The following is a 144,179-nucleotide window of genomic DNA, read 5'->3' on the forward strand; positions in this document are numbered from 1 at the left end:
GGCTCCAACATCAGATTCTTCCTCCTCAGGTAAAAGGGTCAGGTGCCAGGGTGGTGCAGAATTCCAGCCATCGACCTATAACTTTCCCTTTCTTAAAGCCCCTAAGTTCTCAAATGACGCGCATGGCTCTGGTTGGCAGATCACCATGGTAATAAGCATGGCATAAATAACCAGAGTTCAAGACAGAAAAAAAAAATCTAACAATGCAAATGAATAATTAGGAAGTAAGGATTAAGAGCACTAACTCCATTTTAATTGCTGGAAATAAATAGACTTGTAGATTTGCCCTCGCTTGAATCTGTGGGTACTTGTCCTCTTTGCCTAGAAATAATAAGAACAAAATGAGTCATAGAAAGGAAAATGGATGTATTGATTCAAACCCAGTTTTTAAAATAAGGAAGATGGCCTGAAGAGTTCCAGGGGAAATAAGCCATTCCCATAGAACAGCACCTTCCATAAAAACCTAAATTTAAAAGAATGATCAAAAACAAAAACATTTTTTTTAAAGAAAAAAGTCTCCCAACAGGTTAGAGTTAAAAATAAAACTAGGGACTAAAGTGGAGTTAAACATGCCTAATCAATGGTTAACAATGTTTTGTCAGTTCAGCCATCACAGTATTAATGTAGAGAAAGTCTTTTCTTTCAATATTTTGGCCAGAATCCTGATAAAGAACCAACAGGGGCTTTCACACAGCACCTTAAAAGCCTGTCTTATCCTTGGGGCTTCTGCAGCCAATGAAAGTTTGTCACGATGATGTAATGCTCCTGAGTTGTGTTTCAGCACCGAGTATGTGGTCACCGGCTATCATGCCTGAGAGCTAGGTAAGTTTCTGGATCATATCTTTCTTTCCAGCCTGTTCCCCTGCTTAACCTAATTTCAGCAGAGAGGTCATTTGTTTCTAGTCTATTTTACAATCTCTGAACAGTTTTTTTTTTTTTAAACGTGGGCTGGGTTATTATAGAATTGTAAAGACAGCTGGTAAACAAAATGATGGGATCTTAGAGTCAATTTTCCTCTGTTATTAGTATGAAGGCTTTTACTCCTCAGCAATTTATCATCACTTCAGAGGAAAAGAGCAGCAAACAGGGCTGTGTTTTATTTGCTAAGAAAGCTCTAGTCATTTAGCAAACAACTTTGACTAGAAAGGTATTTTTCAGGGAGATGGAAAAGATTTATTTTTAAAGGTTGACACTGAATTTGACTGATATCATTAAGTGAGTCCTACTGAACTGTAAACAGTGGAATAAAGTTTCAATGTTTATTATAAATAAATAATGTGTAGGTCTTGCCCTCTCAGAGTTTAAACCTGCAGAGAGAGAGAGAGAGAGAGAGAGAGAGAGCGCTCACACGGATTATTATTTTCTGGTTTTGATTAAGTTAAAACAATCTATAAAGGGAAAAAAAAAAGGCTAAAGATTTGGTGACTCTCAGAAGCCTAACTGCTGTATGGTGTTATAATGGACAAAAGTTAAGTAGAACTATGTAAGCCAGTTCCAATATATGGATGTGAAGATGCTTGAATATATAAGCAACTTTTTAAAAATTGACAGTATTTTAAAAATATGACCTAGGTAACCACTATAACCTAGGGAAATGTAGCTCTTTATTTTCCATGATGCCTCTATAGATGTGGAGATTTGAAAGAACTGTTATTGGATATCAGTCACGCTGTGTATATTGCAGGGACATGAAGCCCAGAAAGCAATTCTCCAAATAATTCAAGATTTAGAAAACAACATCCTCAAAACTGTCACTAGGGAAAAGAAGCTGTGGGAGGAGGGGCATTGTAGTAAGGCAAGCCCCACCATGCTGACAGAACTTCAGACTGTTCTTCCCCTCTCAGCTTACCTCTGACCCAATGGGCATAGACCCTGAGACGGGCATCTGAAATACAAGTGGGACCATAATCTGCTGTAATCCTTGTGGCAGGCACCAGATGCTAAGTGTTGTAGCATTTCTAATAAGATCACTTTTTTCATGTTTTAGGGACTTTAAAGCCTAATGGGTAGTAATGCATGTGTTTTTATAAAAACTTCTCAACTTTCTAACTCAAAAGTTACTCTCAGCTGAGTTTATGGAGAATACAGTCGGTTTCCACTGTGTGTTCATTCCCTGTACATCACAGGGAAATTGGCCGTTTCCTTCCCTTGCTTGCTTCCTGGATGGTTAATAGAAATTACCCTCCTCTCTTCATTCCTAGGCTAAGCCATTTTTTCCCTCAAATTAATAATTTTGATCCCAAATAGCTTACATTCTAAAGTAAACCCTATTTTAATTTTAAAACATGAGTCAGTATAAGGAAAACATGACTCCTCGGTTGCCTCTTTTGACCACAATCTTTCATGTCATCACTTTGGTGCACTCGTTGGTAGTAACACGGAGACTTCAGAGGTAAAACACTCCATCGCCATCACCTCCTGGGCTTTGCTTTCTGCATCAAAAGTTCTGAACATGGTGACAGCATGTTTACAACAAGAGCTGCAAAGTACTGCTCTAGAATTGAGTGAGTGGGTACCCGCTCCAAGGCATAGTGGTGCAAGCCTGTAATCCCAGCAGCGAGGGAGGCTGAGGCAGGAGGATCAAAAGTTGGAGGCCAAACTCAGTCATTTCGTGAGCCCCTGTATTAAAATAAAAAATAATAAAAAGGATGGCTTGATGTGTAAGCACCCTTGGGTTCAATCCCAGTACCAAAATAAATAAATAAATAAATAACCTTCCCAACAAAGGATAATAATAGTATGGATAAGAAGAACCATTCGAAGAACATAAGATGACCTGGCTTTCTGATACAGAATTTATTTGCCGTGGGGTCCTTGGTCTACACGGAAAGCCCAAGTGCATATCACACAGCTGCTGAGCAGCTTGCTGTGGCTCATCAGCCCGGGACTCCCAGTGCCCCCAGTGCCCAGCTGGAAGCAGGAAGGGGATCAGAGTGGAGTAAGGCTCAACTCATTAGTCCGTCTAGTTGGCCTTCAGAGAGGAGGAGGAGGAATCTGCTTGTATTTCCACTTAATCTAGGAAATCTCTTTGATCCTCACTCTGAGATGCAATTGTGCAGGAAAAATGGGGAATTTTGTAAACAGTATTTTATAAGGAAAATACTGTTTAAGGAAAAATCTTTGGGCATGATCTCAGCCCAAAGGGACAAATAACACCTGCTGTGATTACTCCTGAGGACAGAGTGGGGCTCAGAAAAGACAATCCAAGGTAGATCTCTTTGTCCTTGTGAGGTCAGAAGGTCACAGACCAATTCCTCAATTCCTAAAATCAGAAGTATATATGCATCTGAGAGATAACCTAGAGGATTTGTAGGTTGGCAAAAATCTGGAAACCTAGAAAATAATTATTTGTCAGGGAAAAATCTCTTGTTGTACTCTACCATATGTCATAAGTAAAAGTCATTCTGTTCTAATAATTTTCCTAAATATTGTTTGTCTTTTAAAGGTATTTTTAAAGATTGTAGTCTTTTTAAATATTATTTATATACTTCACTTTCTATTTCACTCAAAAGTATTTTTTCATTAAGTAACAGGATCTTGCATAAATAGAAGTGGTTTGTGCTCATTTCGTTTTTTACCCATTTATACAATGGAAACGTAAACATGCTGGGGCCACCATTAGAAGGAAAAAAATGATAAGCCCAGCCCTGTGGCACATACCTGTAATCCCAGCAGCTCAGGAGGCTGAGGCAGGAGGATTGCGAATTTGAGGCCAGTCTCAGCAACTTAGTGAGGCCCTAAATAACCCAGCAAGACCCTATCTCTAAATAAAATAGAAAAAAGTTTTGGGGATGTGGCTCAGTGGTTAAACAACTTTGGTTCAATCCCAGTATCAAAAAAAAAAAAAAAAGAAGAAGAAGAAGAAGGAAAAATGATAGTAGGAAAGATAAAAGTAGTTAGCTAGCCATGTCCCCCCGGTTTGAATAGTTTACTCCTCAGATTCATAGAAATATGGCTGCGGGAGCATGTGAGAAGGGAGGATAGGAGTTCATAGCTATGTTGGATTTTAATTCCAAGTGGAGCTTAATGGGACACCTGATATGTGCCAAGCACAAGATGAGATGCTAGGGACGCATGAGAGTGGAAGCCACCATTTCTATATGCACAGCTTTCAGGTATCCTTGAGTTGCTAAAGTTTAAAGTATAGAATGGGCATTGGTCCAGCCCAGAAAAGCAGAACTATGATAAAAGGAAACGTGACCACACCTCTGTTTGCCAAGGATAGCTCCACCCCATGCCCCTTGTCCTGGGATGATTTTCAGTAGCCTTTCTGTTCATTTTCAAAAGTGTCCTAGCATAGCTCTTAGAAACAGGGGGCCACAGGAAGCTTTAAAATATGGAGTTGAAGACGAGGACCATTAACCCAGGCAAGAAAATTATGAGGCTCATGATCATGGTGACAGAGAGGAGGAAACAGCACCCATTCCCCACGTTCTTTTAGAAACAGCAGCCTCACCTCCTGTGGGGGAGTTTCTCCTCTCACTTTGCCCGATATCTCTGTGTCCAGTGAATACCAAGCCCAGAGGTATGTGACCCGTGAATCTATGGGACACTCTTCTAAAACTCAACCCCTGGGAATAGTGATGAGAACAGAGAAGATACAGGAAAGCTTGGAGTCACTCACTCTAGAGGTGACGATGGACAGAGCCAGTCATTGGCACTATGGGGACCCCATAACATCATGATCCCTGTCATTTCTGATGCAAGTTTCTCCAGACCGTCTCTTATTCTATAAGTTTCCTCATAGGCTTCCAATAAATGCTCTTTTGATTTAAACTTGCCAGACTTCAGTTTCTGCTGCTCACAGCCATATAACCCACACTGATCCCGTTGTCCATACATTATATTTCCATAGGGAGGGGAAGAAGAAAGGAAAAGTGAGGTGGGACACATCCAGCACTCTTTCTCGCTCTGTATCTTAACCATTGCTCCTGTAAGCAAACTCCAGACCATAATCTCCCTCTATCAATCACTTTAATATAGTTCTTAAAATGCGGCTTCTAGCGCACTGCTTATTTTCCATTCATCACATAAGAATACACGGAAACAGATTTGCTTGGATGATTGCTTGAAGTGGATTTGCTAAGATGATTGTTGGTATAGAATCTGGAGGTCTTATTTCTGCCACTGATGGTCCAGTAGCCCAGGATTTCTGTTTCTTGGCTTCTTCTGATGGTTCCAATACTACACAGGGACTGCAAAAAAAACAAAAGGCTAAGATTTAATTTAAAACCAGCCAAACCCAAACACACTTCACAGATAGACCTTTCCTTGGAGGTTATGTGTCAGTGAAAGTAATACGTGTGGGTGACCAGGAGTCAGTCTTTAATTTGGCATGGTTCTCCTTTAAACCATTCAAGGTTGGAAAGATGCCTCTGCAGTGGCAGCACGCAGGAGCAGGGCGGTCACCTCACCCTGGCTCACACTCCTGCTCCAGGTAGAGGGAACAAACAGAAATTGGGGAGGGCAGGACTACACCGTGCAATTGGTTGGATTTTGATGCAGCATTCACTCTCGAGTCCTGAAATATGGGATGCAGGAGTCTCCACACATGCTCCCTGCTGCAGTTCTTGAAAGGCAGGAACAAATTTAAACTGGGTTTTGTGAAAACAAATGACATCATTCCTGCATACTCTAAAAAGCTGCAGCCCCAATGGAACATTTTCCCGTTTTTTTTTTTTTTTTTCCTCCTTTGCTCTTTATGTGTCTGACTGCAGGGCTTCAGGTTTTTATGCTGCACGTTTAACTGGCTAAATCTTGCAGGGAATAACCTTTCATCACTTGCCTGTAAAAATAATAAAATCCAAGAAGAAAATAAGAGGCATGTAAAAGTTCATTTAAAATCACATTGAATCTCCATGTGGCTGTTATCTGAAAACGTGACCACACATGGGAAGAATTCTAGTGATCTGAAGGAAACAAGAGCAAAATGCTGCATTGGGGACCGTCATCGTGGAAATTATGACACTGACTGATCTGGGGGTGGCCTTTTTAGTACAGAGTTCAGAGCTGGTGACGAGGAGGACTAGGATTTCCATTTAGGGTGTTTTGTTTTGTTTTGTTTTCTTCCCTGAGTTCACATTGTTAACAGCAAAAGTAATCCGGGGTCTGGTATATTTAAGACAGTCAGCTAAGAGCTACACTGAAATACTGTTCTAGATGTGCTCTTCCTCACTGCTGAATTCTACAAAATAATAATAATAATAATTAATAATAATAAAAGTTAGATAAGTGAGGAAGCCTTTTTTAAAAAACAAAGCAGTTAGCTGGCCTGTGGATAACTACTTGAGAAACTAGTCACTTCAAAATGCAGCAGTGAATCTTCAACACACCCAACCTGCAGAAATTCTCTCATCATGATACCATTTGCTTAATCATTGTCCTAAACCACAGGATGTCAGAGGGCACTCCCTATGTGTCCATGGCCATCTGTAAGGGCAACTGCATGGGCAGACTTATCTGATTTTCTCAATCCCATCCCAGGAACTCAGGCCTAACTGTTAGTTTTCCATAAGCCAGTGCAAAGAGCTAATTCTGAAAACTGGTTTTCTTTATTGATCTTGATTATTAACATCTTTTCAATTCAATTTTCCTCAATGTTATTATCAGATGCCAAAAAGACCATGAATCTCAAACCACTAAAATGCATTTTATATAAAATGAGGTGACTATCAGATGACTTCTAGACCAAGGTATGGGCATGATTCCTTTTACTCCTCAAACTTTCAGTGAGAAGCAGAAGCAAAGTGATAGGGGCCTTTCTCTCTGAAATGAAAACTGTCCAGGGAGAGTCCTAAAGTAATATGAAGAAACAAATCCATAGGTCCAGCCCCATACCCACTCCCTACGAATGTAAGATTTATCTTTGTTCTTGATCCTTACTTCCATAAAGTCACTTTGACCTTCAAACCTTAGCCATCATATTTGAAAATCTACTCTTGTTTCTACCACGATGGATTAAATAATAGTTACTATGTAAAACCAAAAAAAAAAAAATTCACATATCAAGAACACTTTAAGTGGGCTGGGCATGGTGGTGCATACCTGTAATCCCAGCTGCTGGGGAGGCTGAGGCAAGAGGATGACCAGTTCAAGGCCAACCTCAGCAACTTAGCAAGACCCTGTCTCAAAATATAAAGCAAAAAAAGAGTTGTGATAGAGTTCAGTGTTAAAGTGCCTCAGGGTTCAATCCATAAGGCAAATAAATAAAAATTAATTCTAAAAATTTAAAAAAATAAAAGTGTACCTTGATAGGAATACCTCTTTTCAAATAAAATCTTCTTTCACTATTATCCTCCTCCATCATTTCACATGCTGCCCTTCTTAATTCATTGCTTCCCTAAAAACAAGTCATGCTCACTGGTCTTTCCAGTGAACTCTCACCCAGTAATTTCCTTGATCGGTTTCAACCTGTGTTTCCTTTGGCTTCAACACCAAAAGCTCCCTCTACCTCCTCTCTGTTCTTTTTTATCATTATTATTAGCACATAATAACCAGGCGTGTTTATGGGTTACAGGGTGATGTTTGAACTTGTGTCTACATTGTGTAATAATCAAATCCAGGTAGTCCGCATGCCCATCACCTCATTTACATTTCCTTGTGGTTAGAGTTTCAAATTTTTCTCTTCTAGCTGTTTTGAAATATCTAATACACTACTGTTAAACAGAGTCACCCTGCTGTGCAATAAGAACAACCAGAAACCATTCCTCCAATCTAATTGTAACTGTGCACACGGAACAATCTGTCCCTATCCACCCCCACTTCTTCTACCCTCTCCAGCCTCTGGCAACCACTCTTCTATACTCTACTTTTATGAGATCAACAACTTTAGATTCCACACAAGTGAGGTCATGTAGTATTTGTTTGATGTGCCTAGCTTATTGCACTTAGCATAATATCTACCAGGTTCGTTTGTGTTGCTGCAAAAAAAAAAAAAGGTAGGATTTTATTCTTTTTACTATCAAATAGTATTTCACTTATAGGTCTGATATTTTGTGTGCACATTTAACCATGGTGAACACAGGTTGATTCCCTGTCTTGGCTATTGTGAATAGTGCTGCAATAAACATAACAGTACAGACATCTTTCCAACGTACTGATCTCGCTTCCCTTAAATATATATCCAGGAGTGGGATTGATGGATAAGATTGTTCTGTTTTCATCTTTTTGAGGAAGCTGCACACTGTTTTCCAGTATGGCAGGACCTCATACATTCCACATTCCTGTTCATGTGTCTGAAGCCCTTGAAACTGGGTAGTATTTATTGTCAACTACTTTGGCTAATTTCTGTCTGTCACGGTCCTGTCCTTACCCACTACACTGCCTTGTCTGTCCCGGTTGGATATTCGGCTCTGAGACTGCTTCATCTCTAATCTTTGAACAAACACATAGAGAGATCCCTCATGAAACTGAATTCTTGTGAAGCCCTTTGAGCACAGAAGTCCTGATTTCAATCAGTCATGTAAAAGATGTGCTTCCATACCAGCCAGCAATCTCCTTCATTAAGAGCCGAGATATATTTAAAACAGAGCCAAAGGTTTCCCTATTTTCCCTGTGTTTCTGCATTTTAAAAAAAATATATTTATTTTTTAGTTGTAGATGGACGTAATATCTTTATTTCATTTTTATGTGATGCTCAGGTTTGAACCCAGTGCCTCCATATGCTAGGCAAGCACTCTTCCACTGAGCCACAATCCCAGCTCCTCTGCATTTTTTTTATATTTTAAGCATAAAATTATTTTTATAGAGCTCTAAACTTTCAAAGAATTCAGGACATTATACTTCTCGGTCTTCTGTAACTTCACAAACTACCACTTGCCGATAAAATCTTGCCATTTTCTCCTCTCTTCTTTTTCCCTATTTCCAACTCCCACATGCGTCTGAAATCTGCATATAAACACTGCTATCCAATAGATCTTGCTGCAATGAGAGAAATGTTCTGGGTCTGCACAGTTCAATACAGAAACCATTAGCTGTACGTAGTTACTGAGCAGCTGAAACATATATATTAATAGCTGAGGAACTAAATTGTTAGCTTTCAAAAAGGAATTTTTAATGAAAAAAAATATTTCCCTCACTAAACACCAAAGAGTGGATGATACCTGACTGATTTTATAATCTTCACCTGTATGCGTGTGGAAACACATGTCCTTTTGCTTTCGTGGACACGCAATTTATTATACCCAATGCAAAACTATGTTGACAGCTAATACTCAGGGGTCCATGGTGGGAGGCCTGTCAGTAATGTGATGGAACCAGGACTTCATGTTTACCTGGATCCAGAATCTTCTTCCTTGGCTCAGCTAATACAACAGTAGCACATATTTCATTTCATTCCTCTTGCCCATACTGTAGACATATTTATAAGCCATCATTTCCAGATGGTAAGATCCAGAAGAGGAGGAGACAGTAACAGAGATTTTGATCATCTGAATTCTAAAGTACCACAATGTCTTATTGCATAAAATGTAACTTCTCCCATTTTCAGTGTTTATTATCACCTGTGACCAGGTGACATTGCTTGAAAATTAACATTGTTCTTAGTCATACTGTGGAGAAATATAAAATTTCAAGCTTATCCAAATGAATTCACTCAACTTAAAATGTGTTTAAGGTACTAATACAGAATTTTTTTAATCCTTAAATTTTTTTATCTTTATAATCTTTCTGTATCAGAGGTCATACCAAAGTTTTATTTATACTTTCCTCTTGGTATTTTTAGGTAGGATTCATTTTCTACTACTCTACATATCCGGTCTACACAAAGTTGTTAAAATGACACTTCACCAGTGACTAGAATGTTTGCCCCCAGCTAGACAAAATTTGTCAAAAGCCCAGAGGGCAAAATACAGTTGCCCACAGTTCCCTGGTGCCTACAGAGACACTTGGTTTTGCATTTCCTATCCCACAGATTACTAGTTTGAGATAATCCCTTAACAAAACAAATTGAAAATACAGCAACTATCCTACTCAGGAGAATCATAATACACAGTAACATATTAAAGGTTCTGAGAAGTCTAGTGATGAAGAAATCCGTTGGCTTTTTAAACTCAGTGTTTCTCTGTGTACTCAGGCCTTGAAACACTTGATTTTCTCACATGATGTCTCTAAATAGCCCCGGGAGTTAGTGCTACAGGAAATACACTTTGAGAAATCCTGTCTAGGCATTGAGCTATTCCTAGGGATCAATTTCCTGTTCCCAGATATTCTGAAATATTCCATATCTCAACATGTTTAACAGATACAGAAATCCTGTAGGACCGCTAGAATACCAGGTCGGTCTAGGTTTGAGAGGTTTCCAGGAAGTTGATGAGATTAAAAAAAAAAAAAAAAAGAAGGATTTCTGCCATGTGTTCTGAGCCCCCCTTGAGAACTTTTCTAAGAGTTTACAGTTGGTTTACCAAGACGCTTCAAACATATTTGGGATCATGATTGCTCAACAAGCTACAGATTTGCCATGAACTGAAGCTGCAATTAGCTATATGATTACTCCCTACATCAGTAGGCTCTTACAGACAAGAGTTCCCTGCTGAAAATACCTAGGGAGTCTGTTTCAAATCGCTCCCTGGACAGGATAACACACAGCAGTTTGCATCACTTGCCTTGAATTTAGCTTGATTTCTTTGAGAGTGAAGGAATGAGCTCTCTCCTACAATGATTGATCCAAGAAAAGTACCTAGGTAAGGATCTCCCATGAAATTCCTACATGGTGAAAATGAAAAACATCTTTAAAAATCAAAAAGGCATCATTAAAATAGCTTCACCTGAGGGGCAAGATAGCTTCATGGGATCTTCAAAATAAATAATAATAAGTGAAAATGAAAGGATTTACAAGCTGTCCAGATGTTAGAGTTTTACAGTTCTGAGTTATGTTTTATCTACCTAATCACTGTTATCTCCAACCACCTAAATATGTGACTCTTACAGAGATCACCTTTATCTGCCCCATAAATTCTTCTCTAGGAATGATCCCTATGTATGCTTTTAATCTATATTTAAGAAGCAATTGATGTCAGGCTATGGCAGCAAATTGCATGAGACAGTAACATACAGAAGATAAATGCTGGAGTAGGAAAGAGGTAGGTTTAAATCCCTGCTATAACAATTATAAATTTGTAATCATGCTGTGTAACTTCTCTGAATGCCAGTTTCTCCACCTATGAAATAGGCATTATAGCAACTACAACAAATGATAGTTGAGGGAATCAGATGAGGTATTATATGAAAAGTATTTAAAACCAGTCCTGAAAAATATAATTAAAATATGCTGGGACATGAAGATTTGCATGGTAAGCGATTAGGAATGCTTACTAGGTGTAGGAATGCTTTCAGAATTATTTTTCTCTGCATATAATTTCTAGAGTATAATATTTAAGTATCCATTTCTTTACACTATATATTATATTGATTCCATTCCTGTATTAAACAAATGTGGGGTGGGTCACTAAGGATCAAGAAATAAGGAAAAATCCACACCACTGAGAGGTCACAATCGAGTTGGATTCACAATCACAAATACACAGCATGTTGACACATCCCAACTACTCATAAATACAAGGATGTTCTGGGAGAGGTGTGATCACAGTGGTTTGAGAGGATGAGAAATGAGTGGCAAATTCTGCCCAGTAGCCAGGCACAGTGGCATATGCCTATAATCCCAGCGGCTCGGGAGGCTGAGGCAGGAGAATCAAAAGTTCAAGACCAGCCTCAGCAATTTAGCAAGGCCCTAAGCAACTCATTCTGACCCTGTCTCTAAATAAAATGCAAATAAAGGGCTGAAGATGTGGCTCAGTGGTTAAGCACCCCTGGGTTCATTATCCAGTACCAAAAACAAACAAACAAACAAAAAACCCTACAAAATTCTGCCCAGTTCAAAGACTCAGTTTTCTTAGGAAAGACAAGCAAGTCTGGGGAGATACTGTAGGGGGCTGGAAGGTAGAGATCTTTCAGTAAATGAATGAAATGAATTCAGTAAATGAATGATGTTCACCAGGGCTGGAGAGTACATGAGTGTGGTCTATAGGATGTGGAGGGAGGACAAGAGAAAGAGGCTGGAAAAGTCAAAGTCAGTGAGATCAAAAAAAAGGGGGGGGGGGAGGAGAGAGATGGAGTTATTAAACATCCACTCTGGCAGAATATGAAGTGATTTAGTTATGCTTTGTCATCTAAATCGTTAAGACAATACTATGAACAAGTAGCAATATCTCCACTTTGCAGATGAGGAAAGTGTGCCTCTCAGGAGTTAAGCAATGTGTCCCAAGTTACATAAAAAGAAATTGAAGCAAGCTGGATTCCAGCCCAAGTTTGTCAGGCCACAGAGCCTATGCCATCCTCTATTTTAAGCAAGGGAAACCAGCAGGGGGTTTTAATCAAGGAAATGACCTCATCAAAAAAAATGTTTGAAAGGAAAATAAAGTGACAATATAAGATGATGAATTAAATGGAGATCAGGCTGGGGCCTAGGAGATAAGTTAGAGGTTACTGTAGCTTTGCAGGGAAGAATGAAGAGGGTCTCAGATGAGGCAGCTCCTGGGAAAGGAAGGAAACATTGCTTAGACTCAAAAAAGGCTTGGTTACCAGTTAGATGTGAATATAATTCAAATAAAATCTCTGAACCTAGATATGACAAAATGCATAAGGGAGAAAGCAACCTCACTCAGAATCTTTGTGTTAGTTTGGAACAGCAGAATCAAACATGAGGCATTATGTCTTTAAAAACCTCGCTATTTAAAGTATGGTCCACAGAGCAGCACCTGCTTCACAGAAATTTGTTGAAAATGCCTAATCCCACAATCCACTCTATACTCTGAAACAATCTGCACTTTAACAAGAGCCCTGGGATTGGTGGATTCTTGCATTCACTTTAAAATTTAAGAAGCACTCATCTAAGAGAATTAAAATGAGTGTCATGAAAGAGGAAGATATGAGCAGATAGCCCATTTTTATCTTTAAAAATGGGCTTTAGCCCCAATATTCACTATCAATCTGTGAGGTTTCAAAAACATTACAGTTAGCAATGGTTTTATTTCATATTACTTTTACTATGTGAAGAAATTTCTAGAAGCAGCAGCCACAGGTGTTGACTTGACCAATACATGAAAGGCAGATGCTCTTTCAAATTCAGTATTTTATAGAAGATGGCTAAATCCAAACTGTATCCAAATGATTAGGTTGCATTTGAACTGCTCATGTGGAATATCAGCAGGGATAATGCTCACATAAGCCTTATGCCATCTTCTTTTGTCCTTCAGTTACTGGGAAAGTAGAAATCATCATGATTGTTTCAAAGAAGGAAAAAGGACAAAGATCTTAAAATATTCTTTGAACTTTAAGTTGGTTCATTGAATACATACATGGGTGTAGGTGTGTGCAATGTTAAAAATGTTTTAAATTCTTGAAATTACTTAATCTGACTGGACTTACTATTTTTCTTTCTCATTGTAATTGATTTCAAGTCTCTAGACTGTACCCAACAATTCAAGAGAATCAGAGCTATAATGAATCAGTTTGGGAGAGCCTGTAGGAATAAAAGATGATAAACCCAAGAAGAGCACATCAGCTAATAATCTTCCCCCATGATTTTACCCAGGAATCCCTTCTAGCTTTCCCACCTCAGCTATCCTGATGGTATATTTGTGTAAAGAATCACCTTATGATTTGATCCTTTTACATGTGATGGGCAAATTAAAATACTTCCTCTTGGCTCAACAGGAAAAGCTTGTCTATCTTCAACATCAGGAGTGTTCAGATCCCCTCTGACATTGTTCCCACATGTATGTGGTATCAATGTCCTGAAAAACTTAGATCCCACCACTGTCAACAACAATATTTGAGAACATGCCATCCAAGCATTTTTATAGATTCAGGTACCCAGAGGTGAACAAAGTCATCACTCGCATGAACCTGACATTCAAGTGAGTGAAACAGATAACGAACAAATAAAAAAATAAAACCACAAAGTAATGTCAAGTCCTGATGGGTGACAATGAAAAAAAAATGACATGAATAAGAAAGAGAACATGAGGGACACTGTTTTAGACAGGTGTTAAGTCAGAATTCTCCAGGTGGTCGATATTTGAGCCAAGAACAGAATGAGGTGTTGAAGGTAAACAAGAACAAAGAGTTCTAGGCAAAAGGAACTGCAAAGACAGTCCTTCCAGCATAAGCCCATTAGGTATGTCTGGGAAGCATCAAGAAGGTCAGTATGGCTGTAGTAAAAGGAGAAAAGAGTGACAGAAATGGTCTGAAGCCAGATCCTAAAGGTCCTTAAAGGCTCTCCAGGTCCTAATAAGATTAAAATCACCAAACAACCAACAAATCTTTCATTTAAGAGGACAGATACTGCACGAATAACACATAAATACAGTAGATAAATACATTAGTCTAATCCCTACAATACTCCTTTACAAGAGTGTTATTATTATCGTTCAAGAAAACTGAAACTTAGATTAACTACCATGACCAACAGCATAACTCGTAAGTGCTGGAGCTGGAATTTGAACCCAGGTCTGCCTGAGGCCAGAGTGCATTATGCTAACCTCAGTAACTTGCTGTTACTATAGACAGGTCTCTTGAATCAAAATGTACATGCACTTTCACTTTCACTGGTGGAAATACTGTGAAGTTCAAGTACAGTAGCTGTGGCTATCAGTCCTTCCAAATTTTCCAGAGTGGTAGAATTCTATTCTCTAGTGTTTACCACAACTAAATTTTATTTCTGTTCTCATTTTCACCACCTTACCACAGAGGGCCTTACTAGATGTTCAAAGTCTACAATAATTTTGCACAAGCATGTATTTAAGATTAAAAAATTCCTATATCATCTACCTAACCAACCCTTCCTTAGGCTCTGCAGCTCATAAGCATGATAACACAGCTGAAAATGACTTCGATTTAAAAAATAGTTAATGTTAGCTACTGATTTTGAGATGTGGATGTTCAAAATATTTAATACTTTACATTTCTTCCTAATTGACATCATCCCTGATGATTTATGCTCCTGCTTTTCCAAGTACCTCTCAAAATCCAAGTATCCCATCAGGGACATCTATCCCTTACATACCCATCCTTGTTCAACTATCTTCTTGCACAATAATCCTGTCCAGTTTCTCTCTGCCCATTAAAGTTTGACTGTTCCCTGAATGCCCTGCCCTTCTCACTGGAGCATAGCTGTCCTGATTGTGTAATGGATTAACCTTCACTATATACGTTCTGCTTCACCAACTGACTACAGACAGCTTGACTTTGTCTTTTGTGTCTCTCAGGATCTGACTTTGCCCAGAGAGGCTTGCCCAAGGGCCACAGTACCATAGATCTGAAGCGTCTTGAGCACCAATATTTACTTCTGGGCTCCCCCCCACACACACATTTGAATCTCATGCTGACCACATTATTTCTTTGAATCCTTCAGTTAGTTGAACAATTCCCAACTCCCACACAACTGACTTATCTCATGGTGACCTTACTATGAGGCAATGTGGTCTTCAAATCTGTTTGCAGGAGTTTCCCTGGAAAAGTCCCAAGTTTTGAGTGACCTGAGGCCCATATTTTAATGATTTAAAAATAAAACCCACATAGGACAAGAATAAAACAGGCAGGTACTCCTCCCTTCTTTCAACACCCTCTACCCTATAAACTAGTAAATTTGACATCTAGTCCTTTTTAAGAAAACTCTGCTCTATAGGACAATAAGTTGCTATAGAATAAATGGAATAAGTTCGTTTGCAATTAGATCAGTGGGACAAAATTCAACAAAACATACTCTGTAAGCACTCCAATAAAAGTTATGTTCGTGGTTTGTTTGTTTTTTAAACAAAAATCAGATTTTTCTTATGCTGCTTTTGACCTGCAAATGGACCTAATATTAGAGATCACGTAAGTCAAATAGCATTATAAAGGTTATTACGTTTAAAACGTTCTGTGTTCTCCAATAGTTTGTTGAAGTGCAGAAACTGAAAAAAATTCTAGGCGTGTAAAGAAACTGCAGTGTCTAAAACTCTCCAGAAGTCCTCAGAATGACAAGGCTCTTAACCAATAAAACGTAAGAATCAAAGAACACATTGTCACTACTCAGCAAATAATAAGCAGCAGGTATAAGTATGACGTCATTGAAAACCATTCTCATTGGCTGGTCCTCTGTGTGCGGTTACCGTTCTATTTGTGGAAGCAGCTGCCTTATTCAAATTAACCTTTTCACGCAGAGGGGAGGAGGGAAGTGGTGAGTAATGCGCTGCAGTCTTTCCCTGAAGGTGATGTGCTCTCAAATTTGCTTTACATTGCCTTTGAGCAGGCAAAATAAAAATAAATTCAGCTGTGGCAGTGTTTCACTGGGATAATAGCTGCTAGAATTAGATCAGGTCAGTGGAAAGGAATGGAAAAGAATCTGTGGCGGAGTTAAAACAAATTTCTGAATTTTCTTGTCACTTTTATTCCTTCCCCTTCATTATTTCTGCACGCTGCATTCTTGGTCTCCACGGGTGCAGAGACTAAACTTGGGATCCCTCCAATGGGCCATCTGAGGGAGGAATTTCTTTGAATACTAACACCTCTGGCCTGAGTGGTTCTGGGGGTCTAGCAGACAGGTCCGATTAACGGATGGTTTTCTGGCATTGTAGAAATACTCTGGAGTATGAGGCTGATGAGATAATTTAATCACATTTACTGTAGGCTGTGAGGAACTGTCATTCTGTATCCTGTTACTGTTATGTAAGATAAGGCCTCCAGCTACATCAGTGACACACGGGAGAGCCCAATTCGTTTTTAACTCTTAGTACTTTGCTCTAACTTATGAAAGAGAGCTCAACACAGGGAGCTCAACCCTATAATCTAGACCTCTTCTTCATTCCTAGAACTTGGCACAACTTTGTCTAAATAAAATGCTTTAGGTCTTTAGACCTATTTTATTGTACTTCTTCAAACTTCTGTTTGGCTGCCCCTTGTCATCTACAAAGATCTTTCAGGATATAGACCGGGTAAATTTTTGAGTCCCACTTTGTGCTATATTTGCTTTAGTCTCTTTTCCCCCCATCTGTACATTTTTTCCCTTCCCTTTTCACCTCAAAACTCCACTTGCCACAGTCAAATTTTAAAAAATGTGACAAAAGTCTACAGAAAGTTGACTGTAAACCTATGATCTCTGCCTCAATATGGAAATAGGCAAAAATGGCTATATTCTAGGTTCCAAACAAAATTGCTACATGCAATAAAACTATCTGTCTTTGGTTAAAACTTAGTACGCCTTCTTGCACTATTGCAAGAGCACTTCCTTAAAGAGGTCTTGACCTCTGAAAGCTTAGTGCTTCCCTTACCAGTCCATGAAGAGTATTCATAACCAGGTCACAAATGTTAATGACCATGCCACAAGAGCACCATTGCCTTCTCATTCAGTTATGATCCATCGTGTCACTCTGTACTCTTTGGCTTCTCAACATTATAATGAATCCCTTTCAGTGTATCTGGGTGTTGCAACTGCTGTTGAGTTCTAAACAAAACTATAAAGATTCAGAAATGAGTAGCTTGTATGAAGATGGTTTATGGCACTAGATTTCCATCACTAGTATTTCTTAAAGGGAATCAAGATAAAGTTGAAAGCACAGAAGTACTGGGGCGCCTGTCAGCCAGCAAGGAGCAGGTGTTTACTGGGAAGACAGGACAGACAGGCAGGCAGGAAGGAGCACAGGCTCCAAGTCACTGCCCTGGGGCCTGACCCTGCCGCTGCCCTTCCAGATTTCTGTCAAGAATCACTGTTTGGCTCTTGCCTAAGTAGCTGCTGGAATCCTCCAACCTAGGTATCCAGAGCTGGTTTTAGCACAACTCTTTATATGTTGCTGAAACCTACCAGCTTGCGGTTTCTTGACTTCCATTTCTTGACTCTTTGCACCTTTCCCTGCAAAATCCCAGCCCTTCCCTTGAAATAAGACTTTTTCCAGGTTCACCTCGACAGGCCACCCCCATGAGAAAGAAGAGCTCCAAGGTTGGGATTTGACCTGGCACAGTGCATGGGTCCAGCTTCTTTTGCCTGAATGCTGCATTGTTCCTGTGCTGAATGAAGTTTTGGAAAATGACTTTCAGATGTGAGACTCCCCCTCTGGGGCTATTTACCCTCTTGCAACTCTTCTCTCCCGTTTGGAATCCCCTAAAACTCATCATCTTCATTTGGCTCAGGATGAAAATGAAAAAGCTCACAAAACACAATCGCAGATGACATGGACTGATATAAATCCTTCAGCTTAAGACCACTACCCAATCATTTAATTATTGGGTCTTCCACTATACTTACCTTTTTAGTTTTTTTCATTTGCTTCTTATGCGGTAACCCTCAAATCCATCGGGTTATTTTAGTCAGTTGGCCACAAATTACTGTGACCTTCTTTATCTGAACTCTGATCAGAAAGCCGCCTAGTTCTCGGCGGGTATTTTTTTTTTCCCTCCTCCCCTCCCCTTCAAACCAGAAAAGTAGCTGCTGAAAGCAGAACAGTTACCATGGCAACCTCTTGGCAGCTTCCTCAGCGAGTAACAGTGTTGATTTCCCGGGCCTGGTGGGAGGGGGTGGAGCTCTAAGGAGGTAAAGGAAGGTTACTGTGCACTTAGTTAATATGCAAAACCACTTACGCAGTGCTGGATGAGCAATGAATAAGTGCAAACAAAGCCATGCTTGATCAGCTAACATGGACTTCGCACACAAGTTGATCTGTCCAAGGATGCAGATGTTGGCTCAGAAAGAAATTTTGCGATTGGACAATAAAAGACAGAAGAGGTCACACTACAAGAGGTTAAACATTATTTTTGTAATGGTTGGTGAATATGGAAGAAATAAACCGAAGCAGGGGTGTAATTGCCTTGCTCCTCTTTGTTTTGTTCAAAGAAAAACAGCAATCTAAATTACAGGGATGGTGTTTTCCCTGAAATTCTAACATACTGAAGTTCAAGTTTGCATCAATTAAACTCTATGTAAGATAAACCAATATGTTCAGATATAAGCAAGTATAGCATAATTTGGTTTGTGCTTGAACAAAAACATACGGCTCAAGTAGCATCTTTCACCTCTGAGTTTTCAGACAAAGAAGCAGCTTGGTAACTTAGGGCTGAGGTGGGGGCGTATAGTGTAGGATGGAAGGATGGAAGGATCTCTCTCTCTCTCTCTCTCTCTCTCTCTCTCTCTCTCTCTCTCTCTCTCTTTCACTCTCTCCCCCCACCCCACTTTGATAGATCCCTGTTTGTTTCCTGCAGACTGGACAGGTTAGAAATCATTGCCCCCTGAGAGAGTACTAGGGAGACTCTAGCACACCATGGTGCTGGCAGAGGTCACCTGCATGAGCAATGAGCAGACACCGTGAGCCCAGGAGGCAGCAGCCAGCCCCTCACCTCGAAGCCTGTAGCTTTGCATGTTAAAGAAGAGGCTGGCTGATTAGAAAGCCTGCAGTCTGGGCTGAGGTCTGCCCAGCAGGTGTCACTAGGGATTTAAAGCTTACCAGACCTTTGGGACCATGGCTAGGAAACAGCCATGTAATGATTAATGAAGTTTCCTTTAAAAATATTTTTGAGAGCCTATATGTGAAATATGTGAAATAATTTCAAGGAGTTCTCCTTCCAAGGGAAGGATAGCAGGGTTTAAATGATTTCTGGGCCATTCTCTCCATTTCTGAGTCCCCATCCCCAAAACTAGACAGGGATATAAAACTCACCAAAGGCATATTGAATCCAAAAGTGGGGAAAATACATACACCAAGCCAAAGCAAGTGCAGAAAATTATTATCATGGTGAAGACTCCCACTTATGAAATCTCCCATATCCTAATAACATAGATGTTGACTTTGTAAGTAACCTCAAGATTAAAATGCAAATACCCCCAGAAGTTCCTGTATAAGTGAAGTCAGTTCATGTTCTATCAACGCTTAATACTTTTTAGCAAACCCATATGAAGACTATTATCTCATTTAAAAAAATATTCTGTGTTGAAGGCATTGTCCACCTTCTAATTTACATACCTGGGAATACACATACAATAATTTGTCAAAGAATTAAGAGGGGAAATTTGTCTCCCTTGAATTCTCTCTTATTGCTTCTGGTTTTTGTCTTGTCTGGAAAACAAACTTCATCATGAATTTCAGTAGCTTCTCTAGCTTAAGTTTTCTTGTATAATTTCTCTTCCATCTATCTTGCATTATTCCAATAACGGAATCCTATCTTCTCTTAGTCATTTAATAGTTTTAACAGAACTGTACTTTTTGCTGTATATATTACCTCATAGCCATTTTGGTATGATGTACCCACTTAGAAGGAAATGAAGGAAGGAAAGAGGAAATGGAGACAAGGCATGACCTTGTTACCAACACTCAGCATCTTAGGATGAATTTAGTAATCATGTTTGTCTTCAGTTATCCTTTAAAAGATAGAAAAAAAGGAGCAGAGTAGTGATTGGAAGGGGTTGCACTAACCTTGTATGTGCATAAGAAGCCTCCTTATGCCTAAGAAGATAAATAACACACTCTGAGCATTTGGGGCAGGTGGGATCCACAAGGTAGAGGAAGAGAAGCACGGGGAAGAGGTACAAGTGCAAGAAAGAAGGGCTTAACTTCAGGCTTGGCTGAGAATTCATAAGGAAGTGCTCAGAAAGTATGTCCCACGGCCTGAGCAGGTGTAGCCCTACCTTGCAATCTTTCTACCCAATAGAAAAGATTCATCTCATTTTTTTTTTGTATTAGAGAAACTAAGTCTCAGCGACATTTATCATGCAGTCCCCTGGCATTAGGTAACAAAACTAAGACTAGGAACCAGGCCCCCTACTCAAATTGCTGCTACTGAGGGTAACTACAGCTTGGGAAGGAAAAAAGAAAGCCACAGGGCGTGTAGGAGGATCCATGCAAATAATTCTTTGTTTTCCGTTCTTTTCCCTGGAGATGCCCCATCATACAAAATCACCAAGTAGATGCCCACAAAGGAAAACCCCAGTCAGCAGTTATGCATTTGTGGCAGACTTTTATTAAGATCTTAATCGGTCATTATATTTATTTCCATTTTATGAGGGGTAAGAATAAATGCCTGTAGTAGTATTGATGTCTACCAGGCCCATTTCTCTAACCACCACTCTAGCCATTTCTCTAATCTCTTAACGGATGTTGTTTTAACGAGCTATTGTTATGATGCATTATTAATAAAAGACCACCATTACTATTAATATCACTTACGAAAGATTCTATAAAGAGCTTTGAGAGTGCTGATGCAATTAACGAAAGACCAAATTCTCCATGGTATGAATAAAAAAAAAATCAGATCATTTTGGCCGTACACATGTGATCTTATAAAAAGCATTATAAGGAGTCACCAGTAAATCCTTGAACCCCAAGGATGGGTGCATGAAGTTGCTGGTCCTTCTATATTTAAAGAAAATTGATGAGTTGAGAAAAACTTTCCTAAATCTCTAATCTGATGGCCATGACAGTGGAATTTATTAGCTCACATTTAAGGCATCTAATCCAAGAGGCCATATTCATAGTGGGTAAAAAAAAAACTATTTCTACTTTTAAATTGGAGATGGGATATTGGATACCAAGAACGTTGTCATAATTCTATGACCTATTCTAAATATACTGTGAAGGGCTTTGTAGTAAAGAACATGGAGCGAAGTGGAAACCCCTTCTCACACATACTCCCTTGGATGATGTTCCCATGGAAAGGATCTCCCCTCACCCCCAAAGCCGCCATAGTCCATATGACTTAAAGCCCCTCTGTCTCTGAACTGGGGAAGGATGCACCACAAGTAACTGAAGCACAAGCAACAGAGCTCTGGCTTCTCACTCTATTGCCATCTAAATAGAAAAGGAAGACTGGACTAGACTCCTTGCCTTGAAGATGCTCTGCACCCTAACAAAGGGATTGTGTTATCAGAGAGCACCATCTCCTCACCATGCTGGAGAGTCCGATGTGCTACAAAAGTCATCACACTACTTTTGTTCTTTGGGAAAGGGGGCCTATGGCACAACACCTGAAAGTTACATTGTGAATAACATATCCTCATCCAAGACTTTTAGTTTTTGAGTTTGTTTTAGGGACTTGCCAAACCTTGAGTAGCATTTGGCCTCATTGGAGGATTGCAAGGTATACTCAACTAGATGAGCTGAGTGGTGCTAAGAAACTCAAGACTTTTATATACACATGGATGATCCCTTTCCTGAAAGCCTTGGTATCAGTGAAATAGAAGTAATTACTTATATTATCTAGAAATGCATAGGCTTGCTTTTTCTCCTTTAAAGTCCATAATTTAAACTCATGTGGGTCAAAACAGTAGCCTTATCCCCATTTATTTTTTTAAATGCTAGGGGTGGAACCCAGAGCTTTGCACATGCTAGGCCAGTGCTCCCCTCACTGAGTTATGCCCCCAGTCCCACTTTTGATACATGCAAAGAAAGAGGCACCTGGGTCAAGAGTGCTGAGAGTCATGGAGCGAAAAATTGAATGCTCCAAACTACAACCCAGATTCCCTGCTTCCAGCCTCATGCTCCAGCCTCCTCATTAATGTTTGCTCTCTTATTAATTAGGAAAAACTCCAAATACCTGAGAGGGAGTGTCTGCATGGGAATGTGGTATGAACCTTTAGTTGACAGCTTGTCTACATGAATTGGTTTTTGTTTTATTAATGTAAGTCTCATGAGTTAGTCCATTGATCTTATTTGCATTTTTACTTGTTTTGCTCTTTTCCAAATTATGGCTCAGCAGGTAATAGCAATGAGATTTTTCACAGAAGTCTCGGATTATGCCAAGAGTTTCTTCCTAGTAGTTTCAATAATCCAAGGAAATCATCTTATTTACATTAGCATATTCATGAAGCAGCCATTGAAAAGATACAGTGTTTAAACAATATAGTCTGAAATTTGGGGAAGGCATTTTCTGACTGGCTTAGATGATTGGCATAGGAAGGATTTTGATGTGCAGGTCGCATTCCACACTTTCTCTGCTTTCTCTAATCGGGCAGGTTGGAAACGAGTGTGTATATTGTTTGTTTGAAAGTTTGAAGACTTTTGTAAATTTAAATCTTTGGGGCCACTTTTTAACTAATATCCTGGCTAAATCGTTACCATAGGTCTTCAAGAATCAAGACCCACTGGCAAATAATAGCTATCAACATTGAAAATCAGGTTATGAGTGTAGAGAAAATGGAACACTAAGATGTTAGTGATACTGCCAGTCACTTTTGACGAGCTCTACTTCCTCAAATGTTGAAGTATAACATCAGAGAAGCACCAAGGCAAGAGTAGAAAGCAAGAAGTTTTATTCAAAGAATAGTATCACAGACTTCTCCAGGGAGGAAGAAGAGGACCCCCAATTTGGAATCCATGAGATCAAGAAATCCTGTTCCTTTTATACATCTGAATTTTCTTTGTTCTTTTGTGCTCTTCTCTCTTGTCTTGTTCCTTTTCCCCATCCTGCATCCATGACTGGGAGATAGATGCCAGTCGGGTGGCCAGAAGGTGAGGAGCAGGTGGGCTGGAAGGGCCAAAGTGGAGTGCCGGGCAGGAAAGGACACTGCAGCCCAGGGGACCTTAGTAGCAGCTCCCTGTCTGCTCAGGAGTTGCTTTGAGGGGCAATCTAGGCAGGTAAGCCTGGGAACCACAGGACTCTGGAGACATTAACATTCCAATCTCCTAGGGACGGTCTCCAACCTCCCAGACCCAAATCGGCCTCTATTTTCTCAATCCAACTGGATCACCTATCTGCACTAACTGCCTATCTTTAATTCTTGCTTCATTAGAATCATAAAATATTTTGTGAATCATAGAGTCAAAAACACACCCAGGGCAAAACTGAGACCCAGAGAAGCTTAAGTTTTTTACTCTTAAGTCACACAGAACTGAAACCAAAATGGAGGGTCCCAAGCCTCTGAACCCTTGCCATTCATTTTCGGTTCTTTAGTTTGTCTCTATTCTTTGGTTCGCTCTCTCTTCTCCCCCCCCCCCGCCCAAGTTATTACTTCCATACTGCTTTTTTCACACATTCTGTTGTGCAGTCACCCATAGATTTGAATTTCCATCACACTGCCCCTCAGGAGGGGCACCTCCATCACACTGGGGACAGACTGGTGTGCACAGATCCTAACATCATCACCCTGTAGCCCTGGGGAGTGTCAGACCATTAGCATGCTTCACCCCGGTCCCCAGCCCTGCAGGATGACTCTGTGAAAGCGCTGTTGATATTGTGTGGTACTGATATTCAGAAAACTCACAGATCTGACTGCCACGATTCAAAAACCATGTATGTGGGGAAGAAGGGCACTGGACTTAAAAGACTTACAACCAAGGCATCATCTTAATCACATCCTACCTGTGATTAAGTGAGCAGAATCTTAAGGCTGAATTTTCTACTAAGCTGTGAGCTCTGAAGATGAATATTAAATTAGGACTTGGGATGGAGAAGGTGCTTCTTCCCAGAAAAGTGCTTTGATTTTTAACATTTAATCATGAAGCTGCTCCACCCAGGAGCGGTGAGCTTGTTGCCACTATAAACTGAGTCAGATGTGCTGGGATTGTGGTCCAATTGCAGGTCCTACCCCATCTTCCATCAACCTCCTCCAGTAATTGACTGACCTTACTAAGGTTGACTGAGCTGAACTTTGAGATGGTCCCAAGTGTTCAGAGGCTGAGCTGCTCTTCTAAAGGTGTGTGTCAGAAAGGACATTATTTGTGAAGGCAAAAGGGAGCCCTTGCTGACAAGAATTTCCAAGGAAATCTCTGTTGCAGAAGCTAGCAATGTTTAGTAGGAACAATTTTACATCTACCTGAAGAAAATGTCAACAAAGTTCCCATTTATTTCAAACTGCTGTAAGAGATATTGAATTATTGTGCAGGAAAAAATATATTCCTTACCCACCAAGAAGATTGCAACAATCTTCCAAAATTGAGAATGTCTTATAACCAAGCACATAGATCAAAAATTGATTTATGTGAGCCACTGAATTTGTACATATTTCGACACTACTCATTTTATGGCCTTATTCCATTACCTCAACAGAAGAAAATACTGGCCTGCTCCTAAATTTAGATTCTAGCTAATTTCTTAACTATATTTATAGCTTGCATATAGTTAAAATATAGATCCTAGGACTTATTTTATTTTTATTTTATCTAAGACATGAACTGATTTTTCTCTGATTAATAACTATCTCATATTCAAATTTTAAATGTCTTTCATCCCCAGTTGTCCTGCCAAAATACTTTAACACTTTACCAGACTTCATCCTTATCTTCCCAAGGTTTTGAGGGAAAGAGGGTCAGGAGTAACCTTTCACTTTTTCCTTTGGTTGACAGTCACCATAAAGCAACTTCATCATGCTGGCATGAAAAGCAAACAACATTCGAAGCAAGCGAAATCTCAACCAGATTCACCCATGAAGTGTGGCGAGATCCACCATGTGGATTTTCTGAAATGACAGTTTAAAAAAAAAAAAAGGGAGATGAAAGTTTAAAAATCATTTCCCAAAAGGGGAAGTTTAAAGAAAAGAAATATGGGCTTAAAATAAAATATGAAAAAGTATAGATACACAAGACTGGCTGTGGGAGGCAGGAGTCTAAGAGAAACATAATGACCCATTAGTAATGGATTACAAATAGATTTTACCTCAGTGTAAATTAGTCATGAGAGAGAGTGGCTATTGGGTTGCAGCTTCAGAGAAAGTTAACATATTCTTGAATTTATTTTCCCCATTTTGTTCTCAGTTTTTTTATGGTTGCAGTCTTTAGCCAGAAACTGTGAGTGTGGTTTCTCTATGCAGCTCTATTGGTTTGCAAAAGTCTGTGAGGGAAAAGAGTAGATAAGGCTATTCACCAAAGAGTGTTTTCTATGATTCACACAGGGAGGCTGCAAACAAAAGGATGTCCCATTAGAACTGACACCACCCACTAGAGCACTTTCTGAACTTGCTGAAGTCTAAGGAATGTGACCAGGGATCATGTTTGGATTCCGAGGTATTTCCCATCACAGCCTCTTTCATCAGCCTCCCCTCCACAACCAGAGCTATACAGTCTTCACCACTGTGGGACGTAATCTGCATACAGACTATAAATTTGCAGTGTGTATTTTTATATTACTTAGGGATAAATCATGGAATTGGGCAAGCTCAGTTCCCTGACTATAGCTTTTATTAGCAATCTGGGAAACAGGTTAGGTTTATTCTGTTTACAGTGGTGTCGGGGACTTTAATATTGACTAGCAGAGACAAAGCTGATCATCAGACTTTCTACCCGGAAGGAATGGTAGGCTACATCAGGTACAGCCATGGTTTTTGGAAACTTGGATAAATTTCTTAACTTCCCTGAGTACCTATGTCCTCATCTATAAAGGAAGTGTAAGACAGACTGTCAGCATTGGCATAAGGACTGGGAAGTATTTATAGGACACATAGTAGGAATTTAATAAATTATTACAATTATTTTTAGAATGCTCACCAACTACCTAGAATAAATTTTAAAAGATGTGCATGCCCATTTCAACCTTAGGGACATCCCTCAATGACTGTTAGCAAAATCATTACTACTGAACTCCATTCCTTGGTCCATTGTCCAGACCTAGAGCATTCAAGTCTTCAGTGTTCCATGCTTAAGGTAGCTTCCTCCAACATCTCTTGGCTTTTCATCTGCTCCTGTATATTTACGCAAGTCTTTGCTTCTCTTTGCCCATTAGAATAAGTCTGTTTATTCTTAAAAAATCTCAGACCAAACTAGCTGATCAACATTTGAGCATTTCCATTATGTTCTCAGTTCCTTGCTCTGTTGAGCCCAAGATGGGACCAGCCCCTGGTGCAGTTTACTATATTATGTGTTTTTGTTCAGTAAAGTCTCAGCCTGGCATGTCTTCCACCTTTTCGTTCTTTGGTTACAGACTTATATTCCCCTGACTGTTCTTAACATGCTGAATTAAGCTCACTATTCTGTAGTCTTCAAAGATCACTATGACTAAAGAAAATGTTGACAAAATTTTTGCTTATTTCAAACCATTGTGAAAGATTCTGGATTACTGTGCAGAAAATAATTAATTTTCTTATAGAATATTATTCATCTCTATTCCTCCTTGTCTTACTGGCACAGAGACAAATCTAAGTGCCAATGGGAGACACCAAAAGCCGGATACTTTACCAGGGTAAAGGGTTTGTTTTGAGAAGCCCATTAACATGTCTTCCACTCAGCCCAGAGTCTAAGCACAAAGACTTGAAATAAGTATAGTATCAATAGAGCTGTCCAGCATCAGCTAAAGAGTATCATGGGGCTTCCTACTTCCCATAATGATTTAATATCCCAGTGCTGTTATGGAGGACACTCTCCTCCAAGGGATTTAAAGGACAGGAAGATCCAAGAGGAAAAGCAAAATGTCTGGAACTCCTTTAGGCAAAGTAACCTGTCCCATTAAGACATGGGATATAGCACAAATGATATAGGCTGTCTCCAGTTTCCCCACAGCTGGCACTACCACAGCTCCTTGGATAGCAGGCAGGGGGTGGGGTGGAAGAAGCATTTTCTCTTCCTAGCAAAAGCAACTGAAATCATGTTCCTTCTCTAGGAATAAGAGGAGCCAAGAAATGAGTGTTCCTTCCTAACAATAACACTCTAATATGATTATGTAACTGGATATTAAAATGAGATGCTTTCTTTGTTTTGGCCAAGGCATGAAAATAAAATAAAAAGTAAGATTTGGAAAAAAAAAATGAACATGATTGCAGTGCCTGAGATGAGAGCACACCTTTATAAAGTTAGGAGGAGCTGAGAAAAGTGAGAGTGGGGATTGAAAAGGGATTTGGGAGAGAGCTATTGAAGGAGGGCATGGTACTCACCTCTGCCTCTCATCAAAAGGGAGGGTTTTAAAAGGACAACTGGAAGGATTTAGAATCTGTCCTTAGCTGTTTGGTGCCAGTGAACTGGTGCCTTGATTCTTGTTAGCAAACTAAAACTGTGAAAGGTGGGCTGGCAGGGTGCTTTTGAGAAAGAATGATAGAGATGTACTGCTGGATTAGCACCAGGGTACAGACCAATGATTTAGGTGGAGTAGAAAAGGGAGGGGTGGGCAATGAATGCATGAAAGTTTTCACTGGGCAGATATGGCCAAATGTGTGAAAGAGCAATTGTCCAAGGTCACCTTAGTTCCTGACCTAGAAAGCTATCCAAAGTAGGAACAGACCTCACCAAAGAGAAACTGGCACTGTCACCAGATTCCCGGGACTGAGGGAACAGAGACTGGAATGATCAGCCAAAATAGAAAGAGAAATTCTCAGATATCAGTTGGAGCAAAGGAGGGGATGCTGGGAAATCTGGGAAGACACAAGAGAAGGGGTCTCCTGAAAACCAGGAGACCACCTGTCATAAGAAGTGCCAACATTGGGCATCCACCAGTACCAAACAGCACCCCGTGGTGGAACACAATGGGAAAAGGAATAAAAGGAAGAGAGCTTTCCTCCCCTCCCCCTCCCTCCTGCAGCTCTGACCCTGAAGGAAGAGACAGAAAGGGATAGAGATGCAAGGGAGGATGGGAGAAGCCACCTTTCCATTCCTCCTTGTCTAATTGGCACAGAGACAAGTCTGAGTGCTAGTGGGAGCCACCTCAACTCCATAGCAAGAGCACTTGCCGACCCACCATGGAGCAGGACTTTCTAATTACTGAACTGAGAGAGGGTTCTGTGCCCTGAGAATGAATTTTATAAGTCACAGTTCCTGACTCAGTTTTCATCCCCAAGAAGAGAAGAGCCTATACAGCTCATTTTAAGGGACTCTGGGAAACAATCCACAGTTGCTTTATAATTACATGCACTAGTCATGTTTGTTTCCGTCAACTACTTGGTTATTTTTACATGCCTTTCTACCCACTCCAGTTTCCCTGATGGCAGCCACTCTGTCTCTCTTTGTTTGTCTGTTTGTTTTTTTGGTTTTTTTTTGTTTGTTTGTTTTTTTAATTCTCAATACCTAGTCCAGTAACTGGCCCATGGTTAGCACTAAGTACTTATTGAGTAATACAAGGGATAATACTGTGAAGACCGGGAATAGGTGAAGAGAACTACATGATTGTGAGGGAGGAAGGAATACATCCTGTTGGGTAGATCAGGAGGACTTCATGAATGTGGCCATGTCTGATGGGACCGTGTAAGACTAATATCATTCCACCAAATAAGGATTTGGACCAACAGAATTCCAGAAAAATGTGACAGCAGGAGAACAAAGTATAGAGGCAAAGAGATCCAGCAACATCCAACAATAAAAAACATGGCCATGCTGTGGATGGCAATGTATTATCGTTTTATAGTAAATGAGAATAGAGAGCAAGAGGACAACCGTAATGAGATTGGAGATGCCAAGGCCATCAGGCTGCTGGCAGCTCCTGAAACGGAAACAGATGAAGCTTTTTCGAGGAGAGGAGAGACAGGGAAATACATCAGAGGCCCATCAAGGGCACTGCTGTGGGCATCGTCCAGCGCATGCTGCCAGATCAGAGAGGACAGTGTCTACCTGAAGTTACAGAGCAAGTTTATTTTCCATACATACAGGGGTTTTGCTTCTCCAATTACAAACTTGTGCAAACTAAGGAGTATTGGTTCACTCTGATAGCCGGAGTTAACGGTAAAGTTAGGAGAACAAAAGACTAGGCTCAAATATGGAGAAGAAGTCAACTGGAAGAGAATGGAAATGGGATGGCCTGACAGATGGGTTTGGCTGAATCAAATCCACGGGGTTAAATAAGATAAATAGTTACTTACCCTATATATTAGCTGATACCTCAAATTCCCTAACACTCTTATAAACCTTGTTTTGTCCATTCATATGTTTGACTCCTTCATCTTATTGATATGGAGGCTCCATCAAAGAGCAGAAGAACAAGGTGGCTAATTCATGGTGGTGAAGTCTTTTCAGGGAAATGTTCTCAATTCTCCCACTTCTTGGGGGTAAGAGAAAGTTATTGCAATGAAGTAGCATGGCAGAGACCACTGGACCGCCTGTATTTAGAAGTTGCCTTCTGTCACAAAAGATCACTTCTCAGGATATTATTTATTAACACTTCAGTATGATGTAGAGAGAATTAGTTTATGTAAGACTGAGAAAATGGAAAACAAAATGAAGTGTGAAGGCTGTGGAGAGCCAAAAGACTTTAGGCACCGAGTAGAAATGTCATCTGCTTTTTTGTGTTGCAGTGAATCTGCCCTGGGAAGGTTAAATCAGACTGCACAGCTAGGAGAAAAATACCAATCACGGCAAAAGTCAGGAAATAAAAATGTATTGAATGACTATTTTGTGCTATATCGCACGTAACTTACCTCATTCGATCTCCACAAAAGCCCTATAAGAGATCATTATCATTACACTATTGGGGAACTGAGACTTAAACCTGTTAAATAAATGAATCAAAACAATACATGTGACAGAAGCAAGATTTAAATCCAGACCTGTCCAAAATTAAAGACTCTCACCATAATACAAAGATAATTTTTTTGTCCAAAGTACAAGCAACAAAAGAAATAGAAAAACATCCGTCATCTATATGGTTTATTCGGAAAAAAACTACTTTTATAATACTGAAATTAGGTTAAGATGAACATTAAGGTATTTTAGAACCATAGAATAAACCTAAGAAATAACACACAATGTGTAAGACTTGGATGTGTTAATACTTTACTAAAGAGCTTTCAATAAGGCTTATGTTACTGGAAAAGAGTATTACTCAGATTTTATTTCTTGTTCAATATAATTTGGGTAATTTATTCCAAACATCAAAAGGCAATGGGGGGGGGGTCAATGGAGTTTTCTTTCCTAACTTGATCCTATTAAAGTTTACATAGAGAAAATAAATTCCCTGAAAAAGAAGAAAATTTTGAGAAAAGAGTAATAAAGAAATCTGTCCGACTTTGTTTAAATATATTTTAAGGTTCAATAATCAAAATAGTAATTTATTTATTCAAGAAAATAAAGCAGACAAAATGAAAATTCCAAGTATATGTTAACTCTAATTGAACACAAGAATTTAATAATTCAGCCGGGTGTGGTGGCACACCCCTATAATTCTAGCAGCTCAGAAGGCTGAGGCAGGAGGATTGTGAGTTCAAAGCCAGCCTCAGTAACAGTGAGGTGCAAAGCAACTCAGTGAGACTCTGTCTCCAAATAAAATATAAAAAAAGGGCTAGGGATGTTGTTCAGTGGTAAAGCATCCCTTAGTCTAGGTACTAAAAAAAAAGACTAATAATTCATACAGGTTGTTTTTAGAGTGAGATTCTAGCTCTAGGAAAAATAGATTACTCAGAAAATAATTTGAAGGTCCTTAATTAGACTTTAAAAAATAAAGAATTATCCAGTTAAAATCAAAGCTAGGTCACCTGATTTATCTGCTTAAAGCCATCTGATGGTTTCCCAACTCCCTCAGAATAAAGTATCTTACAGGCCCTGTATAATATTTCTCCAAGACTTTATTTCCTACTCCCCCTGCCTTCAATCATTCTGCCTTAAACACACTGGCCTCCTTATTGGTACTTAAACAACACAGAAAAGCACAGTGACAAAGGTTTTGCATTTGTGGCTCTTGATGCCTAAGACATTCTCCCCCTAATACATATTTGGTTCCCTCTGCACTTCCTGTAGGACTTAGCTCAAATATCACCCCCTCAGGGCCTTGACCCACTATAATGAAGTGCCACAAATACTAAGACAGACAATATAGATGAGCATTTACATATTCTTGGGGTATAAACAGGTTTCTCAACAACTACTTGCAAATGACTGAGTGATAAATTTTACAACATAAAAATTTAAAACATCTGCTTCTTCCAAATATGACAATTAAAAGGCAAGCAATAACTGGAAGAACAACATTGATAATGTCCTCTGAACAAAAATTAATTTCTTCCCTGCAAAAAACTATTACATATAATAAAAATATCAATGTAGAAATGGGCAAAGGAATGGAAAAAGAAAATTCTCATGCACATGTGAAAAATGGCCAACATGGGGCTGAAGTTGTGGCTCAGTAGCAGAGTGTTCACTTTGCACACATGAGGCACCGGGTTCGATCTTCAGCACCACATAAAAATAAATAAATAATTAGAACAAAGGTATTGTGTCCATGTTCAACCAAAAAATATTTTTTTTCTTAAAAAAACAGCCAACATATGTGAACAACAAATATTCAACCTCACTGATAAAACTAAAAATAAGACATCACATTGGCAAATACCAAAAGAATGATAATATACAACAGGGCAAGCAGGAGAAGAAAGAGGCTTCCTTTTTTCCTACACAGCCTGTAGATACATAAATAGAAACAATCTTTGTCAAGAGTAAGTTGGTAATATGAATAAAAAAAAATATTTAAAATGGGCTTACCTTTTGACCCTGGAACTTCACTCCTGGAAATTGGTCATAAGGAAAAAATTAGGAACAGGTGGAAAGATTTAACTACAAAGATACATTACAATGGTAATGTGCAACCTTAGAGGAAGTCAGGAATGTGAGATGAGGTACTGCAATATTTTTCTCTGGTAGATGGAGATGGAGAGAGAAGGGATGTATGAGCTGATTATACGTAAATAAGTCCTAGGTCTTTTTTGTTTTTAAAGACCATCTGGAAGTGGCAGCTGTATTGCATCTTCCCTAAGCTAGAAGAGGAAGTGGTGGGCTTAAGCTTCCACATAGGGATTTAGGTTAAATATAAAAAAGTATTTCCTTACAAGAAGATTTGTAAACACTGGTATTGGGTAAAGATGGAGGTGATATAGTCACACTCCCTAAAGGACTTTACTGCAGAATAGATTTTTTATCATATTAAGATGATTTTTGGAGCATGCCTACAAGAATCATCTTCTAAATTACACTGTAATATCTGATCAGTGCATTTGTGTATTGTGTGATACTGGTTCACAATTGTCACTTTATCTCATTGAAATAATACTTAGAATTATTTTTATTTCTCAAATAAAATAGGTGTCTTGGTAAGAATTAGGGAAGGAAATCTGTCTTCAGCCCACCAGCTGCCATTCATGACATAATCCCTGTAATATTTGAAATCCTTTGGGTGATCTTGACTTTTCTCAGAAAGCTGTGTGTCTGAAACCAATTTATTAGCCCTCTGAAAGGCCAAAGATATTCCAAGTCCACTTTGCAGTTTCAGTGGGAGTAAACTCTCTGGTTTGCAACTTGTTCAGGTTTATCATAATTATTACTGCTGTTACAGTATTTTTACTGAGCACTGAATACTTGATGTTATAAAAGTTATTGGGCACAATTCTATTAGAGCTTAAAAGAATTGGACAGAACCCTTGTAGAATTCTGATATAAAAAGAAAACTTCACAGATATGGGAAAGAGATTTGTACACACTCAAGAAAATGCTGGATACCAAAACTGTGTTACAGGAATAGATTAACGTTAAGTCAATTCTAATCATTTTTCAAGACATCACAGATACATTTACCAAGGAAACAAATGAGCCTAAGGAGAAAGACAATGAATTGCTTATATGGAAAGTAGAAGGGATATTACTATATTATTTACAGTTTAAAGAATCATATTTTCATATTTAATAAACTTTGAATATTCTCATTTTTCAAATAAACAAAATCTGACATTGTTTCTCTACTTGCGTCACAACTATAGGCTACAGAATAAGGAATTCTGAAATGACTGCCTAGTGATTATTTCTATCTTTAGATTTTTTCCAAGCAGGAAAGAAAAAACTAAAAAGAGCACTATTTGGAAGAATGCCAGTAGAGTACACCCCCTCAAGGAGGAAAAGAGACTCTCTGAATTTGTGGTTTCCCAAGCTCATTTGACCCAGTTTGCTTAATTTATTTTAAAGCAATATGTAGTTACTCTTTTAAGTCCAAACCTTTGCAGTTAGACTTTCCTTTTCAAAATTCACTTTGACTTCTATTCCTTGGCCACAAACTGATTTATCTTGCTCAGAAATGTAAGCACCTAGCCTCTCAATATATTTTCTATCTACCAATCAGGTCCTTCCTTCAGAAAAATATTCCTTCTCCAATTGCCTGAGATCAACCTGACAATGTTCCTTGGATCACTCACTCGTCCATCCAGACACATAGCCTAATTCTAAATACTTATGATTGTATTTTTCAAAATATCCTTTATCCTTGCCTCCCTGCTGGATGACGAATTTATTCTTGTTTCTTCCAACTCTTTATTCTCACATTCTTCAAGTGTTCCACGGCTTTCTGCCTGTGCCCCTGCCAATATCACCTCTGATTCTAATCTTTCTTCAAGACCTTTATACCTAAATATCTACAGTCTTCTCTTCAAGCTTTCATGTGTAGACATGTTCTCTTCTCAAAGACTTTAATATAATGCCCACCACACACAAAACTTACAACATACATGACTAACTTGGTAGCACTGTGGGTTCTCAATCCATACAGTTATTTATAAGATTTGTTACCCCATCCTCCCAGATACTTTAACTTTGCTCTTCAATAACAATCCAAGAGAGTGACTATGACAGGACTTCCACCAAAGGAACATTATGAGTGTCTTCATTTTATCCTGCATGAGTACTGAACCACTATATAAATAGATATTGAATTTCCATCTGCTAATCAGCTATTACACTGGTAGAAATATAAATAAGTCCCAGATGAGATGATAATTTACTTGACAAGAGTAATTATAATTAGCTCATTAGGAGTTAAAAAAATAACACATCACTTTTCTTTAAAACCATGATTTCTATTTGTGAAGGCAATATATGCAGCAAAAAGGAAATTACATTCCCCGACTCCTTTGCAGCTAGGACTGGAAAAGGAACACAATTCTGACCAATAATATGTAAATGCAAGTCAACGAAGGGGCTTCCAAATAACGATTTTTGCAAGACCTGACTCCACTGGCATCAATTTTTACCCCTTGTACTCCTAGCCAGAGTCTGGTCACTGTGACCTTTATTTGTGATATGAAAATATAACATTTCCTAACTATATTTGACATGTTATTACTATCTATTGATTATAAATTCACTTTGAAAAGAAAAGAAAGTTAGATTATTAGAGACCGCAGATCAATGTCCAAAACTTATCCTCAGCTCTAAAAAGCTTGAGTATAATTTTTATGAGTTCTTATACTATCAGGTGCTTTCTATTAATTATAAACAATGGAAAGTTACTCTAATCTAAGCAAAAATTAAAATTAAAAAAAAAGATTTACTGAAGCATTATCAATTATCAGGTAACTCACTGAATTGACAAGAAACTCAGATCAATGTAATTAGGGTCTTCATTACCCAAATTAGGTCAAATTTTGCAAGTTAAAAGTAAAGTTTCTATAAGACTCCCCTCACTTATGATGCAAACCACAAGCTCCAATCCACCTATATTTCTAGCCAGCTAGCTACAAATTTGGAGATAATCACTACCTTCTCAGGATCAATAATTTGCTAGTACAACTTGAAGAACTCAAGAAAGTATTATATTTAGGTTTAGATTTTTATTATAAAGGACACAAAAATCAGGACCACCTAAATGAAGAAATCTATATGGCAAGGTCTGGGAATGTCCTAAATATAGTTTCCATGTCCTTAGGATGCTTCATGCTCCCAGAACACTAATGTATGATTACCATTCAGGGAAGTCCATTCATGCTTTGGGTATCCAAAATTTGTATTGAGGTTTCATTATGTAGGCATGATTGGTGGAATAATTAGCCACGTGGTAGAACTAAATCTCCAGCTGTTTTTGCCTCAGTGGAAGTTGGGAGGTTAGACTGACATCATGTAGCCCCTAATCTTCTAATTCTGTGGTTGAGCTTTCTGGCATGGCCAGTTCATCCTGAGTCATTATCTAGGGCCACCACAAGTCACCAACTTAGCATCAATTATTAGATGTGACATGAAGGACTCACCATAAAAATACTCCTCAATCGCACAGGAAATTCCAAGGATTTCTAGGTTCCCTCCTAGTAACCAAGACAAAGACCAGATGAATTTTGTGTTATACAATGTTGAAGAACCAGGCTCAGGAATTAGCAAGAACCGGGGTTACAGTCAAGAACTTTCCACCAGAATGGTTATCTTAGGGCACACCAGCCACCTTCATAGACTCCCCTTGAACTCTCCACTAACACTGACACAACCAGCATCATGCACACTGGACACCAATAACACTAAAGCTACCCTTGAAATAACTAGATATTTTCTAGTTCCTATGCATCAGTTTTCCAAGATTCAAAAGTCCTGAGCATGAGCACTTCACATGAACCAAACTAAGGTCATCTGTATACACCCTACTCACAGAGACAGAGGAACATCTATCCCACTCAGGGTTCTGAGGTAGAAGTAAAGTGTAATGGCTTCAAAATAATGAAATTCTTCGTGTAACTTGGGAAATTGAGCACCTGAGTAGCAAAAATATGATATGTTTCCCTATACTAAAACACTTTCACAAATTAAAATCTGAACAAAGTATACCCTTCTTCCAAAAATGTACTTCTGCAAAATATAACATCATCCAATAAAATTAAAACACACGTTTTTACTCCTACAACAAGGAGACATTCCAAGGTTTCATCAACTACAAACTACATGTCCCAAATCTTTAGGCAATGTCTATTCCTTCTTTAATTTTTCCTTCATTCCACATAATACTATTCATCCTCCAAACCAAATATGTGTTACATGTTATGGGAGTATAGATAAGCAAAAAAAAAGCTAAGTATACATTCATAAATCAGCTAAGTATACATGCATGTATATAGAGAGACAGTGCAAGATAATATAGAAGTGACTACAGTCTTCGTTTGTACAAAATCATGAAGATGAATATGTTTCCACCACTGCTCATTCCATGCTTCCTGTTCTATCAGAACAAAAGCTGGTTGTGTAACTTTACATGTGGGATAACCCAAACCCTTATTCATAAGAATTCTGAGTTCTAGATGATGCTTTTATATGAAACTGAAGTTACTGTTTTATTTTTACTGGTTTTTTAAATTATTTGTAACATTAGGATTCATTTGCCATGATAATAAAAGCATTCCTTAAGTTATTTTTAATAAATTATTTTAAATTGCTGAGTATGATAGTACAAAGATCTCCACTCCCGCTCTTATCTCAGTGGTTCTACCTATATTCCTTTCTACATCTATTGTGAACTAAATACTCCATTTCCTTCAGTTTCAAGATCAATCACCCCAGGCAGCACCATAATTCATCTTTATAATATATTCAGTTCATAGTGAGGATTCTTTTTTAAAAGCCAAGTAGCCGTCTCAACTTCCAACTCAAAATAACCTTTGCAGCCAGGCACGGTGGCATACACCTGTAATCACAGAGGCTCAGGAGGCTGAGAGGGAAGAATCGAAAGTTCAGAGGCAGCCTGAGCAACTTAGGGGGGTCCTATGCAACTTAGCAGCCCTGAGTTCAATCTCTGGGTTAAAAAAAAAAACAACTACCACCTTCATTATGATGCCTGATGGTGCTGTATATAGTCATCCCTTTCTTACTAAACCTGCTAAGCCAGGGGCATTTGAAGTTAGAAATTTCTGGGTACTCCAGAAATTTTTGAGAAATATCAAACCTTCTATTATCTCCTCTTCCCCAGACTCATATTCTCTATTCTTTCTCTGAGAGAAATTATTTCATATATCACTTGCCTGAATAGATATTTCAGTCTCACAAAGGGATCTGATGGGACCATAGGTAACCTTCAAGAGACCAGTCAATTATTCTGTGAGCTGCTTTGGGATGATGGACTACATGATAAAACTAATAGTCTCATGAGCAGCAGCACATCACCTCATTTTCTCACTAACAGCTGACTGACTGCATAGTCAGAGAAATGAGCATTTTTATTTTTTATTTTTTGTGAAGTCTAAAGCACCTGATAAGTCCATAATCTATGGTACTTCCAGAAGCATAACAGGCAGGAAAAGTAATTCCAAATCCTGAATGTTTTTCAATGGTACAAACGCTTGATGGAACCCATCCAAATCAACCTGCCAAGAGTCCCACTCAGTCTTTATCTCCTCAGCTTAGGGCTAACAGATTCTGCTAGAAAATTAAGTCCTCATCAATGACAATGGCAAAGTAAGCCTTAATGTAAAGAAGTCTCAGTTCTTGGAATATTAATTTCTGTAGCTTCCATAAGCATTTACCTTACACTTGGTAGCTTAAAACAACATAAATACATTCTCTCACAGTTCTAGAAGTGAGAAGTAAGAATCAAAAAGTCAGCAGGGCCTTGAGCCTTGTGAAGTCTCTAGGCAGAATCTAGCTTCTGGTAACTTTAGGTATTGGTTGGCTTGTAAATGCATGACTCAAATCTCTGCCTCCATCTTCACATGGCTTCTCTGCGTGTGTCTTCTCCTCCTTTCTTTCTTATAAGGATACCCTCCAGTGGATTTAGGGCCCACTCAGATAATCCAAGTGATCTCATCTCAAGTTCCATAATGTAATTATACCCACAAAACCCCTTTCTCAAATAAGGTCACAATCAAAAGTTCCAGGTATTAGGAAGCAGCATATATCTGTAGGGGTCGGGGACACAATACAATTTACTACAATGGTCTTCATCACTTTTACTATTCATTCCTAGATTATTCATGAGATCATTAAGACACCACTGAGAAAACTCATAGCGAGAGAGTGGTTCATTATCATCCTGACCCTCAAGAGACTTTCAATGAGCATTTAAATGGTATCCTAACACTTCCCCATTCTAGCTATATTCCAAGAGATTATCCACTACCCTCAATGAAAATAGTTTTGTTATTTCCAAATTTCTAACCATCTGCTCAAACTATTAACCATTTTCCATTGTTTTATGCTATTACTTAACTGAACTCATGACTTCCTCCAGGAAAATTAGGCAACAAGTTGTATTTCCATTAATGAGCAACACTGAGTTGAGTAGTACAGTCAGGTCTGGCAATGCTAGTCCAGGAAATAAGGGGAAAAAAGCATATTTAAACCAGGCTACCTGTCTATCTCTATGTCTGTCTATATATCTGTCTGTCTGTTCGTCCATCTTTCTATCTCTCCGTCCATCAATCTACCTACCTACTGTCCACTTATTTGAATTCTCAGGTTACCAACCAGTGATCAGAATCCCTCCATAGGCCATTCCTGTGGTAGTAAGACAAAATAGCAGTGAAGATACCCACGGGAAGAATGAACGTTCTTCTTCAATTTAACTCACGCCTTCAGAATTGGTTTGGGTCTATTTCTGTATGTACATTCCATTTGATCAAGTATGCTATCAATGTATGCCTTGCTTTGTCTTTGGTGGATGATCTCCAGACGAGTGCATAGTGGGAATCTCAAGTCACAGTTCAGGCATTTGGTCTCTACCAAGGTCCAGTAACAATTCAAGAGCTATTGAGAAATAGCAGAAAAGTTCATAGCTTTAATTACAAAAATATTAAGAGTCTCAACTGTGAATTTACCGTTGGGGCCCAATAAAACCTCCCAATCTACCACAAACTGTTCAAGCTTCATTGGATCTGCTGGGTCATAGGGGCTGCCAGGTAGAGATGATTACACTGCAGCCTGGTCTGATTGCCAGAGGCTGTGTTGATTTGAGTTAGTAAGGAGACAACATCTGGAACAGCAGCTGCACTTGGAGGCACCACCTAATTAAGCTTATGATAATCCACTCTCATTCTCCAAGACCCATCTGTCTTCCCCATCAGCCTAATTGGAGAGTTAAATGGAGCTATGATGGAAATGACCACTCCCTATCTTATCAGTCATTCCTAGTAGCACTAATCTTTGGAATTCTATTGAAATGTTGTATTGTTCTCCATGTAATCTTTTAGTGAGGAAGGTGAGATCCAGGACTTCCATGCTGGTCCTTTCCTATAATAAATTCATGAGTCAAGAAACAAATATGAGTATTTGACCAGTTGTTGATGATACCTTTTCCCAGAACTTGCAGAAAATTGAGGGGAAAAGAAAGAAAAGTTTCTATAGATCCCACTGTGCCTTCTATAAGATGGTATTCACCTGAATACCGTAAACTTCTGTTCAGGCCATTGTGAATCACGGAGCCTTTCTTCCTTGCCAGAATTGTATAATTTAAGAGCCATTATCCAAAAACAGGTGAAAGGTCTACATACATTCTTTTGTTCAGAATATATTTACATCAAAAACTGACCACAGGCTTGGAAATAGTGCAATGACTATGTCTTCCTTTTTGGCAAGCTCTTCCACAGACATGAAAAAATTACACAAATTTATTAGGAATTTTGTGAGTCGCCCATATCTGTAATATCCATAGACTCTGTGATCAATAATTCAATGTAAAATACACATGTCTCTGTTAGGGAAAGCACAAGCACAAATCTCTGGAGGGTAGGTGCTTTGGGCTTAGCTTCTGCACTTGCTGATACCACAGGATCTTTCCCATCTCCATTTTAATCAGGCAGACTACTTCATTAGCAATATCCCTGACTTACAAACACACACACACACACACACACCCTCACACACAACCACATAACCATATTTTTTTAAAAAAGATGCCATGTTCTTTTGATTCCTTTTATGTAGGTAGATAGATAGATAGATAGATAATAGATAGATAAATAGATTAATATTATGGCAAGTCATTTATGGCATCTTAACTTTCTTTAGCCTGATTAAGTTTCTGTATAGCTTCTAGTTAGCCAAAGTACCAAAGAATTAAAACTACTTTTCTTTCCCATTTAATTGCATTGCACATATTTTTTTTTAAATCAAACTAACTTAAATCTATATTGGTTGAACAGGGTCAGAATTTTTCCCCTGGGTATTTTATCAGATAAATGGATAGATATATTTGTTTTATTGTATAAACCTGTAATAAAGATTGACATCATAACTGAGTGGGCTGAAATCCAATTATGGTCATCAATTTGAAGATAAAGTAAAAAGGGTTAGGACCCAAGGAGTACTGACTCAAGCAGAGCTAGGACCTCTTAAGATGAATAATAATAATAATAATAATAATAATAATTTCCCTTGATCTGCATCAACTGGCAATGAAGCCTAAGGATTTAGGCATTTGTGACTATTTCAAGTTCTCCATTCCTCCTACATATCCAAATTCAATATTCAGGGTCTCACTCTGTCCCATTTCATCCTTTATCTTTCCCACAAGACACATGGAAGTGAGGTGTGTTAAATAATGCGATAACTTGGCATCACACGACTGACCTTTTCATTTGTTTTTTTAATATCTCAATTCTAAGAGATTCTACTAGCATTGTCATAGAGAAGCCCTAGGTAAGCTTAAGACTTGGGAATGTCATATTTAAGCTTTAGCTCTGCCCTTTTTCAAAGCCACCTAGTGCGACTGAGAGCACCAATCTTATCTCTACTTGAATTCCTCCAGCTGTTACCCACTGGTAACAAGCTGATTCCCAATCTGATCTCCAGTGTACACAGATCCCATAGTGACTGGGAAGCCAGCAGTTTCTCCACTGCTTGCTAAATTGTGTCACCTTCCTTCACTGACATAACTGTATTTTACCACTTTCAGGCCTAAGATACCAGGGTCAATCCCAGGCTCTACCAGTTCCTTTCCCCTGAGGTCTAGTATATTTTCACCTATTCCTGGAATCAAGTTCCAAACTAGTTACTATTCTTGGTGGCCTGGGGGGGAAAAAGACTTTCACCATAAAGGGAAAGAAAAAAAATTTGGATAAAGAATGTTTATTGGACACTCTTGAATCAACAAAAGGAGAAAAGAACAAGATTTTAAAATAGTCAAGAACCCATAGAGTATCACATTAAATGAATATAGGGTTGATGGAGTAGAGGGAACATCTGTTCATCCTCAACTCACATTAACTCTTTTAGAAAGAGTTTAACTGTCTTCTGTGTTATAAGAAGTCTGGAGGAAACTAGAAAAAGGTGAACATTAGGGCCATAGCATTAGATGAGTGTAACACAGTCTACAGGCAACCTGGCAGATATTCAAGAAAGCAATGATTCCAAACCCAATTTTAATAGGCTCCTTTACTGAAATGTGTACTCATAAAGGTAAGAGTCTTTACCTCATAGATCTTTTAATCTCTTGCAAAAAGTAGCAAATTAAATGTGAGAAATATCTTGAATATTATTGTATTTAATTTCTCTGTAGTCCGGGTGGATTTGAGCCAGTGATTTAAACTATCTGGGTCTGGTTTTTTTTCATGGCTAGTAAAAGTAGGAAGTTGTGGGTAGAATCTTACTTTATTTTTTAAGTAGCTTTATGAGCTACCATTGAAAAGTATTTTAGTTAGAAGCATAAAGAACTTATTTTAATACCTATTCTTTTTTGTAAATGAAAATGTCCTCATCTTGAATAATCTTCACCAATTTAATCATTCCCTTCTCTTTATGTCTTGGGGCTATTGGAGGGGATTTAGCTCTGAAACTGGCATTTGGTATTTTATGCTGAAATTTTACTTTCTGCTATATTTTCAACCTTTTTAAAATTATGATGAATTAAAATTTTTCAATAACATTTGGGAGCCTGTGGTGTATTATCTGAATCACGCTAGTACTGTATGGAAATACTTTTTTAGTATTTAAAGTTTGCAACTGCTCTTCTGGTCTCATAAATTCCATGAAGCCAAGGATGTGTCTCAGGTCACAGGTTCCTCCAACCAACTTTCACATAACATTGATCCATTGATCCGTCTTCCTGAGATACAACTGCAGTATACCTGTATACCACCAGTATACTTGTTGCTTTTACAATGTCAAAGGATCAACAATAGTCCCATATTTCCTATCACCTTTTTCAATTCCACTTGACCATTTCTTTAAAATTATCTCGTCAATATAAACTATGCATTTTATCATCGACCATGATATTGTTTCTTTGTTTCTCCTCAAGTCGATCAATGACACACTTTCTGTCAGCCACTATTATTCAAAATTGTAAAACAGATCACAAAATCTGTGGGAAAAGAGAGGTTCCAAAATGGTGGCAGCATGCACTCAACTCGGGCGCACTGCTTGATGTGTTAATGCTCATGGGCTGAGCATGTTCAATATCATGTGACTGTGTAGCCCTCATTGGCTCAGAACCTCTGAGAACACCTGGCAAGCCTTGTTTACCGGTGTGCTATAACACATGTGTTTTTATTTGTATGTGCACATCTTTCAGGAAGATATTTCAGAGACAGATAGCTTTATAACAAATCAATGCTACACAATGAAATAAGAATGGAGTTTGTCTACATTTTTTTGTCCTTATTAATATTTACATCATATTTTTTAAAAAAATATCTGTAGGAAATGTTAAAAGATACTACATCTGCTTATGTATGTACATAAATACATATGTGTCCATTCTTCGTACTTTTTGAAGGTAGAATTTACATATAGAGCTTAATACTTGATATTCTGCTACTCTATCACAATTCATTTTTATCTTATAATAATAAGAGAAATATTATTCAAGAAAAGCTAGTAGCTTTTTACTCAATTTTGTTTAAATACTATGGTGCATATGAAACTTTCCATGATACACTATTTAATGCTTCAAAGTTCTTCCTATTTTGAGATGGATAAGTTTTATTACCATGCCTCTGCTTAGAAAAAAATCCACACATACATTATAGGCCATAAACAAATAAGGTATGTTTTAGAAACTAGTCCATAAACAAATAAGTTTTATCAATGTGATGATATAATGTTCTTTTCTTCTATTTATTCTCTAATTTTGTATTAGGAAGATACAACACATTTCCTCTGAAATAATCATTTGTCTTTTATAATGATTATTGGCATCATTCTGTTATATACAAGGTTTTTAAAAATGTATTTTAAAATATGCTATTTTAATGCATATTGATCTTAACAGATTTGTCTTTTTCAAAATTTAGTTTGCATTTCTCCTATCTATTTTTTTCCAAAATTAATGACTACAAATATTGTGCTTGCTTTTGCCCTTTAAACCAATTTAGTTTGGGCGGGTTTGTGTACATTATTAAGACCAATTGACACACATATTCTAACATTTTAATTTTTCTGAGCACTCCCTACACGTTTACAATGAATGTCTATTTCTGGTACCTTCATTACTTATCCTAATCACAGGACATATTTCTTCATTGTTTTTGTATTTGAAACCAAATTTTGGTACTTAGTCCCTGATCAGCAATTAATTTGCTCCATTTGATTTGTGGCTGTATTTCACATGAGATCTTGCAACTTGTCCTTAGAGGTCCAAGTTATCTCTACCAAAACAAGTAATATGGGGCCTTGGAGTTAACAAGTTAATTTAGTTTGCAAACATTCTGAAGCTCCTAGTGTGTGAGGTGTGTTGCATACAATCCTCTAAAGGGAAGGCACAAGAAGCCGTCCCCACCTTTAATAGATTTATAAATTCATTAGGAAAATGTTCAGAAGAAGTAAAATCAATTCTCTTTTAAAGTGTTAATTAACACAAAATGGCATGGCTTATTCATACAACCTTTCAGCAAATTTTAATCAATGCCTACCAGGTGCTAATCACTAGACCAGGTTCTAGAAGTAGAACAAAATCCTGGTCCTGGGATTCAGTACCCTTGCAGTGTATCCTGGAAGGCTGTTAGTGAACAGGAATCACAAGTGTGGTGAGCACAACTGAGAAAGGGCATCATCTGCTCTTGGAGCTGGCAACATGTAAATCCAACCTAATCATGGGAATCAGAGAAGGCTTCTGTGAGTGAAGGATGTTTACACTCGGAAGATTAAGAACGTGGGTAGGCAAAGGGAAACAGGGGGAACACAAGGAGTGGGTGGATATTGGCTAAGGAATACCTAAATTAGAGTAAGTCCAGCTTTTGGAAAGACATAAACCTGAAAATATATGTAATTCAATCTGAAAACAATAGTTTAATATATCAACTACATTCTCCATGAAAAAATTCTGTGTACTGGGAAGGACAAGGATTCATGTAAACGACCAAAGAACATATTCCAAAATTCATGACTACAAATCTTGTGCTTGCTTTTGCCCTTTAAACCAATTTAGTTTGGGTGGGTTTGTGTATATTATTATATATACACAACATCTAATGGAGTGGGTGCCAGAGGTAGATGTAAAAGGAACGAGAGTAAGAGGAATTTGAGCTTAGGAGGGGGATCCTTGCACAAACATATTATTGCCTGGATTGGGGTATTGTGGCAGATGCTGCTGGTGTCCTGCCCAAATCCCTTTGGCACCCCCATGCCCATTTCCATGCACACCACCTGCTACCTACCACAAGCATCTGTGACACTCTGGCCTTGGGCTTTCTCTGGCCACAGAAACATGCCAGGCCTATCCAGGGACAGTCAGAAGTTTGGGTGAGTTAACACCCATAACAAGTGAAGGATGGAAATTAGTGTATTCGTGCCCCAGTTCTCATGCCCCATCAGAGGAGAACAACTCTGGGACATCTTCTACTTAGTCTTCTAGAAGTTCTCAGCTGGAGAGAACACCAGGAACTTTAGGTCACCTTTCTTCCCTTCTCTCGGTTAATTCTCCACTCCCTTTATCAGGCTTCCTGGGATCACCTCCTTATAAACATCTTGTACCAAATCCTTGTCTCAGGGTCTGCTTCCAGGAAAGCCCAATCTGAGCAGTTACTAGGGAAACTGAGGAAGAATGAGGAGGACTTGGAGATGGTATCTCCATGATATGCAGCCAGCTCGATTTTCCCCTGGTAACAAAGATGGCGCTTCTGAATTACCTCTGTTTACCCATTAAACTGTGGATCACGTCCAAACTGACTGTAACAAACAGACACAATAGTGTACTTACAAAAATGTGATTTTTAGTGCATTTTGTAAGTGTGCCCCAGTTGCTGGACTCAACTGGTTTGGGTTATCATCTCACAGTAAACAAGCACCCAAGGAATCAGAGAATTTCTGCATTAATAAAGACTTCATTGGGTTACTCATTTTACAGGTAAGAGAACTAAGACCAGGGGAAAAGAAATGACTCCAGCAAAGACACAGATGGTAAGTGGAGAGTTGGGAACAAGATCTGGTTCCCTGTCCCACTGTTAAGTGCCCTCTACCCATAGTTGCCTACCAACAGGGGGAAAATCTTCAAAAATAATAGTAAACTGTTGTATGTGTCTATAGATATACAGATATGGTAATGGACTAAAAGGGAACCACCTTGAAGGAAATTATCATTAAAGAGAACAAGATAGCAGATCTTAAACTAAAAAAAAAAAAATCATGGTTCATAAAATTCTAAAAAGTGTACCCTTGTGATGCAGGGTTTTTTTTTTCCTAGATTGAAAAATGTTAGACATTAATATATAAGAAAAATAGTTCAGTACCCTCAGGTGGTGATCAAGTATGTATCTAAGTGATCTTTGTTATTTAATACCAACAAAACCATTCAATTAATACGAGAATTGCTATTCATTATTTATATAACAATTCTCACCAGAGCTGAGAAATGAAATGAAAACAGGGAGAGCTAAATACTCTTAGAAAAAAAGCAATGAAGGCAGCCAGTGTTTTGCACCAGAGTTGGTGAATGTGAGTACAGTTGGGTCATGGAAACTAATTTGGGCCCACAAATCCAATGTGTAAGAAGCATATCATTTTTATTAATCTATAACTAAAATTAATTTCCCTAACAAGCTCATGGTCCCTCAGTTAGAAAAAAAAAAAAACAACTTAGTTTTCATCAAATCTTGACCTTATTTCAGGGTTGCATACAAGTTTGGGGGGAGTGGGGTCTGCAATATGCCAGAGCATCAGTGGAGGGTGAACTTTGGATCTGGGTTACCCGTTCATTCATTTTCCTGTTCCATCTGGCTCACCGTGACCATCATGTTCTTGGAAGTCGGTGAATTTCTGGCCCACACTTGCACTCCTCTAGGCTGTGTGGGAAAGTAGTCTGCTCCTCTTCATGCCACCCTGGAGAAGATGGGGACTCTGGGGAACTGGCATAGGTCCATTTGCCTGAACATCAAGTATGGTCTTCCATCTGCTCCTATGCCATGGAAAAACTCTGGGAATTTCCTGCTTTCCTAATCCTGACTCGGTAAAAGCGGCACCAGTCTCTGTCTCAGATTTCCAGACACTTCCAGGCCCTGAGACTCAGGCCACAGAATACAGGCAGCAGGGTTTTCAGGGAACAACCTCCAGCAGTTCTTACCTCTCCAAGTCCAGACTATATAACTGGGAAAGCTAACCCTGGGTAATTACAAATTCTCTCAAATCTCGCCTTGTTTTGGACCTCAGTTTTTTTAAATCCCCAAAGCCAATTTTTTCTTCTTTTCTCTATTTTTTTTGATGCCTCAAAGATTAGCTGCTTAAATAGAGACGATGTCATGGATTAATAACTGCAAAAACCAAAAAGTAGAAGATTAATCGGCAATTACTATATGAAAATATGCCTCGAGGGACAGTGATACAAAGTTTAGCTATTTTTCTACCATTTCATGTGCAATACAAGATCAAAATGTTATTAACATTGGTAATTATGCAATAACAGGGAGTTTCTACAAACTCTAGACATTTTGAAAAATATATGATAATAGTTATGAAAATCTTGGAGAGAAGTACTATTTACAATCTTCACTAGTTTTTTAAAAAGCTAATAAACTCACTCCACCCCCACCAATCTGCAGTGCTGGCTGTACCCTGCTAATTGACAAGGAGGCAAAAGCTGCAGTGTTCCACCCATGGTGAGTTATCAATTGACATGTATGTCTCTGTTGGTCACTTTGTTGTAATTATTTTACTGCTCCAATTGCCTTTTTTTTTTTCTTTTAGTACCGGGATTGAACTCAGGGACACTCGATCACTGAGCCACATCCCCAGCCCTATTTTATGTTTTATTTAGAGACAGGGTCTCACTGAGTTGCTTACTGCCTCTCTGTTGCTGAGGCTAGCTTTGAACTTTTGATCCTCCTGCCTCAGCCTCCCAACCTTCTGTGATTACAGGTATGCATCAGACCCTCCCAAGTCTACATGATACTCAACCAGACCCACAAAGCACAACAGACCGGGAGCTAGAATTGGGATTCACGTAGTTTTATTCAAGTTTTGTGTTTGGTTTTTCTCATTTTTATGGCTCTGGGCCATGCTGATTTCTGTGTCAGCTATTATGAGAGATGTGCATCTCAAACTTGAAGCTGTTCATCCTTGACTTTTTCTTTTTTTTTTTCAAGAAAACTAAGCATCATCTCTGTAGATGATGGCATTCAATTGGAACCTAAGAACAATTTATTTGAATTTTATGGAAATACATTTGTCTCTTCAATAAGCATCAGCAGTGAGTGGATAGTGTTGGTTTTCCTTATGTAACAACCTCATTTAGCAAGAAAACATTTCTTTGAAAATAATTTCTAGGCTAGAGACACAATTTTAATTAAGTAGAAACCATTCAACATAATAGAAGCTACAAATAACTGTTTTGTAGATATTCTTCTCAGGTCAAAAATAATTTGGGAAAGCAAATTCCTGAAATTATATCCATTTTAAGCTTCACTACATCATGCAATTGAAAGCTAAATGAAATTCTGATTAGTAGCCTGCTGCTAAATGATACAACATAAAAGGCTAAATGTCATTTAATTGATAAGCAACTAAACCCTCAACTAGCCTTATACCTTAAGCAAATGAGTATACTTCAAAAACAATGACATGAAATCTCATCATTAGTCCCCAGATTATTCTCTGATACATACAATGTGCTGAGTGAAGTTTGTCTCTGTGCCCAAACATCCCCCCTTATTAACTTGGAGAGAGGTTCATTCTCCCTTATTATCTAGTATTCACTGAGCACCTACTTGGAACAATTTACCATGCTCAACATTATGGGTCCTTAAAAAGGATCATAAAAAATTGTCCCTTCCTTAAAGTAGTTTACTAAACAGTTATTAAAGAAAATATATTTCTTAAAATGCTCAATGTCTCAAAAACTAAATTCTAGGCATTAAAAAGAGTATCCTGGTAGGATTAAAAGCAGTTAACTCTTGCAGACACCAATCTCCTCTGACATTCTCCCCTTTGGCAACCTCTGGCCAAGGGTCCCAGAGACTGCAGTACTGAGTGCAAAACGGGTCCCCCTTGAGCCACTTCCACTTTATCTTCTCTTATTTATTCATACCACAATTAAGGTAAAGTTTGAATATTTAAATGTGGTTTATGAGCAGCTAAGGCATAATAAAAGAGACATAATGCTCAAACACACACCCGCACACACAAACCATGGCATGAGAGATTGTGACTTAGCACATGCAACTATTTATCTTCAGTTTGGGGAGTTGCCTCTCTTCCTAGCTCCTAGTCTCATTCCACATAAAAGTGGCCACCTTTAAACTTGTCCACCTCTGGAGCACACTCAAGAACTTCTAGATCCACCAGAGAATGGACAGAATGATTATCATCATGGACTCTGAAGTCATACAGAAACAACTTCAAATCCCAGCTTTGCTACCAGCTGCACCAATTTCGACTTCTAAATATCTATAATCTTATTGAAAATTGCATTAATAATGCTTTATTCATTGGTTTGTTTTTCAGAAGTAAACAAAATAACAAGGACTTGGCACACACTGCAGGCCATAGGTGTGCAATAAATGATAATAAATACAGTCATGCCTCTCTTAACGATGGAGTACATGCTGAGAAATGGGTCATTAGATGATTTAATCATTGTGGGAACATCATAGAAATTACCCACACCTAGATGGAACAGCCTGCTACACACCTGGGCTATACAGTACTAATGTTCCTAGACTACAAACCTGTACAGAATGAGGCTATACTGCATACATAAATAACTTTAACACAATGGCTTTTGTGTATCTACACATATCTAAACATAGAAATGACACAGTAAAAATACTAGATGGTAGGAAATTTTCAGCTCCATTTTCATTTTCTGGGATCACTATAATATATGCATCCAGTCATTGAACAAAACATCATTAAGTTGCATGATGCATTGTCATCATTATGACAATGATTACCTAAAAGCAAGAAAGATAGGACAACCCAAATTGAACAGGTTTCCCTCTCAACTTGCCTAGAGCCTGCCACTCCAGGTCTCAATTTTTATTTCAGGACCATCTTCATCCTAAGTAACAAACACCAGGAAAGTACACTCTTAGGAAAGATTATGCTACATTTAATAATAGTCCTTCCAACTGGCAAAACCAGCATAATTTGCCCAATAAAATACACTAAGCATGCAATTCTACATGATGTGTATATACTGAGTCAAGATAACAGTTACAAATGCATGAGGTGTTAAAAAAATGCTTGAGAGGTTAAGCAAAACCTTAAGAGACAGTTCAAATCTTCACATGATAAGTAGCAAAGATAAATTCTGTAGACCAGGTTTGAGGGAGAAAGACACAGAGACATCCAGAGTAGAGGCAGTGGGGAGATAGAGCAGCGTCGAGAAATGTTATGCTTCTAAAGATGTTCTGTTGTCCAATAAGTTTTAGAAACTATGGTTTAGAAAAGATAAGCTTCTTACTGCAGCACTTCTCATCATTAGTAAACTAATGTGCATCATGGGAGCTCAAGTAGGGGAACATCATTTGCAAACCGGGCTGGGGGTTTCTGGTGGACATATGAACTTGTGTCCTATGGAACAGTATTTTGAAAAATACTGATGAATTCAAAACAGCATAATTATTCTAGAAGACAGACAGTAGTATGGGCTCTAACAGGATAGCAAGTTATACTAGAAAAGAGACTTACTCTCTTTAAAGAATGGATAAGATAGAGTATTCATGATAGGAATAAAAAAGAAAAATAAACTGATGTATAGCTACTTACAGATATTTTTACATGCTCATCTATTTCTACCCTTCCATTTTTATTCACTCATAATTTGAATACTCATAAGAAATTTGAGGTGGCTCCCAGATACATGCTTATCTCTCATGACCATTTAGCTACCCCATGGAAGCAATCCTTTACATTGCATGATTGGGACTATGGTTTACAAACCCTTCCTATGCAGGGTTCCTGAAATCTAATGTGCTTTGAAAATCTGAGGAACACAGCAGAGGGTGCAGTCTGGGGAGTCATCCTGATTCTCAGCCCACAGCCAGATTCCTGCAATTTAAGCACGAATCTTTGGTAACCCAGTGCAGGTAATATTAAGACTATACTTTATAAAATGATGCTTTCTATTAATGTTAATTAGCAATGATTCTAATCACAAGTTTTGATTCCTTATCATACTCTCAAAACAGATATTTTGATCCAGGGGCAAAGGAGATCCCAACAGTTTCAAAGACATAAATTATGAATAGGGATAATCTAGGCTACAGATTTCCAATTCTATGTTGGAATAACCTGTCCTAGCTAGAAGGTGACTCAAACTTCCAATTTGTTTATTTCAAAGTTATAAATAATGGCAGAAGAGGAAGACAGAGGAAGAAGGGGAAAGAGAGAAAAAAGGAAAGGGAGATAGACCAGAGCTGTTAGTTATAGTTAAATGTTTCTGACATGACTAATGATTTAAAAAGAACATACCCTACATAATCATGGATAACAGTAATAAACAATTGACTGCAATGCCACTGAGCCCAGTAGAGACAGCAATGGTCACACCTCAAGGAATCGCAGCAGTTAGTGCACTTATTCTAGCAGTGGACCCTCCCCACTCCTCATTTCCAAATGCAACCTAGGCACTGTGATACCAGATGGTGGTAGAAGCAGTTGGTGGCAGTGATGCGACCAGTCTTTGTTTGTGATTGGCATGCGGATAATGCTGAGTCTAGCAACAGTGGGGAAATTGGTCTATCTGAACTGGAGCCTGGGGCCAGGGCTGTACCACATTCTGTAGCAGGGATGAGCGCACCTAAGTCCTGATGTCCAAGAAGCAGGAGAAATGAGCTGACTCCTCAGGCAGCTGCATCAAAGGGTGCTTGGGAGGGTGGAGTTCAGCAACAGAATCATCTCCAAGGGTAAAAAATGAGTTTTGAGCTAGTCATTTATAAACCTTTGGGAGATATCATTAATAATGTAATTATTCAATATGGTTTGTTAATAACTAATGAATAAAGAGACACACGCACACACACAACATGGCACAAGATGGAGATGGCGTGATTTGCATGGTCCTTGGGGTAATGGGTGCCTGACTGTGTGAATCAGAACCACAGCTGTCAATTCCAGCCTGTCTCAGCCCAATCACAATCTCCCCTAATTATTACCTGCCATCTGTGTTCTCAGCCACACCCATCTAAGTACCAATAGCTGACTCAGCCTTGCAGAATTAGAAGCTTTGCCCTGAGCACTTGCAAGTGGGGTCTGGAAATTGTCCAGAGCTGTCCTAAGTCATTGAGCCTGGAGGTCAACGGAGTCCTCTGTGCCAGAAAGAATATTACATTTCAGGTTCCCTAACTAACCCTCACGTCACAGCCAGCTTTTCTCACTGACCCTTCAGTTCAAGTTTGCAGGGCTTGGGTTTTCTTGCAAGTATTTTGCCCAAGACAGGGAATCAGGAAGCTATTTTTGACCATCATCCAGCGAGCTGGGGAGATAGGTTTTTCTCATCTGGTGAGGACAGTAGGAAGATAGGGAATAATAGGAGAATTATAACGCCCAAGGAGAAAGAGATGACCAGGATCAAGCAGTGCATTCAGAACTTACCCAAGTGACTTTGGTAGAAGGCAAGGGCCCAGACATAGTGAGGATCTTAAAAGAAGAAACCTATACTACAAATAAATGAAAATTAGAAAGTCGCAGATAAAGATTGCCAGGAAGGCCTCAGTTCAGTGTGACCCATGATGTGGATGTATAACTGATCTGTCCACATATCACAGACACGAGACTCAGACCTAAGGTGATGAAACTTTCGTTAAATTTGTAGCCTATGGCAGGATCAGATCCAAGAGCAGGCATGGATATACCCAGGGGATAGAGATGCTGGGTACCCTTGAGAAGAACTGGGGTGGATTGATTTTTATTTGTGGTATTAAAACAGAAACACTTTTCATTATTTATTCTTTGAATGTTGACATGTTTTCTCTAGCACTTTTGGCACATCTATCTTTTTACTGCTTTTTTAGTGCAGTGACTAATGTACATAATGAATAGAAGAAAAAATACAAAATTATGAGATGCCAGGTTGAAATGCAGACTTTTATTTATTTTGTTTTTTATTTTCTGAAAATTGATGTAATAAAACCATCAGTCATTAGCAAGTTAAATATAATGAGTATCTGACAGACATAGCACACAATTGCCAGAATTCCTGTTACTAGAAAAGGAATTAAACCCTTTCACCAAGAAGTCCAGCTCTGGCCTGCATGGCCCCACTTGCTTCCCTGATAACTTCCTTCAGCACTGGATGCAGCAGTTCCTGTGGTCTGAACCTTTTACAGCACCTCAGTACCCCTTTCCTCCTGAGTTTTCCAAGCATAACTTTCTCTTTTCACGTGGTGCTATCTGCAGGTGACCTTGTGCGTGAGTTCTGGATCTCTCAGGAACAATTTGACAGTTGGATCATCTGCATTTCTCATTATCTAAATCACACAGAAAATAGGTCTGCTCCTTTCCCAAGCACATGGCTCTGTGCTGGCAGAACTCCTTGTCCTTGTCTTCTTTGTTCCCTGACGAGCTTTGTTCTCTGAATTCCTCAACATCCTCTCTCAAAGCATGGCTCCTTCTGTGAATCCATCCATTGATGGACTGGCTTTGTCTTCAATTTGGGTCCAATTATCTTTTGCTTTGGCTTGTTCCCACGACCTCTCACTTCTCTCTCAAACTGAGCACCTCAGACATGTGTCATAAATATGTCTCAAGTCTGTCTCATTACTGAGTCTACAGTCGAGGGTTTCCAGCAAGGCCACTGTGGTGACACAGTTTGGAGACTCTTTAATGACCTGAGTACCAAAGACAGAGCCATCAACTTTTGCCCCTCCTCAATGACGTGCTAGGCTCAGTGAACTTCCAGGAAATGTCTACTGACTCTATTTGCTTATCAGGGGATAACTGAAGAAACCCCTCCTTAGGAGACTCACGTGCCAAAAACATTTTCCAAGGATCCCACAGAGTATGTCTCAATTAAGTGCTCCTGAAAAGAACAACACAGATTTTTTTTTTCAAAAATATTCCTTACACATTTAAAAAACCAAACACTGCTCATCAGAATTTCAGGTTCCACGTATGTTCCCCTCCAAACAGAATTATGATTGATGAAAACCAAGTCTCAAAAGTAGAACTGTGTGCTGCTTGTCCCTACTCTTGCCCACTGTATTGAAGCTCCCCCACTCCCCTACCTCCCAACTCCAGATTAACCCAGCCCAGGCCCCCAGCTGTTTGGAGAAATTCTGAGAAGCCTCTAGATCAAACTCACCTAGTCCCACAGCACAAGGGCCCAGCTCTCTGCTTTCTTTCAGAAAATGTTCATTGCATTGAGTTTGTGTGTGTGTGAGTGTGTGTGTGTGTGTGTGTGTCTGTGTGAGTGTGTCTGTGTGTCTGTGTGTGTGTGATGCTCTTCCTTTCAAAGCATTTACTGCATAGTAGAAATGTAAGCACTGACATTTACTAAAGTATCACACGTTGCTATTCACTGTGGTAGGTTCTTTACATCCATTTCAGCACTTGATCTTTGCAGCTTTTTCATAAAGTAGACATTACTATTCACACTTCAGAAATGAAAAAAGATTTTTTTAAAAAAGAAAAACCCCGAGACAGAGAGAGGCTAAGCAACTGGCATCATAACATAGCAAGTGTCAGAGGCTGGCTTTGAACCCATTTTTGCCTGGCTCTGGCCCCCCGTGAATTTTCTCAGTTTCAAGCAACCTACTTTCCCACAACCATTTTCCATCTTTGCAGATCACGCCTGTAGCACCACTACTCCGTCTACCCTTCAGCCTCCCCCAAGATTGACAGTCCACTGCCCCTTTCTGCTTTTCACCCCACCTCCCGCCCCTCTGGTGACCTCCCTTCCTTCCTTAACCTGAGTGAAAGAAGAAATCCTGGTTTGGTGCCATTGTGGAGAGCTCCCTTTGCATGCTCATTTGGTAAATCTCAACCCTGATTAAATCCAGTGTTCCATCTCTTCTGTGTCTATTCTCTCCCAGCCCAACAGCTCATGGCTGGAGGAAAACACAATCAAAGGGACTAGTCTCTTGTGATCCAAGAGACCTCACGTCAGCTCTTAGTCATGGGCTGTTATAATAGTTGCAACATGTGGTTAAATGACCATAACAAAAAAAACTGAATGAAATAAATTCAATAACTTCCCAAGTGCTTCCAAAAATGAAGCAGAACTGATAGATAAATTATTCAGCACTGCTGGAATTGTATTAATTGATGAAAGCTATTTGTCTTACTTTCTGTAAGCTCTCCTTGTTCTTCCTGGTAACGTGGGCACCCCACTTTCAGAACCAGCGTCTCCACTGTTGCTGAACTAACAAAGAATGAAGTCAAATGACTCTTACAGCATAGCCTTTATTTGGGGCAACAGCGATCCATGGCGAGATCAGTAAATGAAGACAGGCTGGCTGCCTCTGAGGGTCCTCAAGGCAATAACATTTTCACCCTTCAGCATCTCAGGATCAAAGTCTGAATGTTTTCAGGGCACAAAGCATAAATGCAAACTTTCCATGTAAACCCTCAATAATCAAACTGGTGAACAGCTGTGTACCAGGATCTAACTACAAATAGACCCATTGCAAAATCCCCAATATCTGAACTGACATAACCTGTACTCCTCCCCTATATGGGAAGCCAAATCATAAACAGAAGCTTGTCAGGGAGGTTATGCTCATAGGAAAAGTAGTCATTAAATTGAGTCCAGAACAGCATTAGTCTGAGGTAGCCTCAGGCATCCAGTGCACTGATGGCCTCACCCATGCAGCTGAGATTCTGATGTCTGCTGGCCCCCAGTGTGTTTGAAGGGGACTTGTCATTTTTGGCCACTGGGATCCTCCCCACCATTTATTTGCCTTAATAATGAAAATATCTTTAACAACATCAGTTCATTCAACTTGGACATTGTTAAGTGCCACAGACCTGAAAACCATTCTGCCTGTTAAGGTAACTTGACATAACTCTGCTTTCTTCTTTATTGGCTTCATAAATAAATTCTGGGAATTCAATTGCTTTCCACTTATTTATGGATTCTTGGGAATCCCTTCCTTCAACCCCCACAGGAGGACATCAGTGGAGGATTTAAGAATAAGTGGAGGGAAAGTGCTACTTAAGGTCTATTTTTAGGAGATGAGAAAAACCAGGTAGGATGCTTCCAGTACTTCATCTTCTCTCTTCACCTCTGCACAGGATGGTACAACTTGATAAGTATTAGAAAAATGATTACAGAGGAAAATTCAATTAATGGCAGCAAAGATCTCCCCACACTGCCCATGTGTTTCTGATAATTTTTTTAGTTACTTTTACAGTAAAATACTACTACTTGTTCCATGTCATCACTGTGCACCGTAAAATCTGTAACAATAAGAAAATTTTTTTACTCTTTTTTTTTTCCCAAAGCAATCTAAACCCATCTGCAGCACCAAGGTCATTTGTGATATTCATTTGACTGCAATGTAAAAAGCAAGGCATCAAAGATATTGTTTTCTCTGCTTTGTCTTTTTTGCACCCTCACTTTGTGTTCTCTGAAATATAGTCCCCCACCCCCAAAAAATTCAGCTCACTACCTCCAAACTCGTTATTAGGACAATAAGATAATTTTCACAGGATGCAATAACTATGAATGGAATTCAAACTATTGATGTCTATATTAAGATCATGGTTTATAACTCAAAGAGTCTCTTTTTAATTTAATTGCAGAATACCAGTTAATTCCTCTGGGCATTTAGATTTTTTTAACATCAGCCATTAACTTCTCCAACTCTCCCTCATCTTTTTTGACACTGTGAACTTCTGTCATTACCATTGTGACATGTGCTTTCCCACACGTGCCACACACGGAGGTAGACCTCAGCACAGCATTCTGACTTCCATGTCCAGGTGCATCCCTGTGCTGAGACTCCCTTTCTTTGGCGGCTCCCTGCACACAGACCTGGATTTCTGAAGGAAAACACCACCAAGGTGATCTTCGCCATCTGTCCAGTATTTCTGGGGAGGCCACATAGGCACACATTGGAGGGTAGGGCGTTGGTATGTCCCTCCCGTTGGTCTGTGCAATTTTTTCCATCCACCAAAGCCAGTAAGCTGCACAAATCTCTGGCAGGCGGCCACTTTCAGTTTTCTCAGACACAGAGAGAGTGGTTCCCTTGTATTTTAAAAAGGCAAATGCTGCTTTACTCAACCTAATCATTACTTAGTGGACGACAGCACAGAACCCAGCCCAGTGCTTTTAATGCCAGAAAAATAAGCCCAGGCAACCTTCTAAATGCTTTAGTTTTTCTTTTCCAGAGGATAGAAAGGTAGTGTAGAAAAAGGGTTGTGTTCATGAGAATTTGCTTGTCTTCTGACTCTCTGAGCACAACAATGCACTATTTCTATTTTATCCTGGAATTTCCAAGTGGACTTCCATCAAACTTTAGTACCACGTGGTCCTCTATGAATGCCCGGGAAAAGTACATAGTTGTCACTTGCTTAAAGCAGCATGCGTCCACTTATAACAGAAACAGATCCAAACTCGTCCACTATCACTTCTGATATTTTTGACTAGAGTTCTAGGGTAGTTAAAGAAGATAGAACTGGGTGTCATGTCAAAGTGGGAGGATGAGGGCTCTGTCACCAAACAGCACTTGGGAAAAACATCTCTAGGAGTAAACAAAGTAGTTCTAAACAGAGGCGAATGAATGCCACAAGTAATCCTTCTACCTGGAAGAGATGTCTAGGAAATAGTACTGATCAATTTACCATGTGATCAATTTATTTTTTTCATTGGTACTTTCATATGCAGTTGCTATGATTTTTTTTTAATTTCAATATTAAGCTTCCTTTGAATTTTATCTGTTCAAAACAAAGTTGTTGTCCTATTATTTCCAAGAAGTAACTGGTTAATTTCTTTCTTAAAAAAAAAAAATTCTATTGTGTGGACTGGGTTTATAACTCAGTGGTAGAGTGCTTGTCCAGTATGTGTGAGGCCCTGGTTTCAAACTCTAGTAATACACACACAGCATATCAGGTAACCACTGTTTACAAAACACCTTGTTATTTATGCCATGGCAGATGCAAGATTAAGAAAACATGACAAATTTCATTGGTAAAACTTGACCTATCAAATACAGTAAGAACACCTACTCACATTATTGATTGTTTCCTTTGCTGAGAAAAAGCTTTTTCATTTGAATGAGATAATGAAACAAGGTTCTTAGAGCAATCATTTATTGTTTTTAAGTCTTGACTTCTTAATTCACCAAGTAAGAAAATGTGTATATTTCTCCCCTTGACTCTATATTACTTCCCTGGGTAATTTCTGTATTTCATGGCTTTAATTTCCACTTATAGACTTATGATTTCCAAAGAGAGAGAGAGAGAGAGAGAGAGAGAGAGAGATATTTCCAAATTTATAGTCAGTTTCCTCCTGGATGTCTCCACCTGTATATCCCAAACTAATCTCACACTTTCATGTTCAAAATTGAAAATGTATTATTTTTGTATCTCTCTAAACAAATCATAATATCTACTCAAATACCAAAACCAAAAACTGGGAGTTCTCCTGAGCACTTTCTGTAATCATCCCACTGAAACCTTGCCCTATTCATTCTTCCTTTTACGTTCTCAAGCCTCAAACTCATCTTCCAGAGCGACCTTTCCAAAACTCAACTGTAATATTCCATTTCTTTTGTATGCTAAAAATATTTAGCCACAAGCTCTTTGCTGCCACTGCCTTCTTCAAATATCCCAGTGGTTCCCCATCACCCAGGTGCATCCTCCATCTGAAATACATAATTCCCAGAGAACTGGCAATGTGCCAGGGCAATTGAAACCCCAGGATAACATGATCTTCAAAATTCAATTTTCTTGATTGCAAAATCTTGAAATATTGCTTTTGTGTTAAAACTAGTAGAAAATGAACAGTGGAATGCCAAAATATGAAAAGAGACTTCAAATCAGTTTTTTTATTTGAGATAGCCCACTTCAGTCTATGCTCCCAAAATTCAAAATAGAGTGTAAGATATTCTTTCCTCTTTAGAGTACTTTAGACGGAATTTTTGAGTACTGTGAACGCAGAAGAAAACAGCATTTGCAATTTTCTATCACTTGGTCCTCATCTATTACCTTAGCTGCCTCACCTTCTCTCCCTGCTCCTATCCCCCCAGGGCTCCAACCACGGAAGGTTACTTTTAATCCCAACATGGTGTATTGCTTCACACACAAAGGTGTGAGTTAGAAAAGGGTCTGAAATATGGAGGAACAATGAGGAACTTATGATGATATAAGCTTAGTTGACCTGACTGGAAGAAAAAAGAGATGGGTTGAAAAAGAGGTTTGAAAAAAATTACTGGACCACATTCTGAAGAACATTCTTTGCAACAATAAAACTTAGTCCTACTAGCAATGGGGAACTCCTGAATGTTTTAGGTAGGCAGATGACGGGATCATCTCTCCTTTAGAAATAAAAGCTCTAGACTACCTTGAGATACCAACAGTGGTAAAGTGGTGAATAGGTCAAAGATTGGATGAAGAATCCAGGTGAAAGATGAAATTCTTAACCATCACCAAAGAGTCAATCATGGGAATATAAGTGACACTTTCCACTCTAGAGGTCTGAGGTTAAAAAAAATCAACCACAACAGGAACTGTGATAATGAATCATTTGGTAAACATCCTGTAGTAGATGTTTCAGGTACTCATATTAGTGAACGCTCTCTAACCTCAACATACATAGATTGAAAACAATGAAACAGATTATAGTGCACCTGGTGAACATAATGTGTACTCAGGCCTCTCTGGAGTTACACGTAGAGTCTGGTCCCACTGCTAGGACACCCTTATCACCACATCCCTGGTCCAACCATGGAGCCTTTCACTGCATTTCCAAACACATGTGGAAGGATGCCTCCTTAAAAAACATTCCGCAGGGGCTGGGGTTGTGGCTCAGTGGTAGAGTGCTTGCCTAGCATGTGTGAGGCACTGGGTTTGATTCTCAGCACCACATATACATAAAATAAAGGTCCATTGATAACTAATAAAAGTATTTTTAAAAAAATTACTCTCTGCAGCTACCACTCACCACATTCGCATCAAGAGGCTCCATCCACATGTTCTGTGTACATGTGGTCCTGACAGCCTTACCTCAGTAATGTAATTGTTTTTGCATGTTCATTTCCCACCATTACACTGTGAGCTCCTTAAGAGTGGGGCTATGCCTCCTTTCTCTTTGTATCCCGGCATCCTGCCCAAGGTCCTAGCATATATGAAACAATCAAGAGCTTATAGGACGAATACACTGAAGTATTAAAATTCACAGAGAAACCAGCCTCACTAATTTGTTACATCTTACATATACAGGTATGTCAGAGAAAATGCAGAGAAATGTAAACTTGTTTAAAAATAAATGTCTATCTTAAAAGATCAAATATGCTTTCTATAAAATATGACTGTTTGGCTGATATATGTTTCTTATAAGTAGTAACGTCATTAACACACATTTTTTGAGGGAAGATTAAATAATAATCATGCAAATGTACAATTTTGTTTTTAATTTAATTCTCCAGTTACATATTGTGAAGTGGGCAGATGAGTTTTTAATATTCTTGCTTTTGAGATTTTGTAGTGAGAATCAAAGGGAATGTTTGAATATCCAGTTTCCACAGCCGACATACGATTAAGATGCCTTCATAGAGCTGGGTGCTATGGCACATGCCAGCAACTCAAGAGGCTGAGACAAGAAGATCACAAGTTTGAGGCCAGCCTCAGCAATATATTAAGACTGTATCTCAAAAATGAAAAGCAAAAAAAAGGTTGAAGGTGTAGATCAGTGGTGGAGCCCTTTCCTAGCATGGGTGAGGTCTTGGGTTTAATCTTCAGTACTACATACACACACACACACACACACACACACACACACACACACACACAGAAAGTTGTCTTCACATGCCATTAAGAAGTTTTAATTTAAAGCAAAATCCAGAATAATAATACTTAGCAATATGAAGAAAACTTTGCATGACCTTTTAAATCTACTTTCATGATGCCTTACCTGCTTTAGAGGAGAGAAACACTTCTGGGTTTCCTTACCAGAGCCTCCCACAAACAGCAGTAGTGTGTGTTTTTTAACCTGAACTTACTGCCACAATGATTCATAGCAAGTATCAAGACTAGAGGACTAAGAACCTAATTGTTGCTTTAATCAGTAGGGTTAAAAACATCTTCTGTGGCCTTCAAAGTATGTATCTTCATGAGTTGTCAAATACTTTCAGCAAAGCAACTGTTCCATCAAAAACCAGGGTAGGAAGCCACTGAGTTCCATTTTGTTTTTTTAAATCCAGACTGTACTATGTCACATTTTAAGGCAAAAAAATTAAATATATATATACATAAATATACATATAGTATATATATATGTGTGTATATACAAACATAGTCAATGTAAACCCTTCACAAACTTTAAAAGAGAAAGCTTTTTCGACTGATATCCAAAATATGAGGTATTGATAATATATGTAATGGTTTTGAACAGGGTAAAGATATTTGGAAAATTATCTCTGATATTTTTCAATTGCAAATAAGAAGAATAAAACTTACAACGGTGGATTAATAAATCTACTAAATGTTCTCTGAATGTATATATAGCCAAACAAATAACTTCTCTTGCATAATGACTTTTACTTTCTTCCAATAACTTTTATTCTTACTTTATTTGTTAGATTCTGAAGTGTGACTGGCCCTTAACTATAGCTTCATACATTAAGGATTGGATATTATTATAGTATGTTCCACAGTGTTTTATGTGATTTTCCAGTATAATATCACTTATATTTAATAGCTGTTCTTACCCATGCTTTACAGATGATGAGAATAAGTCCAGGAAAATATCAAGCAAATTACAGCATTCAAATTGGAGTCCCAATCTGTTTGATTCTAAAGCCAACTCCTACCCATTGCGTCATGCTGCTTCTCAGAGTCACCTGCACATGTTGTACTGCTTCTTGGGATATATTTTCATCTATGGGCTATATTTAACAGAAAAACATTTTTACACATATACCTGTTATGGTTTGGATGTGAAGTGTCCCCCAAAAGCTGATGTGTAAGAGAATGCAAGAAAGTTTAGAGGTGCAATGATTGGGTTGTTAGAGCCTTAACTCCATCAGTGAATTAATTCCTTGATGGATTAACTGGGTGGTAACTGTAGGCAGGTAGGGTGTGGCCAGAGGAGATGGATCACTGGGAACATGCCTTTGGAGTATATATTTTGTATCTGGTGAGCAGAGCTCTCTGCTTCTCGAGCATCTTGTAAGCTACTTCCCTCCTCCATACTCTTCCACCATGATGTTGTGGAAGCTCCAGGAATGGCACCTGCTGTCTATGGACTGAGACCTCTGAAACAGTGAGCCTCAAATAAACTTTTCCTCCTTTAAAATTGTTCTTGTCAGATCTTTTAATCACAGCAGAAAAAAAAAAAAAGGCTGACTAAAACAATATCACTTCGGTGACATTTTTAAAAATGGGCTTTATATTTTGAGCAGTTTTAGGTTTATCAAAATTCTGAATAAGAAGTTCAGAGAGTTTGGTATACCTACTTCCCATCCTGTTCCCATAATTCGTATGCTGCATTAATGTGTCACACTATTACAATTTAATATCTAATATTGATACTTTCATCAGAGTTTTCTAATTTTCCTCATTAAAACTTGTACATATTTTGTTTCATTCTGCTATTGCTAATGTAAATGGTGTTGTGTTTTTCATTTCAAATTTCAATTGTTCATTTCTGGTATACAAAAAGGCAATTGATTTTTGTATATTAACCTTGTGTCCTACAACTTTGCAATACTGCTTACTATGATGACACTTCTTAATATTATAATACATCCTTTTTATGATCTGAAAGTGCCCATAAAGTGACAAGCTGCCTATGATTAAAGAGTTCTGAATCCTAAAAGCATATTTAAGATTTGATTTTTAAATTATTTTATTCATCTGTTTGCATCTAAAATATTTAACCTTCTGAGGGATTTCTATGTACATTTCAAAAGTTATGTTTAGTTGAACATTATCATGCTTTTCCAAACTACATACACAGTTAGAAACAAAGGAATTGCATGTAATTATTCAGATGATGAAATCTGGACAAATAGGCTTCTGGAAGAATTGGTAACAACATCTTTCTTAATTGCTTACAGCATATCCTCCCCAAGGCACTTTCGTGTTCTTCTCGCCCTGGTATTGTGATAGAGGCCCCTGGTATTGTGATAGAGGCTCTTCAGGAACAGTTGCCCCTGCAGGAATTCTTTTCAGGGCAGAAGTGGAAGGGGCAGGTCAGAGCTACTGGGCCACAGGAGGGGAATGATCAGAAGGGATCTGAACATTCTGGGGTGTCTTGTGCAAAAAGGTCTAACAGCTATTCATGTAAAACCTCTGGATATCAAAGGAACAGCTTCCTCAAAGTGTGAGCCTGTCATTTGTTCATTTATTTGTTTCACTTAATGGGCAATCCTTGTCTGAAAACCAGATTCATGGTAGTCCAGACAAGAACTGTGGAATTAAAGCTGCCTGATGCTTAGCAGAGGAGCTCCATTGTCTTTGTGACCAAAATACCTGAGAAGATCAACTGAGAGGAGGAAAACTGATTTTGAAGTCTTGATTTCAGAGGTTCAGTCCATGGTTGGCCAACTCCTCTGCTGTGGACCTTAAGTGAGGCGGCATGTCATGGTGGATGGACAGGGTGGAGGAAAGCTGTCAACTCACAGCTGCTAGGAAGCAAAGAGAGTGAGAAAGAACAGTCTGGGAGGAAATGCAATCCCAGAGGTCACATCCCTAGTGACCTTATTCCTCCATCACTCCCCATCTACCTAGAGTTTCCACCCAATTATCCATTCAAATTATTAAGCTCCTTAAGTGGATTAATCCACTGAGGGTTCATAATTTAATCATTTCACCTCTGAACATTCCTACATTGTTTAAAACATGAGTATAGTAGATAATTACAAAGGGGACATTAAAGATCCAAACCATAACAACCACCTCAGTGAGACTGTATACACTATCATTCAGATCTTCTCCTGGAAAGAGAAAATGAGACTCTGTCCCAATTGTTGTCAACCAACATGCAATGGCACAAATAAGAAGTTCTTATATCATACAGTGGATGCCTAATACTTTAAAAGTTTTAATCAATGTATCAAAATATTTTGTTGATAGAGTTCAATTTACAGAGGTTAGAAACCCTAAATCAGGATACTCTTCTAGGAATGAAAAGCTCTCAACAATCTTTACCGATCATCTTTTAGATTAGGTAATTTTTTTAAGAGTTGTAGGAACTTGAATGAAAGCATGACAGGAACAAGACAGTTTCTTATCATAGTCTAGTTCCAGAAATAGGACAAATGTATATGAAGGAATGAACTCTCAAAGTCAACTTTAAGTAGCAAAAACTGAGACTGACAAATTGATGCATAACAGAATCAGTTACAAAGAACCATGTGAATCTAGTTGACCACAACTGTGGTATGAAATACATACCATGATATGTATTTTAATACTATGTTGATCTATGCACTTTGGAAAGGTGAAGTTTTATTGTAGGATTAGAAAATGAAGCACATAATAAAATTAACTCTGACTCCCTCTTTCTTCCCACAATGCCTCACAAACTCTCTGAAAGCAAATATCTGAAGTAAAATGATTATTTACAAGAGAAGGTAAATTCACTTATGTTGCTCTCAGATCATATTACATTTTGAATTCGTCTAGCAAACACAGCTTCTAGAATTTTAACTTCAACACATTATATTAATTCAGACAAAAATTAAATATCATTGAGTATCTGATTATAATAAGTTAGAGGCTTTCTCTCAAATTTTTTCCAGAGTATACATATGTAATGTAATAATGGAAAACAATCAGATTTCCTAGACAGTAGATCATTTCCATTTCCAGACTGAAAACTTTGGTTGAGGGTATTTGCAAGCATATAAAAATAATTCTGGTGTTTCAAGTTCTATATTGAATATTATGTTCTCTGAAGGTTGCATGAAGGAAAGAAATTGGTAGAGGATTTAAGCAGGCTGACAAGTTTGCATACCTACTTCAAGGTTTCTTGCCATGTCAAAGTCTGGCTTTGTAGTAGATAATTCCAAAAGCAACAAATTCTGTAAAGTCCTACTTTGTGATAGACAGGACTAAGAGACCTCCAAACTTTTAGGTATAATATGACATAACAGCAGGATCAAGATATTTGGAAGAAGAAGTCTGAGTTCAAGACCAGGCTGCCATCCTCATTTCAACCTTGGGCACATTCTTAACCTCTCTGGATCTCAGTTTACACATCTGCTTTCCCTCTATAGATAGTGGTTTTTGCATATCAAATAAGATGATGTGAAGAACAAAATATGACATTGTTAAAATATTCAAGAAGTTAAGAGGATGTGACAAATAATTAGTTCTACTTGCTCAGCAAAATATTTATTGAGTACCTTCTACATTCCAATAATAAGTCCTGGAGATACATAGAAAAAATGGCACCATCCCTCACCTAAAGTACTAATGAAATGACAGCATTCAACTTTGGTTTTAAGGATTTCTCTGGCTGCTACGTTGAGTACATGCAGGATATAGGTAAAGGTCTAAGTGGAGTTATTTGGTTATAGATTATTATATCGCTTCAGGCAAGAAATGACAGTGGCAGCCAGGCATTGTGGCACACACCTGTAATCCCAGTAGCTTGAGAGGCTGAGGCAGGAGAATCGTGAGTTCAAAGACAGCTTCAGCAACTCAGTGAGACCCTTTCTCTAAAAAAAAAGGAGGGGGGCTCAGTGGTTAAGTATCCCTGGGGGTTCAATCCTCCGTACCAAAAAAAAAAAAAATGAATGACAGTGGCTTGGACCAGGGCCACAGAGGGAAGTGGTGAGAATTCAACTAAGAGCACTGACGACAAAGCCCTGGATGTGAGTGGCAAAAAGAAACAGTGTCCTTGCCACACAATGTCTAATCAAAGCAAAGAGATCAAAAGGGGGGGGTCATAAGAGACGAAAATACCACAGGGCTTATTGAAGAGATACACAGAAGAATATATCAGGAAGAGAAGTCAACAGAAAATGGAAAACTAAAAGCAGAAAAAGCACCAGGTTTAGAGTAAGGCCTAGCCACCTGACCGTCCTGAATGCATGAAATGTCCCTGAGGCTGGACCACCAGGGTGATGGCTCAGAGTGGAACTCCCTCCAGCCGTGAGGGCTGGGGAGGCAACCTGCCTCCACAGTCACTCACTTCCCATTAAAGCCAAGTGTTACCTATTTGTGTGAGGGACTAGGATAAAGGAAGCCAAACTGACGAGGTCTGGAATGGAGTAGAGTCCAGCCCTTGAATGCTTGAATAGAGGGGACAGTATACAGTCATACCTATTATTTATCTAGTGTCCTTGTGACTGATATATTAAGCCTCTATAAAAAAAATTAAAGGAAGATGCTATCATCCTTTTCTGAAGATGAGATCTGTGCAGCTCAGATAAGTTGAGTGAAATAACCATCTACACCTCTTCACACAGCAAGTGACAAAACTTGGATTTGAATCTCTCCTGCTTTCCATTGGTCTTTGAAGGGCAGTGAAAACATGTTCCACTTTAGACCATGGAGAGTTGAGGTTATTTGAGAAAACGACATTGGGTATGCTAGGGAGATGCGATTAAAATAATATGTGCAAGAAACAGAACTGAATTCTGTTCAGCTGCAGTTCTCAGCCTCCGAAACCAAACTTTGTAGCTTATTCAGCTCTAGCTGTAGGTTGTCAGTGGCCTCCAGGCTGCCTTTAGAGAGGTATCAACAGTTACCTTTTAAGCTTTGGAATCTAAGAGAAGCAGTTATTTTAGATGACTTTCCAAGTGCTAATACGAATGAATAATTTTATTTAATTAAGACTGTCATCTTAAGCTCTTACCTCATCCAAATTCTCGCCCTTTCAAGTCTGACAGGAATAACAATTTTTGTTACCATGTATCATCTTCACCCTGACTTCCTTACTTTTACAAGCAGCTGTGCACACCATGAGCCCAGGGAAAGCACAGAATTATTGCCAAGTACAGGTAGAAACTGTGAAACCCAAATATTCAAAATCGCAAATAATAAATCCAGGAGTCAAATGAATTTCTCTCTCTCTCTCTCTCTCTCTCTCTCTCTCTCTCTCTCTCTCTCTCTCTCTCTCTTTCTTGATTAGAAGTTCACTCTTCAAGAATGTATTCTTGTGAAAATTTAGGGATATGTTTCTTATTACATTTTTAACTGGACTTAAAGCTTTTCTTTCTAATTCCCTTATAAATTCACAAAAGGATGATAAAACTTTGATGATAACACCAGAAAGTCAGGGGTATGGCAACCTGATTATTTTTGCAAGATACCTAGGGCCACCCCAACTAGCAGCTCTAAAAGGGCTGTTTCCTATTTGTTTGTTTGTTTTTGTTGTTGTTGTGTTGTTTTGTTTTTAATGGGTTGCATTATTGCCTGTTTTAGCATGTCAGTTTCTAGAACCTAAATATCCACTATACTTTCATTGTTTCCATGTACTGAGGGTTGTTAATATTTGGTGATGGAGATTCAAATGATATTTAGAATTGGTTACTGGGTATGGAGCAGCAGTGTTTGGTTTTCTTCATTTTTCTTTTTTGTCAATTTAAAGACCATGAAAATTGGTTAAATACTAGAATTTAATCTTCACATTAGGAAAAAAAAAAGCCACAACTAGGGGGCATACAATAAACTTGTATCTTATGATGGGAAGCAGCTTTGATATCAAATACTCTCTGATATTTTCCATTTAAATTAAGTCAAATCAGATTGTCATTATGTACACTAGTACGTGTAAAAAGAGACACAGATTTGAAATCAGACAATTGAAATTCTAAGTAAATTTTGCTAATGATTTCTTGTATGACTTTAACATTTCACACTTTAATATTTCCTTATCCATAAAGTGATACAGCTAATCTAGGTGATGTCATAATCACATTCACATCCTAAAATCCTATTAATATGCAAATTTTATGGGCAAATAGTACATTAATATTATTTCAAGGATTAAAGAAATGTCACTTAATATTTTAGAATATAAGGTGTCCATCTCTTACTGGTTTATTTTTTCAGAAGACAAAAATTCTCATTTGTGACTATTTTCCAAGTTAAATCTAGAATTGTTTCTACTACAGAATATGGTTTTAGAATTTGCAACATACAGTGCACAGAATATGACCAAATGCTTTATAGCAAAATGTAGAAGAGAAAGATATTCCTGAGACATAGATTGTTCTGAATCTCATCCAAGCAGACAGGTAAAATAAACTTAGGGAAAAGAAAACTGACATTTAAAATTGGTAGAGATACATGTATTTTTGCAGAAATAACATCTTATACTTCCACAGCAATCTGTTTCTTTTTCTTTCTTCCCAACACATGAAAAAGGCATTTCAAGTTACTGATTAACTTCAACATAATGATCTTTGGTTCTGTCTAAGGTCCATGAAAATTGACCAAATATCCCTGTATCAAAGATAAAACTAAAATGTTGAACACATTCAAGTCTCCTTTTTCCTGATAGATCAGTCCAAATTTCATTTAGTTGAATTATATTTTTATTTGTTCTTTTTCCTGAAGAAACTGGGAATTTCTGAAGGAATTAGTCTCTTAAATATTTAACTACGTGTTCATTATTAAATTCAACTACACATTTGCATGAGTTCTTTTCTTTTTCCTAGTGTTTTCCACTTTAGAATGAGAATCATGGAGTTCAGGGGGATCAGCTCCATAACCATTGGGTTTCTTTGTCTTGTTAGTCAATGAAGGAAGTAAAATGGAAAAAAAAAAAAAAAAAAACGTTGAGCAGGAAAATCATTTAAACTAAAAATAGAAAAAAACATTGGTCAGGAATCAAAATGAATATACCAAAAGAAAACAATTTAGCATGTGTGACTTTATAATGCTAAAGAAACCAAACACCATAAAGAGGGCTGGGGTTATGGTTCAGTGGTACAACAATTGCCCAGCACATGTGAGGCACTAGGTTCAATCCACAGCACCACATTAGATAAATAAATAGATAGATGATAGATAAAATAAAGGTATTGTGTCCATCTACAACTAAAAAAAAAAAGTGAAGAGGTACAACCTGCCTACCATTACTGTGTAACCTTTCTGTAAAATGCACCAGACTTCCCTGTAGAGTGATTAAAAAAAAAAATGAGCAACAGCCCATTTCTCAGAGTTGCTGTAATATCAACCACACACACTAATTTAAGGCACAATGTGTTTAATACAGTGATGGAGGGGTAACACTCTGTAGGAGGATTGGTTGCTGATATATGAGTAAACTGTGTTGATTTTTTTTTTCACTGAAACCAATACCTTTTACCATGATCTATTTGCTAATAATTCCCTTCACTCCATCTCTATTTGTTCTTCCCAGCAGAGATTCATATTTTGCACTAGACACATCTGCAGGGACATCCCATCCCAAGATCAAACTTACCTTCCTCTCTCTGACTGCTTGTGTCCCCTATTCATTGTCTTTCAGGAGTCACCCAGTCTCACAAGACAAAAATTCCAGACATCAATTGCTTTTTCACCCAGAAACACTCTTTTTAAGTCATTAGCAAGTCCTACTCTTTCTTGCTCCAAAATTCTCTCGAGAATTTTCCCTCCTCCCCATCCCAAGCCACTGCCTTCCCTTACTTCCCCATCAGAGGTCTCCTGGTCTGTTAAATTGCTTCTCTAACAGTTCTTACTGCATTCCTCAAGGTCATCCTCCACATAGCTCTGAAAATTATCTTCCTTTTAAAAACAAAATATAATCCCACATGCTTATAATTCTGGATATCTACATAGTGCCTGAAAGACAAAGCCCAAACTCCTGAAGACAACATGAAAGGACATTTTAAATGTAACCATAAAATGCCTGGCCAACAGCTATTCCGTGTACGCACTGAACTTACCACAGAATATCCTTCCATGCTCATTGTACATACTATTTACTCTTCCTTGAATGTTCTTAGCCTGGACATCTCTTCATTCTTCGAGATAAACATAAAAAAAATCATTTTTTTATTCCCTAACTCTTCCTGGCGAAATTAATGTTTCCTTACATCCACAGAATACTTTGTTTCTACATTTATTTTTGCATTTATATCCATTTTATTGCAACTTTACCTGTTTCTGTGCCAGGGCTTTTTCAATAGATAACAAAATTCTCAAGGGCAGGAAGACTGGATTTCATTGACCTTTCTATTTCCCATGTCTCTAACTAGCCTGGCGTGTTCGATAAACAAATGACCGATTATCACTTTTGGATACTGTGCAAATAAGTAATTGCCCTTTAAGACTAGTCACAATATTAGCCTATACTGCAAACAATACCTCACAGAGAAGTGGTAGAAAACAAATCTCACAGAGGCCTAGAAATTCACCTGAAAATTCACCTGTGCTTGTTAGCAACATAACTTTGATAGCAAAGAATCAGCTAACATCCTAAAGACAGAGTGAAAGCCAAAACTCTGGTTGTGGAGGAGAGGTTAGGGACACTCATTCTAGTCTTGGGTATCTTTTTGTAGAGATGGTAATTGAAGCTTTGGAATAAGATGAGGATATCAAGGGATCAGGTGTAGGGAGAGAAGACTGCATACATAATCCATGCTGACTCTCAAATTCTTCCTGAGGGTGCCACAGTCAAAATATCTCTGTTTCCAAGTATGGTTATAGCTTCTGCTTAATTTCGTTACATTACGTCACTGATCCTCTCTGGTTTGTATGCAGTCAGAGGGAAAGCCATTTAGTTGATTGAAAGTCCCAGTTTTCCTGAGTATTCTGTGCAAATAACCGGCAAAGGTGGAAGCAACATCAAAACGCTCTATCTTTCCTGTTTCATGCACAGTTCATCTTTTCTCATTCATTTGCACAAGTAATAATGTGAATTCTAATTATCTCCCAATTTTTGAAATTGTTTTCCTGATGAAGTTAAACTGACATCTTGGCATACTTGGTAAAATTACAATAATATTCACCTTAACCTCAACTTGTTCCTCACAATATTTATTCATTATGCCAGTTAATAAGAACTAGTTATAAGATAGTTAGAAAGAAAAAGTGCTAGCTACTCAAAACAAGAAAGCACTCCTACTGTGGCAGAGATTTTTCATACATTGCATTCTCAATTACTTAATGAAGACTGAAAACATTCAAGTCCAAGTAGTTATATGCTTCAAAGTGCAATGAATCTTAGGTGTAATAAAACTAAAAATGAATTCAAATGACAGGGAAATGGAAGGATGAACATTTTCTCTTCTTGTTTCAAATCTCCATGATTTTGCATCAATTAATCACATTGTGTGGTATCACAGGTTGGTTGATAGACAACATTGGGTTGGATTTTTCTGCACAGAAAACTGAAAGACTCTGATTTTATATATCTCACTATGCTGGGTGTGAGAAATAGTGTCATCAGAGATTCAAGGATCTAGGAAATATGTTTGTATTATTCCTTCTGATAATTCCAGGAGGTAGTCCAGGGTCCACAATCAATTCTTATTGGAACGAATGCATGAAAGAATAAATAGTAAAAGCTCTTTATGTTTCCATCAATGATCATTAGAAGAGTTGGTGGCATTGAACCATCCAGTCACTTCTTCATAGACATTCTGAATTATTGGGAATTGTATGGAACAGAATGAGAGTGTTTGTGGGAATGTGACACCACATTCACTAGGGATTCCCTATTTTAGGTCAAAGGACAAAGTTTCCAGGGGGGCAGATTTTGCTTTCTAGGGGATGCCCAACAGCAGCAGCAAACATTTCAGTTCTCCATTACAAAGGGTCCTATTCCAGCAAATGATTGAGTTGACCTAAAAGACATAACACTATAGATTTATTTCACTTTCCCTACTTCACAGATGACAAAATAGGGAAAAACAAAAGCAATTGAAATACATGCATAAAACAGAATTGGTGACTGACAGTCAACCCCATATAGCCTTGGAGGCCCTCCACAAATCATATATATATACAGCTCCACTCATTACAGAGAGCCAGCATCACAGAGGCAAAATTCCAAAGTCTAGAAAAGAATTCACTGACTCTAATCCATATTGAAATATGTATTCAAGTTGATACAGCTCAACTTGAATTTCCCAACACAAAAATGGTAGGAAATAACTGAGCTCTTTGGACCATTAGAAAGTTCATCTTCTGTATCCATTTCATTCAGTTCATAGGCGTCAGATAACCTTCCTATGTCCCAGAGTCAATGGAAGATATTTAGTCCTTAATAGAAGAGAGTGTCCCTCTCCATCTTTGGCCCCATCATTTAGAAACTATCTCAATGTGTTGGGGAAGATCTGAGAAGTCCAGAGTAAATGAACACAAATGCCTACTAACTAATTGGGGTACTATATTAGGGTACATATCACAGGAATCTAAAGAACTAGAATCTGAAGAACTAGGCTTCTCAGTAGATTATGAAAGGAGTTCTATTGATGAACTCTTAGATACTCTTTGTAGCATGTATGGTTCCATCATCTTCCTAGAAAGCCATGCTCTCTGATGGAAGGATGCAATTGTGCATTGTTTAAACCAAAACAGAAGGGAGCTGAACTACATGCAATACTATCGTTCACTCATAAAGTTACCTTTCTTTCCTCCTTACCATCCAGAACATCCTAGCCAATTTAATTAAACCCTTTTAAAGTTTGCAGAGCACCACAGAAAAAAAGATCCAGATGTTCACAGAAGTGAAAAGGGTGGAGCCGGAGACTCCGCCATGGCTCTCAGCAGGGTGGCGCTATTATGTGCTTGTTTCCTTCTTTTCTTGGCTTGTTTGAATCAAAGTAATTTTTTTCTTTGTTAAATCCACTAAAGTTAGCAACATATTTTTTCTCAGTCCTACTGAAGAAGAATATTATTCTAAAAGAAAGTATGCACTTTTATTGAATTTAATTATTGATTTATTTAACTAATGTGTGTTTCTAATCTATGCCAGGTACTGTGCTGGGTTCTGGGATTGTGTTAAGGAACAAGACCAACATGATCACTGTTCTCATGAAATTACATATTTTTCCTCTTTTTTATAAAAAAAAATTGTACTTCTTTTTAAAGAGTGCAAAATTTACACACTTTTTCATCTATCAAATTTTTTCAACTGGGTACAGTGGTACAAGCCTGTAATCCCAGTGGCTCTGGAGGCTGAGACAAGAGGATTGCAAGTTCAAAGCCAGCCTCAGCAACAGTGAGGCACTAAGCAACTCAGTGAGATCCTGTCTCTAAATCAAATACAGAACAGTGCTGCAGATGTCGCTCAGTGGCCAAGTGCCCTTGAGTTCAATCTCGGGTACCAAAAAAAAAAAAAAAAAAATTCTCTCTGAGTGTCTATCAAATCTCTCCAAGTTTATCAGAAAATTTAACAAGCTTAAAATTCCACTATGACTATTTCAGAATTGTCAGTTAGCTGTAAAGCTCTTTTGAAAGAATAAGTGTGAATGACTTATCTATTTTTTGAAGGAATAGACCTTTAAAAGGGAATAGACATGCCTTGCAAAGTATAAAAGGCAACATAAACTTCCAGTAATTAAAAAAGCATAGTAGTTGTGTTGGCCTTGATGACCAAATCAATACATAGAAACAAAGATTCTAGAATAGTTTCGTGTGCTTTGTAAAAGACAAAGGAATGCAGATGTTTACTCTGCCTCTACTCATGCAACTTAATATGAAAGTTTAAACCATATATAATTAAAAAACAAAACAAAAAAAACCTGAAGGCATAGTATTAACTTTTTGTGGCTGTAGCAAAATACCTGAGATAATCAACTTTAAAAGATTTATTTTGGCCAGGTGAGGTGGTATGCACCTGTAATTCCAGCTGAGGCAGGAGGGTTGTAAGTTCAAGGCCAGCCTCGGCAATTTAGTGAAACCCTGTCTCAAAATAAAAATTTTTTAAAAATTAAAGGGCTGGGGATGGGGTTCAGTGGTTAAGTGTCCCTGGGTTTAATCCCTGGTTTTAAAAAAATATTATTTTGGCTCACAGTGTTGGAAGTTTCAGTCAATGGTCAGTTGGCCTCATTGCTTTTGGATCTGTGGCGAAGCAGCACATCATGGCAGGCAATGCCTGGTGGAGCGAGCTGCTCACTTCATGGCAACAAGCAAATGAAAGAGGGAGAGAAGGAGCTAAGATCCCGATATCCCCATCAAGGGTGTGCCCCCAAGCACCTAACTCCTTCCTGCCTAACTCCTTCCCAGCAGGCTCTGCCTCTTTAACCGTCCACCACCTCCCAATGGTGCCATCTTGGAGACCAAGCCTTTTCAGACAGGCCCTTGGGAGACATTTCAGATCCACACTACAAACAGAAAATGAGCTCTAATCCTGAAGAGAATGATAAATATTAATTCACTGCCCTTTGGATCTTAGTTAAAGTATGAATTTCTCGGCAAAATGATTAGAGTGTTCCAAATGGCTAATCAACTTTTTAAATTGAAATTACAAGAATTGGTATCATGTTTGGGGAAAAGAAAATATGAAGGTCGAATTACCAACAAATAGTGGGAAGACAGCTGAAATGGGCACATGTGTTCTCTGTCTTCTCTTCCCCAACTAATTCAGTAATGGACACATAGCTTTCAGGTGAGGTGGAGCAAAGGCAAGAAGAGAACCAGCAAGTGGAATTAATTGAGCAGAGATAAGTTGCCAAATAAATGACCTGTGAGATGGGGGAGAAACACCACAAAGCTTCCTGCGTTATGTACCCACCCCAATATGTGAGCTCCTAAAGGGGAAGAGGGATGGGACCCTCAGACACAGCAGGCATTCATAGAAATTATCATGAAACAAGAAACTCCAGTTGAAGCTGGCCTGAGTTACTAATATCAACAGATAAAACTGCCTTTTTCCAAATTTAATGTTAACACCACTTAAATCAAGAAACTGGACCTGACAACCTATTACAAAAAGAAGGTAAATGTTACAAAACAAGACAATGCAAAGAGAAAAAGAAGCAGGAATATGGAAAGAAGCATACTTTTAATAATAAATGATATTGTCTAAACCTAACTAGGCTTAAAAAATCATTTAGTGTTATGAAAAGACCAAGTATAAGCTACAGAATTTCCTCATGATCCAAAAGAAGGAAAACTAAAGAGAAAAAACATATTGAAAAAATAACAAAATTAAAAAAAAGAAAGAAAACATTAGAATCTATAACCATATTCTTTTTAAAAAGCCTAAGGCTGCAGTTAGGGGGTATCTCAGAGGTGGAGTGTTTTCCTAGCATGTGAAAAGCCCTAGGTTCAATCCCCCACACCACAAGGAAACTAAGTTATATTGAATTACAAAACACGAAATCCATTATGTAAGTTTTTAGTAATGATAGGCTAGACAATTCAGTTAAAAAACTGAGATAAAATATGAGCAATCCAATGAAGATAAAGTGGTATATACACAATGGAATACTATTCAGTCTTATAAAAGAAGGAAATCCTGGAGTCTAACACTCCGCGCCTTAGATGTATAATACAGTCTGTGTGTTCTTATTCTTAGATCAGTCTAAAGGACATTGTGTTAAGCTTTTAAAATAAAGCCAGGCACAGAAAGAGAACTACCACATGATCTCACTTATGTTTGTAGTGTAAAAAAGTGTTATAAAAGTAAAGGACTAAATATAGGCTACAAAATTTCTACATGATCCAAAAGTAGGAAAACTGAAAAGAAACACAGGAGAGTGACAATTGCCAGAGGTTGGTGGTAGGGAGATGTGGGAAGAGTTGGTCAAAGGACAATTAGATGGGAGCCATAAGTTCAAGAGCTCTGTTGTACACCATGGTGACTGTAATTTATAGCATTATGTTGCATATTTGAAAATAGCTCAAAGAGTAGTTTTTATATTTTCATGCCACAAAAAGAGATAAGTGTATGAGATAGTGCTTATGTGGAATAGCTTGATATCACCATTCCACAATGTATACAAATAGAGAACATCATGTGTACACTGCAAATACAACAATTTTGTCAATGAAATAAATAAATGAAAGCATTGTTTTAAAAATAATTAATTGGGGCTGGGGATGTGGCTCAAGTGGTAGCATGCTCGCCTGGCATGTGTGAGGCACTGGGTTCGATCCTCAACACCACATAAAAATAAATTAAAGATATTGTGTCCACCTAAAAAACTAAAAAAATAAATATTTTTTAAAATAATTAATTAAAACAATAATCTTAAGGAATCTTCTTAATAGCATTGGGAAGATAACAGGATAATGACTTATTTTCAAGACAAAAATCTATAACGTGAGAATCCAGTAAAGTAAGGAAAACACTCAAAGGCATTGATCTACACATTAACCCAAAATTATAACTTAAAACATGAGCTTACCAGTACCTGAGACATAAAAAAATAAAATAAAACTGATATGCTAGAAGTTTCATCAAAAGAAATTATCAGAACAATGCACAAAGAGATCACAAGTTGGAAAACACAGATGAAAAAGACATAGAATATATCACAGCAAGAAGTTTCCAAGAAGAGAAAGTTGAGGCAGATGCCATTTTTTTAAAGAGATGACTAAGACAGTTCCAAGACCGATGAAACACATTGCATTTAAGGATCAAGTTTAAAAAGTAAAGAAAAAATAATGAAGGAAAAAAATTCACATTTGGACTTGTTCAAGTGCAACTATAGAAAATCTAAAGTAAAGAATTCTTAAATGTTGTAGCTCAGTGGTAGATTGCAGGCCTAGTAGGCATGAGGACTTGTGTTCAATCCTCAGTGCAAAAAAAAAAAAAAAAAAAAAAAGGCTTAAAAGCCACCAATAAAAATAGATCACTTCAAAGAACAACAGTTATACTGAGAACTGACTTTGCAACAACATGTCTATCTTACCCAGAAGATTGCAGAATGTTTCCTCCAATAAACCAATGTGAATTTTACAAACAGCAGAAATATCATTCAGGAACAGGGTAAAGGGGGTGGAGTGAGGATTATCAGTGGCACTAGGTTACAGTTAGATAAAAGTAAGGAGTTGTACTGTGCCAGTGCACAGCTGATTAAATATAGATAACAACAGTAAGCTGTACATTTCAAAAGGGAGGAAGATAGGATTTTGAAGGTTTTCACCATAAAGAAATTATAAACTTTTAAAGAAATATGTTTAGGCTGATTTGAGCATTATACAATGTACACATATATCAAGACGTCACATGGAACCCTATATTTAAGTACAATTTTTATATTTGTATGTATTGATCTGAAGTCAACTTAATTTTAAATAGTACAATAAGCCAGGTGCTGTGGTGCACACCTGTAATCCCAACAACTCGGGAGGCTGAGGCAAGAGGATCGAAAGTTCAAAGTCAGCCGCAGCAACTTAGTGAGGCCCTAAGCAGCTCAGTGAGACCCTGTCTCTAAATATAATATGAAAAACGGTTGGGGATGTAACTCAGTAATTAAGCACCTGTGGATTCAATCCCTGGTACCAAAAAGAAAAGCTAAAAAGTAAAATAATAAATATTTTTACAATTGGAGGAAAGAATAAGAGGTTTAATAAAGATATTTTCAGAGACAAAATACTAATGGAGATCCACATTAAACAAATTCTTTTGTTCAGATTTTTTGAACACAAAATATACTCACCCATAAGTTCTTATAAGTCCAATCCTATAAACTTATCTCAAAGAAATAATAGGATATACATGAAAAAGATGTTTATACAAGGTGTTAATTGTTACTGATGGGCTTATATTACCAAAAATGTGGAAACGTGAGATTTACATCAATAGGATGTTATTGAAATAAAAAGTGGTACATTCATAATTTTCATAAAGAGTATTATCCGAGTCACAGCACCAAAAAATAAAAATAAAATAAAAAATAAAGATATGAAGAAAATAGAGTCTAAATTTACAATAAGTAGGGGGGGGAGCAAAAAGCATGCTAGGGAGCAGCATGATGCATCTGATCCAAAATAGGTTAAAATTACAAATTTCTATTGATTCTAAGTTTACATATTCAAAAAAGTGGAGTATAGTGTACATGTGGTCATTATTCCTGGGGTGCTGGAATAGGGGATATTTTTATATTCTGTTTCATTTGTATTCTTGGCTAACATAACTCTTCAAAGGGGGAAGAGTTGTTCAGGGGTACCCCATATTTATGGAGTGCTTTACTATAAAATTACCTCTATGCAGTCACCAGCATGGCATTCAGACTTCTCATCTCCTTCAGTGGTGTCCTGCAGCCTTGTTTCCTGTGCAGGCCAATTAGCTCTGTACAGAGAAGGTGGCTCTTCTGAGCATTACCTGCTTTGCCCAGAAGCTGGCTTTCAAGTTCACCTGAGTCCCCTGACAAGAGGCTGCACAGCCGTTGCAAAGCATAGGAAATGGAAAAAATAACTCAGACCATTTGAAGCTCTAGAGTGGGTGCAGGCGTGTCACTTTCACCTACCAAGAATGACTCATATCGTATTCTCTTTGAGAAGCTGACTTTTGTTTTTCTCAGACCAACACATTTCCCCAGGTTTAATTAAAGTCAAATCAAAATAAAACCACATGAAGAAAGAAGGAAACTCTCATTTCTCTTGTGCTCCCTTTTCACTTGCCTGATTGTTTTCTCCCACTTTCTGAACTTCAGAGTATTTCCCCCTTTTTTTCCCCCATTTTCCTTCTTATTACAAATAACCCTAAGTCATCGAGGCTGCCTAAATCAGTACCTGTTACCTCACAGAGGTATTCTAATTTTTTTCAGTTCTGGTGATGAGTACATCGATTTTGAGATTTTAATGTTACTTCCCCCCCCCCCTCAGGCCTGCAATTTGACCTCTCAACTTTGCAGTAAGCAAAGCCTGGTAACATTTTTTGGAGTTTGTCTAATACATACCCCTCCATATAAGCCCAAAGCTTCATTCCAATCTGAATATATCACTGTTGATTTATAACCAGAATCACAGGAAGAATTTGAGCAGCCTGTTGGATTGTTTATATGGAATATATGGAAGAGTTAGGTTATACATTCCACACATCATTGTAAATGATGTACTATGTAAAATTCTAAACAAGCCATCTCAGAATCCTGGAAAGAATATCGAGCATGTGGCTCCATTGTAAGGAGAAACAAGATCTTATAGCATTCTCCATATTTCTTTTACAGCATGTCCTAGGTCTTTGTGTTAGTAATTAATAATCATTCACTGCTCTTTATTTTGTAGAAGGTGTTTCACACTTTTAAAATAGTTGTTCTACCAATCCTTACAAAAAAATTATACATTTTAACATTTAACATTATGATAATCCAGAAGAAAATAAATCACTTCACAGAAATCTGTGATTTGGGGTTTTCTCCTGGATATTTTAGAAATCCTTGGATATTTCCTCATAGGGAATATGGAAAGAAACATAGGTGATAAATAAAATCATTCTCGAGTTTTTTTTTTTTCATGTAGGCTGACTGTTCACTCAATAATTAATACGAAGCCATAAATTTCCATAGAAAACTACTACAGAGACAAAAGTGCTGTGGGAAAACTCATTGTCAATCAATCGTATTTCTTTTTGAAACCCTCCTTCCTGTCAAGGTTGGTTAGGACCGCTTCCTACAGAGGATTTTAATTAGGGGGAACATCCATTTTAGCATCTGAACAACTCTGGTTGATTTAAGTCTACTGTCCCTGTGTGATTATTGATAGCATTCGGTTTCACTTTGAGAAGCTTGAAACTTCTTACATGATCACGCTCATTTTAAAAGATTGGAAACTCTTGTTTCAATCTTTCTCTTCATGATATCTCTTGATGTGCATTTTCTCTTAGAAATCAAAGATAAATGAAGAATGTGGAATCCCCATCCCATCTACCCTCAGCATTCATTTGCCCAGGGCATCTGCTCAGACTCAGGGCTACCGTGTTGCCCCATCCTGGGGACACTCTCCTGTCATAATCTGCACAGACATTGCCCACCAGTCCTTTTCTACCACTTAACCCTGTTAGGGAAAATGTGTCTTGACATGGATTCAACTGAGTGAACTCTTCACTCTTGATTTCTTGCTTCTTTTCTTTTATGCTGTGTCACACCCAAACCAACTCAATCTCACATGGACGGACTTTATCGTCTCTGTTTAGCCAATCTTATTTTCCAAATGAAAAAGGCATTTCAAATTTCATGGTACTGGTAGAATCTGGTGACACATGAAAAAGCTTTGTGTCTGCTTTTGGGCTATTTTTTTTCCTCTAATTTTCAACACAAATTTACACTGGGCAGGAATATAGGCATGAATTATGTTGTTGCACTCTGGTCATTATTAATTATTAATCTTCTGATAATTATTAATATTTATTTATGCACAACACTGTATTAAATGTTGACTAAATTACTCTGCAAAAGAATATTTGAGTAGTAGGTAGATGGATGCTAGATGGCAGGTTTAATTATGATATGCTTTTATTAGTACAGTATGTGCGTGTGTGTGCATGTGTGTAAAATAGTGTTAAAATGCCCATAACTATAATACACAATATTCTTGCCCATAATACATAATATTCTTGATTATTCTAACTTTATATATTTTAAAATGCAGGAACATCTAAGCATCACATCTCACACATAAAGGAAAAGATTAGTATGTTTGACTAAATATCTGATTTTAACTTTCACTTAGACATGGCAAATAGAAGAAAAGCATTTTTTAGCATCTAACTCTGTGAAATAAGATTAGAAGGAATTTTCTAAGTATAAATACATACAAACAAGAGAATGACAAGGACTTGAAAGGAAATTTGAAACTTGGGGAAGATACAACCAATTTAAAAGAGTTTGCAGAGTTTAGGAGACTGAATACCAAGAGCCAACAGAGATTGCCTGGCAGTCCCGAAAGGCTCATGGGCAGGAGGTGTGAGTCACTACAAAAGGGTTGGGAAGGCCCTGAGTGTTGATTTCTGAGAGCCCTTGTGAAGATGGCTTGGATTCCTGTGCTCTCTGACATCCTAGAGCGCTCTGGGCTACTCTCCTCTCCTGTTCTAGCACAAGATGCTCCAGAGTCACGGGCACCAGAAATAATGGAATGAAAGAGAACAGGTGAAGAAGTGAGAACAGAGCCATAGTTACAAATCTATATTCAGCACAGCAAGACTACTCTTCTCTCAACTCTTTGGTCCCTAAAGTCCAATAACACAAGCGTTTAGGCATGTGCCTCTCAGGAAGAGGACTGGAGAAGACTGTTTATTTTCTGGAAAATCTCTGTCCAGAGAAATGACAGGTCGATGCTGACATCGGAGGGAAAGACAGAGCTCCATAACAAAATAGCCAGCTCTCAGACAGCACCCATCAGGAGCAAGTTCTAGACACACACCTAGAACCTCCAGTCTGTATGCTCAGGGCCTTTCTTGTAAATTATAAAGTGTTTTAAATCATCAGAAATTCGAGAAGGGCACCCAGCTTCAGAAAACTCAGAGACCTAAGGAAACAAACTCCTTGATTCAGCTTTCAGTTCAGGGAGTTGGGGTATGTGAAAAAGAAAGAAAGAAAGAAAGAAAGAAAGAAAGAAAGAGAGAGAGAGAGAGAGAGAGAGAGAGAGAGAGAGAGAAGAAAGAAAGAAAGAAAGAAAGAAAGAAAGAAAGAAAGAAAGAAAGAAAGAAAGAAAGAAAGAAAGAAAGAAAGAAACTCAAAGGGAGTAATGTTATCATAGAGGGTAATTACAATTACTATCCTGAGAGATTTAAAGAACCATGTTGCACCCATGGAATAATTATAGGATAAGGAATAATCAGAGATCAATTTCATTTTTATTGAGAAATATAAACAATATTGCTAAAATTAAAAAATTCATAAAAGTATAACAAGAGAAAGTGGAGGAACTCTACCAGAAAACATAATAGAAAAATAAAAATATGAAACTTCATAGCATAAAAATAAGGTATTTATTTAAGGTAATTAATTAAGAGATAAAATACCCCCACAAAGCAGAGTTCACAAAGAATACAGTGGGGAAAAATGGACAGGAGTACATTACAAAATTTATTTCAAGAAATTTTCCCTAAGTTGAAGAATACGAGTTTGCGAAAGATATCTCAGTAAAATAACAGGGAAAAAAGTGTCTGTTTTAATGCATGCCTCTATGAAATTTCAGAGCACTAAAAACAAGTTGAATATTATTAATGCTTTCAGAGAGAAATAGATTTTTTAAAAAAAGATTTGAAATCAGGATCTTACCAGACAACTCTACAGCCAGGTTTGAAGCTAGAAGACAATGAAGCAATGTCTTCAAATTCCTTAGGGAACTTTTTATTCAAATTAAAATTCTGTTCCCAACCAAACTATCAATCAATCTGTATTGAACTATCAATCACGGATGGCAGCATATTAAAACATTTTCAAACATTCAAGTCCTAGAAAAAAATTATCTCCCGTGCACTTTTCAGGAAGCAACTGGACAATGAAGATGTAACCTAAAATAAAAGAAGACATTGAATTTTCAAAATAAGAGACCCAGAATAGGGGAGAGATTTCCTGGGTAGCTGTGTAATAGCTTTAAAGAAAAGCTAGTTTAGGTGGGAGCACAAAGATGGAAGGCTTCAGAGTGGGTGTTTCCAAGGTTACTAGGGGAAGGAGAAGACTGTCATTGACAAAGTGCCATATGTTTTTTTTTTTTTTAAGAGAGAGAGAGAGAGAAAGAGAGAGAGAGAATTTTTAATATTTATTTTTTAGTTCTCGGCGGACACAACATCTTTGTTGGTATGTGGTGCTGAGGATCGAACCCGGGCCGCATGCATGCCAGGCGAGCTTGAGCCACATCCCCAGCCCCGCCATATGTTTTTGACCATATAGAAACTAGGACTATTAAATCCTCTCTTCATACGAAGAAAGCAACTAAAATTTTCAAGTTAAAAAACAACAGTATAGAATATGAGTAAATAAATGTCAAAAGAAATAGCCAAAAGAGATTGTGAAAGAGAACACAGAATCAGAAATTTGGGGTTCAGGGAAATATTATTCAATATCAGCCTTGTAAATATATGTTTTACTATTTAAACTGTGTACATATATTACCTAGAAAAAATAAAAATAATATTTTGAATAGAATAGAAATGATTTTATACTTGGAAGAAGGGAGGGAGAAAGGGAAAATTTTTTCATCCATGTATTTTATTATATATATATATATATATATATATATATATATATATATATATATGAATGAGTTAAAGGAGATAATCTACAAAGTCAGTTCTATTTGATGTTGAGAAACTATGCATTCCTCCACTGTTCTCGAATTTTCTACAATGTTCTACACATTAAAGATATATTTTACATATTTTTATTAGTATGACTCTTGTTTTGGTTACAAAAACTTTATTTTTCTTACATATGTTCTCAAAACCCAAACCCTTCTCTCTTCCATCTTTGTTACCAAAGGATTTGTTCCTTCCATCACTCTTACCAAAAAATTTAATTAAAAAACTATTTTCACTTCACTTCTATGTTCTGTTGTGCACTTCAGAGAAAGATTGACCTTGAGTAAAATAATGAAATGGAAGAATTTGTCTTCAATGGCTTCTTTTTTTGCCCCATGTACATCCATTTCAGTTTTTCAGGACTCTCTCTCTGCTATTCTCTCTCCCACCCTAACTAAGCAAGACCAAGTCTATAAAAGCTGTATAAATTAGTTTTCCACATTTGTTGTTATTTATACTCTTCAACATAGTCAAGTTTTAAGTCTTTCATCCTAGAGTTGATGTTGCCCTCTGTTCTGACCTGGGCCTACTTGATTTAGTAAGTATCAAATTGCTCTTAGATTGTTCATCCATAGCATCTGAGCATACCCCACTTTTACTACTGAAGAAGTTTTCTTAATGGAACTCCAATTAATATAGCTAAACTAAATTGATCAAGTCCTTCCCTTAGTAAAGTATGATGGCCAATGCTTCAATCACATTCAACGCTCAGCTTTGAGCCATTCTTCAGTATCACTGAGCTTCTGTTCTTGCCAATTAAGTGATATGTTTACCAAAAAGTTGGTAACACTTTTTCCCAAGCCATTTTCCTTGTGATTTTAATTACATAATTAAATTATATATTAAATAAATTATGTGAAAAGAGTTGTTTCTGTAAAACATATACAGATATTTCCAAGACTGGATAAAGGTGACTGCTAAAATGAATACTATTGAATGAAATGTTGGTAAGATAACTAAAATATTCCTCACAAAACTAATATGATCTAGTAGGTTCTTCACTCATGGCTTGGCAAGTTTCTTTCATTTTTTCACTCCACTTTTTAAAAAAACTGTAAACCACATGCCATACAGTATGTATGTGGTTTTTGTAAGAAAAACAATGCATAATTACAAGCAGATCTTGACCCAAAGAAAAGGACGTGACTTATATCAAAGGATCAGTGAAAAAGTATACGATTTTATGCTTTAAATTAAAATATTAAAAGGTCTTTTTTAATTCCCTCCTGTAAACAAAATTTTATTTGGCTAATAAACCAACTTTTGGACCAAACTTCATTAGATTAAAGAGTTTCAACTGAACATAAAAATCATTTATTTATATATCTGCCTCCCCTACTGAATGTTAGCTCCTGGGAAACGAACACCAGACATTAGTCTTGTTATTCTTTGTTCTCCAGCACAAATTAAATACCTGGCCTTTGAATGTGTACCTCTGAAAAACCTCCAATAGCTCCTTTTGAATAAATAATACGTGAAATGCTGGATTTTCACATTCAAAATTTCCTGTGAAATTTTTAGTAAACTTCATATATCCAAATGGAAGCCCTAAGAAAACTGTTCTGCGTGACTTCCTTTAATACACACACACACACACACACACACACACACACACACACATTTATCTGGCTTTCCGCAGGTGGTTCTTCCCACTTGAAATGCACTGATTTCAAATCCTATCCAACCACAGCACCAACTGAAACAATGATTCAACATGAAGCACTGCTCTTCTGAAATGCTTTCCCTGACTCCACAAATTGACCTGGTAGCTGGTTAGTTCATATTTTTGATATTGAAGCACAAGTCATGATATTTTAGCTCCCTGTGGAAAATTTTGGGGTCTTGCTTAATACCCAGAGGTTGGACTGTCAAGGACCTAGAAGAACTGATTTGACTCAGAGCTAAATGCAGAAGTTCAGAGATTCAGCTAAGACACAAGCACCTGGCAGCATTATAGGTTGTCATATTTTTTTAAGTCATGATTTAGATAAGAGTCAGCTCAATATTTCCAAAAAGTCAAAACAGGAAAGGCAGTAATAGATTGAGCAACATGATATGCATCTGTGGAAGACAACCTCATTCCTGAGTTACACTGGGAGCTCAGACTCCAACAAGAACTCAGACATTGCAGGCTACAGCACCCTCAGCTTGGTGTGACCTCTTTCCTCCTAGCCTTCACTGGGCAGGATTACCAGGACAACTTTAGAGTATAAAGAGCAATGCAGAAGTCAGATTAAAACAGTCTAAGAAATTCTGTGGGTTGGCAGACAGCCAAGACTTAGAGGTAACTGAGGTACTAAGTGGGATCTCAAAGGAACTCTGGATCTCAAGTCTGGAGAAATAATTTATTAGGGAGAACAAGAAAACAAATGGGTCACAAGGTTCTGTGTTTGGCACAGTGACTTGATTTTAAACCATAAAGAATGGAGAGCTGAATGGCAGGCACTGTAGCTATAGATACTTCGTACTCTAGAAAGGCTCAGTAACTTTGGAGCACAACTTGGGTTCAGGATATCAATCCAGCCAGATTGTATGACCTTGGGAGAGTCCTAGAGGGAAATAGTATAGCCATGCAGTTCAAAACAGTTTAACTTAGAAAGTGGGCTGATAATATTTCATACTGTAGTTAACCAGGAGATTAATGGGCCAGTCACCTAAAATAGACTTTTTAAAATATAGAAAGGTACAAATAGCTATATAATTATTGAGTACTTATGTACAAGAACTTGTAGTCACCTTATAAACATTATTTAATCTAATCTATCCAATATCCTATCAAGTATCTACTCATATATTAGTCATTTTGCAAATGAAGAAACTACAATTCTTTTGGGTTAAGTGACTGACCCAGGATCACACAGCTAATATAAGGCACACCTGCGATTTTTAACCCAGGTCTTAAATTTTTGATTTGTACATGTATCCAGTACAGTGTGAATAAGTGTGTGTGTGTGTGTGTGAGTGTGTGTGTGTGTGTGCGCGCGCACATGTGCACGCACGTGTGTGTGATACTAAAATATTCTATTTTCCTTCATTTGTTTATAAAAAAATTTTATTTTCTTTTATGGAAGTTCACTGAACATTACTACATTAACCAGTATACAGGTTAATTCAATAGGAGACAAACAACTAAAAATCAATCTCAGTGCTCAGAAGTTTTGGGAAAACATTAAAGTTTTCCAATTAAAATGACAATCTCTTTATTAGAAAAAACAAAAAGAAATCGTGTGGTTGGACCTCAAAGTTAACCTAGGAAATTCAGTTGTTCCAGAAAGGAAATAAAGTGGATCTCACTGGAGTTCATAACGGATAACTGTGAAGAATAGGCCCCAGTATTTATTGAATACAAATGGGATTTGTGTCATTATACTTGACAGTGGAACATATTTTTAATATGTTTGTCTATGTGATAAGATTGTAAGTTCTGCAAGTGTCGAGATTCCTCTTTCTATTCCTATATTGCTACAAAACCGGGTGCACTGTTATATCACTCAACATGTGTTTAATTGAATTGAGATAGGATCTTTTATCTGTATTCAGTGCTCTTTTGTGAAGTCCTTGGAAATTTTCTCATCTCTCCTCCACAACACTTAAGCCACTGCAAAGATAACCAAACCATAGTTTGCTGGAAATTTTCATTCCCAGCAGCAAAAGCAAGTTCTGCATCTCTTTCTCAAGGAGGGATTTCATATGCTGGTATGTTCATTTGTTTAGTTGGTTGATTTGGTTTAGCTCTTGTCTGTTTGTTTGTTTGTTTTGTGGTATTGGGGACCAAATCCAGGGCCATGCACATGCTAGGTAAGTGCCCTGCCACTGAACAATAGCCCCAGCTATTCATATGCTTTTTAATATCTTCCTTTTCTTGGAGTCAAAGAGTACTTTCCCATTACTTTGAAAATTATTAGTCAAGATGAGGATGATTAATTATAATAGGAAAATAGAAGCTTGAAAAATTATCTCTTAGAGACTCAGCCTTTGCCTTTCCACAAAATGATATAATAAAATAACATTAATATTATATTTTATATTCTATTATTATAATATTAGTGTATCACGCCAAAAATATTAACTTAGCAAAATCCTCAGACAAATCAAATGTCAGTTTTTTAAAAATAGGCTTTCAAGTTTGTAGCACTGTATTTTTCGTTCTTTAATTACACGTAATTAGCAATAGATCGGCCACCAAAAGTTCAAATCCTTAAAGTACCAAATCATAGCATTCTGAATTGCCTGTGGTTACAAGATCACATTACAATGTTTAAGAGTCAGTTCTCTTATCGAGATTTCAAAGAGTTTAGACAGATTTCAGAGAGAAGAGATCATCTCTTTAATGTATTTTGTTCTAATAACTGAACTTCGAAAGTTCACATTATTACTGTAAAAATGTGATGTCAATGTTTTATATCTTTTGACCTAATGAATGAGGATCTTGAATCCATGAACATTTATAATGTCAAAAATAGAAAAACTTCAATGAACTTAAACTTGTGACTACTTTTTTTTTTTTCTTTTTCTTCATTCTGTAAATTCTTCATCCAGCATTTTTGGAGCACTGAGATGAAGCTTAAAAAAAAAAAGTCTAATTCATGACAAGAATGCAGAAGGGAAATATTATCAGAGATGAAGGGGATGGGGGAGGGGGAGGGAATACAAGGGAGAGGAATTGGGATGATTTAAATGATCAAAATATATCAAATGCATATACAACTATGACACAATAAAACCCAGTATTCTGTATAAGTGATATGCTGTGATAAAAGTGTCATAAGCCAAAGTGTTGGCTCATATCTGCAATCCTAGATATTCAGGAGGCTGAGGCAGGAGTGTCGTGGGTTCTGGGCCAGCCTAGGGAGACCCTGTTCCCAATATTTTTTTTTAAAGGACTGGGGATATAACTCAGTGGTAGGACAATCGCCTACCATTCACAAGGACTTGGGTTTGACTACAGTATGGTAACAACAACAACCACAATTTCTAATCAAAATTATAAAATAATTTTTAATATGACACAATTCACTTTCACTTCAGAAAGATAAAATTCACAACAGTTGCCTTATTGTGCAGGAACAGAGTGGCACAGTAGGAATTATATTTCCTATTTTCACCATAGTTTGGGGATAGTAAAATGATTGGCCCTGATTTAAGAGATCAAGATAAGATATAAAGGAAAACAGCCAAATAAACTTAGGCCCTAGTGGTTTTAAATATGAACAGACTGTCACTTGATTTGAGGATGGATGGAATCTTTCTCCTGCTTTCAGTGTGTGACCTTCGATTTCTGTCTCGCAGAATGAGGACTATTTTACTTTCGTGTCCCATACTATGTGTTGTGTATGACTTCGATAAGGTTAGTAAAGGAGAACAAAAGTGTTAATTAGTATATTATTGGCAAGGAGCAGATGCCAAATGTTTAGAAAATCTTGCAAACTGGCATGAGATTCGTAACGGTTCTGGCTTTTGTTCTAATGCACGGGATTAAATGAATTGTCATTGCATTAGGTTGTATTTTGTTTTCTTGTCCATAATCCTATGCAGAGTGAGCATTCTGCCTACAAGAAAAACAGTGTAGTTTACACTGCCAATTCTTATCAGGGCTCATTCATTCTCATTCCAGAATCAACATTTTTCATTTTCCTTGTTAGGAAATTAGCAATGCAGCTCATATCCCTTCGATCAGTGGATGAAGGGAAGGATAATTTGTATAGATTACCCAATTTCCTGTGGGTGAATGAGAACACAAAGGGAAAGAAAGCATAGAGAAGGAGAAAAATACCAGGGTAGCCAGAGACAAAATCAGCTACTCAAAGCAGTTGCCTGGAATGCAGGGAATGGAAGCTCGAGGTGATTGTTTGAAACTGAATGAGTCAATTGTTTAATACTCTTTTGAAACATTTGAAAAGTCCATAACCTCTAGGTAAAGTCAATGTTTTTATAACAAAGATAACCAGAGTTCTACACAGCTATTAACTCCTTCTGAAAACACTTGAATGTCATTATTACAGTTTGTGTTATAAAGTATGTTCTGTAAACCAGCTATCGTAACTTTTTTTAATGTATTCTAAAACAAGAAGGTGCCTATAATGAATGGGTAATGAAAACAGAGGAGACATTCTTTCTTGACAATTATACCGCTAGATTCTATCTAGGTTGGGTGCGGTGGTATAAACATGAAGTCTGGGCTAATAAAATGGATCATAACCAAGAATAAAAACCTAAGCACCAAAGGAGGAAAGTGGTGTTTCTCTCTATTCATAAACAGGCATCCACGGGCATCTCAATATTGGACATTACCTACAAGACGACTGGCAGCCCATTTTACTACATTTGGAAGCTGGTAATTACCAGTGACAGTTTATACTTGGCAGTCCTCTCTCAGTATTATAATCATAAAATCTCTACAATCTAGAGGAAAGATTTCTCTTTTTACAGCCCACCCGGCCCCTCAGTTTTGTTGCAGTCTTCAAACTCAGTGAGGCATGTTCTCAACTTCTATGCTCAGTGATGAGTTCCAGTCCCCAGATGTCTTTATTTCTGTGAACTTTTCCACTTTATTATAAATGTTGCTATAGATGAGCCAGGCATGATGGTGCACACCTGCAATTCCAGTGGCTCAGGAGGCAGAGGCAGGAGGATTCCAAATTCAAGGCCAACCTCAGCAACTTCAAGAGGACCTCAACAACTTAGTGAGACCCTGTCTCAAAATAAAAAATAAAAAGGACAGAGGGGGTGTGGGGCTCAGTGTTGAAGCATCCCTAGGTTCAATCCCCAGTACCAAAAAAAAAAAAAAAAAGTTACAGAATGAGCTGTTCTCATAAGGGTCAAGAAAGTTACATAGCAGGAAAAGGAATTTCAGCCTCAAATTATGTGGTCACCCATGCTTTATGTATCCATATGAGTCTAAGAATGTGAAAGGCGGTCATCATTATTTTTAGATAAATTTTTTCTCTTCACTGTATACCCTGGGGTAGGAAAAAGTGACACCCTGCAGTGCCCACAGATTGGGCTGGACATCTCATAAACCTCAGTCTTCTTCTTGGCTTCTCCTAGTAGCCCCTAAATCTCTGGAGTAAAAATTCCAGTTATGTTGGGAGAGCGAGTTACTTCTCATGTTACCCCAGATTTAGTCAAAGGAGTTTCTGGTGCGTTAAAAGTGTTCCAGTTGTTTTCATTATGAATTTACTACGTTGGTTTATTTCAACAAAATGTAGTTAGTGATTTCTCTCTGAGTGAATTTGCTGTCAGTCTGTGTCCTTAGGGAATTTGCCCTCTACCTGTAAGTGTAGATGCCCTAGTGAAACTGATCTTAGGATACTTATAAGATAAAATACAAATGAAGACCAAAGAATTATGGTACAAGTATGTCAAGATCAGATTAAGAGAAGTTCACTTTCCAAGTATAGACATAAAAAGGTATCTGGGAAGATAACTGTACCCTCATTTTCTGTCATCAGTCCATGCCTAGTGACTTACTTTCCACTGGGTTTGCAGAAAACCCTCGTAGGAAGGGTTGGAAGCCTCTCCAAGTTTGCAATATTGGCAATAATTTCGAAAGTAGTTAGTGGCAAGATGCTGCACCACCCTCCATAGCCAAAAAATTCCAAATATGTAGCAATGGTGGTGAAATCACCCACTCAACCTCAGATTCCTGAAGTCCTTCCAGATGCCACACAGAGACCTGGGTCTCCGAATCATCCAAGTAACAGCCAGATGAACAGCAAAATATAATCCTTCAACGAGTTTTTAAATTTGAAAATTGCTTAAGATTTAGGGAAAAATGACAGTCATTCAATGTATCCCTCAAAACTGTAGTCAATGCTACAATAATAGGGTCATATTTCTAAAAATCTAAATGATTTTAGCAGGAAAGATTCTTGTGGTTGACACACTTCCACATGTAAGGGTAACTGAATGGAGAGGAATAAATTTATTTAAATATTTATTTTTTTTTTTAGTTTTAGGTGGACACATATCTTTATTTGATTTTTATGTGGTGCTGAGGATCAAACCCTCATGCCTGCTAGGTGAGCGCTCTACCCAGCATGAGAGGAGTAATTTTAAAAGAGAAACTAGAAGAATTCTTACAGGTATTTTTTGCATTCATCAAACATTTCAATACTTTTCTTGTGCCAGGCGCTCTGTGTACATTACCTCTATTACCTCAGTTTTTGTAGCAATTCTAAACAGCATCTCCATTTTACTGTTGAAGTTTAACTTTCCCAAAGTCATACACAGAGTAAAATAATACAAATAGGGTTCAGAAATAGAGTCACATCATTTCAAAGCCCATTCTACTGTGGCAATGATGCCGACATTGGAGAAGGAGAAGGAAGTTACTGTAATTTCTGCATTTACATCTATGACATTTCCATGCTCTTCTGGAGACTCCACCTTAAGCTTTTTAAAAAGAATGATATCTGTGTAGTATCATATCTTCTTTCTGCATCTAATTAGTCCAACTTTGTATCTTCTGAGGCTCCACTGAGGCACTGTTCAAAGTAGAATCTTGGAGGACTGAATATTCATAAAGCTGTTTTTCACAGTTGAAAACTGCCTCTTATGTTGGTTCATGGGAAAGGGTGTGGAGCAGTGCATAGCTCTGTCTTCATAAGCTGAGTGCTGGGTCTGATTTCTCCTTGGCAGCCGTGTTTCCCTGCCATAATTAACCTCCAGTGTCCTGTGGCTAGGAGAAGGGCATTTTAAACTTTCTTTGCCAAGAAGAGTCACCTGCTGTTATATTCTACCAAGTTGAATACAGATTTTTACTTTGCACAGAATCATAACATTTCATGTTTTCCAGCATTACACATCCCAGTAGAGCTACAACTCATAGGCATTGCCTTTAACTGCCTTATCCTAATAGCCAGTTGTTTTAAATCCTACCAGAATCCTGGTGAAACACAATGGTCTTATTAACAGAGTAGAGGTATTGATGCTTGACTTGCTATTGATGCTATTAATTTATAAATTGAAAGAGAAGAAATATCTCTAAAAGGAGGTGACACACCCTCCAAAGCCCAACTTGCCACCATCTTCTTGCATCTGGTTTTATTCTGGCAGAAAGTGGGGTTGGGGGCAACAGAGATCCTGAAGCAGCAGAGTGAGCTCTGCAATCTATGTGCAAAGACTCCCAAGTCAAATATCTGCTGCCAGATCTCTATCCTCAGCTCCAGATTTATATTAGGATTTGCAAAGAGATACTATCTCCCAGATGCCCCACACATTCTTCAACCTGAATATGCTCAGACATAAATTCCAAACCAACCGCTTCTTTTATATTTCTTGTCTCTCTTAAGAGAACACCATCTAACCCATGCATCTAAGCCAGAAATCTCAGAACCTCATAATCAATCAATCATTAAGTTCTAGTCTATCTCTTTCACCCCTAAATAACAATTCCCTTCCTACCTTTTTTTTTACTTCTACTTTTCTTGGAACCCTCATTAATGAACATACTAGTACTGCTGTCTGCCAAACCCATCCAGCCTTTCCCATCATTTCCCTTTTAGGAAAAAAAAAAGTATTATTCTGCCACTAAATGGGCCACAGCAAACATATGACTCAAAACTTTAGCTTGTGATTAATGAGGTTGCCTAACTATGAAAATTCTACTCAACAGAGGCAGCAGCTTCTAGCAGATTAGCTCCTTCCATAATTTGGAAGTGCAATGGGACGGGGGTGACCTATCCATAGAAAGAGGATAGGAGAGAAGACAGACGGAGTGAAGCCAAGAATTTTGTGCGAGAAAAACATAGAGAAGTTGGCCCTCGGAGGTGCTGAAGCATAGACAGATTGATGATTACAAATCTGGCATACAAATGCACTTAAATGAACACTCATTTTTATTAAGGAGATTAGTTTATGTGCCTTGAAGCCAGAAAGCTGTGGCTAACACAGATGGGGGGTCAAGAGTAGCCTTGAAGACCCAGGGCCTTAGAGAGGGGGTGTGAGTTTGTCTGTGGGTTATGGAAGATTGGATAACTCCTTTCAGGATGGAGAGGGAGACACTCATGTGCAGCAAAGATAAAATGGATCCTGTCCTGACCAAAGCAAGGCTTTGACCGATTTTATTTTGGAGTAATTCCAGTTAAATACGAAATGCGAGTCAAAGTCCCTCTCCCTCTGTACCATTCTACCCCTCCTCCTGCACCCCCTCTGAAAGGATAAGCTCCAAGGTGTTGAGGGGTTACTTTTGCATGATGAAAATACAAGAGACTCTTGAGATCTTTCAAATTAATTGTATTTTTTTCTGTCCCTCCCCCGATAATGTCCACGCTCTGGTTTCAGGATAAATAAGAAAGTGAAAATGAAAAGACCAAAAGAAAAGAAAGATAATGAAATTCACAGACCCCAGAGCTGGATGATTGCCTTTCACATGATTAGATGGGCTGCAGCAGAGAAGCACACGCTCTGGTCCCAGGTAGCCTGGCCGAAAGCAGATAAGGAAACACAGGCCCGCCATATGACTTGGCTTCAGGAAACCCTTTCTGTTTGTAACCAGTATTCTGAGACCACTTAAAATCAGATCCAAAACTAATAGTTCCCACTGCTGAATTGCAATGTCAAGCTGAATTGTCTGACTTGCCAGGTTTCTATGGTTAAATTAATGCCCTGCTTGGCAAAGACTGTCATACTTGCAATTGGAACCATCTGAGAGGAGCCAGAGGAGCCTGGCTTTCCTGATTCCTGGGTCCCTCTGAATTGCATCTCTGCATTCATCTGCTTCCCCCAAGGGTGGAATGAGGTGCAAGCTAGTAATGAGGATTCAGATGCAGCATTAGATTCAGTGATGTGCAAACCCAGTATAGTGCAGGGGAGGGGAGGATATATAAAAAAAAATTATGAGTTGTCTCAGGAGTATGAAGAGGAGCATCATAAGAATACACAGACATGATCTTCCCCCATTTGCTTAACCAAATACCAAACACACTTTAAGAAGATCTGACCAAATTTATTCCAAACTCAGGATAAGGAAGGAAGGAGAAGAAGCAAGATTTCACCTCTGTAAGCACATTCTGAGCCCTATGGTACCTTAGACACAAAAGATGTGACTAATAGAGAACTGGATTAGGCTTACAGGCAACCAACCCGTAAAAGCAATGTGAATTTGGTATAGGGTGTAGAAGACCGAGAAACCACGAGGACAGCTTCTCCCAATCAGAACATATAATCTATATGCAATGATCCTAAGTCAATCATCTCTAGCCAGATCTCTATTCTAGGCAGCCTTCCAAGGGTTTACTGGGATCAATCCTGACCCAGTCTGCAACAATGAAGGGTCAGCCCTTCCACCATTATGAAAAAAGGTTTACAAATGATACAGAAGATAGACCTGGTGAAACACTTCCCTCTCCTGGTATTTGACTCAACTGCTTTAATTGATTCTTATTTGGACTGAAAGATAAAACTCTCTCAAATTCATTCAAAATAATCTAATAAAAGAAGCCTTCTTGGGAATGAAAACCACCCTCCTGATTAGAATTTGCAGATGGTGAAAGGTATCTGCTGCTAAAAAAAAAAAAAAAAAAAAAAAAACAGATCATGCAGTTATATCTGCATTAAATAAAAGAGTAGCACCCGAGTAAGTATACCATTTCTAGTGTTAGTGAAGCCTAAAATTCATTTACCTGTCTTTGACCCCAGATTCTAAGGAAACCGAAGTAACAGGCATTCTAGTAAAGATCATTTCAATAAGGATAAAACTAGTGTGGAAAATACTTTCTAGGATTCAGAATAAAGGAAATAAAGTGAATGAGCTACTCCATCAGGAACAGCTGTGTGTAAATGCAGAGAGAAGCAGAAATGCTTCCCTGAGAGGAAAGGCATGTCACGGACATGAGAGCAGCTCATCTGATGATTTCCACGTCCAGTCTGCATGGGACATGAGGCCCTTCTTCCTAGAATCTGAATGAGTGGGTTTGGGCACCAGAAGATCCTCACTATCAACTCTCCCCAGGTCTTGGCAAGCTGGTCTTCCATCTTTTCCCATTCAGCTCTACCAGACATCTAACTCTAGAAGAGTATTTTAAAAACAGAATCCAGTCATGTGATTCTGTTTTCAAGCCCTCCAATGGTACTCAATGTGATCCTGCAGATTTCTTCAGTTCCAACTCTTACCACACCCCAGCAGGTGTTCTGGCCAGCCACAACCACCTGAAGTCCCTCAAGCTTATCCCCTCTTTTGCCGTGGTAAGCACATACATAACATTGTCTTCCCTCTGGCTCTCTTCCTCTGGTCTTTCTGAATCTACCAACCACCCCTGATGAACTCGAGGACGCCAGACTCAGGTGGGAAGATCACTCCTGGGCCTGGAAAAGTTAAGAAGTTTCCCTCCTTCTGGCCTATGGATTCCTGCTCTCTTGCTTGTGGCACAGATCATAGCACTGTGTCTCTGGTAACACTTGTTTTCCCCACTTGAATGGGATTGCCTTAAGAATGGGAAGAATCCTTTTGAAATTTGAAAAATAATCTTTTATTATCTTTCAATCCCCTGCACAGTTATTAGATTTCCATGAATGTCAATTGAAAAAAAAAATAGGCTAATGATCATTTGCTAGCAGATGTCACCAAAAGTCACAGGTAAGACCTTAGAGAGGGCCTGGGACCGCTAAAGTGAAATCTCTGGTTAGTTAAGGGACACGTCTCCCCCACCCTGTTATACCCTATCCTTTTGGGAAGCCCCCAAAATCTTTTTAAATGGATAATTTTGACTTTCCTTCTCTGAGGCCTATTCCCATGACTTAGAATACTTCCCATCTGATCACTCAGGACATAATTATCCATCAACAAACATGGCCAAGACCCTTATATAAATTCAACTGTTTTACCTAACCTTTTGGGCAACAGAGCTATACTTGTGCATCATAGAGGACGGAGCTATGTAGGTCCTGTGACATCGGAATTCTGCTTGTGTGCCTATATTTTGGAAATGTTCTTAATATGCTTAAGATTTCCCTTCAATGTCTTAGCAAGCCTTTATTAAGAGTGTTGTTCTACATGCCAGGCATATTTATTATTGTTACAATTTACTGAGAGTGTGGCAGGGTTAATAATCTATATACTACCAGTCAGTTCTGAAACAAAGTTTCTTTATTTTATACATTTAATCTAATTTTGCTCTCAAGCTACTTCACTGCTGGTTAAGGGGAGACAAGAGGACTGCTAAATGCCATTTGCAATGTCTTTGGGTCGGTTGTTATAAAGTAAATCCTCAGGACTTCCATTCTTCTTTCCTGCATTCTCAAGTGTAAGTCTATGGGGGACTTTCGAGATCATGAGTTACAGAGATAGAGGCATCTCAAGGCTATACCCAGAGATCTCCAGGATGGATGACCTGTGCACTGACAGCTATTTAGATGCACTGACCTCTATAATAAGTTCCTGTCTGCCAGTCGCTGGCTGTCCTACAGGCCCACGCTGCTCGAGTCCAGGTCTCATGTGCTCCTGTACCTTTGTCTTGGTTCCATCCACCTGGGCTCTCCCTGGCACTGTGGGCCTGATGTCAGCCAAGCCCTTTCTCCAGCTCTGGTTCAGACAGACTACCCGGCAGCAGTAGGGTTGCTCCGCTCTCGTCCCCACAGCTGCCTGGTGGATTCTCCATCCAGGTACTTTCCATTTCCTGCTGATCAAACACATATGATCCTGAGACTCTGGTGTATGTACCGATTTGGAGAATGGGGGAGCAGGACAGCTAGCCCTCTATTTAACACTTCATTCAACCACTTGTAACATATCCTCTAGAAAGACACTTCTCACGCCATGGTGGACTTTCTCCCCAAAATCCATTACACCAGTATTTTGTAAAATGCAATAAAAAATAATTAGAAGAAAAATTTAAGTGACAAAAGGGGAACAATACAAGCTTCAGTTTTTAAACATTATTATTTGAGAACTGGGGATGTGGTCCTAGTGATAGAGCTCTTACACCACATGTGAGAGGCACTATATATAAAAATTATTTATATACAAATAGGCATACCCAGACACATTATATGTATGGACATATATAACAAATAACACAAATATAACATATAAAAGTACAATATACAAATACAATGTAGTAATAATATATCCATATTGTTTGATTGAACAATTTAAATTGCTTTAAAATTTTCTAGAAGTTTAACCTGTATTTCAGAACCTCTCTTTGGGAGGGTGACAGGTTTCTGAAAAAACGATCACAGGCCAGTGCCATCCTTCTCAGGTCTGCACTTTGAGAAGCACTGGGCTAGAAGGTGTCTCCTTGGACTGAGCACTTCCTTGACGCATCAGCCCAGGCAGCGCCCCAGGCAGGGTAGAGCAAGTCCCACTGTTCTGGTATTCTGCACAGTTTCCCTTTTAAAATTTTTCTAATGGCCTTTGAACGCCACACCCACCTGTACTGGTTGTGACCACGCCCGCCAGAGGGTTTTAGCCTCAGAGGTGAAGCCAGGACCCCTTCCTTTGCCTGCGTTGACCTCTCAGTGTCTGCCTGTTAGCAGGAGCCTCTCAGTTCTATCTTCTTGCTTTTCCTGTATTTGAGACTTACAGACAAAATTCCTTGCCTCTGCTTTTGAAATTTGAACAGGAGGGGTTTCTTTTCCCTTCCCCCCCCCCACCATTTCCCCAGCATTTTGGCAAATTCACTCTCTAAAAGGCTCAACTCTTTTGCTAGGAATTTTTTTTTTTTTCCAAGTTGGCTTTGAAACTCAGGCCGGATCAATGCCCTCTTTGTTCCAGATGGTATCCGCCCTCTTCCCAGAGGGACAACTGCCATTGACAAAATGGGTGGGGAGCCTCAGAGGCAAAAAGAATTTACAGGATCTAAAAATATTGCATAAAACACCTATTAGGTAATTAAACAGCAATAATCATGAAGGAGTTTTAAACTCTTTGTCACTATTACATTATACTTGCTTGAGGATTGCATAAAATGAAAATTTGGATAGAAAGCTTTTTTTATTCCTTTACTATATACTCATCAAACCATGAGACAGGAAGTGTCCCTATTTATGTTTTTATAGAGAGCCAAAAATAATTTCACTAGTACAAAACACAGTTAAATTTTTAAGAGTTCTTATGTATATGAGTGTATATGTACAAGTGTATATGAGTGTATATGTGTGCACATGCATGCAAATATCAGAAAGAGGAGTTAGTTTTTAAGTGAATGATTGACCCTTATGTATTGTTGGAATTTTAACATCACTTACCAATTAAACCCTGCTTTACTTTCATGACAGTTGAATGGCCCGGAAAGAAAAAATGGATAGTTCCTTCTCAAAATTTTTATATTTCAATAACTACTTTCATAAAAGATGCCTGCAAAGTTACAATAAATAATTCAAAATGACATCAAAAGACACTAGAAAATCTAGACAGTGTTTATAGGTACTCTCTTTTTGTTAATTACATTGTAACCATATGAATAATTCTAGTCAATATTTCCATTTCAATTTTATATGCTTGAAAATTGCTATTAAAACTATGAATTCTAATCCAGGTAAGGTAGTGCATGCCTATAATACCAGCAGCTTGGGAGGCTGAGGCTGAGGAGGATCACAAGTTCAAAGCCAGCCTCAGGAACTTAGCAAGACTCTGTTTCAAAATAATTAGGGCTGGGATGTGGCTCAATGGATAATCGCCCCTGGGTTCAATCACAGGTACCAAAAACATGAAATTCTGGTTTTCTGAGACTTTACCCCTTCCTTTAAGGCTTATAGCCCAACACAGGTCATTTTACTATTTGATGTTTTTGTTCAGGCACTGAAATATTGAAGAAACCAAATAGATGCTCATCAAATAATTGTTGGGAGTTAAATCTCAACTTTCCCACACTTCTGTTCAGCACATGATCCCTCCCTGTGTGTGCATTTTAAATCACACAGAATTAATTAAAACAATGTAGAAAACATTTAATGTTTAAAAAATTCTAAATAAATATTACTATATATACTACAATAGCTTTTAAAATCCATTCTTGGGGGTACCATCCAGCGTCCAGATAGGAAAAAGATGGCACATTCCCACTGTATAATTTGGGAAATTTAATTGAAGACAAAATTACATTTCATTTTAGTTGTCACCACTCTTGGGTTGAAATATGCCAATGGAGCAGAACCCCAAGATGGAGAAAGCTGAAGTACACAATCCTTAATAAAACCCACCACTTTCAGGAGGCTCTGCCAGAAGATGCAGAAACCAAGCTGAAGAACACAAACACGTTTCTGTGACAAACACAAGTAGCGATTTAAATGACATCACATGTATTCTTCTTTCCCACTATCTGCCATCACCTACCCTTTAACGAGATCTGGGACTTTGGGCCCAGGGAGGTGGCCAACCCAAAGTGATCCTCTGACAAGAACAGAGCCTGGGGAATAAATACCCTGTCTTCAGTTTCTTTCCTCTGCTTGATCTCGGGCTGGTGTTCCCCATCAGCAGATTCAACTGGAAGTCAGAGTCTAAGGAAGCCTGCTGATGTGGATCAGAGTCCTCTCTCCAGAGGAGGGTGGAGAGTGGAAAACACAAGCCAGAGGGGAAAGCACAAGACCTCTAACGAAATCAATATGTTCTCTTGCAGCGTATGCTCCAAGAGAATGCATGGTTGGATGTGCTTTCTTTAAAATATTCTGCACTTGATGCATGCTCAAAAAGCATGAAAGCGCTAATGAGAGGGTGTATGCGCACATGCCAAGAACATCACCTGCCAGTGCTTTTGCGTAACTCCTTGTGGTAACAATAGTAAATATATTTTTTGACATTTCATTCTGTGCCAGATATCATACATTCTTGAATTATAATGGATATGTCATGTTTGTGGCTATCAGTCATAAAATACCTCCCTGAATTTATGGAGTTTCCCTCTTTGTGAGTCTTAAATTCCAAAGGAGAAACCAGGACTGAGCTGGGTATTATTGTGCAGAGCTCGAATCCCAGAGGCTCAGGATGTTGAGGCAGGAGGATCACAAGTTCAAAAGCCAGCCTTGGAAATTTAGCAAGGCCCTGTCTCTAAATAAAATATTTTTTTAAATGACTTGGGGGTTGAGGCTGTAGATCAGTGATAGTGTGCTTGCCTACCATGTGGGAGGCACTGGGTTCCATCCTCAGCACCACATAAAAATAAAACAGATATAACAAAGGTATCGTATAAGAAAAAGAAAGACCACACAGTAATTAAAAAAAAAGTTGGGAATTGGCTCAGTGATTAAGTACCCCTAGACTCAATCCCCAGTACCCCCAAAAAATAAGAAGAAGAAGGAGAAGGAGGAGGAGGACAATGATGGAGATGGCAATAAGAGGACTGAGTTTCCCAACCTCAGGCATGTCAACCAATCAGGCTTCTCCAAGTAAGAATGAGTTTGAAAAACAGCACAAAACAAAGAGTACTATGTTAGGGCTCCTTTTTCCCAGCAGGCATGGTGAAGATGGCACAGAACCCGTTCTCCCAGGCAGGGTTCATAGCAGGAAGTGTTCCTTGCCTGGTCCTTCAGAGTGAACGCTGGTGTCATGCCAAGCAAGGATGTGGACTCAATATATTTCTTGGCTGTGAGGCCACTTGTGTCTGATTTTCTGGCTCTCCCAAAGATTCTGTAAGCCATCCTAAACTGCTTCCTTTTCTACTGAAACTAGCTAAAATAAAACCTGCTGCTTGTAGGTTTCTTTTTTAAATCTGAGGAGATGCCCATTTTAAACAACCTTTAAAATCATCTTATGAATTATTCTTGTGGAATAAAATTGGAGTTTTTGCCAGTGGCCAAAGGACCAACCACAAGGAGATGGTTCTGTTTGGTGCCAAAGCTCACATACCATCCACTCTCCAAGATGGCCCCTTTGCCCTATCTGATAGCGAATTCATGGGAAAAGTCGACAGCAAACTCTCCCAAAGAAGTGAATGCTGAAGGAGCTGCTTTAGAGAAAGTTGAGGAAAGAAGATAACAATCATCTGAGAGACTCATGTAGATACAACTGCATCTATACAAAAGGAATTAAGGAATCTGGTTGGTTTTCAACATAAAGAGAAAAGTGCTACGATTTAATGTATGAAATAGAGGAGTGACACTCATGTCAGGCTGAGCACGGCAGAGTTTCTCTTCTCCTTACACGTTAAACTCTGATGTCATCTACATCCTGCTGGGTCCTTGGAGTATAATATGCATTTGGTGTCTGTTATGTTTGAATATGTTCCTTCCAACTTCAGGTGTTGCTAATGTGATAGAAGTGTTAGGAGGCAAGGCTTATAAGAGAACAGGAAGGCTCCACCCCTTGCGAACAGGATTAGGTGCTCTTAGAACAGAACTTGACAGTAGTACATGCCTTAGTAGTACATGCCTTAGTAGTACATGCCTGTAATTCCAGCAACTAGGGAGGCTGAAACAGGAGGATCAAAAGTTTGAGGCCAGCCTCAGCAATTTAGCGAGACCCTAAGCAATATAGCAAGACTCTGTCTAAAAAATAAAAAGGGCTGGGGATATGGCTCAGTGGTTAAGTGACCCTGGATTACATCCCTGGAACCAAAAAAATGAAAAAAGAAAAGGATTTGACAAGGAAGTCTGGTTTGCTCTGCCTTAGGCCTTGTGAGGATACACTGTTCCTCCCCTCTAGAGGATGCAGCCCTCTCTATACGCTGAACCTGTCGTTACCTTGACCTTAGATTTCCCAGTCTCCAGATTTGTGAGGAAATAAATTTCTGTTCATTGTACATTACCTGGTCTTGGCCATTTTGCTACAGCAGCACAAACAGACCAAGACAGTATCCATTAACTCTTCCACAGGTGGTTCAGAAGTTTTTCATAAAATTTCAACTCATTGTAGGTACAATGAAGCACTGTATCATACCTACTTTTCTCATAGCTTGTCTTTTTTTCCCTTATCCTCACCCTCTCATCCTTCCTTTCCTTAGTTCCCCTTGTCATCCAAATTATGTTTCCTTCAGGAAAAAAGATAAATGAATTATTTCACTAATAACAAACCTATACAGTCAGTCCCCAATTTACAATGGTTGATTTATAGGTTTCATTTTAAGATGGTGCAAAAGTATACCTATACAGCCATTCTGTTTTTCACTGTATAGGGTATTCAATAAATTACATGAGGTATTCAATACTTTATTATAAAGTAGCAATTCTAAAGACCTTTCAGTTAAGCCAGGCTATTATGATGCTGGGTGTATTAAATGATTTTAGAATTATAACATTTTCAGTTTATGGTGGGCATATAAGGATGTAACCCCATCATGAGCTGAGAAACAGCTGTGTATCCAAATCCATCAAAATGTTGGTTCAGCAAGCCAGGCATGGTGGCGTATGCCTATAATCCAAGCAGCTCACGAGCTGAGACAGGAGGATCTGGAGTTCAAAACCAGCCTCAGAAAGGCAAGATGCTAAGTAACTCAGTGAGACTCTGTCTCTAATAAAAATACAAAATTGGGCTGGGGATGTGGCTCAGTGGTTGAGTACCCCTGAGTTCAATCCCTGGTTACCTCCCCCCGCCAAAAAAAAAGTTCAGCAAAACAAAAGATCACCATCTACTTAATGAAATGTCTTATCTCTACAAGGAAACAAACCAGAGAACACAAATATACATTTCTGTGACACATAGAAATAGCGGGTAAATTATGTAATAAGGATGAACTGGCCATCATCAGTTCTTTGCTCTCTCTCTGAGAGAAGGGACCAGAAGAAGAAAGAGAACAGATTTCTTGAGGGTGTTTGGGGCCCAGGAGGAAGTAGCTGAGGGACAGAGTAGCAGCCAGACCTATAACATCTCTTCTTCCACATCTCTGCTATCTCTTCAAGAAGATAACTTCTTAAAGCTCTTTTGACCTGATTCTAATGGAGACAACTCTCTATCCTGTTTACAGGTCTGTGGTGGTAATTTGAGAGGTGACAGCTAGTAGTGGGAACAAACAATAAACTCTAGGCCAATGTAAGTGTTTTCCTTGGAAATCTATGTATTTTAAGAATTGTAAAAATTATTTGAAAAAAGAGTCGGTACATTTTGCTTGATGGATGAAAATGTCTGACACAAAACTAATTTTTACTATTACCTCTTCTTTAACATAAACTATCCAAGCAGACCTTTGACTTTCCACTGAACTGGCAACTTACACCCATTTTATAAAATATGTGTGTCAAACTATTGAAATATAAAGTAATGAAAATGATTTCTCCTGCCACATAGAAAAACCCATTTCATTACCTTGTAATCACATCTCACACTATGTGAAACCAAAAGATAATAAACATTCATAAATCATATTACAGAGCCATGACACCTTTCAAATTCATAATATCTTTTTAACAGATCGAATGGGTGTTTTTAGATATCTGGAAAGTAATTTTTTTAAAAGTAAAATGAGAGGTTATAGTAATATTTGAAAGGGGAAATCAGGAAACCAGAACTCATTTAAACTGTTATTTCTGTTCTGGAAATTCAACAAATGGTGGCTTTTTAAATTAAATAACTATGCCATATAGTTTGCTAAAGGAATGAACCTGGAACAGCCCAGTTATAGACAGTATTTTTGGAATATGAACTACTAGGCTACTTGGCTTGCTTTCCTTGTGGGTCCACTATTGGTAACCTGTTGTTCTCCTTTTAAGAAAGAAAGGATTAAAATTTCATCTTATTCAAAGGCCTTTCTCCTGATTTGTTCTGCTCTTTGGGGAAGGATACATTCCTCAAGGGCTCATCAGTTTGCTGCCTTCTGTTTACCAGGCTTACTTATGATAAGTTTAAATGCATCTGTGGAGCTGCCAGAATAGATCATCAACCTAAAAGACACTGATGCTCAGTCAACATAGGCAATTTAAATTGAAAGGACCAAATCCTGAACTGTCACAATTTCTTTTAAAAATGAGAGCCGTACATCTTGAGAGAGAAATTTAAATCATTCCTGTTTTTTTTCAGGCAGAGCTGGTGAAGGTAGAATTATTGAATGGGGGAAAAAGTAAACTTTGACAGCTTGTGTCTACCAAACAGCTCCCCCTGAATTGGCCTTTCTGGTGCCCTGAGAATGGGGGCTTCCCAAGATGTTGAGGAGTGGCCCACTTTTGTAAGTCGGGGCTCTGTACCTCTGGAAGTGTCTGCCAAATAAGTTAGAGCTGTGCAGTGACCCACTGAGAATTTCTTCCGGGAAATTCCAGGAAAAGTCTAAAACTACTTATTTTCTTACCACAAGAACCCTGAGTCCTAGGTATGGAAGCACGTGGTTCTCATTAACCTCATTGGACACGAAGATACAAGAGGGGAAATGAGCTGCTACCAGGATTACATTAGAATGTATCAATGCTGGTTTGTTCAATATAAATGGAAAAAAAATGAATTTCACTCAACAAAATACAAATATTTTTCGAAGCTTCAAGAGTTCACCTTCTTAAGGCACTAAGAGTGATCAAGAAGGAAAAATTCTATCTTGTGATAAAGCAAGAGTACAGAAACCTCAGCTATGGCTTAGCCAGATAGGAAATGATAAATCAGCCACCTGCCTGCCACAGATGCCAAGCTCTTTGAATTTTCTTGCTAACTCAAAACCAGAATATACTGCTTGTCACATGCTTCACATAAAATCCTCTGAAAAGAGAATTCATTAGAGAAAGAGAGAGTTCACAATATAATGAAGCAGACATTTATTGCTAAAATGATTGCTGACCTGGCTTTTTAGTTATTTTGGTTCACATTAAGATGCTCCAAGCTTCTGGCTTCAAAAGCATTTTGAGTGTAAAGTAATGTGCAGTAGTGCCCTGTGCTTCCAAAGGTCACGAGTAGCCTCAGACCTCATCTCACATCTGGGATTCCAAACTTGGTGGGGAAAAAGTTCTTTGAACAGTGAGAATCTTTCTTCTGGAGAAAGGAGAGTTTGCATAGGCACTGGAATATTGAATCTGGGTTCTCCAATTTATAAACTATCAGAAGCCTAAGTTATTTTATCAGGAAAATGCAGATAATGATAATAATAATAATAATAATAATAACTGCCTTATAAGGTCTTTATCAAGATTTAATAGCTAACACATATAAACATCTACCTGAAACATAAAAGACACTGCATAAATGGTAGTTATTATAATTATTATTTTGAAGACTCTAGGAGCTGCTTTCATCTCTCCCTTCAGATGATAAAATATTAATTAAAGAAACAGATTAGAAACCAAAAGGAGAGTTGCATCCATAAAAAGTCTCAACTGAAAGAAATGAAATAGTCGGAAGAACATTCCAGGCAGCTTTCACTCACCACCACCACTAAAAGGTGTTACCACACTACAGCACAAAATGCACATCGGTCACAATGACAGTGGATTATCCAAGAAAGACTGACTTCAGTATAAGTTGTACAAGAAAGCAAGGCAAATATTCAATATATTCTTAATATTACTTCTGTAAGTTTTTCAATTAAAAAAAAAAAGAAAAGAAACTATTAGAACTGGAGGTGAGTTCAAATCACCAGCACCAAATAACCAAGTTTTAAAAGATTATTTCAAATGTTTTTTAAAAAAAGGTATTCCTTCTTTAAGAGATAAATTCCAAATTTAAACCATACTAATAGATCATTTAACACTACATTTAAAAATATCAAAAGTTTGGTGCACTGTTGTCATGCGTGGACTGAAAAAAAGCATTTTTATGTATTATTAGTGGAAGCACGTATTGGGTAGCATTCCCCGTGAATGTAATTTGGCAGTATCTATGAAATAACTAATCTACATAGGTTTTAACTCAGTAAGTCCATTTCAGGAATTCATACTAAAAATATTCTCTCAAGCATATAAATTAATGATGTATATGACAAGAATATTCTTTGTGGCAATCTTTGCAACAGTAAAATATTAGAAATAATAGTGTCAGCTAATATTGAAGTAATTAAATAACTTATGGCATATCTTTTCAATGGAATCTTTTGCCCACATTAATAAAACCATGTGAAAACTCTTTAAGAAACTAGTCAAAAATAATTTCCTGTGTAACTTAAGACAAAAGAAAAGAGTATGAAAAGTATGTATAACATAATGAGTGTATATATGCATGTATAAATATATACATGCATGCTATTCATAAATGAATTTAAAATTCTCTGGAAGAATATACCAGAAATCAGCAGCATTGGTTAGAATACTGAGGTGAGAGAGGTATCTTTCACTCTTTTGCATCTCTTGAATATTGGACCATGAAAATATAGTAGTTACTCCAAAAACCAAAGAACCTCTTTCCTTTTAAAATTGGTGGTCTGAACAAGGCTTACAAGTGTAAAAGAACTGACCATGAGGGATGTTGAATGGGAACAGCTCCACATACAAAGTCAGATATACAAAGTAAAGTCATTGTCATCATTACAAAGAGGGAAGCATCCTTATGCTGTCATCACTGTAAAGACAAGGGCCAGACCTAGATGTTGTTTAGGAAGGAAGTCTACTGACCTAGGATGCATTTTCCTTAAAATGTTGTTGAGCTCCCAAAACCAGATGAACAATTGGCATTTTCAATTTTTCTTTACATACTACCATTGTCTATAAATCCTCTATGCACTGCAAATAAATTATTGAAGAGGCTTAGCAAATATTTTTTTTTCCTAAAGTATGTTTGGTGAAACAATTATTCAAAAAAAAGGTCCACTAGGAAGAAAGTTCTGCTTTCCAAGATTTGCATAACCCTGAGTATCATTTTTCATACTTGCATGTTCGTGAAGCATAGGAACACTTCCAAAATTTTTAAGTAGAAAAATCTCTTTTTGTTTTTTAAGCTGAATACCTATTAGCAGCCCATGGAAAATCATACTCGAAATGTTGGTTTAGAGGAACTAGCTCTATTAACCATTCCAGGCTTTTACCATCAAGTCTTGCCAGGTATAATAACTGAGTAACTATTTATGGATTTTTTTCAAAAGACACAATAAAATACAATTTAAAAATTGTAGTTTTAATTTTAAAAAGATAAGAGACTTAGAATCATAGAACTGTGGGTTATCAAACTTGAATATTGACTTTACAGCTTGCCACGGCTTGAGTACGGCTCCAGTGTTCCTGTAGGATCCATGTGTTAAAGGGTTGGTCCCCAAGGTAGTAACATTGGGAAGTGAAAGAATCATTAAGAGGTGGGCCTACTTGGGGGCCCTGGGGTTAATGAGGGCATACCCTTGAAAGGGATTAACCTAGTTCTTATACAACCTCTTGGTAGTTCTCATAAAGCTTGTTACAAAAGAAAAGCAAGCCCGGCCCCTCCTTGTCTCTCTGTTTCCTCCCTGTACACTCTGCCATCTGCCATGAGGCCCTCTCCAGAGCCTGCACAGTATGTTTAGACTTTCAGCCTCCAAAGTGGCAAGCTAACTTTACTTATAAAGTTTGGCTGTGTGAGGTATTTCATTATAGTGATGAAAGGCTATAACATTAATATGTTGTATTTTCATAAAATTATTAATACATCAAAGTAATGTATGTCTCATGTAAGCTTTCTATTATACAGCTTGGTTAATTGACATAATTTGGGTATGTTTTGTTCATTGGTACGCACTCCACTAGAAGAGTATCTGGCATATAAATATTGATAAGTATTATGTAAATGAATAGAACACACCACTTAATATACTTCACACAAAAATGTGTAAGAACCAGATAGACAAAACAATTATACAAAACCATTTTTATTTCTTTTCCTTTTTGTTATTTCAAAAGTACTCACAGAACGTATGCTATCTCAAAGGAAGAGCAGGTAACACCAACTTTGCTACATTGACATTAAAAAAAAAAAAAAAGGAGTAACGGTCATCCAGTAAGTTCCGACCATTAGAAATTCACGCATGTTGCAATTAATGAGTAATGTTGAATAACTTATTTCCTTCTGACTACACCAGTCTCGGTATCTTGGGACTGAACTGGCTTGGGTTTGTCAGTATCTAAAACCATGAAATGTGTCAGAGTTGGTATCATGTCAAAGTCAGATGGTGCCCAAGCAGCTTAGCATATCACTGCCAGCCAAAATGAGGCTTGCTGAATCAGCCTGGCTTCCTTCAGGGCACAGGAAAATATTATACAACCTCTCTGGCTCCCAGTCATACCTGGAGCAAATCAAACTTGAACATATTGATTAAGTCATGCTTCTATTGACTCATTTATTAAATATTTACTTACAGCCTACTATGTTCTCCATGGAATGCTGGGTATTTAAATTACTCTATGCATGGGCTCCCTCTGCACATTTAGTTGAGTGGCAATTATGTACTGAGAATAGTGCCAAACCTTTACATTATGACTTCTTCAGTCTCACAGCAACCTTCTGAGATAGCTACTCTTGTTCTCACATTACAAATGAAAGCATGAAGGCACAGAGAGGTCAAACAGCTTTCCCAGGGCCACACTGTTCTAAAAGAGGGCAGAATTTAGAATGCAGGTTGGCCAAAGACTAAGCCTACAACCTTAGCCCCTGAGCAATAATGAACTCTGTCCTCCTTGGAAATAAGTGTATGAATCAACATTTTACATACAAAGAGCTAAAACTTCTTGAGTGCCTTCTATATGCAGACTCTAGTTATATTTTTTGTATATCTCATTTAATACAGCATGCAGTGAAACAACAGACAGCAGGAAGTGAGCACACGAGACTCCTTAGCTAAACTTATGAATCCAGCCACTTAGTGAATACGTCCTTCAGCAAATTATTTCACCTCTCAGTGCCTTGGTTTTCTTATCTGTAAAAGGAGAAAATGTATACCGCACAGAGTCAGTAATATTCAATAAGTCAACAATATGAAACACCACCCTTAGATTGTGACTGGCGCACAATAAATACTACATGTGAACTGTTTTAAGTCTAGGTAAAATGTAGTTTAAGCCGGGTGGGGTGGTGCACACCTATAATCTCAGCGACAAGGGAGGCTGAGGCAGGAGGATGGAGAGTTCAAAGCCACCTTAGCAACATCAAGGTGCTAAGCAACTCAGTGAGACCCTGTCTCTAAATAAAATACAAAATAGAGCTGAGGGTGGGGTTTAGTGGTTGAGGGCCCTTGAGTTCAGTCCTTGGTACAAAAAAAAAAAAAAGTAGTTTAAATAAAGTGTACTTTGAAAAAGTCACAGAGGGAAATGGATGGGTTGGAAGAAAGCTAAAGTCCCAGACTATGCCTTGGGGATGGAGGTAGCTGATGCCCACAGCTCTCAGCATCATGGAGCCTGTGCGTCTCTGAGCTTCAAGATTCTATGGACCCCATCAGGGACCCTCTGCTATCACCTGTTAGAGAACTTCATGCCACTTTGTCCCAAGCTCTCTCAGATCCCAGGATTACTGCTTGTCTTCAGGGACATAAGACTCTGGTCCAGAATTTGGTTAGGTCTTTCGGTCCTCATACAAGCACCAAGGAAGGGTCGTGTGGCTAAGGATGAGGACTTTGAGCCTACCATGTTTTAAGTGAAATGGTTTACAATTGTCTCAGACTAAAATGAGAGTACAACCCCAAGAAAAGCTGGTAATAACCTCAAAGTATCGGTGTTTCCTGTCTATCTCTTAAAGGAAAACTTTTAGAAAAAGTGATTGTTTGGGTTATGGCTGTGAGTTATTTGTTGTGCTCTTTTTCTGGAAGAGTCTGGTGATTATGATTACACATTTAAAGTTACATTATCAGCTAGTGTGTATAAAAACCTCAGGGCTCTAAAATGCCTCATTAATCATCAGTCAGAACAACAACCCTCGCTCATCACTGTGCTCATTAAAGAACTCCAGATGATCTGCAGCAAACTTCAGAGGTCTTACCGGTCAAAGTCATTAGTCTGGCCAGGGTTAGTACCATTCTGAGCTAAACGTTCCAAGACTATTACTTGACTCTCCCTGCCTCTTCCCACCATTCTTTGCAACAATCTAAACTTCTTAGCCTGCAGGTTACATCCAAGTTATTGTTGATCAAATTGGAAATAATTATTAGCAATTGACTAATATGTTACCAATGAACTAGTAACACTTGGTCCTTGGTCTCCTCTGCTATTATGGAAGCTCCCTTGATTTTATTCTAAAGTCTATGGATATAAATGCTAATATCATTTAAGAGCATTTGGGAAGGAGAGAGAAGGATCTAATGAAGAAATTTTCTTGTTATATTATTAACCGAACAAAAATAAATTTTTGTTTTGTTACAGTTTGTTTCTCAGCATAGTTTGAAGAAAATGTTGGCACATATGTAAACTCTATTGGGAAGTTGACTCCATTCGGCTGATGTAGACTAAAATAAGTAAAAGTAAAAATTAAAAGTAAGCTCATAACAGATAGGACCATCTCAGTCTACATCACCAGTACAGTTTGAGCAGGCATTTAACACATACTTTTTATGGTGGAGAATTGTTTGCATCAATTTGCTATGTAGGGATAGGGGTGTAGCTCAGGGGTAGACTGAGCTTGCTTAACATGTGCAAGGCCCTGGGTTCAATCCCCAGCACTACCAAAATTAAAAAAAAAAAAAAAAAGTAAATTAGTAACAGCTTTGTATTTCAGTAGTAAAAAAATTTCCAAACTGAAGTACATTTGCCAAAGTAACAAATTATATACTTTCAAATAAATACTACAGCTTTTCTATATGAAAGTTGGTTGCAAAGTTAAACAGGCATATTCTTATTCTGGTTAGGCCGATTGGACAATAGAATCTTATTGGTTATCATGTTACTGAGTGTTGAACACAAATTGTGAATGTGATCCATAGCCTCCTTTGGATTTCTCTGAACTCCCATACATAATTACAAAGTCTCCAGTAATGAAGGTTTCTCTGAGCATACTTTTGAACATTTTATAATGGAGAAAATATTTGCCAGAGAAAATCCTCATCAAAACATGATTTGCAAGAATGTTGGTTACACAGTTCTTTCTCAATGCATATTTCTGAGTTCTGTAAATACCAGTGTTGAATATCACAGCATCCTTGGTAAGTCAAGTGGGAATACATAAAAAATATGTGTGTGTGTGTGCGTGTGTGTGTGTGTATATATATATATATATATATACACATATATATATATTATAATATATGTATTATACTTTGGTAAAATTGAAGCTTCTGGTTTATCATGTTGAGTTAGTCACATTTATTTCTGGGCTCTCTAGGCTGAGGGACTATTGTTTTTTTCTTTTGGAAAAATATTTATTATAGATGTTCATGATAGAAACTTGGAAGGCTCAACATAAAGAATAAAAAAAAAAAATCTGCCAGCAATATCACTAATACAATTTTAGTGTTCAAAAGCTTATGGTTATATTTAGTGCCTTTTAAACATTATTCAACATAGGAGTTACCTGAAGATCATGTAAATGTAGACTCTGATTCAGGAAGACTGAGCTGAGGACTGAGGTCTATATTTTTATCAAGCTCCCAGGTAATGTTAAGGCTGATTGTCCAGGAACACACCTTGTGCTTCATGGACTATATTTATAGCTGAGGCTATAACTTCATTAGAATGCAATATAAATGCTCTTAAAGTCTTTGGTAATTTTCCCAAACACACTATTGGTGGAATTTTTTTCCTTTATTTTTCTTAGTTAACCTGAAGTGGAGAACTAGTACAGAGTTTGGTATTCATGATGGTGTTCCATAACCAGAAAAAAAAATTCTTTGTGATTTAAGAAATAACACTGAAGTTCTTTCTGAAGCATGGTCAAGCATAATATGGCTGATGAAAATGGTAAAATTTAGAAAAGAGAAACATTTCACAAAGATATGACGGGTCCATTGAAGACCAAGAGACCTGGAAAATGGGCCTCACATAGAAAGAGCCCATGACAAATCAAGAATTCTGAAAATCGGGAATAGATACAAGACTTACTAGGGCTTTTAAGCTACTGGGCTCCTTTAGTGAAATGTTATCTGCTAGGGCAAGTTACTCAAGACCTTTGATATTCCAGCTACCATACCAGGTGAACTCAGTCTTTATCAAAGGGTCATGGTTCCGTAACAGGATTTGATAATGCCTGCTTCTCTTCTACTTTCTGTACAGATTCTTTAATGCAATTCGTTTTATCACAGTGAGGAGAGTAGTGTTAGTATAGGTTGTCACCCAGAAATAGAAATAATCATTTTCTAGCGGTACACTTTGACATAAAAATTTTCTGATAAGATTATACTTGAATCAAATATGTTTTGTCTGTGAAATCATGAGAAAAATGTACATCTTAAAGCCCATTTTACCACTTGGACTGCTATATGTGTTTGTGATATGTTTGTGCTAATAAAAGAATTATTGTTTTGGTTAGAATTATACAGATATTTAATGCCAGAGTAAGAAATGGAAATACAGGAATTCACTGTCACATTTAACAAGATCTGTCAAGTAGCTACTGTATATCTAATAAGGTTTTGGGGAAACAAAGATGGAAAAATATGATCTCTGTCCCTACAATTTGGCAGCAGAAGAACTTCAAAAATAAGCAAAAGCTACAATGTCACAACCATGATGATACTATAGGGACACAAAAGAGAGTGGTCACTCCTACTAGAAAGGAACCAGGAGAAATACCAACACAGTGAGAATTAAAATGAAAATGACCAATACAACTCTGTCTTGTGTCAGGCATCATGATAAGAACTGCAGAAAATAAGGTCTGATATAAAAGTTTATTCAGCAAAACTCTATCAAGCATTGCATCTCATAGAATGTAATGAGGTAGAATCTCCACTTTGAAACAGTATCTAATCCAATCTTAGAAACAAGACACATGCATGAGTGTGGGCAGGTGTACTTGCACACGTTTTTTAGCATAGAAGTATCCAAATACTAAAGGAATACAGTGCAGAAGTGCTACAGGAGGGGGAGAGCATTATGAACACGCTGATGCAGGAGGAGCACAGGGTGATGGTAGAAATTGGCACGCGCAGGACCTAGGTGAGTGGAAAGGTCTAGCTTAGTTGGTAAGAACAGCAAGGCAAATGAATGGGCACAGGAATATGTCACTTAGAGTGGAATAGATGCAAGAAACAGAAAATTTAAGACAAACTGGCTTAGGCACTAAAGAAATTTGTTAGAGAACTAAACAGTGCAGAATTAGCACAGGCTTTCATGCCCTCGATCGAGAGGTGTTTGGTCCATTCTTTTTAAAACTCTCAGCTCTGCCTTCTTCCTTCTCTTACTGATATCCCAGGCTGTTTTATCTCAAAGTAACAGAAATGGCTGCAGCATTATCAGATGGTAAAAATTCAGAGTTAACACAACATTCCAAGCCTAAAACCTTCCATTCATTCTACCCACATTGGTTTACTCCATTCACTGTTCCTGGACCTGCCCCTGTTCTGAGGGATGGATGATGCGGGTTAAATTCTCTCTGGCACAGCTGACATCCCAAGCACTGGGAGAATGTCTAGACAGAAACAGGGACCCTGTAGGGGATGGGGCAAGGATAGCAGGAAGGCTGAAAATACTTGGCGACCACAGCCATTCACAGTGACTCTCATCCTTCTTGGTGCTGTGATAGCCAAGTGCTGCCTTCACCGTGGCTTCTGAATGCTCTAGCCCATTGCTGCATGGTGTCTGGTTCCTCTGATAGCGTGTGAACCTTTTGACAGCAAGGGGACCATGTCTCATTCACTTTTTACCCCCTGTACCAAATAAAGAGTAGACACAGAGGAGTCACTTAGTACACCAGTACTCTTGAATAAATCAATGTACAAACAAACTTAATTTTATGGAAGTCACCAAAGAGAAAAAGCTAAGAGCCCACTGCGTACTTGAGTCTTGAATTGAAACTGGTTTGGTCAAGGGCAACATTTTTCTAAGTGAATTCCAAGAAATACCTGTCTCACATAAGGTTTCTGGAAATAGAGTTAATGGTCAAAATGGTTTGAGAAATACTATATCAGTACCCCACACACACACTCACACCCACACACTTGTCCTTATGTGTATTAAGGTTCGTCATGTGTATAAGGTATCACATACCTATTATGTGGGGAGAGATGCTTCAAGTATTTAACCAAAGAGTTCCCAAATTTACCTGGCATGTTCTCACTCCTCATGCTCCTCCACGCAAAGTCCATTATGCTGTGTGGACGTGATGCTTTGGGTTTTAGACAATATGTGCTGCTTATTCTCATGTGAGAAAGCCAAGGTGATTTCTCTCCCTGTGGATTCATCATAGCAAAATGGCATTGCTGTTCCTTCCCCTGCAGACTGCAAAGCAGCTAGGGAAGATTCTTGGCTTCCCTCAGGAGCCAGTCAAGACATGTGAGAGACTCCTTGTCCCAAGCATTCCTCCCTCCACTCTTGCAAAGCTAACGGAAAGAGGCGTAAATTCAGACACCTCCCTGGCATTTGCTGCAGCCTGGGGCAGACCGACACATACGTAGGTTGGGACCATTTGAACTGGATTAAACCTAGCACTACAGTGTTGCAACCAGCTCTTGTTCTGATTCTCTGATAAATATGGGCAGAGACAACCGAATACCCTTGGACAAAGGCAAAGCTAGCTTATCCTATGTAGCTTGAGAAAAGATGCCCTGTCAAGGACACGGAAAGTAATCACTAATCAAACAAAAGAAAGTTATTTCCAATGTGTTCATTTGTTCCTTGCTAAGGCAATCAATCAGGTTCTAATTTTTATTGTGGAAAGCTTTAAAACTCAGATAGGAGCAAGAAGAATAGTTTTAAAACAGCTTTTGTGTTCATCAACCACCAGTTAGGACATTTGTCAATTAGTTGACATCTGTAACCCTCAGCATTTTTTGGTTTATTTTTATACTGTTATAGTAAACTCTAGACCTTCTGCCATTTTCACATTCTATATATCATGCTACATATGTTCTTAAAAGACTTACTAGTAATTTCTTAATATCACCTAATATTTAGTTCATCCTCAGAATTCCAAGTTTATGTCAAAGATATATTTATATAGGGTGGACAGTCAAATCAAACCAATATCCAAACAATGTCTTCATGTATTTGATTGTTTTCTTTCATATTTCATTCTCAATTTTCAGTTCTCTTTTCCTTTTTTTTTAATTTTTTGCCATGATTTTTACCTTTTTTTAATGGTAAATGGAATTTAAAGATATCTTACAGGCCTTATAGTTTTAATGTAATCAAAGAACATGAAACAATCAAATAGGTAGATCATCTTTTAAATCTTGGGCAGAATGCATGCAAAATTAGATGAATGTAATATTTCAGCCTATGTACTGTCGATAGCAATCTTTTGTCCTGGGCTATTTTTTTGTAGGAAAACAAAAACAAGCAATACACTTAGGAACAAAGTTTCTGAGTAATAGTTATATTTTATAATTCCATACATATATACATATATAGAGACAAATACACACACACACACACACACACACACACACACACATAATTTGTCATTCATATGAATGAGGCAAGACTCCAACTTCAACCTACATATTCCCTGACAATGCCTGTTCTTGACAAGATAAGACAAAACCTTAAGGGTGCTAAGCAGATATGTTCTTCTCAAAAGATTTGCTTATATCATCATTATCTAGATTTCTGAATTGCTTTGATTTTTTTAATTTTTTTCATTTTTAAATTTTTATTATTAATTAAATTTGGTCTTTAACTGATACATAAAAACATAAAAATGCACATATTATTGGGATACCATGTGATGCTTCAATGAATTTCTTTTAAATTATTTGAGTTTAGAAGGCAGCACCTATGTGTTTCATCTTAAATATGCCATGACTGCAAAGAAATTTACTGATCAAAATCTGATGATTTTCTGCAGAATCCAGCCTTCTTAAGAGTTCTGCTAGCCATTCCTATTTAAGAAAAGCAGCATGCTAAATGTGTCACTTCATTGGCAAAGGCAGTAATTTCTGAGCCATCATTTAAAAGAGATGAAAAAAGAAAGATAAATTGTGAAGAGAATTAGTAACACAATCTTTCAATTGCAGGTATTTCAATTGATTAACTGTCAGACCGAGCATTTCCCTAAATTCAGCAAACCAACTCAATCTGTCTTCTGACATATTCTTTGCAATTTGTTAAAGCTTTTTGTACAATTGAGAACACCAACCACAAACTATTAGTTCAGGTTTGATTTGTAGGTTGAACTTATCTTCCATGGAGAAATCTAAGAATTGCACAATTCCATAACCCTGCTAATCAACTCCCATAACCAAGAAATGTTCCAGAAAGTCTCGGAAAAGCATGCAAATGATATGTGAAGATATCTTAACCATTGTCTTCCAGATTTGCTGCAACTACAATACCCTTTCAGAATAGGACCCCTGTAAGCCATTTCTTTCCAACATGAGCAGGAAACTTTCTCCTTTTAAGTACAAGGTAATTATGTAATCATTCAACATTACCAGATGCTGATTTGAGGGACTATTTGGAATGAACAGGTTATACACCTGCAATCTCATTTCTTAGTACATATTAAGGTAATTTTGAATAAAAAAAACTACATTGCCATTCACTCATGGCAACAAGAGGAATAAAACTGTCAGGTTTTTAGCTACATGGAGTATGCTAATTTCTAGTGTTGATCATGATAAAGCAACCTCAGTGTCATAAACCACTGAAAAACTAGAATTTAACCAGCTGGCAAAAGAAATGTGGCATCAATATGTCTTAAATGGAGGTCAGGGAAAAGTTAAATCACTGACGGATGTGTAAAAATCTTTCCCCTGATATAAAGTCTAACTTGTTTGTACATCTCCAGGCAAGATAGTGTGGCTACATTCATTCACATCATTTTATTACTACATTTTGCTTCACGCTGGACAGAGGACAGGTAAGATGTTATCTTGGTGCTCCAAAATGGCAGTAATATGGCAGTAATAGGTGAGTCAGAGCACCTTCTTTGACATAAGAAGGAAGAATAGCATGTCAGAGAAGCAGCCATCTCTTGCAGACAGACACAATCTTTTTGAACACACGTGTGAGTCACCACGTGGTTTTATCCATTTCTTTTTTATTAATTAATTTTATTTTTTAAATACATGACTGTGGGAGGTTTTATCCATTTCTGTTAAAAGGTGTGCTAGCATCACAGCAACTGTCCAGTGGCATCTTGCTACACACATAAAACTTCCATCTAATCTGCCAAAGGCTTTAGATTCCAAGATCCACCATCTCTGGTCACAAGAGAGAGAGTGGCAAGATTAATCTAAAGCCTTAGGGACAGATCTGATGGTCCCGGTTGGCAGCCTACGTGTAGGCCATGCTCCCAAAGAATCAAAAGTCAAAGGTCTAGAGACATTTTCTGTACATAAAGAAGACATAGTAAATATTTAATGACCAGAAATTGACTCTATGTAATAGCCATACTCTCATTTTTTAAAAATAAGTCAGAGGTTATACATTTAAAAGGTGAAAATACACAGGATAACTAAAGAATAACAGATTGTTAAATGTTAATAAGACTAGAAATAGGTCAAAAATGGATGCCAGTGTTTCTGGTGGGTTACTAGTGAAATGAGGTTGCAAAAATTCTCTGGAACTAAAAAGAGTCAAATAGAATCACTCTCCCTGAGAAAAGGGTTGTCCTGGGCTCAGTCCCAGCCTACAAATTGAGGTAAATATAGAAACAGGAAAATTGTGTTGTCAAGAACTAAAAAGATGGGCTGCAATTGTAGTTCAGTGGTAGAACACTTGCCTAGCATGTGTGAGGCACTGGGTTCCATCCTCAGCATCACATAAAAATAATTTAATAAAATAAAGGTATTGTGTCCATCTGTAACTACAAATATTTTTTTTAAAAAAGAATTAAGATGAACTAGTGCCTATCCATAATGAAATAAACACTTTTATTGGGAGAATATCTTTCTTCTATAACATTCTCATTCAATTCTCACAAATGTAATATCAATATGAATGCTCTGTTATCCTGAGCCCCACAAAGAAGCACAAAAGAAAGCTCTGGTGCTTCTAATATAGAGCTTGTCAAAACCACTCAGCTCCACTTTCACCTCCTTTCTCTATAGTGCCCATGGCAGACCCTCCTAAGTGCTGTCATTCCTATTTGTTCAGTCCTTTTTCCTTTTAAGAGAACCCTGGTTTTTTTGTTTGTTTGTTTGTTTTCTGGGTTTTTTGTTTGTTTTGTTTTTCCAGTTTGCAATGTGTATAATGAAAAAAAGGAAAAGAAAAAAACTATTTTTCCCAGCCAGGTTTGCAGCAAGGGACAATGTGACAGTGTAGTAGCCCACTGGGCAGAACTTTTAGAAACACCTCACAAGGGGCAGAATCAGGCAGTGTACCTCCTTTGACCTCCCATTTAAGGTTCCTGAAATATGAACCCAATATGGTCCCTGGCTGGTGACCATGAAACAGAATCGTGTTAATAAAAATGGCAGAGCTGATAATTTCAGAATGAACTGATTTCTTGGTGACAGTGTAGAGCGTTATGCCAGTTCTGAACCACATGACACCAGGTTTTTTTTTTTAACATGAGAAAAAAAAAAAAAACTCCTACCACATTTAAGACTAGGCTTCAGAAACTTCTGTTGCTCACAAACACAAGCCCCAAGTGTATTATTTTATTCATTAATATGTGTTACATATATTACCCCATTAACATTTGATAATGTAAAATTCTCTGGCATAGAATTTACTATTACAAGACCAAAATACAATGGAAGTGTAACTGATGTGATTCTGCAATCTGTATACGGGGTAAAAATGGGAGTTCATAACCCACTTGAATCAAAGTGTGAAATATGATATATCAAGAACTATGTAATGTTTTGAACAACCAACAATTAAAAAAAAGAAAAAAAAAGACCAAATAAATTGCCTAGCATCAGATGTTTTAGTATCTTGAATTTTTCTCTCCATTTAAGTCACAAATCCAGCTCCTCTATCCCCACCAAGCCTTTCTGGCTTCTCTTCCCCACTTGCACCACCATGGCCTTAGATCAGCCTTCCCTCCCCTGATCTGTTGCAAATTCCTCCTGATTATCTTTCTACTTTCAATCTCATTTATTAATTTATGCATTCATCAACTCTCCATGAAATGTCAAGCACAACAAGTAGATTCTTGGGAAAGAGTAAGCATATATATATATATATATATATATATATATATATATATGCTTATGTCATTAAATAACTTAGAATTTTCCTACTTGATACCATCAAAGATCTTGATCTTTTGATTTCCCAAAATGTAAATATGATCATCTCATTCCCTATTTAAAATCCTAATGTGACTCGCCACAACCTATAAGTAAAACTAGATGCTTTAAATTTCATGCAATGTCTCTGTGAACTTGCAATATGCCAACTCTCCAGCCTCCTTGTGCTGCCTTTCCTCAACTTCTTCTTCCATGATCCCTATTTTCAAGTTCAGTGAACTGTTCTCTAAGTAATATATATAAACTGTCTCATGCAGGGCTAGGCAAAAATAGGCACTTAATAAATGTTTCTGGCCTCCCTCAGCCCTTCCCGAAACACACCACATACTTTCACATCCACCGAGTTTGTGTATAATTTTGCTTGAAATTTCATGTTCACCTTCCTTCCCAAAATATCTTCTCCTTAAAGTCCAAGACTCAGCTTCTGTGCTGTGATATCTCTGATTATGTAGATGATCCATTTTTACATTTTTTACCTTCCTACTGCCTCCTAGAATAAAAAAAGTTATGAAAATGTTGAAAAGAATTATTCATAACTACCCTTATTTCATACCAGGTAAATTAAGTTTCTGGTAGCTGATCATTGATAATAATGCATTATTAGAGAGAGACTGAGGAAGATCCTTTAAAATTAGCTGTAATGGGGAACTGATTACAGCAGATTCCCAGTAACCCAAAAGCAGCTAAAGTGCTCTGCTCTACAATGATCAGCAATGATGGTAATATCTGAGGCAGAAAATACAACCAGCCTCATTAATTGAATATTTAATAAGTACTTAATGTGTGAACCTAAGTGGAGCTACTAACAGAATACACAGATTGATAGAAAGCTGTGGTTTTCCCCAGGAATTGGGAGAAAGAAAAAAAATAAAAGTGTAATGAGGCATGAGAGTTGAGACTCTAGATAAGAAATTATCAAGTCCCTGAGTTAAGATTAAACAAGGAAAGAAATGAAAACCTAAAGAGACAAACGAACTAAATTGGGGGAGAAAATCAAGAGATTAAGCAGGTGAACATCTCAATGCAGTCCAAGAAATGCAGTGTAATGAATGTAGCCCATGAAAATTCTAGAAGAACAGAATGTCATGTTAGGAAATGGGAGATCTGAATTGAAGGTGTCAGTGTCAACAGAGTCCCTGGGAAGAGAACGCCCACTGAGCAGTCAAGGGCATAGTGAAGCAAAGGTTTTGGGATACTGGAGGGAAGGATGACAAGGCACCATAAGCCTAAATTGTTGGGCTTTTGTCCCCATGGACAAACATCTTCCAAAGCAATGGCTAGACTTGGGGTAAAGAGGGAGAATTTAAGTCAAATGAGAAACTTAATGCATTTGTGAAAGATTATCTGTGGAGAGTCATACAACATAGTAGAGCTAACCACCTATAGACATGGGGTATTGACACAATGATTAGACAATGTCTAATTAAACAAAACCTTGTTTAACCATCACAGGACAAGGCATATTTATACACTGATGGAGGAATAATGATTTGGAAGCAGTACTGGGCACCCTTCCTTCTCCTTCTCATTCTCATACATGTATCAATGCCTAATGCTAAAAAAGGAAGAATAGTTCTAGTTGAAAATGCTGAAGGAAATTACATGCTTTGAAGAAAACAAGGTTTACATTAATTTCAAGAAGGACTAGTGCTAGTCTATGAAGATAATTAAGATGATGGAATTTTTCTTCAACATAAAATGAGATTTCTGAAAAACTATTGCAAGAAAATTGAAGAGTAGGACACTGGCCAGGAAAGAGAAAACATACATAATTGGTACATAGGTATGGAAGGAACAGATTGCCAGAGCACAGAAAATGGGTTTGTGAGTCACAGTGGAATTAGCTGGCATCCAAGAGTTTTAAGGAAACTCTAGGCACATATGCTTGGAGAGCTGGCTCATGCTGAGCCGCAAGTGTGTCCTTAGATAGTTTTAGCCTTCTGTGGCCTTTGTTCTGGTTCATATGTAAATGTTGTTGAGAAGTTATTCTAACCCAGGTGGATTGAAATTAGAATGACATAGTCCCCAGATATCTACTTCCTGTGGAAAACTTTCAATAAGAGGGATGACCTAAGCTTTTGAAGAAAGATGCTGTGGTTAGGATTGGGTCCCATCTTGGGGATGCTCCTGGCAGCCTCTATCAGAAATAAGATTCAGGAAAAGGACACTCTGCAAGACCTAAAAAAAAAAAACCTAACCAATTACTGAATCTGATACTTGGAAAGCACAGAAAAGTATTTGTTATACGAACTGTAGGATCGACTTTGTTAGAAAAGAGTAGCTTTGAGAGTATATTTTCAAGTTGCTGGAGAGAACAGTAGGAAATATTTGTCATTCTTTCTGACTACCCTCTATCTCAGTAACTTCCATTTTACAATTAGTTAGAAAAAAAAAATGCCAGATCCTCATTCTTCCAACTTACCATGCAGATCAGGAATATCTATGGGACCTAAGCTCAGGATCCCAATGAGAGTGGGATCTGGAATGTGGAATGGCAAAGAACTCCTTGTGGCAGGGACTGTGGAAACAAGATGAACCCGGGACAGTATTTGACAGTGGCAGCTCGCCGGGCTCCATGTTGGTGGTGTCGGCAGGGTGAGCTGGAGGGTGCTGTACTTAGTGTCAGGGAAAGTTCCCACTCAGCACATTCTGCACGTGATTTGTGCCGTTTTTCCTGAGCACACATCCTCTGATCCTGTTTTTTCATCTCCACATGATTTTCCCCCCAATATCCTTTTAGTAAGCTCAATTTGTCTCCTTAAATCAAGTAGATTTGGTTTCTTATTCCAGCAACTAAAAACCCTTCTGATGTTGCTGTTTGAACCAAAAATGGAGGATGAAAGTAACAGACTAAATGAGGGCATGGGTAAATGCAGAGCTTCAGCAGATGACAGTAGGCTGAGAGATGGTGACTCTTTTTTTTTTTTTTTTTTCTGAACTTGTAAAGCAAGGGGTTGGGTCATTGTTACTCTTCAACAGAGACAACAGGCCCCAGGAGACACTTGCCTAAGGGGAAACATTAGGAACACCAATGAATGCCTTTCCAGGAGGTTTCATGGAAAGAGACAAGTAGCAACTGAAGGTGTACCATCTTAAAGAGGAAAGGAGGAGGTTGAACAGCAACAGATAAACTTAAGCCAAAGACAAGCTTAATTTTCTAGGCCTGTCTTAAACAATTTTTACAAAGTTGTTTCTGGCTGACAAAGAGAAAAAATCCACATGGCAAAGATTGGATTATGAGTATTGCCTTCCCACCCAAGATTACTGGTTTAAATTGCCTCAGGCCAGAGGTCATTAATCTGAGGTCTAGGAGGACCAGCATCATGTAGAAGTCCCTGGCATTGAGTCAGGAATCCTCAGACTCACAGTCTATTTCTAGAAAAGATTGTTGGCTGTTATTATCCCATGGAATTGACTGGAAGCACCTGAAGCCTACTGAGTTCTTACTGGAATTGTATTACCAAAGAAAGTCCAAGGTTAATAAACAATGGCTTGTGACTACTCAGACACTAAGGCAATTCCCTGAGCTCTTAAACTTTCACCAACAGGTTAAAGCTGTGCAGCCACAGAAAACTCAACTGCTCCAATGTTTATCTCCCAATGTTAACATAAAGGAGAATTATATTGAGTAACTGCCATTACAAATAGACCCAATACTTAAAGGTCTCAAACACAAAAGGAATTTATTTCTCTTTACATAAAAGAACTGAGCCAATTTAGAGCTAGATGACACAGCCTTCATCCACGTAGTAATTCAGGGATCCAGGCTGAAGGAGATTCTGACATATTAACACACATCTTTTCAGTTTATCAGGTTATTTCCACTTCAGTGGATTGAAAGGAGAATAATAACAACACATAAGCACAGGTGCTAGAGGCTTTATGGGCCTAGTCAGCAGATAATGCATGGAACTTCCACTAATAGTCTATGGGATACAACTCAAATCTATATCAATATAACTAAGGGCAAGAAAGCCTGAGAGAGAAAACCTGACTACATCCCTAGGAGAAAGGAGAAACAAATATCGAAAAGCATCTATCCATTTCTGCCACAACAAAGTTCTTTATTCCTGAGGGTAGAACGGGAGCAGTATGATTGGGTGACTGGGCTTCTTTCTATAGGCAAGACAAATAGTCCTTGCTACTCTCATCCAACAGAATGACTAGTGTCAGTTGTTTCCTATTGATTCCTGTTCAGAATCGGAGTTAATTTGGGGAGGATATTATAGGAAGAATTTATTCCATTTTATATTGGATATGCTAGGAAGAAAATTTTGTTTTCAAGACCTATGTTCATAGGCCATGAAGGAAGAAGTCAAAAATAAAGGCCCCAAAATCTCAGACATAGGATTGATATTGAGTAATGAGAATGTGGGTTGTCCTCCTTTAAGCAGGTTTGGGTATATTATATGCAGATGTGCGTACTTTCTACCAAGGATGAAGCGGACAAATTGTATGTATTTAGATGTTGGTTGGACCAATGGTGTTTCTGAGGAGGCATTTTTAATTGATGACCTAATATCAATTCCCTGCTTCCTCTTTTGGACAGGAGTAGACTTTTGTTCAAGTGACCATTTCTTTTCTTGATTTTGTTTAGTCAGCCATGGCCACCTCATTCCCTTTGTCTGTGGTTCAGAGAAAGGTATGTGTTACAATTCTGGCCATTCACATACTAGAGGAAATCCACTGGATGGTTTCAGGAAAAAGTTTCATAACTCATAAAAGAGGCTAAAGGGAGAAAGGGATCTCTGTTCCATTTGATCTCGTTATGAATCTGGAACTGTACCAATATTATCTGGAACTGACCAAATGGAACTGGAGCGAGGTGAAGTCAACAAGAGAGTAACAGAGTCAAGTGATGGAGAGAACCTTAGTTACAATGACAATATCCTTAAGCCACTAAATTAACTGGCCTTGAAGACATCCCATAGGAGCCATTAGACTTCTTGTTATATAGGATAAAGCATGTTTATTAATGTTTAAGATATACTGAGTCAAGTTTTTTTGTTACTTTTAGCTGAAAGACTTTGTCCTTGTCCATGTGGTGTTTCCCTAACACCAGGTAATCTTCAAAGAAAAATTAATTTTTTACAGCCTAGAGGCTAGGAAGTCCAAGATCTAGAGAGTCATATAGAGTGAGGGGCTTCTTGCTTGTCATCCCATGGTAGAAGGCAGAAGGCCAAGTGAGTTTTAAAGAGCACCAGAGACCAAAACTCATTTTTATAACAAACCTATTCTCACGATAATGTATCCACTCCTGCAATAATAATATCACTCCATTCATGAGGGCAGAGCCTTCGTGACCTAATGACCTCTTACAAACTCATTAGGAGACTAAGCTGCATTGGGATTACATTTTCAAAACATAAGCTTTGGGGGACTCATTCAAACCACAGCAATGGTTAACTAATAAAGATACTTTGTGTTTACCCAGCCCATATTACACATGGAGAAGCCAAGGATTGGCAATCCTAAGGTTTAGTATCTTGTTTTAGAAAATGTATTTTTTAATATCTGACAAGTGTATACCATTGTATACACATTGCATACAAGTGTATGCTATTGTAAATGACAATAGCATTGAGAACACATGTCAGTAGAGAAAATGTGTGTATTTCATGAAGGTGTTAAATTTGAATTGATCCACCTACATCATCTCAATCAGTACTCCTTATAACTGAGAACACAGATTTGAGAGTCTATTGAGCCAATTGGGTGAGGTCAATGCTATAGTGCTTGGTTATGAAATGAACTGCAATTATGTCAAAGCAAGCTGCATTATCTGGGCCTCATTAGGATGGTAGGCTAACTATCAGAAGTTATGCTTACTCTGAGAGTAAATAACTTCATTACAAGCCCCGTAATATGGAAGGAATTGAGAATTCTCCTTCAGGCGCTATTATATTCTAACACTATTGCTTTAGACCGATAAATAGCAGCAGAAATAAAGCCTTGCAGATGCGGGTAGCTTACATAGTATTTTAAGATCCAGTATTTGTATTTTGTATTTTGTTTTTGTTTTTAAGCAGCTGAACATTCATTCCTATGAATGTTTCTGAAGTTACTGCAGATCATTTTCTTCTCATTCTATTCTATTATACTCTACTTCCACCTTTCAATTATTGTGAATATGTAATGATGAAAATAACTACTATAAATAATGCATTGACTTTTTATATCATCCTTCCAACAAAGAGAAAAATTCATGCTGAGCTGCAGGGAGAGCAGGGTGGCAGCTGCTACAGTGTCTCAACAGGCAAAGATGTATAGACTGTTTAGAAAGCAGCAGTTTTTCCTCCTATTCAGGATGAGATGGGAGGGAATGTGCTTAGCTGCCATCTCCGTGCTCCAGAGTCCCTCCTCTCATTGCTCCTCACAACCCAAACTATTTTTTTTTTCACACGGCCCATGTCCTGAATGATTGTAAGGAACACTTGATGATACCAAAGAACAGTTTTCCTTTACTTTTCCTTTGGAGTTTGAAGATCCTCAAGAAAACAGTTGCAGCAAGAGCATGGATTTGCACATCTTTGGACTGAAATATGTGATTTCCCTCCTTGAGGTAAAGCATTAATTCAGTAAAATCTTAGCTCACCTTCTTCTCAAGGGATGGAACATTCTGGAAGCAACTTACGATATGGAATCTCTGGCTCGAAGCCTCCGCTCTATCACTTTGAATTTTATAGTTTGCTCATATAACTTCACTTATCTCTAAAATTATCGCAAGGATCACCAAGCTATTACTTATTTTTTTAAAAAATTTCCCCCTCATACTGCCCTCTCTGAAACATTTGAAGCAGATTATGAAAAATGATATATGCAGCTGGGCACTGTGTACATGCCTGTAGTCCCAGGGCATGAGGAGCTGAGGTAAAAGGATCTCAAGTTCAAGGCCAGCCTCAGCAACTTAGAAAGTCCCTGTCTCAAAAGGGCTGCAAGGGTAGCTCAATAACAGAATGTTCCTGCCCCTGCCAGCACTGTAGCACACACTCATAATCCCAGCAGCTCCAGAGGCAGAAGCAGGAGGATCAGAGTTCAAAGCCAGCCTCAGCAACAGTGAGGCACTAAGCAACTCAGTGAGACCCTGTCTCTAAATAAAATATAAAATAGGGCTGGGGAGGTGGCCAGTGGTTGAGTGCCCCTGAGTAAAATCTCTCATACCCCCTCACCAAAAAAAGAACATTTCTGGGTTCAAATTACATAAGTAATAACCACCTGAAACTCATGAAACAGAAAAAGAAGTCAGAAAAAAGAAAAGAAAGAAAGTGTACTAATACTAAATATTGTTGTACTGGCCAAAAATATTCACCATATTTCGAATCTGAGATTCCTAGAAGTCAAATTATAGAGGGGAAAATGAGAGTACATATATGCAGTTTATATCAATGAAAATGAATACCAGTTCTTCTGAAAATGGTTAACATTTTCTTGGATATTGTATTCTCAAAGGAATTCAAAACTTACAACGATAATGATGCCCAACTCCAGGGTTAAGTATGTTAAAAATATAAAAGCCTTTATAAATGATAAACTATCATATGATGGTTCACAATGTAGTGGTTACCAGTAGTAAACTGTTATTCAATAGTGTTTAATATATAAATCTTAATTAAACGTTTTTCTGAAGACTGACATTGAAGACTGAATCAAAATTTTAAAATTTTAATTCTTTCAGTGGAAAGCATTTCTTATAACACACTCTATGTTTTTCTGCTTTTTTGAGTAGTAAAAAGGGCATAATTTCACTTTTAGAAGGGATTTGAGAATTCTCCATCATAAATATCAATGGTTGTGGTTTGTAGGGTCTTTAACTATAAACATAGATGAGAAAAAAATTATATGGCATATAAGGATGAATGGAAAGGGCTGTGTTAATGAATCTGACACTTGTTTTCCACGGGAAAAAATCACCAATATTTGTTTGCTTTTAAACAATTTGACTCTCATAAAGGTAGAGTGAAAAATGTGCAGCTGTTGACCCCCTGGGCAGTGTAACACAGCTGCTTTTCTGTAAAACTAATTAGCGAACCTGAACTTGAAGCAAGCACACTTCTCCCAAAGGGTTTCCTGACCCTCCAGACAATCCTCAGGTTCACAGCATCTCTTCCTCCTCACCATTCAAAGCATTATCTTTTGTTTCTGCATCATAACTCAATGGTCCAAGGGTATTTTTTGTCAGTTTATGGTTCCTCTTTCACTTCATTTACACAGTCTGAAGATGAGATGTGTAGAAGGAATATTCTTCAAGAAGCTGCCCAAGGGCAAAAGGTAGTAATAGTTTATTACAAAGCCTATCAACATTAATGATGTCTGATAATCGCATATCACTTTAAAACCTACCATATACTTCCTTAAACATGGTTTCATTTAATCCTCACAATTATTATGTGTGTTCATTATTTTTTCTTCTACTTTGCAAACACAAGAAGACATACCTAGATTTGAATTCTATTTCTACCCTTTCTTAGCTATAGGAACTAGGTAAATTATTTAATATTTTTAGAAGTCAGTGTCCTCACCTATAAGACAGGAATAAAATACCTACAAGAATGAGAGCATATCTGTGATGGTGATTTTTATTATATTGTCTGAACAGAACCCTTGATGCTACAAATAACTTTACAAATTGCATATCAAGATGTCACACAGGTTGCGCCTTGTGGTTCAGTGGTAGTGTACTTGCCTGGCATGTGTGAGGCACTGGGTTCAATTCTCAGCACCACATAAAAATAAAAATAAAAATAAAGGTCTACCAACAATTTAAAAAGTTTTTAAAAAGATGTCACAGTATTTTTAAAAAGATATTACAGTATAATTGAAAGTCACAGTCATGTTCTATTAAATCTTTTCTTGGGTAACATCATTTCCTTAGTGATACTTTGGTGCATAATTTGAATTGGTAGATACTATTGGTTTTAAAAAAAAAAAAAAAAAAGTTCCCAAACACTAACCTTTTCCCAAGAATAAACTAGTAAGTCTTCTAGAATTTACTCTATGAAGCTACCAAAAGGTGAATAAATTAAGGAAAAGCATTGCTGTCTCCAGTCACAGTTGGTTTGTGCTAGATATTCAGGCAGTAATTAAGCAAAAGGCAGCTTTTTATTCTGGGACGATGAATTTCAACCTGTAGTCTTTCCATATTATAAGAATCTCCTCCACTGGTGTACCAAATGTTTTCTTCTTTGATTCATCCCAGAGGTTTCGGATCATCCTCTAGGTATCTTCCGGATTAGATTTGCCAAAATAGCCTGCTCATTCAGGTTGGTAAACTGTAGCTGATATATCCAAAAACGAGTCCCCGGTGTTCTTCAGCAGCCTCCTAATTTGCTGATTCGTTGTCGCCAGTTATTTCAATTTCTAATAACACACTCTTCTAACATTGGCAGCCAGAGCCTTGAGAAAGCTCAGGCCCTGCAGACGCTGCGCTCCCGGGTGCACCCAGCCCTTTCCGCCAGCACTAGGTCAGATGTGGGTCGCGCTTTGATCTTTTCACCGAGAGAGGCACATGGTCTCTGTGTCGGGTATCACCAGTGGGCTATTTCACAATTGTTGCACCCAGGTTGGCAGGAGGACCGGGCAGAAGTTAAAACTCAGAGTCTGTTAGGTGCACACAAGTCGACGCTGGAGCCAAGCACTCCAGTGCCAAAGGAAAGTTGTAACCCGGGGCGGGAGGGAAGACACGGAGCCCGAGTCCAGCCAGGGGTCGGAGGAGGACGGGGACAGGCTGCTGAACCAGCTGTGCCTTTCCTAAAGCCGCTCCTGCTGGATTACCTAGGAGAAAAGGAGCCTAGATTGTCTCGCAATCCAGAGAACACTCGGGATGCAAAGAATTTAAAGTTATTATTTCAAAGTCTTGATATGTCATCAGATAAATACACCAAAACCTCACTTGCTTAAATTCGGTTTATTTAATTGTAAAGCTACCTCAATTTATATAGGAAATAAAACGTGTGTTTCACTTTGGTTTAACCATTCCAAACAATTTTGGAATTTCAATGGATTTCTTATAAAAATTATTTGGGGACGATTTAAGGATGTTTAGCCAATTTGCCTAAACAGTCTCCCACTTTCATTTCATATTTTTATTTATTTTTTATTTGTTTATTTGATACCGAGGATTGAACGGGGAGGGGGGGGCGCTTAACCACTGAGCCACATTCCCAACACTTTTGTTTGTTTGTTTGTTTTTTATTTTGAGACAGGATCTCACTAGGTTGCTTAGGACCTCACTAAATTGCTGAGGCTGGCTTTGAACTGGTGATCCTCCTGCCTCACCCTCCAGAACTGCTGGATTATAGGGAAGCACCACCAAACCCAGCTCATTTCATATTTATTTTTTAAAAAATGCTTATGATAACTTTGTAGACATTTAAGTAAATGCATCCTTTAGTGTCTTGCATTCTTTAATAAATACTTTCACAAACTATATAACTTTATTAAGTAAATTAACAAATACCCTGTGTTTGTTCCCACTTAATGAGGCACTGCTGTTTTGATAATAATAAAGAAGTTATGATTTTATGAGGCAAACATCAGAAACAATGAAAAGCAATGGAGGAACTAAAGTCAGTGGAGGATTAAATTAAACATGAGATTAAGAATAAAATCACAGTACTTGGCATATGTTAGCTACATGGCTAATATTAATTCTTTTTCTTTTCACCCCGTTTTATTTTATATTTTTTAAAATTTTGAGACAGGGTCTTGCTAAGTTACCGAGTCTGGCTTCAAACTTGTGATCTTCTGTCTCAGCCCCCTGAGTAGCTGGAATTACAGGTGTGTGCTACCACGTCCAGCTTGGCTAATATGAGTTCTTTATGGAGAAATGAAAATTTATTTTCAGTACCAAAATGATGTAGTTGATATTTCATATACCTCAGAGTCATCAGACTTTTGCCAATGTTTCATTTTACTTTAAAGGCTATCAATCTAGTTATGATATGAAGAGATGGGAGAGTCAATAAAGAAATATTCCTCTTCAAGAAAAGAAATAAAGAATATTCCTCTCTAGAATCTAAAAAGTTCCAGTTTACTTTATTCATTTCCCTAACTCCAGTTAAAAACAGCCTCTGGAAAAGGAGGTATTTCCATTTGACCTTAATCTAGTACCCATATACTACTATCAAACCTTTAGTCTTCTGTCCTACCCCTTCTGTCCTCTGCAAACAAAGGAGGGAGGTATACCAGATGTTCCAAGGATTGCCTCTCCCCACAGGACACACTGTGGGCAAAGAAACCCGTTCTGTTATGCTCTGATGCTTTCTTTGCTTGAGCACCTCTATGTGCAGTAGCTGGCCAGATAAAGAGGGAAAAAAGAAGAAGTGAAAAGCACAAACAAGGTTCAAGGTCAGAGTGTGTGAATGTAGAAATTGAGCCTGGGATTTATTAGAAAGAAGAAGTTCAAGGTGAGCAGAGAGAAGGATCAATACATAGTGCTAGTTTGGTGAAAGAAGAAAAATATGGTTTTGTTTGCCTGTACTTGCTTCTGCATAATTACAAAGGTATAACATTGGCCACAAATATCTCTGAAGAGAGAATGGAGGAATCAAAGTGTGTATATTGGGCAGAGGAGCACTGATAAGAGCTCAGGTGATATAAATCTCTGAGATAATCTGGCTTCAATGGGAGAAATGCAAGTGTCTGAGCACATATATCTAAAAGAGGTTAAAGAAGGCGCAGAAGAATATCATGAACTGTCATAAGTACCAAGTGCATGGTGCTGTGTTTTTAATATTATAACAAGAAGATGGTAAGCCAAGGGTCTAAAGGAAAAAACACTGAAAGGTAATTAGTAAAGAAAAAGAGGGAGGGAAAGATCAATGCAGAAAGAGGATTAAACATGAGATAAATTTTGGAGAGAATCATACATGAGGGGAGGAGTATATAAAAAGTGAGATCAGGAGAACTTAAGTGTTGGGGTTTTTTTGTATTGTTTCATTTTTGTTTCTTTAAGGATAGTCTCTCACTAAATTTCCCAGAATAGTCTCAAACTTCTAAACTCAAGTAATTCTCCCACTTCAGCCTCCCAAGCAGCTGGGTCTATATGTGTTTGCCACCAACAGTCCTTGGTCTGGGCTTTGGTTTTCTTTTTCTTTCTTTCTTTCTTTTTTTTAATCTTTTCTTCTGGACTCCTTTTTTATTTTGCAGTACTAGGGCCTGAACCCAGGACCTCACACACATTGGGCAAGTCACTTACCACTGAGCTACATCCCTATCCCTGGGTGTTGATTTTCTAATGGGAGTTATCATTTCACTCTTCAGTGTCTCCTTCTAGCAAGTATTTTTTTTACAGGTTCTTTTTAGTTATACTTGAGAGTAGAATCTATTTTGACCTAATTATACAAACATGGAATATTATATATATATATATATATAGAAGGACCTTTATTTTATTCAAATATTTATATGCGGTGCTAAGAATCAAACCCAGTGCCTCACATGTGCTAGGAAAGTGCTCTAACACTGAGTCACAACCCCAGCCCATGGAATATCTGATTGAAACCCCAGAACCTTTCCTTCCCCTCCCCTCCCCCCACTCCCTGCTTCTCTTCCCTTTATTGATATTTCTCTAGCAAGTATTTGTTGGTCATAGTCATACACATGGTTTTTCTGGGGTCTTTCAGCCTCATCATTCTCAGATGGAGTATATAATTTGTTATCTTTTAAAGAATATTTCAGTTCTTAAAAAGAAAGTGTTTGTGCAAGTTGACATGTACATTGACCATTACATTCACCTTCTGTAAGCCATAGGGGGCCCACACCTAGGGAAAGGAACACTGAACACCATTATGAGGAGTGGTCTTCCAGGGCATTGACACAGCCACTTGGAGCAGAAGCTCCTTGATAGTGGACTTGGAGATATCAGAGCTTTGCTGAGGTGGAGGCAGGGAGCTACAGTAGGCAGAAGAGAAAATGGCGTGTACCATTGATCATCAAGGTACACACCTGAAAGTATGTGTGAAACATCTTTGGGGAACTCAAGCAATGGAGGAAAGGTAAGAAATCTAAAAAGTAAGGGTACATTTTTTAAAAAAATTCTATTTAGTGCTCATTATTGAAACTCACTTTATTCCTAGTCTGGTGTAGTCTGAAAATACAGGCAAGAGTATTTACGCCATAATCTTATTGGGTGGTAGTAGTGGTTCATAATTTAAATGACATTTTCCCTAAATTTGCATGCTTTATTACTGAGCTTTGTGAGAACATCAAAGAGTCAATGTAATTTATCAATGAATGCAGAAATTTTAAAATGTACACTTGGTCATTCATAGTTTCGTTCCAAATGTTTAAGAAATTAAAATAAACATTATCTTAAGCTTTAAAAAAGTGTTTATATATTAGTTCAAAACCCTAGGCAAGTGATTGATCCTGAATTAACAACTGCTAATTAAAGGTCTTAGGCAGCTTTCGTCCATATAGATCTCTTAGGTATCACATCTTTCTGTGACTTGCATACCCAATTGTCCTTAAATCTTTCCTCTCTGTTAACAGAAATATGATTTTGCAGTGGCCCAACATCCCTTGGCAGTGTTGGACCCTTACATAGCCACAGGGAATGAGCCTGGGTACGTCTAAGCCATTCATAATAATCTCATTCTCTTTTGTTAATTGTTGGACAAGAGGTGGCTGTAAACCAGTTCTGGCCAATGAAACATCACAGGAAACTGAGTTTCCCTTCCAACCTCAAAAGAAAAATGCCAGAGCTTATCCCTTCCTGTTTGTGATGCCGATATAAAGGCACAATGCCCGGAGATGTGGCAGCTATCTTGCACACGTGAGAACTTAAGTGCAAACATGAAAATATGAAAAGCCCACAGAGAATGGCAAAGCTGAAGGATAAGAAGAGTCAGGTTCCTGGATAGCTGAGGCTATTTCAGTGACTGCTAACTTCCAGACACGTGTGTGACTCCTCTGAGCCCCTCTAGCGGGATTATCTCTTACTGGAACCTAAAGCATTTAGTCTTTTGATTAGATGTGAACTGGTCAATGAACCTACAACCTTCACTGTATCATTTAGGCTTTGGAAGGACATATTTCCTTTTAAAGAAGCTATTTAAGAAACTATTTACATGAACCACCTTGAACTAGCATTTTTAACATTATTTAGCACAGGGATCCAGATAGCTGCATAACAAACCTTCTTGGCCTGTTTTCATGTATTAATACCTTCTACGGGGGCAATATCAAAAAGCATATACGAGAAAGTGAAAATAGGACTCAGTTGGAGCAAGACCACAAATACATGAATAAATATAGATAACATTTCCATAGGGACTCCTGATTAATCATTTTAATGAAAATCTATTTTCAAAACACATAAAGCCATAGCTTCTGAGTAAAAGAGGCCATAAATGTTTCTACTTTACCTTAGGAAAAGCCAGAAGCATTAAGTGATCTGTCAGTGATGAACCAGCCAGTGAGAAGCAAGCCTAGGACACAATCCCTTCAGACCAAAGCTTTCCTCAGGCTGTTAGGTTAGACCTCCCAATGGAGGCACAGCAGAAGGGTCACCATTACTGGGCAAGTTAGCCTGTTCAAAGATTTTAGTCTCTGTCATTTTAAATTCTTCCCCTATCATTTCTCATTCCTGGTCTTACTCATTATACTAATGCATTGTTCTTTTGTATTGTTCTCCTTTCCTTTCTTATTTGGTCGCTCTCTGATTAGTTTCCTCTCTCTGTAACCTAAACTTTTCCTTCCCTCTTCTGATAACCTCTTCTTATCTCTTATCTCCATTCTCTTACTAAATCATCTATTTGCTCTTCTTAACACACACTTCTAAAACTTTGCTAATTCACTGATTTTCATGTGTTCATTTTGTTGTGGTTTATGCCTTTTAAAATATAATCTCTTTTTTTTTTTTTATTGGTTTTGCAGTGCTGGGAGTCAAACCCAGGCACTCCCACATGCTAGGCAAATGTACTACTGCTGATCCCAGCTCTGTTTTCGTATTTATCCCTTTTCTTACACACATCCTTTCTTAAATGCACACTCTACCTTATAAAGTATATTCTGCTGTTTTCCAAAGTTAGCAGAGCAGTAATAGTCATAAGGACTTGGGCTTGGCCCTCTCTCCAATGCCACTGCATCTCATGGCTGAGCCACAGACCTCTGTCAGGGGCAGAAAATAAAGACTCTGTACCTGCTGAGGAGGCAGAAGAGAATAAGCAAGCAGAATCCCAACAGGTGAGGGAGCAATGATGGAGGGAAATAAAAGAGGAGGGAAATTGACAGCATTAAATCCTGCTGTTTCAGAGCCACATTATTTTGTACATGGAGACAGAAGAATATGACCAAGTTTAGGCTATTAGGACTGACTGCAGGAGGAAGGCGTAGGGAATCCCAAAATTAAGATCTGGCTTAATTTAAGAATCAAACCTGAAGACGTCAGAGGGGGAACACAAAGAACCTGAGTTAGAAGGTGAAGATGAAGAAACCTGAGTCTAGGTACCTCCCTGTGGATCAGTCTGCTGTTGCCACACAAGAGGGTTCCTTTGTAGTGTCACTCGCCCAGCGTTTGGTAAGTAGGATGCTAGACAAACAACAGGGGGAAGGGCAACGTTGTTTTTGTAGGATTAACAGCTACCTTTCATAAAGTTGCAGTTCTTTGTTGCAATTACCCGTTTGGTGAATTTGTGATCCTGTAGTTAAAGCCCCCCCCCCTCTCTTTTTTGATACCAAGGATTGAGCTCAGGGGCACTCAACCACTGAGCCCCATCCCCAGGCCTATTTTATATTTTATTCAGAGACAGGGTCTCACTGAATGGCTTAGCACCTCACTCTTTCTAAGGCTGGCTTTGAACTCAGGATCCTTCTGCATCAGCCTCCCAAACCGATGGAATCACAGGCATGAGGTACCAGGCAAAGCCTCTCTCTTTTGAAAACAAAAGCAATATCTGTTATTGCCACTTTTTCAGTGTGGCATTTGTCTATCTTATTAAAAATAACCCTGAGAGACAAAATGTTTTCTTTAAAAAGTTGCTGATAGAAATTAAAATTTAAAATGCATATTATACATATAATGTAGTGTGTGTGTGTGTGTGTGTGTGTGTGTGTGTGTTTAAAGTAATTTAAGGGCTGGGGATGTGGCTCAAGCGGTAGCGCGCTTGCCTGGCATGCGTGCGGCCCGGGTTCGATTCTCAGCACCACATACAAACAAAGATGTTGTGTCCGCCGAGAACTAAAATAAATAAATAAATAAATTCTCTCTCTCTCTCTCTCCCCCTCTCCTCTCTCTTAAAAAAAATAAATAAATAAATAAAGTAATTTAAGAAACCTGTCTCTGGTGAGGCAGCACAAGCCTGTAATCCCAGAACTCGGGAGGCTGAGGCAGGAGGGTCACAAGTACAAGAACAGCCTTAACAATTTATCAAGGACCAAAGCAAATTAGTGAGACCCTATATCAAAATTAAAAAATTAAGTTGAGGACTTAGCCTAGTGGTAAAGCACCCCTGGTTTCAATCCCCAATAAGAAAGAAAGAGAGAGAAAGAATGACTCTTCATTAGTAGCACTTATGTGGTTTGCCTATGTATAGGGAGTCATTGCGGAAGCAGGAGGTGAGGTAGAATAACTTAAATATTCAGTCCATATTTCAACAGGCCATCCTAGGCTGGCCTAAAGTTAACGAGTTTGAGTTATATACTTATTTCCTTAAAGCTACTATAATAAACCACCATAAATGTATTGCCTTAAAACAACAGGAATTTATTCTCTCTGAGTTTAGAGGCCACAAGTCCAAATCAAGGTTTCAACAGGGTAGGCTCCTGGGGCCCTGAGGGAGAATCTGTTCAATGTAAGTCCCACTTCGCATGGCTCCTGCTAACCCTGGGCCCTCCTGGCCTTGGTGCTGCATCACTCTGATTTCTGTCCCATTTCTAGATAGCCTTCTTACCACCTGTGTCTCTTTGTGTTTAAATGTCCCTCTCCATTCTTTTATAAAGAAAGAATGGAGAATGCAATCTAGATCTGTAACATGGAAACAAACACCAAAATACCGAAGTGGAACTCATATTTCAAGAAACTATAAAATAAAATCTTTTGGAGAAATAAAAAAAAAAAAGAAAGAGTGGAGAATTCAAAGACAGGGGCTCACTTAGTGGCTTTATAAAGACAGCAGTCTTTGGAGCTAGGACCCACCTAGGATGATTTTAAAACCTTAACTAATTTCTGAGTTCATGTTCTGTTACTATAACTGAATACCCCAAACGGAGTAATTTACAAAGAATATTCAGTCCATAGTGCTGAAGGCTAAAAAGTTTAAAATTGGACAGCCATATCCAATGAGTCCTTTGTGTAGTAGAGATGTATCTGCAGAGTCCCAAGACAATATAGTGCATTTGATGGCCAGCCAAAACATCCTAGCTCAGGTTTCTCCTCTTCTTCTTATAAAGCTACCATCCCATCCTGTTGGATTAGAGATACAGTATTATGGCTCCATTTAACTTACTTGCCTTCCAAAAGTACCACCTCCAAATCCTGTAGTTGGATCACATTTTCACTCTCTTAATACCCCACAATGAGGATTAAATTTGGACATGAGTTTTGGTGGAGACATTCAAATCATGATAGTAAATACACCTGCACCTCACCTCCAGCAAGTTGGAAGTGCTCTACACAGCCCACAGGCTCACTGTCTTGTGGAAGTTAAAGAAGTTCTGATAGGCAAGGGGAGGGGAAAGTTCCTCCACACTCTCTACAGGAAGTAGCCTCCAGAGCCAAGCCGGGGAGCCGCCATGATGAAACAAGGTGACATTTTCTCAGAGGCCAGATAAGGTCACATTATGAAGTTTTGAGTAGACATAAATTTGAGGCAGGGAGAACAGAGTTGACACTACAATTCACTACACGTGATAACAATTTTTAGTAGGATTCTATCAACAAATTTGCTACAATTCTAACTCAACCAACTTTCCTGAATTCTGAATTAGTTCAGAATCAGTCTAGTCCAGTTTATAAAGTATTGCTAACGTACACTCAAAACACTCCTTTGTCAATTAAACACACACACACACACACACACCCCTGAGTGTCCAAAAATGACACCCACGTTCTATGGACTCATGTGTCATCTTGGTCTCCTCTTTCTGTCACCTGTTTTCATTATGGCGGTTCCCCTCCTCTACTCTGGAAGCTGCCTTGCTGAAGAGGCTAGGAAGGAGCTATTTCCTACTCTTGTCTATCAAACCTTTAATTTCCACAAAGCAGTGAGCGTTGTGTGTGGTACACATACTCCTAAGAGGCTCAAGAATGAAAGCTTTATTCTGATTACTGAAGGTGAGGCATCAGGAAAGAAATCAAACCCCAAAGTGCCCCCTAATAATCACTTTTCCCCCCTCTGGCTTGTTCAGCACTTACTTAAAAATAGTTTATTTGTTCTATGCTCTCTACCTTCTGGAAATGCCTTTATATAGAGAGATTAGGCTGAGCCCCCTCTTCCCCTCCACCAACACACAGGAACTTCACTCTAGGTTAAGTTTTCTGTTTCCCTTCTCTCAGCAACAAGAAGTATACAAGAATATATTCCATTTCTCATGTTTAATAAACACCTAGTTATAAGATTACATAAATAAGATGAATACGAGAGAGCTACTAGCTAGACATTTTAGAATGTATGCCATTGGATGCTACTATATCAGTCAGGTCCAGAATTTTAGTGTACAGAGGGAAATAGGGTACATATGAAGAGTGTGGAACACACAACTTTATGCCATAACCCCATCTAAAGAAAAAAAAATTATGTTCCTTACTTTATAAAATCTAAAATTGAATTTTCAAGTCTCTCCAAGGAATAATTCACACTAACCCAATTGCAACCTATTCATACTTCAAAAATGTCAATTTATTAATTTATCCTGAAAAATATAACTGCCAAGTGGAATGTAGCAATCATTGCTCACTTTGACTAGCTGGAAAGGTATCTTTTCGATAGAAATATCTACTTGAGAGTAAAATTAAATGTAGAGGCCATCATGTGATTATGAAATGCAAGCCAATAACCAAATGATCTTAAGGCACAGAGCAACTTATCTACCTTGGAGTTTCACATGCCAAGCAAACCAAAACATTTTTCATGTTGCTCTAGATTGGGCTAAAGTGGTCACAGGATATGCTCATTATCCAGCTCTTATTTTTCACTCTTTATTCTTTGTGGTTGAACAAAAGTTTCTGTGATGAACTTGAACTCCGTGTTGGAATTCTCTGTATTATTACACGTCTCCTTCCTTTATCTTCAGTGCATTTTTAGATTCAGTTTTCCTTGATAGAAATTTAAATAGATATTTTTTATCTTGTTTACACACATATGACATGTCCTCGTGTGAAATTACAATTTCAGAAAAAAATAAATTTCCAGAACACCACGTTCATTCATTTATGTGAATTATTATTTCAGTCAGCATGTGCCCTTTTTGGGATCTGTAGTCTTGTGTGTTTGCCGTACAAAGTTGCCAGGGCATGTGTGGACACAAGGGTCTTCAGTGTGCTTAATCCCTGAAAGGAACATGGCTGCATGGGATGTACAAAGGACAAGGATTCAGTAGACATCTCTGGGCTCCAGTCTCAACTAGGCTTTGAGAAGTGTTAGGTATAGGAGGCTCCTGCCTGTTTTCTCCTATTTACTTATAGAGAACTGGGGTGGAACCGTTTTCTAATGCCTCTGATTAGCACATAGTAGCACATCTTTTTGAATCAATGAGTCATCTCTAAAAGCTCTTTTAATGCTAACAATTTTTACCAAATCTTGTGAATTAAAATCTGAACCGGTGGGATGAGAATGTAGCTTAGTAGCTTGCCTCGCATGCATGAGGCTCAGGATTCCATCCGTAACACCACAAAAAAATAAAATAAATAAAAATAAAACTTCTACTGAGTGCAGTAGTATATGCCTCTAATAACAGTGACTCAGAAGGCTGAGGCAGGAAGATCACAAGCTCAAAGCCAGCCTCAGCAACTTAGTAAGTCCCTGTCTCAAATAAAAAGTGCTGAGGATGTGGCTCAATGGTAAAGTATTCTTAGGTTAAAAACAACAACAACAAAAATCAAATCAGTGAATGGCTTTTTATAAATTCATTTTTTCCTCTAAGAGTCTTCCATTTACTCATTCAGTGAACATTTATTACAAATGTGTTATCTATCTATCAGGCAAGTTTCCTGATCATGAAAAATTTACTCCCCGTCCCCATTAATTTTTATTTATTTTTCTTTTCTTGTACCAGGAATTAAAGTCAGGGGCACTTAACCCAGCCCTTTTTTTTGTATTTTTTATGTAGAGACAGGGTCTCCCTGAGTTGCTTAGGGCCTCGCTAAGTTACTGAGGCTGGCTTTGAACTTGCAATTCTCCTGCCTCAGCCTTCAGAGCCACTGAGATTACAGGCTTGCGCCACTGCACCCGACCTCCACCTTATTAATTTTGAGCTTTTTATTCTTCATATTCTTATATTCCTTATCTTATCCCCATTCCCACCCAACTCCATATCCACATATAACTTTCTTTTTATACTAACAATCTAATCATCTCTCTCCAAAACAAGCTCCCTCTCTCCACATTTCCCCTTCCTATGACTGCCCAAGATTTATTTCTCTCTGGAACTCACTTGTTTTGATCTTTTTTTCCCCCCTCTCAAGCAGCCTGCCTACTGCTTTATAATCCAAGTTCAGAAGTTCAGGAGAAGCAGATGCTAATAGGAAAGCAAGAGAGTGAGTGAGGGATCCCAGTGGCCTTCTGCTTATCTGACCCCAGAAAGTGAGTTGCCCACATCTGCAGCACTGGCAGGTCACATGGGCTTCTCTGTCCTGGTGTCGGTGTCGGATTGCTCAGAGAATCGGAGCAGCATCCAGATCTCCTCCATCTCACACCCCCTGCCTATCCCCCACGGGATGGCTGGGCAGGAATCCAGCCAAATATCCTGTGGCCGCACATGTGTCTTCACTCATGCTCCAGCCCCCACAGCCTTCACAGGTCGCTGCCCTCACCCAGACCTCCCTGGACCACCCACGAGGCCCTCCCCGAAGTCCCCAGCATGCCTCCTTTGCTATCTTCTCTCAGTCATGCCCAAACGTGCTCCGTCTGCACCCTGCTTATTCCAAGGTCATTATGAAGGAAATTTTAAAGAGAAATATGATTTTAAAATTTGAATAAGAACAAGTCAACAAAGTGCAGCCGAAGCAGCAGCAACTAGGATGGTGATGAAGCCTCCAGCGAGGGAGGCGGGCGGGACAGAGGGGTAAAGGGGGCTATAGCTACTGCAGGGAGGGGATTGGCTGTGAGTCTGCCTGTCATCCGAGACGCAGAAGCAGTCTGCAGACTCAGTAACCATCTTCCCTGGTCCCACTTAACCAAGACCCAAGGAAACCAAAAGCCCATGTCACTAAATGGCTTGTGCCTAAGGGTTTTTCCCTGACCTGCAGAATTGTCCTATCCCAGTATGTAGACATTCTCTGTCCAAAATTTGAGGGGTGGATGAGTATTAATGACACGTCTGGGGAACCCCCTGGATTTTGTAATGCATCTACAGGAAACCTAAGGGATCAGTCAGAATATGGCCCTAAATTGGTCAAGTTCACTTACCACTTGGAGCTCCTCCTCCTTTGCCCTATACTAGTATTTGTGTCCGCAGTGTTATGAGCAGCTGTTCCCCCTCATCTTAGGTGAGTACCCCTAAGGCTCCCTACAAAAGTCAAAAATTAAAGTATCTTGTTTAAAATATAGCAGTTGGACACATGCAGTAGCACGCACATGTAAGGCCAGCAGCTCTGGAGGCTGAGGGAGGAGGATCTGAAGTTCAAGGTCAGCTTCCACAACTTAGAAAAACCCTATATGAAATTAAAAATAAAAAGGACCAGGTATGTAACTCAGTCATAGAGTGTCCCTGGGTTCAATCCCTAGTTAAAATATATAATAAAATATAGCAGTCATTTTTCCAAGTAATCAGTTTGTGATCAGTAGACAACTTAGTTTTGCAGGTCACTTCAGCCTTGCTTTGGGGGCACTTGGTGGCAGGATCAGATAAACCAGTGTTTGATCACAGGAGCTCTGTTAGTTCAATTTTAGCTATCTGCCATGAAAAGACAAATTGGAAAAAAAATAAAGACACATGTATGAGGGTATTTATTACAGAATTTTACATATTTGCAAATTTTGCTAAGTAAACCAAATGCATATTGATTAATAAAACAAATCACTGCACATCCATATAATAAAACACTAGGCATCCATTAAAATTGTTTATCTTTTTTCATTAATGTAGAACATCCCTGTGATTCATTGCTGAATGAAAACAGAAAGTAGAAAACAGCTTGTATAATTGCACATATGGTAAGTTTATACTAACATACCCCATCACACATATACGGAGAAAGATGTTACTCAAAAATGTTGGACACTGCCCGTCAAATCTCCAAAGTGGAAGTGTGATTTCAACTTTTTGTTTTCTTTTTCTGTAATCTTTGAATTTTTTTAAAGTAGAATGAATAGTTTTTAAAAATTAAGGGGGGGAACTATTTAAGATGACCTTACTTTGAAGATAGAAAAAGCATATGAGCATTACAATCAGACAGGTTTAGTTCCAAATCCTGCCTCCCACTTGCAAGCTACAGGACACCAGGCAGGTCACGTAACCCCACTGAGCCTCAAGTGCTTTACCAATAGAGTTGTTCCCTCCCAACACAAAACGTGCTTCAGGAAAATATGAGAGAGCAATGGAAAACTTTTCTGAAATATTATTCAGTGCATCTTTCTTTCTTTCAATTCCTTTTGTATGTCAGGATCCAGTAATTTACCATTATTTTATTATTTACCACCAACAAAACTAGAACAGGAAAGCTTAGGCCCTGCAGCCTCAGGAAAGAAAGCAAACAGAAGAACCTAGGAAGGAAAATGTAGGGAGATGAACAGTCAGATTTTGTCTTTAAATTCTAAAACTAATCATTATATTTGGAAGACAACTGACTTAAAAACTTTCCTGTCCTGCTTATTTATTTATTTATCTATCTATTAATTTTTTTTACATACATGACAATAGTGGAATGCATTACACTCATTATTACTCATATACAGCACAATTTTTTGTAACTCTGTACATAAAGTATGTTCACACCAAATTATGCCATTATACATGTACTCTCCTTTTTTTTCATTACAATTCTTAATACACATATATACCACAATTTTTTATATCTCTGTATATAAGGTATGTTGACATCAAATTCAAATCTTCACATATGTATTTTGTATGATGATGACATCACCTTCCACCATCCTTGATATTCCTCTTCCCCCTCCCTTCCCTCCCACCCCTCTTCCCTATATAGAAATAATCTTCCTCCCATGCTCTCCCTCCCTACCCCACTTTGAGTCACCCCCCCCTTATATCAGAGAAAACATTCTGCATTTGTTTTGGGGGGGATTAAAAATTTTTTCAGACAGTGTTACTCTTGAAATGAAATCCCTTTAATTTCAGAGAGAATAGTTGAAACTCAACTTTCAAACAAATCTAAAAAAAAAAAAAAACAAATTCAATTACTTATCACAGGACACAACACTTCATTCATTCTACAAATCCTGTTTTTCTCCAGCACTTCTCTAAACTATGAGAATAGAGTGGTAAGGAGGAAAATATCTTAATTTTTAAAATTTACTTTGTAAAATGGACAATGCACTCTTATAGCACATACAATCACAGATGGGAGGTTATAACATGAAGTATCCAAAATCAATGTATACCTGGTAGATATGTTAGTCAATTTTTCATGGCTGTAACAAAATACCTGAGAAAAACAATTTAAAGGAGAAAACATTTATTTTGGCTCATGGTGTCAGAAGTTTTTGTCTCTACTGCACTGGCTCCCTTGTTTTTTTTTTGCAAAGCAGAAACATCATGGGGGAAGGATGTGACAGAGGAAAATTGTTTACTTCAGGGCAGTCAGGAAGCAAGGGTATGGAGAAGGAATCTGAAACAAGATATTGTCCCCAAGGACTTACTGCCTTCAATTAGGTCTCATCTCCTACAGTTTCCGCAGTCTCCCAATAGTCCATTTAGCTATGAATCCATCAATGGATCAGTCCCTTGAATAGGTTGAAGCTGTCATGATACAATTACTTCCCAAAAACCCTACCTGTGCACACTTCTGCTTTGAAGCCCAAGCCCAAGGAGCCTTTGGAAATAATACGTTACACCAAACTATCACAGCGGTTGAGTCAAAACTGATTCAATTGCTGAGGAATCTAACTTGATATTGTGCCACATGCTGAACATGCTCTGACACAGCAATTCTGCTTCTCGGTATAGTCCCAAGAGATATACTTGCACACATGTATCCATGTATCCAAAAACTTATATAAGACTATCTGTCACAACAAAGTTCTTAAATACAAAAATCTGAAAACAACCCAAAGTTCTATGATTGGGAGAATGCATTAATAAATTGAAGTATTTTCATGCAATGGTGAAAAACACAAACTACAGCTACATGCAATATTGTGATAAATCTTTGAAAGATAATCATGGCATATAGCATTTTTCCAAAATTGCCACAGTGACATTTCCAATTCTAGTTCTCTTCCAGAACCTGTCAACATCCTCCCTTTCACCTCCCTCTTCAAAAGGTAGAGTCTCCATCCCCTTCTCTGGATTTGAGTGGGTCTTTGGGACTGCCTCTATTCACACAGGACAGATGATATGTGACTTCTGAGACTAGGTCACAAAGATGATAGTGTTTGCATTTGGCCTTTAAAATCCTGAGTTGCCTAGCACAGAACCCAGAACCCTCTGGGGGCCCTTGATATAAGCTGCAGTCCAAGAACAAGGAAGATGGGATGGGATGCTCCAGCTCAAATGCTTTTTTCCTGGACCTTTTGTTTTATTCAGGCCCTCCTGACCTGCATGATGCCCACTGACATAGGAGAGGCTAGTCTACTCTGCTGAGCCGACCCATTCTAGTGGTAATCTCAC

At 38.1% G+C, this 144,179-nt stretch overlaps 1 long non-coding RNA gene across 1 annotated transcript; it reads right to left on the minus strand.

The window, feature by feature from the left end:
- Positions 1-4,957: 4,957 nt before the first annotated feature.
- On the minus strand, positions 4,958-97,780 carry LOC120888422 (uncharacterized). Its single transcript, XR_005732055.2, has 3 exons — positions 97,585-97,780; positions 96,575-96,827; positions 4,958-5,195 (listed from the first exon to the last, which is right to left on the minus strand). It is a non-coding gene; the product is annotated as an uncharacterized LOC120888422 (long non-coding RNA).
- Positions 97,781-144,179: the final 46,399 nt, after the last annotated feature.

This window comes from Ictidomys tridecemlineatus, chromosome 6 (assembly GCF_052094955.1).
Source record: "Ictidomys tridecemlineatus isolate mIctTri1 chromosome 6, mIctTri1.hap1, whole genome shotgun sequence".
In the NCBI taxonomy this organism is placed as follows: Eukaryota; Metazoa; Chordata; class Mammalia; order Rodentia; family Sciuridae; genus Ictidomys; species Ictidomys tridecemlineatus.